Source organism: Nelumbo nucifera, chromosome 1, assembly GCF_055504915.1.
Source record: "Nelumbo nucifera cultivar China Antique chromosome 1, China Antique-T2T, whole genome shotgun sequence".
Classification (NCBI taxonomy): domain Eukaryota; kingdom Viridiplantae; phylum Streptophyta; class Magnoliopsida; order Proteales; family Nelumbonaceae; genus Nelumbo; species Nelumbo nucifera.
Genome location: NC_142649.1, coordinates 192,478,778 through 192,621,793, shown reverse-complemented (window position 1 = coordinate 192,621,793; position 143,016 = coordinate 192,478,778). Strand labels below are relative to the sequence as shown.

Below are 143,016 nucleotides of genomic sequence, written 5' to 3'. Positions count from 1 at the left end.
TAGGCCCGTTGGTCGGACCGGGCTCGGGCTCGGGCCTAACATATTTCCATTTATAAAGAGTAAAAGCCTGGCCCGAGCCCGGCCCATGAACAGGTCTACTTGCATTGACTGAAGCCAATCTTGGAAAAATAAAGGAAAAAACGTAGAGCTCCCATTTTCTCGCAAACATTTAAGGTGTACCCTCCTTTCTTGGTTGAACTAGGTTTCCTTTCTAAGAAAGAAAAAACAGAAAACTTGTAACTGATCGACAAAAACAAACACCATAGCAACTCTTTGCTTAATTAATAGCAACAAACTTATATGTTGAGAAAGGCGATTCAAATCTCATGGCCACACAAGTCTCAAGAGAATACAAAGATCACCTTCAATCAAGTTAAATACTCACTAACACCAAGTTGAAGAATAAAAGCGATTACTTGGGCTGCCTTGTTCTTTCTACTACTTGCATATGCATTTCAAAGAACTTGAGTTTATCACTTTCTTGTTAAACTATCGTTCTATCAGTCTTTACTTGTATGTGTTACTTTGGCGTTTTGGGTTCTCTTTTATCGACCAAAGAAATTAAGAATTAACGAGAATAGGAGAAATGGGCTGTTGGATTTTAATCTCATAAGAGATTAAATCCAATGGGTTTGATTGGTCAATTATATGAGAAATTGCACCTATACACTTGATTGAAAAATTAATTTTTTTCTTATAAAACCTAGTTTTGAACTTGTCCCACATTGGAAAATTATAAACTTTATTTTCAGTATTTTAATAGGAGCTGATTTACACTCCTTAGAAATAGTAGAGGAGAGTACGGGGGTTTGATACCGCGCAACACGTGCACATGTGTATGCACGCATGTGTGCAGCGCAATGAGGCGCATTTTACTGGCACTCGCATGGCTCGAAGGGCGGATTAAATAATAGTTCAAAGAGAGTGGTGTCTAAGAACCATCAATTTGGAGACAGTTTCCGCATGAATAATTAAACAGTTGAACTGGATGAAAGGTGGACACAATGATGAACCAGAATGGATTTATATATCTCCACTCGAGTATAGTAAGATGGGTTCCACAAAATAATCAAATCAACTAATTATATATATGTATTCAAGACTAACATTTAACATCCACCTTAGTCGAAACCTTTGTGGAACGAAGCTTGCACACTCTGAAACAGGAAAAAAAATAGCAGCAAGTACGCGGTTCAATCCAAGATAGACTAAAAAATAATCATTAGAAACAAGCCTAACAAAGGAGAGAACTTCCTTTGAGTAACAAAAGCCTATTTTCTCTAAGCAGAGAAAGGAATATGACGTATAGAAACAATAAGAGCTTATATTGATCATAACTCAGAATGAAACCCAAAAAGGAAAAAAGGAATAGGGTAGCTAGAAAATATATATCAAGACAGAGGCAGCAACAACTAGCTAGGGGTTTGAAAACCCAGGATGGGGCTAGAAAGACAAATGCCCTTGAGATTGGTGGAAGGATACTTCTAATCAGAACATATAACAAATGATGTTACAGGATAAGAAGAGGAAGACATGGCGATGGCGGAGGAGGAGGGGGAGGGGATTCAGCAGATCAGTTGGTTGAAATACTACATTAATTACTCTCATGACAGTGGGTTTTTTAGCAACCAACCAAACACACTGTACTAATTACAGTTGTGTGGATCGAAAACATTCGAGGACTCAACGAAGAAGAAGAAAGATGAGAAAAGAAGATGATATCCACCAACTCTAGTACAACAACACTTGAGCTAATTCCAGTTGTTGAAACGGAAATGGAAGAAAATAGACAGAAAATAAAAAGGAGAAAGAGTGAAATGAGTAGTAGTCCAGAAAAGAAAGGAAAACTTAGCAGAGAAGGAAAATATGAGGAATGGGGAGCAGCTGCTTGGAACAAAACAAGACCTGGGCTTTGAACAGCTCTGCTCTGCTCCATTTCAGACAAACAATTTTTTTTTTTTTTTTCTACTTTGCTTACCTTATTTGTCGATCGATCATCACTGCCTCCTTAACTACTGTAGCTTTACACTGAGACCAACGAGAAGGGAAGACTGTTAGAGAACTTTAACTCTCTGAGTCTCGACCAATCGAGAAAAGCAGTTTGGTTCAGTGCAGTGCACGTGTAACCCAGTATCCGATAGTCTTCTTGTCTTCCTCCCGCCTCAGAAATCATCAGTAACAAAACACCAGCTGTGAAAAGATGACTCAAAACTATCTCCCTTGCATGTTAACACTTTGCCGATGAAAGCGTCACTTAAGTGAAATAATAATAATAATAATAATAATAATAATAATAGTAATAATAATTTTAATAATAATAATAATTCCTCAGGGTGGATGTGATAATGGGTTGGAGTCTTTCTTTGACGCTAGTGAACTCGAGGACTTAATTTGAGAATTTAAATCAGGAGATCAATCAATCCAAGCACTGAATACCGATCGAGGGGGTTCTTTTTTTTTTCCTGCTTGGCGGAGGCTTGAATCATGTAATAGAAGGTGAGGCATTCAAACGAAAAAAAAACTGCTAAAAAAACGCTGATGATGTAAGACACAATAGAAAGGCGAAACCTGTAGAATTTTCTTTTGCAGAGAAAGAAATAAGGAATTATCAGACGGGTCATATGGGAGATGAAGAGAGAGAAAGAAGAATTCCAATCCTTGCTCTAGCTAGTTGTTGCTATCGTTCTTCACTTGTGCAGTTGAGCTGTATTTGATCACCTGGGGCAGTTGCCGAAGCACTTGTTTTGAGATCAATCTCACAAAAAAGAAAATCATTCAATTTATACATGATCATAATTCTTCGACAGACACGCGTACCCTGAACGCAACACAGACTAAAAGAAGAAGAAGAAGAAGAAGGAAAAACAAAGTCCGAATCATGATCAACATCATAAATTCTAATGAGCTCGAAGTCATTCTAGACTTTCTTGGCAATAAAAAGAAAGTGATGGAAAAGTGTATTAAACCAGATTCGGAGACTGTACTGTGATTTGTTAAAATGGAGGACGAGCAGTGGCCCAGAAGGCCTCAGCTGGAGCAAGAAGGTTGGGTGGTAGGCCGTGGAAAAGAGGGTTATTAGGGTCCGGCAGAAGCTGTTGCTGTTGTTGTTGTGGTTGGTTCTGTTGCTGACCAACCATTCCCGGAGAGCCGAGAGGGCCGCCGCTCTGTATCGGAAGTGATGGGTCTTCATCCTCAAGGGGAAGCCGTTCATAAGCTGCGTTACTGAAAGAGGCTGCCATTATTACAACCGGACCTGATGCAACAAGCGCACCAACGACGCTTCCTCCGACTACTTGGCCTTGCCCACCTGATAAATAAATCGTCAATCCCGTCGCAGCCGGCGGAGCCGGAGGTGGTAAGAAGGATCCCGAGAGAGACAGTATTTCGAACCGGCCATGTAAGGTCACAATTGCACCGGGTGCCGCTGGCTGCCGGAGAGTGACATTAGTTACGGTGCCACTCCCACTTAAAATGCAGACTCCTCGCTGCCGCCGCCTGGCGAAGGTGGCAACACTCTCGCCGACATCGCACCCATTAGCGATCTCCATCACATGAGCTCGGAGGGAATTGGCACTTTCGCGGGTTATAATGATCGGTGGCTTAGGCTTGTTCTTGGACCCTGCCGGTCTACCTCTCGGTCTTCTCGTGAATTCTCCTTCTCCGGTTGTCACAACCATTTCCTTGCTATCGCTGTGGTGGATGTTGCTGCTGTCATCACGTTCGCGTTTCATCCCTTGTTCATCTTCAGAATTCTGCTGGTGGTGATGGTGCAGATGGAGATCTCTAGCGTTGAAAGGAGGCGGGAGAGCATGGCCATGTGTTGATGCTGTTACAGGATCCATTTTCTCCTTTTTCTCTCTGCCTGTCTTCTCCTTTTCAGTTTCCTCTCTTCTCCAGAACAGTATAACACTGTCTTGTTCACAAAAACCCAAGTAGACTGAAGCCCAGAAATGGGGAATCAGAGAAACAAGTGTGGATCGAGAAAGCTTTCGGAAGAGTAAAACCAAAAGAGAGCAAAGGCTTCTGGGCTGCTGTGTCTCTTTTCCTTTTTCCTTTGCCTTCTTTTTTCTTTGCTGCAGCTGACTAATTAATTGCTACTACCCTTCTACCAGAAAAGAGAAAGGAGGATGAGCTTTTCTGCATCACCCACCGATTTTCTAGCTAAATCATCCATCTTTCTCCTCTCTAACCTGGTATGGGGCCTATTTGGTTCCCTTTTTCTAAGTTTATGCTGGGTTAGGGTTAGGTCAAGAAAACGGGTTGCTAATGGGTTTGGCTTCGGTAAGATTGCTAGCGTGTAAAATGGGCGGTGGATGGGCCCCTCTCCCTTCTCTCTTCCCCCAATCTCTCTCTCTCTCTCTCTCTTCTATTGCTACCATCTCAACAAAGAAGCCCCTCTTCTTCTTCTCCTCCTCTTAACAAACAAAGAGGGTCGTTGGTTTTTCATTCTCGATTATTTCCATCTTCAGCTATGAAAATTACAATTTCTTTTCCTTTATAATTAAGTAGACCTTCAAAAGTAAATCATACCCATTTATCTTCTGCATCTTCTCTTTCATGGGTTATCTTTAGTTCTAATGTTTCATGACTGCAAACCATTGTTCTTTATTTACAGGTTAGCAACTAGAAAATGAATCAAACGACCCACTTACCTATTATCAGCTTCATAGTGAAACAGTTGGAGCTTAAAACTAGTCCCAATCTATAATGTATTGCCTCAGAAACGAATACAGAACTGAATACCAATCAGAAACCACCAGAATAAATACAAAAAAAGAAAAAAAGAAAAAAGAACGCCGTTCTTTCTTTTTAATCTCCACATAATCCGGCTGCTTAGCACAGGCGTGATGAAAGAGTAAAAACTGAGAAGCTCGACGTGGTAGTGTTTGGCTGATTCCGTCGTCTACAAAACAATCGCCACAAGCCACAAAGCAAAACATGTCACAACAACCCACAACGATTCGGGCACGTGGGCCCGAGGCCCGTAAATGCAATTATGCAAAAATGGGTCATGGGAAATTGGAGCGGGCCCTCACAATTTAGGTCGTGACCTCTGGGACTTGTCTTGGGTACGAATCTCGGGGGGCCTTTATCCCAGCCTTGATTGATGATCCTTCATCAATATTAACCACTGTGGGTCCAAAGCTAGTCCTTTAATGACACGTGTCATCCCCCCCCATTTCTTACGCAAAGTCCATTATCAATTTACACTCCGTCTCAACTCGATATCATCCAACTCCAAAGTCAATTTTGATGGCTATTATGATAGAGAGATTTTAGAATGGGACTCACATCGCAAAATGTGAAAGTGGTCCCACCCACATGAATCAGCTGAGTGAGTATATCGGACGGTGTTGAAACATCCAGCCAACGTTGCCATTAATATCAACAGTGGGTCCCACTACAGTACACGTTTAGATGATCACATCACGACCACCCAAAAGTAATCGGTCTAGGGTCCGGTCAGCCTATCTCGTCGGATTCCGAAACCGGAAGTCACATGTGTGCCAGTTGTTCGAACTTTGAATCAGATCCATAATTCAAAGAAGCATCAAAACCACGCGCACGTGCAGACGGACAGGACTGAGAAGGGAGAGAGAGAGAGAGGATAAGGTATGCGCATTGCGCACCATGGTGTGTGGACAAAAAATCGGATATTCCTGGGCCACGCTGGGTCTCACTTTTTCGGCCCTTTTCGTTGCTTCGCATGGAAGTACACATCTCTTTCTCGGGGAAGTACAGGGGACTCAGAAGTTATGTCCCATGTCCCGATGGGATGTGGAACATTAACTGACGGAAATACCCTTCGGAAAGTTCGGAAGCCTGCGAAGCAAAAATGAATGGCAGTGAAGGGTAGATTTGTCTATATAAAGAAACAAGGGATGGGCCTGAGAGATTGAGGCCCGATGTGGAACCCAGTATGATTGATGATGATGGTGAAGATGATCAAAATGGCATGGCATGGGCCATCATTCTGTGGGCCGTGAAGGCTGTCGGGAAGGAAAGCTAGACAAGAACAAGATGGTGCAACAGTGATTCCTTAACAGAACAGAACAGCCAGCCATCTAGGGTCTTATAGCTTAGAGAGCGAAGAAGTGTGTGTGTGTGGGTTTGGAGTTGTTTAGAGTGCAGATAAGATAATTGTGCAATGCATGCGAGAGGTGTCCCAGTTCCTAGTTCCCACCATGACTAGGAGTGCAGCAGTTGACAGTCGCAGTCTCGAGGCATCTATAATCATCTATCTGATATCTCTCTGTATCTCTGAACAAGTGCATGCTCATATGTGATTGGTTGCGTCAAGGAGTGGTCGCCTGGAGTGCCTAATTTGACAGCCTCTTCTTCATAGAATCATAGTGTGTGTATTTATCATTATCAACGTTTTGAAAATCAGATCGGACCGGATGGTCGGACCAGTTTATTTGGGAACTGGTTATGGTTAGGGGTTTGTAAAATCTTGAGCTGATAACCGTGACGATGTGGATTTGAGTTTAAGAGCAGTCACATTATATATATGATGCGGAAAAGATATAGTATGAGAAGAGTTTTGACCAATCAAAATCCACCCATGAATTTTTGATAAATAATACTTGATTGGCTAACATGTTTATGATTCCAATTAATTGGTCAGAAGTTTTTCAGATATCATATCTTTTCAATATAGTAGTCGAACCCATATATATCTATATATACAACTAAAAGTTTGAACCATATCCAATTTACCTCTTGAAGACCTCAAACAACTGGACCGTAATGTACGTTAGATATGACAGATTACAGCTAGTATTTTTGACAAGCAACCCACTACTTCTCTTACTTTACCTCTTTAAAATATCTTTATCCCCTAGAAAATGACAATTTTAGACATCTCGTATAATTAGTTATAGCTAAAAGATGAGAAGCATGTATGTTAAATAATTGGTTCAGGTCTTAAATTAAAACTCAAAACAAACCTATAAATCCCATTAAAAATTGGAAACTTAGGGCCCGTTTGTTGTTTTTTTTTTGGATTTTAGAGGGATTTTAGTTCCTATTGATCAAGATGTTTATGTTCTTTTTTTTTCTCTATGGAAAAATTTATTTTCCGTGTGTACTAGGTGAGTAACTAATTTTCTCACCTAAGTGCAAAGTTGCCATTCCTGACCCTGATCCCGATAAAAGTTGTCCTCCATCGCTGACGGGTTCCTTGTGAGGACCCGGATCCCCGAAATTGTTTAGTTAACAATATTTTTTGAAATATAAATTTACTTAAAATAAATAGAATTTTTAAAATATAAATAATATTTTTATATTGTCTTTTTTAATAATGGAAGTTGGGTATCCGTTGGGATGGGGAAAATTTCCATCCCTAGCCATCACTTGGATGGGACAAAATTATCCCTTTTAATAATGGCTTTTTAAGGCTAAAATAGTTGTTTTATTTACCTAGAAAATAAAAGAACATAGGTAAACGCGATTACTCGAGTAAGTACATTTACCCAGGTAAGTAACTTCTCAAAAAGTGAATTAGGCCTTAAAAGATAAACTTAGACCTTGTGTAATAGGGTTGGGTCGGTTTAGTTAACTTTGAACCATCCATAACCACATAGGTTCCAATCTAGCCAACTCAACTTTATGATGGGTTGGGTTAGGGTTTAGGTTTTAATGCATTAGGTTGGGTTCGGTTTGATCTCAACTTGAGCTAACCTAGCCTGTGTTGCAATCCTACTAATCACTTATTTTCAATTCATTCCATCATTAAAAAAATCTGACTCAAGAAAAAAAAATAGCTTGCTTTTATTTTTTCTTCATATACTTACAAGAACTTTTTTGCAATGTTTTCTCATTGAATGGTAATAGTTTTAGATAAGACCCATTCCATCAAATTGTCTGAAAAAAGCTACCTTTTTTTTTTTTTTTAAAGTTGTGCTGCTCCAAACAAATAAGTACCTTCACAAAAAGGTATATGCATGCCATTTGAATTAAAGGTTGGAGCATGCCGAATACACATTTCCTTTTCATTGCCTAGTTTGACAGTCTCTTTTGATTTCTGAAGGCTCCATTTGTTTACATTCGCATTGATGTAAATGCATTGGAGTACATTGGTTGAGTGAAAATTTTGGTCTACTTTTGCTTCAAGTTCGACTTTGTTTTATTTGTTTACTATGTGTAAAATAGAAGATAAAATGATGTGGTTCCCACTTAACATGAAAGATAGTGAAGATAGGAAAATGATTGTTTGTTTGGGAGGAGGAAAATAGAAAATAAAATGATGTGGTCCCGTTTTATATGAACGAGAAAATAAAATAGGAGGTTTGCATCAATAAATGTTTTTGAACTGTTGTTGACCTAGGAACTAGATCTATTCATGGGTTGGGCTTTGGGTCGGGCCCCATTCAAAATTTGGCAAAAGCCAAGCCCAAGCCTGGCCCATGAACAGGTCTATTGGGTACCATTTAGGCAAGTAGTTCTGTTTTACCCCAAAATCGGTCCCTGGCAAAAAATCATTGAATTGGTCAACGTCTCGTTGATTTGAGTGGTCAAACTGTTGACCCATTCGACTCCGTTCAACGGCTTTGGCTGTTTTTTTATTTTTTTATTTTTTTGTCAAAACAAGCCATTTTTCGAACTGAATAGTTGAACTATTAACCCGAAAACTGGTGTGCAGAACGATTATGGTTCTTGGTTGGTATTTAATCTCAGAATTGATTGCAGTTCAACTCAAAAGTTACACATTAACTTGAACAAAAAAAAATTATACATGACAACAAATTAGTTACAGTAACCAAACAATAACCACTAACCATAAAGTTACTATTATCTAGATAATAGCTAAATGTTGAGGTGGAAAACTAAAAGAAGATTAAATGCCTTGTTGGTCATCTGTGCTATTACGTCCCCACAAATTGAGCTCTCCATTAGAGACACACAATTTGAAGGGAAAATGAAGAAAATGAGTGCAGGAAAGCGCTTTAGTGAGAAGATTTGAAAGCTGATTTTTGGTAGAAATATATCTGACATCCAAATTATGACTAACCACCTTGTCACAAACAAAATGAAAATCCACTTCTAAATGTTTGGTTTTGGAGTGTAAGATAGGATTAGCAGTTAGGTAGGTGGCTCCTCCATTATCACACCACAAAATGGGAGGCGCAAGGACAAATATACCCAATTCACCAAGCAAAGATTGGATCCATGTTAATTTAGCTGCTGCGGTGGCAAGAGAGCGGTATTCCGCTTCAGTAGAAGATTTGGCAACGGTGCATTGCTTACGAGAAGCCCAGGAAATAAGATTGGACCTGAGAAAAATAGCATAACCACTTGTGGATTTGTGGTCATCAAGGTTTCCAGCCCAATTCGCATCTGAATAAGCAAAGAGTTGGAGAGTAGAGGAAGGTTGAAACTGGAGCCCAAGTGTTGAGGTGGACTTAAGATAGCGAAGCAACCCTTTTACAGTAGTCCAATGTTCTGTAGTGGGTTTGCACATGAATTGTGAGACCCGATTAACCACAAAGGCAATATCGGGACGGGTAATCGTTAAGTATTGCAACATACCAACAATGCTCCTAAAAGTAGATGGATCTAGAAGAGCATAACCAGATGTAGCAGAAAGTGTAGTTGATGGAGACGGGTGTTGATACTCCCTTGGATTCTAGCATCTTAGATCGCGTAAGAATATCCAATATGTATTTATGCTGATGAAGAAGAATACCTTTGGAGTTGTATGAGACTTCAACACCAAGAAAATAATGCAAATTGCCCAAGTCACGTAAAGGAAAGGTGGATGCTAATAAGTTAATGAGATTCTAGACTGCATCATTGTTATTGCCAACAACCAGTAAATCATCAACATATACAAGAAAATAAATGATGAGATTGTCATTTCGGTAAATGAATAAGGAAGAATCAGTTTTGGAGCCAATAAATCCAAGTCCAAGAAAAAGGCCACTGAGGCATTGAAACCAAGCTCGGGGGGCTTGTTTCAAACCATACAATGAGAAGAAATGGCAAGTGAGAGAATTAATCGAATGGTTGTAGGTTTTATAACGGGGCTAAACGTTTCTTTGAAATCAACTCCAGCACGTTGGTGAAAGCCCTTAGCCACCAAGCGTGCTTTATAGCGTTCAACACTCCCATCAGGGTAACGTTTAATTTTGAAGACCCAACGACAACCAACCATATTCTTCCCGGGGCGTGGTGGAACTAAGACTCAAGTTCCATTTTTTATAAGAGCATTAAATTCATCAGTCATGGCTTGATGTCACTTAGGATCCTTGGCAGGTTATGTAAAACAAGTGGGTTCAACTTCTTGAGTAGTGCAAGCACTTGAGAATATAACTTTAGGACGCCAAGTCCCATCACGTTAACGGGTAAGCATGTGATGCCGAGGTGGTGGTGCTGTAGATGGCACTAAATTAGTAGAAGAGGGAGATGTGTTTGTCAAGGGATGATCATCATGCGATGAGGGACATGGAGATGTATCTCTATGCTGATGAAGAATAGATGAAGAAGAACAATGAGTAGTAGTTGGATTGGAGATAGGAAAGATAAAAGTACTCAGATCAGTTGGTGGAGAAAAACCATTAGGAGGTGATGCTCTTGCACAAGGAAAATAGTATTCATAAAAAATTGCATGTTGAGAGATATACATGCCTTTTGAGGATAGATGATGGCACAAATAACCCTTATGTGAAGGGTTGTATCCTAAAAAAAGACATGTAAGGGAGCAGGTATCCAACTTATTCTCGCAATATGGTCTCAGCCATGGATAAACAGTGCAGCCAAAGATCTTGAGAAATTTGTAATCTGGAATCTCAGAGAACAACTTCTCATATGGTGAGAAATAATGTAGTAACTTTGTAGGCAATCAGTTGATAAGATAAATTGTTACTTTAAGGCATAACTCCAAAAAATAAAAGGCATGGAAGCTTGTTGTAGGAGAGCTAAACCTGTTTCAACCACATGACAATGTTTATGCTCTACAAGCCCATTCTGTTCATGGGTATGAGGGCAAGAAACCCTATGTAATATACCATTGTCAGCCGAATAGTTGGAGAGAGTCTGATATTCCCCTCCCTAGTCTGATTGAACTGTTTTGATTTTACAACTAAAATAATTTTCAACCACTTTTTGAAAGGTAATGAAGACAAGAGTCACATCAGATTTACGATGAAGAGGATATATCCATGAGTATTTAGAATAGTCATCCACAAACAACACATAATAGTGAAAGCTATCCATAGAAGAAATTGGGGCTGGTCCCCAAACATCAGTTAAAATTAATTGTAACGGCATAGCACTCAATGAATTACTAGAAGGAAGAGACAATCTATGACTTTTAATAGTGTGGCAAGCCTCGTAAAGAGAACGACCACACTTATTTACATATGGTAAATGATGACGATGAAGAACACGTTTGATTGTATTAGTTGCTGCATGACCAAATTGATAGCGCCAATGTTGAAGACTAACACATTCTCCTGTCATAGAATATTTATTTGATGATGGTTGTGTGATCTTGTCTACCGAGAGCTGATAAAGGCCATTCTTACTAGGGCCGCAAGCTAGTTCCTTCCTTGTCTCCCGATCCTTAATCACAAATTAAGTTGGACGAAATTCAAAACACACACTATTGTCACGAGTAAATTGATGGACAGATAAAAGATTTTTCTTGATTTTAGGAACCAAGAGAATGCCCTTCATAAGAAAAGGATGATGAGAAGAAAAAAACTCTAAGGAACCAATATGAGATATCTTCAAACCTGCACCATTACCGACAGAAATTTGTTGGGGGCCCTGATATTTTGAATGGATAGAAAGATTATTCATGTCTGCATTAAGGTAATTGGAGGCTCCGAAATCAGGATACCAGACATGAGTGAAGGAATTGTAACGAGGAGGAGTGACCAATTGGATTTCATACACGTAAGAAGGCGTGGTTATAACGTTGAGGGCAATACACAGCAACGTGCCCGGGCTGCCTATATAAAGTTGACAAAATATAGGACGTGGGAAGTAACCATCATTACTTTTCCCTTTCCATTCTTGTTAGTGGTGCCACGCCCTGCATATTTGGAGATCCAAAATGATTATAATTTGCCTTGTGGTGGTTTATGTCTGTTCTTAGAGCTATTGATTATAATTTGCCTTGTTGAGTTTTAGTTTTAGTTGCAGCATTCACATTCACAGATACAATAGGAAGATTAGATGGAGGAGTTGGCAAGTCATTTTGTCGAATCTCCTGACTTATGAGCATACCACAAAAATCATCATACTCTGAGCCAAGCCCTCCTAGAGTGGAGAGGATAAGATGTTCATCACTAAGTGCAGCCAGATTACCTGCAATTGTACGAATAGTTTGAATACACGCAGTACAACTAGAGGTTCCTCTTTTGAGATTGGATAGTTGGAAACGAAGTTGTTGAACCCGTACTCTGGTGGATTCTATAAGAATTGCATTGATCCAACTAAGAATCATTTGATCATTTATTTTGTTTCCACTTAACTTGAACAAACAACAATTATACATGATCACAATATAACCACTAACCCTAAAGTAACTAAGGTGGAAAATTGAAACAAGATTCATCTGTGCTATCCCTTATTTAAAACCTTGGCATCAATTTTTGAGATGTAAAAGTTGCTTTCCCAATGACTGCAACTGCAGCAAAAAGTGTGAAAAATTGGTGCACAAAAGGATGCGATTTTTTTTTTACTTAAAAATATCAAATATAGAGTTCTGTGAGAGACCCTTCATTAGAGTTGTAAAAGAGAAGCAGCTATTAATCCCCATACTTGGCTTCACGTCCAGACGGCCATGCAACAAATTTAACACATTCATTTTCCTCTCTCTCTCTCTCTCTCTCTCTCTCGCTCTCTGTCACTGCACGTTCCACTTAACTAGTATAGAAAACACGAATGCAATTGCAATTATATTAACTAGTACTTATTCGTCCCATAATTCTAGGTGTTGTTTCCATATCTCAAGTTGTGGGTGCAAGCTAGAATTCCAATGCGTTCAACTCTGCAACTCCAAACTCAAGAAGATCATCTCCACACAATGTGTAGACAGAGTCTCAACTGGATATATTCAGAGAGCCAGGTTGAAAATCAGCGAGGCAGTGGAAGAAGGGAGAAATTTTTTCCGGGATTGGTGGCCATATCACAGTCTAATTAATGAACGGGTCGGACCTGTGCTGTGGTGCGTAACCTGCCAACAAATTAAGCCAGATTTTACCCAACCCGAGCCTCACCGATCTACGCCATTAATGCTTTTGTCGCTCATCGTCTCTCCTTTACGGGATTGCTTGGAGCTCCATTAATTCACCACCAAAGTGCTCACAATTCCAACTTCAACGCTTAGGGTTGCCCACTTGATGTCTATATGCGGGGGAATGGACGGCCTGGATGGATCAGCTGGTGGACCATGCGTTACATAGCTTGGGATGGTGAAAACTGAAACCAGTTAGCAGTGTGTGAGAGGGGAATAAGACGCGTATCTAGCGCTGACAGAGTTAGGAGGGAGGGACAAAGGGTCGGAGGTGTGCGGCCGGCAGAGGGGCAGCACGAGCGCACCGGGCCGCGACCTGGGGGTGGCCTCCTGCTGCTGCTGCTTGGATGCTCCGAGGGCTGAATGAGAACCTTGGGAGCCTCAGTCACCAAACCATAGACGCTCGCATGCATGGCCCACGAGCGCAAAACTATGAACGAAAGATGCTCTCTGTCGTTCCTCTCTCTGCTGGCTCTCTTTCTCATCACTCGTTCCATATCTCTGTCCTTACGTCAACATACACAGTTTGTATTTATTTATATTTTAATCTATGCTACTCTCCTCCTCGATACTGGCCAGAGCCCAGAGGGTTTTTGGCATCGTGGTGTTTACATGCATGTAGTTGCATTTAAATAATTAGCCATGTCAGCATTTTAATATTAATGAGCAAATTAAATCCTTGTTTGTATACGCTCGGAGTCGGCCGGCAGAGGGGGTCACAATATGAGTGATCACCTGCTTGGATGAGATGATCCAAATGGCCAGGCTGAATGAATCTTGGGAGCTCCAACCGTAAATGACTCTTGAGCTCATTTTGGAAGGAGTATAAATACGAGTGCAAAACTTTATTTTTGTATGTATCTGTATTGTACATATTTATATTTGCACTCCTTCGGATTCCAAACTGAGCCTTAGGTGCAAAACCATAAACAAAAGATGCATTCTGCCTGGCCATTTGGATGTGCATTATTACATTGCTAACTATGCTTAAAACGCAAAGGGTCATGATGCCAAACACCACCAGGCTGGAAGGTCGAAGTCATCCTTTCTCCTGAGAAGAACAGACAACAAACAGTGCTCTCGACTGTCCTCAAGCTAACATGGTTGGACTGGGACCATTCCAATTTAGGATGGGAATTTAGGCTATGTAAAACTGTATCAAAACTCTCCGAAATTGTATTGAATGAGCGTATGAGATGTTTATAGATACATCTGTAATTAATTCTTCTGTAACATGTGGCAATTAACACACGTGGTTAAATAAACAGCTGTCCAACTCTAGAATGTTCTATCAGTATTCCAAAATATGACTTGAAATACAAGTTCAAAACCCCGAGGGTTTTGAGTAAAAAATTCTGTTCAAACTGTTTTTATCTTGTTTCACACCTCCGGCTGATAAGAAGGTGACTCAGTCGGGCTTTACGACCAATAACTATATATCTACAATTCACACAAATCATCATCATATCTGAGGCTTCTCCCAATTATATCGATTTCGTATTCATGAATCCTATCATCATATCTGAGCCTTCTCCCAACTATATGGGTTTCATATTCATGCATGAATGCTATCATCATCATCATATTTAGGGGCGAGCAAAAGAAAAAAAAAACAAAAAATCCAACTGATTGAAACCGAATCAAAAATTTGGTTAATTAAATCGGTCAATTCGGTATTGGTTCAATATTTTAAAAAAATCAAAGGTACTGATTCGGTTTCGATTAACCAAAATAAAAAATCGGTGGTTAATCAAACCGATCGGTATACATATATATATATATATATTATATTTTCTATACATTATAAATTAATAAATATGCATTATATATAAAAATATATATTTGTAATATATAATATATTACTTATTATTTAAAATATAATATTATATATATTTCTAGTATTTTATTATATATTTTTCTATAATAAATATTATAAATAATAAAAACAAAAAAAACTGATGAACCGAACCGATGGTTAACCGAACTTTGAGCCTTCTCCCAAACCAACTATAGGGTCTCATATTCATGAGTCCTATCATCATCATATCCAAGTATATGGTGTTGGCTTCATGAATCCTATTTTGACATTCCATTCTGCCTAGCATTTAAATCATAAAATCATTTCTTACCACCTGGACCCATGTCCTTTTTGTCTATCCATGACCCTTATAGTGTTTTCAACTTGTAAAAAACCACTTCTTGTTAGTAGTGTTCAACAAAAACTGAATATGTTATATGATCTATATCTTTTATATATATTTATAATATATATTATAAATATAAAAAACCGAGAAACTGAAGAACTGGAGCAATTGAAAACCAAATCAATCAAACGGTTAATCAATTGGTTTCGGTTCAGTTTTGGTTCACAGTTTTTCAAAAACTGGTGATACCGGTTTGCTTTCAAAAAAGAATCCACGATTTGGTTAATCAAACTGTAAGTACCCCTACTTCTTATAAATATTGTAGGTAGTCTTCTATGCATGTGATGAAACCATCTTAATCTACTTGTATTCTCTTATTTTATCACCTATTGGAGCTAGTCCTACATTCCTTAGATACATTTTTTTGATATTTTTTTTTACTGCCTAACAATTTGCCCAAATATAACCCACATTTGAAATGAAAGGGTTCCGAGCCGGAGCTCAATTTAGCCGAGCCCAGGCCTCAAGTAGTTTATTCATATAGAGGTTCAAGCGATTTTTGTTGTTTGTTTCTATCAAATCTTGTGAGACCCAATAATTATAAAGGAGCTGAGATTTGGTCACCTTACTTCCTAGACAAAGGTAACGTGCTGCTTTCTATCATCTGAACTACTTTTTATTCATAACTCGAAATGGTTAGATGAAGGAAATATGACTACTTGAGACCACAACTATCTGGTCCATTGATTTCCTTGGTTTGAATCTGATGAAGGGAAATTTGGCCCGATCTCGCAATCACCTGACACGTGGCAAAAGCAAGCAACTCGGGGCAGCAGAGCGCCCAAAACGAGCACTGAAAGTAACGAAGTCCAAGCTCACTCCTGAGCCCGAACTCCACCAGATCGGATTCTCTACTAGGAGCCCGAGCTCCCTACCAAGAACCCGAGCTCCCCACTGGGAGTCCGAGCTCCCTATTAAGAACCCGAGCTCCCTATTAAGAACCCGAGCTCCCTACTGAGAACCCGAGCTCCCTGCAAGGAGCCCGAACTATCTCGGGTCCTAAGCCTCACAAAGCCGTGACCCGAGCTGGCCCATGGCAGCTCGGAACACTCCCCAAACCGAACTCAAGACATCTCGCTCGCCACTCCAGCACTTCGCTTCCGAAACACCAGACTGACCAAACGTACCTGACACCAAGGACGTCCGTATCCAAGGGCGGCGCACCTGACTGATTTGGGATCTGACGCCTGACAGCCGCACTTCAAATGGCCTCCTGCTACCGCCACCTGCCACCGTCGTTACCAGCCGCAGAGACGGCTCCAACAAAAGGAGCAGTGGCGGTTCTGTCCGGCCAGAGGAAATGACATCCGAACTGGCAGGAGCTCAGAGATAATCATGCCTGATCTGACAGAAGCCTGGAAGTGAGTGCGCGAGGTGGTTATAAAAGGCTCCTACCCCCCAAGAACAAGGTATGCTAACTTTTGCGCTATCTGACTTATCTTGCCTTTGAAAGACTCTAACTTGAGCTTCGAAGCCCTTACGCCGGGTTCCCCCCGGAGCTTCTTCACTCCCTCCGTTTCAGGTCCCCTGCCACTCAGTTCAGAGGCAAGATCGTTGACAGCTAAGATCGGCCGGATTGTACATCATCAGAATCCATATTCTCTCCTCCTGATTTTTAATATTTTTGATTGCGAATTGTGTATTCCTAGAGTAGATTCTGTAACTCAAGTTAAAATAGGAATTGGCTCAGTTCATTGTATCAGAATCCAGTGCACTTCTTCTTTTGATAAAGCTATTGAGAATCAAATGGTAAGAGATCAATGATTACATAGAAATTGGACTTGTCATTCATTTATTTGGCCATAAAGAGCTCTAATGGTTCCCATTCATCCCTGTTTGAAACCCACATTTTTGACTCCATAAATAAATAAATAAGAACCCACCTTTTTGTAAAGTTACCAAATGTATGCCCCATGCATCTAATGGGCTGTCTATATGATGTATGGGGATGGGTTGAATCATCAAGATCAAACATTCACATGGATGAGATTGTGATGAACTTGTGAGAGGCAATTTGGGATAATATATAGGATCATTTAGGAACCATTATTCCTATCTCAGTAAGAACCAAAGCACAAAAAAGAAAAAAAAAATATAAAATTAAAAAACCAATGTTCTAACAAAACTAATTAAATGAACTTGACAACATTGAAACCTAGTTTAGAACATTATTCTGTGACATAGGAATCTTTGATTAAACAAAAGAGAATATGTTTCAAAAGTTAGAAACACAAAGATAGGTAACCCCGGAAACCTATATATTGAAATCAGAGTGAATGAACACATTCACATTTAAATTTAATTCAGAACAATGATAACCATCAATATATATTATGTTGTAACATAAGAATCTTGTGTTATCCAACATATTATTTTTCAAATGTCTTTTGTTAGTCCAAATCCAAATCAGGAATATCATGTCCTCCTAACAAGGTTATTAATTAATTGGATCAATCATCAATGCAAGTAAGGTCAATGTAGAATTTTGTTTATCTTGGTGTCTTGTTATCAAAGTCTATAGTCTACTAAGTCTTCCCTTGAATTAGAAATGCCAAGTTATAAGATTTGAGCATATCTTGCCACATGTGTAGGTCATTGATAAGGATTTGTCTAATTCCTCTTTATAGGGGAAATAACAAATGAGATGGACACTCCTCTTTGTAATTTTCTTGCAAAGGAAAGATGAGGAAAAGAAGAAGACACACAAAAAGAAAATCCTTCTACCATCCTCTTCATCCTAATGAGGCCCAAAATGAGTAGATCTTGAAGACGATAAGTGGGCCAATAGTCCTTGCATGAGAGTGAGAAAACATTACCTAGCTACAACCGTGGTCGCAGAACAATTCAGCAATCCCTCGGTGGAATGCTGACACGTCGTCGACATTTGAAAAAAAAAAAAAAATCAACTGATGTGATATGTTGAATTTATTGCAAATGCTGGTGTGTTCATTTTTCATTAGGGTCGGGTCGAAGAATTGTTCTGCAACAATGGTTGTAGATAATGTGATCTCCCGGAGATCGATCGCCTCCCTTTCCCCTTCATCTTTTCAATCACCCAATCACCGGTTGTTAACCCTACCCTCTTCATCAAAAGGAGAACAAATTAAGAAGAAACTTGATATATATTATGCTACACACATGCTTGTTAAAATTTCAGTATTCTAGCATCAGAATGTAAAGGATGAGACCCCACAAATTGTTGGTTTCCCATTGATGATTTGGCAAATCACATGGGCAAGCCCAATTAAATACTAATCAATTCACAGACTTCCATAATTTTCTCGTGACTTAGATGTTTTTTGTTGAGGACCACATAGAGTTCAGTCTGGATGTTAATTTCCTTTGTGTGTGTGTTTAAATTTTAATTTGAACTCATCTCTTATTGAGTTATTCTCCTAGTAGGATCTCCATATTGATATTTAAATGCTTGTAGTTATTGTGAAATAGGGCAGTCCCCAAATCCAAGACTTTGAGTTCTCAAGTCTGTATGTGCTTTGTCTGTTTAGCAACGTTTAGGTCACGGGCTCCATCTATCATCTATGCATACATGCCCACCTAACAATAACATAAATGGAATAATACATGGATCACTGTAAACATGGGAAGATGGGTGGTATTCAATCAAGGAAGGCAGAGTCTTCCCTTTAGAAAGAAGAAGAAGAAATTAATAAAGATATAAAGCTCAGAAGCCTTTGTAATTAAAGAGCTAGATCAGTAGCTCTAGTGATGACTAGACTTAATAATATATTAATCAAGGCTCTTTAACATAATTAAAGAAATTAATCAACCCATTACCACATCCCCATAAACAATTATTTCTGTGATATCGATGCCAATCCATGGACCACTTGAATGAATCAAAAACAATTGCAATCACCATGTGACTGGCACCCATCACCTCGAATTTAGTGTTTTAGTGTTTCATTTAGCTAATTTCCTCCTTCCTCCTTCTCAGAAACTCTCTCTCTCTCTCTCTGGTTTCCTTTCGAGATGACTATGGATTGTTGGACCTCATCAGCTTATCCTCCAGGGAAGACCAACTGAAAGCTTACAGATTCGGGTTAATTTAATAATGTTCATCGCATCGATGACTGTGATTATTTTGGAGGCAAAAAACCAACCAAAACGAGGCTGCCACGTGATGGATAGCGATGGGTTTGGAGTCATCTTGCTAGAGCTGATGGAAGTAAATCGCAATCACAAATGGCTACTATTTTGTCAACGGTTTCCTTTCACACTGAGATCGAGATCTTGGGTCATTCATTCATGTTCAACTTGAAAATTGAAACTGCACTGTTCTCGGGTTAATTATAATTAACCATTGTTATCTCTCTTGGGTAGGTTGAATTATCCTTTAGTCTTGTGAAGTGTTTGGATTGGCTAAGGCAACTACATATATCTCACTTTTGATTGGAGTTTCAATCCTCAATTCCTCATTAATGATGTATTTTCTCACAAATGGAATAACAATAGAGCTAAGCTAATATAACGTTTGCAAATTAATATGTTGTTCTTTGGTGCCCCTAAGGCTGTGTTTGGTTTGATAGAATAAAAGAGAGAAATATAAAGTTGAGGGAAATTTTATCTCAACTTTCTGTTTCCTTTCTTATTTTCTATCAAACCAAACATGGCCTAAGGAGTAGTGTGCCCTATAGGTCTATTTGTTTTTTAATTTTTGTTCCATTTAAAATAGTTAGATATAAATAAATGTAAGTGCTATCCATCTTAATAGATTGATGATTTGAATTCTTATATTGTGAATGGAAGAATTAATTAGCGAAAACTGTAACTGTAACTTGAAGTACAATTTGACATTTTTATATAGCAGAAGAAAGCTATATTAAAATCCATAAAGTAGAAATTAAAAAGAATGGTTCCTGCCTATTTGGAAGTGCCAATTATCTGTGCAAATGTACTATAAGAATTAATTAAACAACTTCCAAAATCCAAACTAAGAATGAGAACTAAATGGTTACATTTTAAATTCTTAACTTGAATATATATGTTTTCCTGATTTGTTAACTGCATGTATCTATAGATCAAGATCTTGTCTTGAAAAGGTGCTTGTGCTTGGAACTTTGAATACAGAAAGAAATATTTATCGTTTTGTGAAAATACAAATTTGTTTTCTTAAACCTTCTGAAAGTTTATATTTTATACATTTTGATAAATAAAATGAAACTTGGATTAAAATATGTGATAAAAAAATTAAATCAGGAGGCTTGAAAAATGATGGTTTCTCATGAAACCCATTTTTAACAAGAAAACAATCAATGTTAGAGAGATGGGGTATGCAGTTGGGGCCTTGGGGGGAGGGGGGGGGGGGAGAGAGAGAGAGGTTATGATTGCTTCATGTTTAAATGCTAAAATAAATAAGGACCAATAACTCAAATTCCTAAAAAGATTGTCACTTGAGATAACTCATTAAACAAAGGACAGGTACATGGGGCAGAAGAAAAAGAATAATCTCATCTCCTAGTTCTTAGTTACTTGTAGAGATCTCATTTAGGTTGTGTTTGGCACCATTGTTGTTTCTACCTGAAACATTTTGGATTGATTAATACAAATTTGTGAGAGAGATTTATGCATAAGTAGATCCTCTACCCTTCATTTATGCATAAGTAGATCTGATATTCCGAAAATGCAAGCTTAGCAAAATGAAACTTCTGGGGTGATGTTCTTTACATTTGAATGACACATTAGAGCAATCACTAATTTGGTAAAACGCAAGACAAAATCTCAGAAGATAAGTAATTTAAACTCAAAAGTACTTGATGGGTATAGAACCCTAATCATAACCATTGAATTCCCTTGAGCATTTGCAAATAGTGAATCACTTAGAGAATAGATTACCAAACCAGAACATTCTTCATTTTAGGCTGTATTTGGTTTGAAAGAAAATGTAGGGAAATTCGTACAAGGTTTGTACAAGTTTCTATACCAAGAACAACCTTAGGTTATGTTTGGTTTGAAAGAAAAGATAGGGAAAGGAAGGGAAAGACACCTTTTCCTTCAACCCAAACAGTTTCACAAAATGGTTAGTAAATTTCACTTAATGAAATTGTAGATAGTTAGGGGGTTATATCTGGCAATCCAGTATTTGACCATCAGATTGTGCAACCTGTCACAGTAACGTATTTGTTAGACCTGGGTAGTGGACTCTTTATGATCAGGATTTGCTTCTCACAGTGCACACTTCACACCGATATCACAGCACACCCCACCATGTATTGGGAACATCTCCCCACAAATAATAATGCACAAGTATGGGAGCTGTTTCCAATGTGTGGTTGGGATGTGTTGTGGGGTTTCATTATCTCTGCTACGCCCACTAGACTGAAAGGATATTTCTTAGAATGTAAATCTAATTATGGTTTGACGACCAGTAGTTGAGATGGTCACTTGGTATCACTCAAAAAAAAAAAAAAAAGAGGTGTGGGATCAAACCAATAGAATTGTGTGTGGGTTCTCCATGGTATGACTGGTGGGCCTCATGTGAACCCTGCTTTTTCTTCACCCTTGAGTCCATTAATATATCTATCTATACTATCTATAAAAGAGCAAATGCCCTTTCTTTCTGGAATTTTTGTTGGGCGTTTTTTACCCTTCTATCTAAGTATACAATGGATATAAAAAGGGGAGCAGATTAGCTGGAGACAAAAACATACACACTCTGCTGAATTACCTATCATGGTTGAATATGCCAATGTGTTGGGTCCCAGATGAGGCCCAAAGTAAGCACTGGTTGTTCAACCATGATAGGTATTTCAGCTGGGTGTGTATGATTTTGTCTCCAGTTTATCCTGATTGTATAAAAGTGTCATTTTCTCTTACTTCAGAAACTGCCCACTTATAACCGTTTAAAAACTGCCTGGGTGTTAGAACCATGAATTATAACTGTTCAGAAACTGTCAACTTAATACCTTAATTAATTTTTGGATAAATGAATTATAAAAAGTGACCATAAATTATAAATAATTTTGTTTTAGAAATACTGCCTCGTGTAAATACACATACACATTTACTAGTATTTGTAAAATATGGTATACGAGAAAGGAATGGGATTAAAAAAACTGGATAGCTGTTTAATGGGCTGTGGGCCAATTCTTTTGGGCCACACCAGCCATAAATGCAAGTGAGAGAGTGAATGATTGTGAGCCACATATACTTTATGACCGCTATGGAATATAACAGTTGGTCCCATGACCCTATCAAGATCAATTAATCTGATCTCATTTTACACGTGTTGATAGAAAACATATCACACTGATGACTTTAGCATTTGAGATGGTCATTCAACACCCCTGCAGGATTAGACTTACGAAAATGCATGTTCTTCTGATTTGTCCAATGGGCCTCACGTGCACCTTGCTCTGTCTACTATCACTGATTGGTTGTCACTTTTATGATACCGATTGATTGGTTTTAAGTTTTTCCGGTATAAAAAGCGTGTTCATAAGATTGCTTTAAATAGGTTATGAGCTGCTTAATAACTGAAGTGGCTGAATTGAATGACTTCTTAATTTGCGCTTTAGTGAATAAATTGGTTATTAAGCAGGTTATGGGTTCCTTAATAGCTGAAGCTGAAATTGAGTCAATTAAAATACCCTTAAATATTTTATTATTTAATCATATTATCTACAAAAGACAAAACAGTAAGTCACTCATTCAGTTATTCAAGCCATTATTAAACCAAAAAGCCCCTTCATTAATGTACCAAAATCTACTTAGATTACAGAATTTTTTGATTTGGTTTTTTCATGCAAAGACCATGGAAATAATAGTCAGTTCAGCCCGATCCACATAAGCGAAGCATTTCAGGGCCCAGCCCAACCCAAGGTTAACCGGGATAAGCCTTGTTTTATGGGCCTTGGGTACGTACGTAAACGGTCAACCTGTTTGAAACTCTCGTACTTGGCCCAGTAGCCCACTCCAATACTACCCGCTACTCCGCCAGTAGGCAGCAACTAGCGATTATCCCGTTTCAGTCACCTGTTAATCTCTGTAATGGAGATCCCAACAAAAAAGGGCGAAAAACACCGAAAATTTATTATTAATTTCTCCTTTCCTCGACAACTTGTTGGTAACCCTCGATTCCTCTTTGAATCTGTTCTTTTCCGGAACTGTAATTAGGATTTTACATTCAGTTTTACCTATTATTGTTTTATTTCTTTTCTTATTATTATTCTTTTTATTTCTCCTCTCCAATATGTTCAGCAATTGCTACAACGTTTGAAAACTCGCTCACCTAGAGAGCAATTAAAAGCCGGTTGAAATTTTGATGTCAACGCGGATGAAAGTTTGATTGCTTTGCTTGTTTATTCTGATGGTGTTAGATGGTTTTGGATCGAAAACTAAATAGAAATCTCCTGACTCCTTACTACTAATTGGGTCTGCATTGATAAATGCTGTATGTTATTAGACTCTTTTCCTGTGGTGTGTGCTGAGAGCCTAAATTTAGTTTATTTTTTCTATATTTTCTTTTCTCTTTTTGACTTTGTATAGATGAATATTTACATGAATAGGAATTTCAAAGATTATCAAAGAAAAGTAGAAAATAATCTCAGGGTTAGCGTTTTATAGGTAATTGGAAACTCTAGCAGAACTAAAATAACTTCTTTTTAAATCTTAAACCTTGGGCTAACAAACATGACAAGGCGGGTTTGAGTCTGAGAGTGGCCATAAAATGCTGGAGGTTAGGTCCATTTCCATTTCAGCCCTCCCAAGACACCAGATAGCTGGTACCAGTACCAGCACTGGGTGATGGTCTTTTTTCCCCTCTTGATTATATATGTTTGTTATGCTTAGAGTGCTTTCCTTGAGACTTGGGAGCGGGAACTCTTTTGATGCCTCTGTAGTTATTGTTTTCAAAATTAGGAAACTTTGATGCAACATTTGTAAGAAATGTCGAGCCTGAGATTCGCAACTACATGGTCAGAACCCAAGCTGTCCACCTTGGTCTCTTCACGAGCCCTAGGAGAACCTGAGCCAACTAAAAGTTCTTGAGCCAAAGTGGAGGTAGGCAAAGCTTGATTGAGCTTTGCCTGTTGATAGCCCTACATGCTGCTTTGATTCTAAACTCATTTAAAAACGAATATATGATGATGAAGAGTGAGCTTTAGGGAGGGAAGCTTAATTATTATTATTATTATTATTATTTTTGATAAATGAGGGAAGCTTAATTATGATCATGCCAAATGGGAATTTGGTGGATTGTAGGAAACTAGTTATTAATGGAGTCCCAAGAGGATAACTTTACATGATTCAAGACATGTACAAGAAAGCTGTAACTTACATAGAACTTTGTGACACAATGGTTTACATTTAGCATGTCTTTTCACCTTGGTTATAGATAAACATATAGATGGTTATGTATGAGAGAAGGTCCTGTAGTTTGTTTTTTGAACTTCAAATTGACATTTTACTCATTGATGCGACTAAAGATGGGGCCAATATTAAATAATAAATTTAGAGAGAGGTTTTAAAACTAAATGTTCCAAAACAACCCAGTCTAATATTGGTTACATGAAGAGAATCTAGACAGAGATGAGTGAGAATCAGGCATTAAAATTGATGGTGAAAAGGTATCCTAAAATGGCTGCATCTATAATCTTAGTTTGACTGTAAGGAAGATTAGGTTGAGGAATATGTTAACCCTGAATTTTGATGGAAGCTCTCTAGGCAACCCAGGGCCCTCGGGTCGGGTGTGGGGGGAGTTTTCAGAGATGAAAGGGGTAGTGTGCTGGCCATGAATTCAGGTCCTATAGGAGTAGGAGACTCTTTAAGGGCAGAAGTTCTCGCTTTACTCCAAGGCCTCAGATTGGCAAAGCAGTGGGGACTGCAGCAGTTAGAAGCAGAGGGAGACTCCAAACTGGTAATAGGCAGGCTGCAATCTAGAAGCTTGGGCACCTGGATTTTCAGACAACAGCTAAGAGAAATCTTGAGTTTAGCAAGGGAGATTGGGGTGAGGTTAATTGGGCAAGAAGATCAGCAAATGGTATGGCTGATGCTTTAGCTAAATAAAGAGTCAATAGGTAGGAGTTGTTTTGGGCCTGTTTTCGAGGCATTTTTATCAAAGGGTCCCCCATCCAGTCCTTGGATGGTGGCAGTTGTAATCTTTATCCAGTATTGTTAATGAAAGTTACTGCTTCCCATAATATATATATATATATATATATATATATATATATATATATATATCTGTTAACCCTAGAAGTAGATCTTTGAGGCTGAACTGGAGATGCAAATCCAAATCAAATTGGGTGGTTATAAGACTGACCAGCCATTGTCTTATGGAGCAAAATTTTTTTCATTCAACTCAAGCATGCTTAATATTAGCAGCCAAGATGAGGTATGCTGAGATGGGTGAGTGGGGAAGTTAGAAAGGTGGATACAACCTGAGAAACACATTAATGAAATAAAGGAATGTTAGCTAAGATGGTCATGCTCAAGAAAAACCAATATTGTCACCAATCAACAGTGATTTAAGGAAACTATTTTTTTTCATGAAAGGATAAACTTATAAAAGGCATCTCCTGACCTGATTTTCAGGAGAAAATGGTTACAATATGAATCTGTAGTATGTACCACCACTTACATCTTTTAAGCATGTCCTTATTGAATTTGACAGGAAACTCAGGTTAAATATAAAATCAGTGCATCTTCTCAAAAATCAACAGCAATTTACAAGAAAATTAACTGGTTTCTTGGTCATTAGCATTGCCATTAAATCATTTAACTTACTCTGCCTTCTAGAACAAAATGATCAAAAGACTCTTCATGTATTTTGTCTGGTGTGGAGTGTTGTATGGGAAGTTGTTTGTTTTTTCTTTTCTCTCGGGTGGCTTCTGGTCACCTTCCTTGTAATTTTCTTCTTTTTTTAATAAAATTTTCTTTTATTATCAAAAAATAGGACTCTACATGTATTTCACAAACTCCTTCCTTGTAAATGAAGTATTTGACTGCTAATTCTAAATCCATAGATATGTAAAAGAATTATGCCCAATATTTCTGTACTCCGGTTTTTTGAAAGATTAAAGACTTATAATTCATAAAGCTTAAAACAGAAAGACATTATGTGCTTAGCAAATTAAAAGGGGGTATCGCCTAAGTGGTTCCGAAGACCACCTACATTTTCCTTCAAGGATTAAGTGGTTTCTAGTGATATTTCTCTTCAGCTGTAAGGGATTGCATGGTTTAGACCTTAATGCCAACCTCCGATTCCTTACTACTAGGAACTTCCTTGACCCCTCATGGTGGGACAGTCAATGATCTTGGATCTGTACTTATAAAAGGCTTGATAGAAGTGATCCGCATTTAGATTCCCCTTGCAATGGGAAAATCAATGATCTTGAATTTGAGTTTAGAAACATAAACTCCAGTATCCCTTATCCTTTACACTCAAATTTGTAATATTATGAGCAGGATGTAACTCTCTCTCTCTCTCATCCTTTACATTTCAACTGATTAGCAGTAAGCAATATCAACATGTTTCTATTTCCTTTGGTATTATAGGTGAATAATCTATCTTGTCGATGTGGCATACACTAAATGCCTCCCATATCGTGGTGTTCGGTTAACCTCCAGGAAATTCCATAGAATGATTCAAGTATGGGCTTCTACTGTTACAAAATCCCATCAAATATTTGGCCGTGAAATGACATGTTGTTCTGAACTCAGAGTCTCCCTACCCGTTAAAAATATTAGTTAAACTTCTTGTAGGAGCGTGCATCATATATAATCATATCCAAAAAGGAGTTGAATTCCTGATGAACCAGAGGTTGTACAAGAAATAGAAGTAGTAACATTGTTTATGATCCGATCACCAGAAACTGCTTTTCACAGGAGACAAGGCTATGGAATTCAAATGCAACGGTTTATTAGAGGGATTACAAATGTGATTAATCAAATATTCATGCTATTTTGCTGGTTTGAGTTTGCATTCTGTTATAATGGTCGAACTGAAGTTTAGGTTGTCCACATGATCATTGTCAGGTTTCGTATGAAACATGGCACTTTATAGTATACAAGATGGCCAACTATGGTGGCCTTCTGGATTATAACATTCAAGGCTTCCCATTTGCTATTTTCTTTTGAAGCCAACTGTTTTTTCTTTTTATTTTTTTTTTCCTTTTAATGATTTTGTGCTTATTGCCCCATCTATTATTTTCTTTCTTGTGTGAGGGCTTAATTTTCATGTGGGATATATTTTTGACCAAAAAGCAGATCAAAATTGATTTTATTACTGAAGTGAGAATAGTGATAGAATAAAATGTAAAGCTAACCAGGCTGAGCTAACCGAATTGAGATCCATATGTGGCGTTTCAAGCAGGATTCTGTACTTCAATGACAAATTGACTTTGTTAAAATTTCTAACGTAAAAGAAAAAAATTAAGTTCAAAATTTTGAATTTTCAGATGCAGACACTCGGAGGACTGCTTTCCAGCATTTGTTCAGCTTCGCTGAAAGCAGAAATCTGCAGACTGCAGTTATATTGCATCTGGTTGGCTGTTGTTTCATTTTAATAGTTGAATTGAGAGAAAGTTCTAATGGTAGATTTGATGCAGTGATATGTGATTTACTTGTTAGTATCAAGTGAGGGTTCCAAAGATCCATTTCTAAAAAGTAAACGCGATTGGAGAACATTTTCAATATCCTTAATTGAAGGTTGAATTGTGACAAATAAGGAAAAAGGGAAAACACCTGAGTGCAGGAATAGGAAAAAGAAATAGGCAAATAATAAGGAAAAATCTCTATCATTATATATGGCCTGTTGGCCTAGTGTGCAAGTCAAAAAACTCGCAGACTAGGGATCTGTTTGGAAGGGCTTCAGTGTTGATTGAGCTGCGATGACTGAACGCTTCAAAGAAAGTAAGGAATTACCAAGATTAGCTTCATCGGAAAGTTAGCTTTTTAACTAATGCAAACCTTTTGGGGCTTTTTGGGTTTTGGGAGAATGACGGTTCAGCCCAGGATCAGAATTTGTAGGCTCAAAGTACATTTAGGGTGGGTGCCAACTTGGAATTGATGCCAATTCATAGGCGGGTATGGGTGCATAGAGTGTGGGTATTTGACCTTTTGAATGTTTATAGCTTTGCAGTGAAGATCAGAAATTTGCATTGGGCCTATCCGTACTTCTCCATTGGGTTTTTCACCAAAGATGGCTAAGGGTGGAAGTTGGGCCAGGTTAGGTCGGATTGAGGTCAACCCTCATCCAATCCAAGTTGTTGAACCATCGGCCCTAATCCTAGCCCAAGCTGAACTTGTAGGGTTGGGTTAGGATCAGACTGGGTTCATGTTAGGTTTGAGTTGGGTTTGGGTTAGTCTTCAATTGGCCTGAGTTTTTAAATTCTTTTTACCAAGTGTACTTATTTCCTTGGGCTTTAAGGGTTTATGTTAATAAATTATTTACCACTAGTAATTAAGCATGTATATTTCACGTGACAAATTTTTTTCATATTAATTATTTGAATTTTAGATATATCATAATTAAGATAAAAATTGAAAATTAACAAAAGTAACAATATGATTAAAAATAAACTCAAATGCTTGTAATAAATGTGCACGTGCATTGCATGTGGATTTTAAATTTCAATAACAATTATTGTTATTACTATTACTATGATGAATATATAACATTATAAATGTTCCCAAATGAGATAGAATTTTATACTTTTTCATTGTTTGTGTTTTATCTTTTTTAAATATTTATTATTCAATTATGACATCATGAGTTTCTTTGAAAACTTGGATTATTAACCCACCATGTAGATAAGAAAATATTTTTGCTTTTGGATTTGTTTTAAATTATATATCATCTACATTATATAAATATTTTTTACTTATTATACTTAATTTTTGTTTGACATAATCAATATATAATTTTTTATATATTCTTTTGATTACTTATACTTTTTTATTTTTTAAAGATTTATTATTTAACTATCATATCATTGGTTAATCCGTTTGACCCAAACCACTAACCCACAACCCAAAAAGGAAAATAATTTGATTTATAGGTTGGCACTAAATTTTATATTACATTTCCATCATTGATAATAAATGTATAATATTAGAGATGTACCCAATATTTATTTTTATGAATATGTAACATTAGATATATGCCCATTTTTTATTTTTATTTTTTGTTATTATTTATATTTTATATTTTTAAAAATTTTATTATTTGATTATAACATCATTTCATTTATAGGTTGATTTTAACTTTGGCATTCCATTTTCATCATTAATAAAATTATTTTACATTTCATATGTATTTTTATTTAGTATAATGAATATGCAATATTAGAGATATGTCCAATTCTTTTTATTTATTTAATTTTTTATTATTAAATATGACATTTGATGATGTGTGATCGGGTAATCCCTACTAGAGGACAACTCGGACGTCAAGCTAGCAAGGTTGCCTAGTCGAGCTGCAAGAAAAGGAGGTCAAAGTGTTTGGGGTGCTTTACCTGGTGTGGGCACTTTGATGCTTAAGTTAGTGAACTAGAGGTTGTTTAGAGAGCTAAAGAGCGAGAGAACTAGAGTGATGAGAGCGCTGAATCGCGCGTACCTTGTGAGGTTGGAGGCAAGGCCTTTATATAGGCGAGCTGTCATGGGCTTCACGATGCGTGTTCGAGATCCTCGGCCTGTCTAGTTCGGAGTTGGTTTCGTGCACGAAGACGGACTCTGCATAAGCTGATAAGGCTTATCCAGGTCCATCCGAATCGGGTGGGGAGAAGATGACCTTTATTGACGTGGTGTCGTGATCCCGAGGAGATCGGAGATAGTTGGCTTGCTTCTAGATAAAGGTTACGTGGCATCTCGACAGATCGGTGCATATAGTTGATCTATTTGAGCCTTGATCTAGCTGGGTGACCTGAGGTGTGCGAGGTGACTGGGATCGTTGAGGTCACTAAGGTCGTTGAGGTGTCATCTCATCGTTCTGTCACTCCACGTGTTGTCACATCATTTGATGGGCCAAATTATCCTTCATCAATTGCCCCTACTCCCGAGCCCAACGTGGTCAACTCAGTGCGGGAGTATCATCGAGTCGAGGAGATTTGGCTTGGACTTCGGCTTAGTTGTGGTTCAACCAATGGTTCAGATTTAGTCAACTCAACTGGTTCGACCTTGGGGGCGAGGTCGCATCTTGGGTACGCACAGACGTCACACGAGCATTAAGCTCTGTGTGAAAGAAGTGGTAGAATCCATCGTATGGATGCCAAAATTGTTGCGGAATGGGTGGGCGGATTTCAAAAATTTCCTACATTTCTTCCAACTGGGAATCGCATTCCCTGATTTTAGAATCAAAATTCAAGGATCCTACTTGAACCAAACTAGACCAGATTTGAACCAAAAGAGAAGGCAGGGATTATACCTGATCTAGAGAAGTAGTATCTCCCAACGTTGGTGTTCACGCCCAAAGAAGATCCCAAGATCAGCTCCCATTGAAGATGACACGATGTTGATGGAGCCGAACCAGTAGTATTCGTCCCACGAACCAAGTTCTTTTGAAGAACTCGATGGAAGACTGTGAGCACCACACGAACAATCAAGAACCTTTATTGATTTTCTCTAACTAAGAACTCGAACTGACAGAAAAGGTGGCGGCGGCTGTTGGAGGAGAATGCTAGAGAAGAAGGTGGCGAACTGCTATTTTCTTCTCTAGGGTTACCTGAGATCTTATCTCAAGAATGCAGGGTGTTCTGCTAAAAAGCCCTTAGGGTTCGAATTCAAGTAATTCGAATTAGGGTTTTCCTTCTCTTTCTTAGTGATTAAGAAAATGCTTCCTAATCATATTAGGAGTTGCCCTTATCCAAATCAGTATTTGGATTAGGACTCTTCTTAATCTTATCTGCAGATTAGATAAGTTTTTTGGGCTTAACCTAATCTCAGATCCGCCCCTTTAAGTGACTGATCAAATCAGCCCAGATCAAAATGGGCTTTAGGCCCAATATGTATTAAGTGCTCAATAGTCTTCCAAACTGTTGCCCAGTTGGGCTTCTCTGTATGGTGTGGGACCCAAGCATTGATCTACACATCAGCCACATGGGTTCAGCCTAGCCTCTGTTACAAGGCCTATCCGAATTCACTAGAAAGCCCAATGAACCCCTTGAGCCCATCACATGGACCCTATGGGCCCAACACTTATACTAAGTGGTCCCTGGGCCAAGCCATCTTATAAAAACCCAGGGACTGTGGGCATATGCAAGATTAGCCCCATCAGGTATTATCCTAAATGGCCTTACACTTAACCTCTCAGCCCATAATGATCAAGCACTACTCGACAAGAGAGGACCTCTCCCTCGGCTGCAAGGAACAGTGCTACACTCTCTACTCACATGGATGCCGGGAATTAAAACCATTTGCAAACATTTTGAAACCATATATAGGTATATATCATATATATAAATTTTGCAAAATAAAATTCCAACGATTGAAATCAATTGTCGGCAGTTTGGTTTCCATCAGAGAGAGTGCATCCCTGATCATTACCTTTGTCCGACAAAGGGGCTGATCCCGTCACTATGATCACCCACTCAGATGAATTCTCAGATTGTCCCAACATACCCAAGTTTTGACCCCCGCTAAGGATCTCACTGATTGACATATCAAAGACAACCCAATCTGACACCTAGTGCAGTACCATAATCGGGTCTAGGGGTCAGGTGTAACTTTCCAATTTTGCCCATCAATCTCCAAGGTCCAGGGCAATACTGGAAATCTGGTCCGGTTCAAGGGTTCAAGTAATCCTACACTACGTGTGCCTTGGGTCTCACCTTGGCGGCTGAGACAGTTGGCAACACACCAGTGTCAGCCTTGGCAGGATAAATCTCCCCTGACTTATCCAACGACCGTGAACATTTAAAACTAACACAAGTCTCATTAAGTGTCCAGTTTTAGGGTCTTACACAGAAGCATACCACACAACATGAATCAAACATGTACTTTATTTATTTACATTAAATATCAAAAGTACATCAAAATTGATTGAAGCTAAGGGCATACAAAACTGTCTAACACCGTGGACATTAAAAACACACTCAATTGTTTTTGCCTTAGAATATGAATAGTCACACCCTTGGGAACCGTTGGATCTATTTGATTTGGACCATCTATTGCTTGGCTTAAAATGTTATAAATAGGGCCATTGGGGACCCATTTCTTTTGTCATAACTAAGTTATGGTGCATATTGAGGTCGCAGAGCACAGTGTTGTCGGAGTTTTCGATCAGGTCGACGAGGTCGATCACTTTGTTCCTTTGGTGAGTTGTCTTCCCTTGCTTTTTCTATTATGTCTAGTGGTGAGTCTAGAGAGGAGAGAGGGCTGTTCGATCAGGCCAAGGAGGGGGTCCTTGGTCCAGGACCAACGAGGTTCCCATAAAGGGGCTTTGTCTTCCCATTAGCAATCTAAGGCCAAGGTATCGGACCACTTCGGTCCCATTGGACTTTTTGCTAATGAGATTTACAGACTTGTGGCTCGGTACAGGATCCCTAACCAGTTCGGCAACTTCCTCCCTCTTGGGGCGTTCCCTTGGAAGCATGAGGAGAATGAGGTTGCCGTCTTCGAGGAGGCTCTAAAGGCAAGTCTCTAGTTTCCTTTCCATCCCTTTGTTCCTGAGGTCCTAAACTATTACAATATTAGCCTTTATCAACTGCACCTGAATTCAGTCCACACTTTGATCGATACAATTTCTCTTTGTCATCATAGTGGCCTTCCCCTAGATATTAGGACCTTGTCGGCCTTTGCCAAATAAAACACAACCCTGCCAGCACCTCGGGTAGGGATAGTTACTACTTGTCTTACCGACCCAGGTACAAGATTTTACACGGCTTCCCTTCCAAAGTGCCAACTTGGTAGAGGAAGTATTTCTTCCTTGAGTTGCCTGGTGGATGGTTGTTCTCGACGTCCTGGAGAGAGAGGAGGTGAGAGACTCTAGGGATGAGACCTTGAGCGAGTAGGTGCAGGCCAGAGTGCGGAACATTGTAGACCAACAGTTGATGCTGAGTGAGTTCTTGGCCGAGGAGAAGCTGATCTAGGTAGGGCTGAGTCCTCTGGGTAGGTCATCGTCTCAGGCTCGAGCGTTCCCTTTCTTTACTTTATTTTAGTTCGACTAACTCTTAGGCTTCTCGTGTAGGAGACATGTCGAGCGTACCAACTATCGAGTTGCTTCAAAACATGAGGAAGAAGAAGAAAAAGGTAGCCGACGAGGAAGCACCTTGAGTATCATCGGCTCCTGAGCCTACAACGCCGAGTGCTGCCAAGGCAGCGCTGGTGGTCGACCTGGTCAGAGAAGATCAGCCGGAGAGGACCTCACTAGAGACTGAGGAACTTGTCCAGACATTCGAGGCGTCATCTACCACCCGAGGCCACGACGACCGATAGTTCGGACGCAGAGGACATTTATGAGGGGGGGCATACCATCATGGATTTTCAGACTACCCTAATTAAGAGCAAGGAGGTTGTCTTCCCTGAGGAGGTTGTTGAACTTCGTGAAGTGCATCCTGGCGAGCTCAGCGACAAAATCATGCATTATCTCATGATGGTAAGTTCCCAATCTCCTCATCATGCTATTCCCGATCTGTGTTCCATACTTTGCTTCTGTTTTCTTTTGTAGGCGAACACCTTGCCTCACTCCCTAGTCGGGCAATCTGAATGGCATCTAGCGAGGGCCCAATCTGTTGAGGCGGCGGCGAGCGAGTAGTAGTCTCGGGTTGTATGGACCATTTTATTCATCAGTGGCTTGAAGAATGAGCTAGCCATAGATCGGAACTGGATCGGTGAGCTGGAGTTTCACATCGAGAAGCTCAGCTAGGAGCTGCAAGAGAAGGAAGCTCTCTTCACCTAGCGCGAAGAACAGCTCCTTGACGAGGTTCAATCTGTCAAGGTTCGAGTTGTTGAGAAGTTCAAGACTTTGTTGAACTTCTTGAAGGAAAGGGAGGAGTTCGGCACCAACACTTTTTGCCAAGGTTTCAAGTTGTGCTGAATGCTGGTGGGGTCAGTGTACCTTGAGGTCGACCTTTCCAAGATAAAGTCCTTAGCTTGCACGAACGAGATGACAGATCAGGTTGATCTAGAGCTTGACTCCGAGGATGAGGAAGATGGGGTCGACGAGGGAGCTGTAGCTAGTGAGCAAGTTGTTGGGGCTGATGTCGATGCCACTAAGGTGGTTGGTGGTGGGGTCGAGGAGCCCATGATATTTGAAATATCTTGCCTCTTTTCTTGGACCCCCTTGTATATGTGTAATGTGTCGAGCCTCCGAGCTCGGCCTGATTTTTTTTTGATGATGTAACTCTTTGTTGTCTTTAATGAAATTTGCTTATGGAGTTTGGTTTCACACATGAAGACAGACTCTGCATAAGCTGATAAAGCTTATCCAGGTTCATCCGAATTGGGTGGGGAGAAGATGAACTCCGTTGACGTGGTCTCGTGATCCCGAGGAGATTGGAGATAGTTGGCTTGCTTCTGGATAGAGGTTACGTGGCATCTCGGCAGATCGGTGCATATAATTGAGCTATTTGAGCCTTGGTCTAGCTGGGTGACCCGAAGTTTAAGAGGTGACTGGGACTGCTGAGGTCACCGAGGTCGCTGAGGTGTCACCTCATCGTTTTGTCACTCCACGTGTCGTCACATCATTTGATGGGTCAAATTATCCCTCATCAACATTATTTATTAACCCATTTGACCCAAAATAGTTTTGTTTTCAAAATATTTATTTTTATAATATTAAAATTAATCTTGTGGATTTAATGAGAGAATATACCTTAATATGAGTTTTAATGAGAGAGAATAGGAAAATAGTTTTATTTCTAATTGGTTTTAAATTTTACATTCCATTTCTTATTTACCATACTTATTATTGTTTAATATGTCAAATATATGATGCTAAAAATGTTCCCAATTTTTTTAATTTTTATATTTTTGTATTTTTTGTATTTTATCTATTTTTGAATTTTATTATTTAATTGTGACAACATGAATTGGCCCATTTGACCCAAAATGATATAATTTCTTACCACTGCCTAGATGAAAATACTATTTTTTTTTCAGGTAGATTTTAAAAGTTATTTTTATGTTATTGGAATTATTAATTTATTATGTATATATTTAATTAATAAAATTTAATAATAAAAAATAAAAATGACTTAAATATATAATTCAATAAAGATAAATACAAATTTATATCTTAAGTGTTGAATTTAATGAAAAAAAATTAAATGCATTAAGTATCTTCTATAACGCCAAATCTCAACAAAAATACTCAACCAAACGATGCTATTCGCTGTTATAGCGGCTAGCGCCTAATGGTGAACCTGAACCACACCGCTCCCGAACAGGGTTTGATTGGTACAACCGGCTTTAATGCTTTACTAAATAAAATCCACAGACCTGACAAAATATGTAACTGCTCCACCTGTCCTGTTCCCAAGTGCCCTGCCGGATAAGTTTTGGACTCCCAACATCATTCATTTATTCTTTTGGCTTGTTATAGGGAAGATGATCACTACTTTTTGGCTACCATTCATTTCATGGACCGGCCGGCCGCCTGAGATACCGCCCTGCACCGACCTAACAAATACTGGACAAACAAAATAGTGGATAACTGGATACAAATACAACCCCCGAAACCCAATTTCAAATATAATTAAGCTAGAATTTGCCAAATAAACTTGATAATATGAGCAATTTAGGCAAGGCTGGTTACTGCTGCATGAAGACACTGAGTTGTGAGGGAGGAGCTAGATGGGTCAGGCTGGGAGATCTGCATAGTCTGAACCCACAGCTCCCAACCCACCTCTTGCTTTCAATTTGATGGTGGGTTCTTGAGTCCACCTTCCAATCCTGCCATTTTCCCCGGTTTCAATTGGTTAAACCCTGACCTAATTTCATCAAGATGATGAGCTTAGCATCTCAATTCTCAACTTCAAATGGTCAAATCACAAATGGAATACCGCCCAAGTACAATATATCTAGAATTCTGGATTCATGTTTAATATTTTAATGAAATGGCCGGATTAATCAAGTACTCAGTCTGGTTTACAAAGCTCGGGTTGGTAATTCCCCAACTATACAGTCTACATACTTCACTACATCTACATCCATCCGGCCTACAAGTCTATCTCTAAAAAGGCACAATAACCAATAGAAAATTAAGTTGTGGCCTCGTGGGTCTAATCTTCTCTAACGATTACAGATTTTTATATGCTCAGAATTTCTCACAGTTTTCTATCAACACTCTTTTTTATTATTTGTAGATACATACATTTACAGCAATTATAGACGGTTCATCTTCTTACCGTATATGTAGAACGGAGGATCTTCTATCTTCATTCTTCATCACCATTAATTAGAAGCTTCAGCTCTCTCAATTACAAAGGTTGAGCATCAGTTCATCCAAATTCATCTTCAACCTAAGCATAGCATCCTGTCATCATTGATCTGAACTCTTCAAAATCCACCAGCCCATTACCGTCCATATCGACTGCTCTGATCATTAGAAAGCATTCATCGAGACTGCACTTACTGTATCCAAGGCTGACTAGCACTCTCTGCAGCTCCTTAGCTGATATGAAACCGTTGTTATCGGTATCAAAAATGAGAAAAGCATCCATGAGCTCGTTTTCCCTGCCACTGCCTCCCACCTCGTCGTAACCGCCGACGACCTCCATGAATTCTTCCAAGTCAATAAACCCATCGCCGTTACAATCCACCTCTCTTACCATTCCTTCAGCTTCCTTGGCAGCTCTTGACTTCTCGTACCCAAGGCACAGGAGCACCTCCCCGAGCTCTAACGAAGATATCTTCCCATCGCCGTTGGCATCGATGAGCCTAAACACCTGCTCCAGCTGGTTAGACACTTCCATGGCTGTGATTGATGAAGTAATCCAGTTGAAACCGGAAGAAAATCTCCTGGGTTTTCTTCTTTTGCGTATCTCGACCTTGTTCAGGGACTTGATTTGCTGACTAAAGGTTAGGACCCACTTTCGTAGAGGGCTTAAACAATGTTTACAAGAAGAGAACATGGTTGCTTAATGGAAGAAGAGACAGAGGGGAAAGAGAGAGAGAGAGAGAGAGGTAGGACAGAGGAGAGATCCACTGGTAGCATCTGTGGTGATGGGAAGGAGGGGTGGTAGTTATAGTGAGAACATATGAAATTGTTGACAAGAGATCGATCACATGAGATGATTAGGTATAGGTGATGAGGAATAATAACGGTGGAGGTGCATGTGAAGATGCATGTGCCAGAGTCCTCATTTAGTTGTTTTGTCATCTTGCAATAATTCAATCATGGGTACAAGGCCCTACACACAGACCAAAAGTCCCTTTGATTTTAAGGCTTTTTACTGCCGGTTTAATTGGTTCTCTCTCATGTCTCAAAACTCTCTCTCTCTCAACCATTCAAGCTGCCCATATTTGATTCAAAAGGGCTAAGCTCAGATTGAGCTAGCCTTGTTGTGTTTAGTTGATGAAGGGTTACCCATGGGCCATGGACAAGAGCAGCAGTAATCAACCATCTATTTGCTTTTTTTTATATACCCCCTATCTCACATACTATCCAGTTGAATGAGGGTTCTTATAGTGTCTACCCATGTGTCTGCAATTTCCCCCTTTTTTTTTTCTTTCTTCATTTTCTACACACTGCAAAAATGCCTTCTTTGTTGGAATTTAGGGTTATCTAATGTGGCTTTGTATGATATGTCACCTAATAAGAAATCCATGTGGTCTCTATTCCTGATAAAAGGAACCATACCCATGTGTTTAATCAACATTAGTTCTTTTGTATAAAACATATGTTGACCATGGAATCATGGATATAGTTTATCAGGGTGCATCCCCCAAAGTATAGTTCAATAGGTCGTCCATATAAAATGTTTCCTACTTGAAATTGGAAGGAATAATAAGAAAAGAATTGGTTATAAAGACTTGCATTTGCGTTACATAGGATCCGTTTGGTTTATAGTTGGAATTGAAATCGGAATGGTGCATTCTTGATTCAGACAGAAATAGGAATAGGAATTAAAATCAACAAGAATGAGATTTTATTTTCAAGGAAGGGGCAGGAAATGACCATTCTCTCAAATGGAAGAATGCCATTCCAGCAGGAATGGGAATGAGATTCTGATTCCGCCAAACCAAACAGTTAGAATCAGAATAGCCCATTTCAATTCCGATTCCAGATCCCTATGGCCCTGTGAACCCAACGGGCCCTTAGTTTCTAATCATGTGATCCAACTTGTTTCTAATTATCTAAAGGGCTAAATGATCAGCTTCACGATTGGTTTCTTCTCTGTTTGGGTCTTGAGGATCTCTTCAGTTTTATATGGTAGAATATGTCAAGCCTCGGGTTAGGGATAATCATGGACCAGGCTGGGCGGGGCTGGGCCTTCATTAGGTTTTTACAGAGTAATAACAGATTTTAGGTCTGCCCAGGCCAATGTTTTTAAGACTGGACTGAATCAGACGGTTGGACTGAAAAACTGGGAACTGATCACCTGATTGGTTCTGTTTCAGCTCAGAACCGCTTTTTAGTCAAAAACTGTTGATTTTATCAGTGAACTACTAACCCAAGTGACTGTTTATTTATTTTTTATCAAAACAGGCCATCCATTTGATTCGAACAATTAGACCGTTTAACCCAAAAGCCAAACCCCAAAACGGTTCCCTATCCAATTCGATTTAAAAATGGTCCCACCCGGCCCGTATAATTGGCCGAATCAGGCAGGGTCATAAATATCATCCTCAGTCTCTATCAAACAACTAGAAATATGCTTGGGGTGAATATATACTCTATTGTTGTACAAAAAGGTGACGGCAAAAATACATATGAGGACATTTATGTGGAAGTTAATTTTATTTGATTAGTTAAGCTTGAATCGACAATTTGATATAGAAGAGCTCTTCAATTCGATGGACCCATTCAATTGTTGGCCCCAGCAATTCCATATCTGCATGTGCATCACCTGTCTCAACGACTCAACGACTCAAACTGTAGGGGTGCCCACGTTTTGGTGGGTCTATTTTCTAAACTGAATCGATATTATTGGTTTTTTAAATTGGTAATTGAAATTAAATCGAAGCCAATTGGTTAATTAATTGGTCGGTTTAGTTAATCATCATTTCAGTTTGTTGGTTTTTTGGGTTTTTTTGATATTTATAATATATTGTAAATAAATACATAATTATATAATAAAAATATTAGAAATACATATAAAATATTATATTATACATAATAAATAATATATTATTTATAAATATAAATAAATAAATATATATATATATAATATACATAAATATGCATATAATATATATGAATATATGCATACCAATTGATTTGATTAATGGAATTTTTGGTTCAGTCTTATCAGTTCAGTTTGGTTTTTTGGTTTTTGATGTTTTGATGATTACCCTTACTCAACTGTAGTTCTAAACCAAGTTAGTGGATTCACCAAGCCAAGTCAACCTAATTAACCGGATTGCTTCTCATCAGGTATTTAGTACTATCAACTTCTTTGACCTATAACTCTTAGGGTTTGTTTGGTTTACAGTCAGAATCGGAATCTCTTAAAATTATTTTGGTAATATAACTTCTTTGACCTATAACCCCTATTCCCATAAATCAAACGAATCCTTAGATATTTTGGTAATATAAGAAAAAGGCAAAGTAATACGAAACTGGATTTCCTACCTACTACTCTTTACCCATCTTGAATTGCAGTCACACACATCTCCATATGGTGTATTGTGAGATGTGCAGTTACAATATAATGTGGGTAGGGCTCAGCTAGAGAAAGTGAGTAGGAAATCTGGATTCACACAATACAGGGCGTTTCCCAGCGAATTCTTGAAATTTTTGGACCAAACTTTTCTATCATGTATATTAACTTTATAAAATAGCAAGTTAAGAATTGATTCGTTTATGGTTTTATTTCTCAAAACAAAAGAAAATGCCACATCAGCTAAAGCAATATGGTCTCTCTCTCACACATATATGGTCTTATCCATTTTCTGCTTCTTCGTAGTAGGATTTTTTTCTTTTTAACCCTAAATTTTGCAACAAGTGGAGGAATGGCTACCTTAAAATTCTATTAATCAACTATAATATGAAGGAAGGAAAAACAGAAGAAAAAAAAAGCCTGCTTTGCCTCAAGAAGCCCGACAAAGAGCAGGCTCCTTTTACCGAAGTTTTTAAAATTGAATCGGACAAGGAACTGTTCAGGGTCTGATTCTTGGGTCAAACAGTCTGATTGTCCGGTCTGAACAGATGGTCCACTTTGATAAAAAAAAAAGCTAAAAACTGTTGTTCAGGTTGATAGTTCGATCACCCGGATCAGTAGTTTGTTGACTAAATCAACAGTTTTTGATAAAAAACGGTTTTAGGGTAAAATAAAACTGATGAGGTGACTGATTCCTGATTTTTCCGATCCAACTGTCTCAGTCCGATCTGATTTTGAAAACACTGCCTTTTACTCTCAACAGATGTTAGGGATTGTTGATCAAGAAACGGTGAAGAATTACCAAAAGTCTTAGGCAATACCAATAAAATAAATAAATAAATAAAGGTTATCGATTTATTGTTTAGGGTGGGTATTAATTAATTAAGCACGCAAACCTTTATGGATTGATTGTTTAGGAGGGTATAGACATAGTGGGGGTAGATATTTTGGATATGGTGAACTCAAGACCACAACTGTCTCGATCACGACCACTGGGATAAAGATGAAAGTAATTATTTAGTGGGAGAAAGCTATATATAGATAACCTACCATGCACACATAGTTTTATTAGTCCAAAATGAAGTTTAATAAATAGGTTAAGGCTGCATTTGACAATTAAAGGCATTTTAATAGTAAAAAGGTGATAAATGGTTAAAATAAGAAATGCCAAATGCAACTTAATTGCATGACATAACATCAAAGAATCTGATGAGACCCCATCATTCTCTCAACTTCCCAACCCAATTAACCCGGACTTTCTGTCCCAATTGATGGATTGGAACTTTTCCGTTTTATAAAAATGCATGTATCTCTACAATCTATTGTCTTGTGATGTGATTGTGGATTGAGTAGGAAACCTTTTTCTTTTTCCCTATGTGTAATTTCTTTGATAGAATATTGGACCTGGGGTCTTCTTTACAAAACCATTGAATTGAATAATGGGTGTCCCGGTTTTGATAAACTGGGTACGTACTAATTGTAATAATTTAATAAGGTCTGTTTGCCGTGTCTTTTCATGCGGTTTTTTAGCTGTTTATAAATTGGGTAGATCGATTTTCGGTCTATTTCCATTTGATTTGTGGAAAATTTAGCCATCAAAAGCTAGAGCGTCGAAAAGATACAAGAAACTCATTTTGAGTTGATTTTGGGAAGTTCCAAATGAAGTTTTTGTGTCTTTCGCATTTTATTGTCGCACGAAAAGATACGGAAAGATGCACAAAAAGATATACATCTACCAAAATAGCTTCTAACTGCTCAAATGTTCATGCAAAAGCTAGCTCAATGCATCTTTTAACTGTCAGAGCTATCAGAAAATCTTCTTAAGAAAAAAACAAATTATCTCTTGAACTGCAGACTCACTTGAAGAGACTCATAAATTTGGATGCATCGATCCAAGATATATTGGACCAAGCTGCTGCAGATTGACTGTCTACCTAGTCCGAGCATCCAACTTAATTCTAGCCCTAGCCCTGGTTCACATGCTTTTGAATCTTCTACACTGCTAAAGCTTGATAACTACGCACAGCTAACACCATAGGGTCTCAATTGGGAGGAAGAAAAAAAGAAAGACCAAGAAAAGGTAATAAACAAAATATATTGAGGGTCCAGAAGGATAAAATCTAAATAAATAAATAATGCAAAGGACAAAGCTGGTCAACCGGCTTGGCTTCAGGTGAGCTTACGTTAAACACATATTTTATAATACGCCTATCTCCCAAAATCAATCTAGAAACCAATGCGTTGAGTATTTCTTTTGATCAAAGTGAGAAAAATCCGGCTGTCTCTTGACCTTAACAAAAGATTAAATTTTCTGCAGGAAAAAAAAAAAAAAACTAAAACTAAAAGAAAACTTGTTTAAAACTGTTTTTCATTCACAAATGAAACTTCTGATTTTTAGACACAAAAAAAGAATCTAACTTGGCTAAACAAAGTATATGGAAATGAGTGCATATTAATGTTATTAATTTGGCCTTGGCGATGCATTAAATGTATGTTTTTGCTCAACGTTTAGATTTTTTTTTACCTACATTGAAAAGTTCAATGACCCTATAGATAGAGGGTCTGAAATCCTAACTGTAGATCCATTTTTTTTGGGGAATTTGAATCTGTTCCTCACAAAACACGCCTCACATTGAACTCACTGTATATTTTGGCTGTGCTTTCAAAACATCTCTCCATAAATAAAAATTTATAATTACAGAAATGTTCTAAATATACGGCTAAAATGTACTGTGAAGTTGGTACAAGGCACGCTCTGTGAAGAGCAAATCAGAACTTTTTTTGGGTGGGGGTTAGGGCTTTAGGTGTGTGGGGAAGATGTGATTATTAATTTAGGGGCCGTTTGATAACAGCTGAAAAGCCATTATTAAACTGTCCCTTAGCATGTATTACGGGTATTTTGTCCTATTAGAATTAAATGAGATTATGTGAAGAACTGAGTCAAAATAATTAGTTGTTATTTGGAAATTATTTCTGGGCTAAGTGCACTACCACTACTTTGAATCAAATTTAAACCATTACCGATATTGGTCCCAACTAGCTGGGTCTTGGGAGGGGTAGTCCTAAAAGGTGAAGTGGGCGATGATTTTACCAAGTTGACCTCGTTGGACCAGATTTAAAGTTTTAAACTACTTTTCATAAAAGGTGAAGTGGGTGATGAATTGAAACTTCATAATTGCTCTGCCTGCAGTGACCTATTCTATTGGACAGTGTTGGGAGCACTTGTTGGTAGCAGATCCCTCCCCGTGGATTGATTGGAATTTTTAACTGTTTTTATGGAAGCGAGATTTGTTCCTCACAAATGGGTGTTTTATGGACACATTTACTATGCATTGGGAACATTTTCCGTGAATAATAACTAATAAATACCGGAGATATACGTGTGAGACGTTAGGTGTGAAGAGCAGATCCGGTCTCGTTTTCATGGGGCCACCATCAAAAGAAAGGTCTATGATGATTGATTCATAAATCACCCTGAATCTCACACGTGGTGGAAGTATCTAAAATAAAGAAAGGTTTTAGATGATATCATAAAGAGAGAAAAAAACCAAATAATGAAGCAAGCGTCACATCAAATAATTGTTTTTTTTTTTGGTATTGACATCAAATAAGCTGAGGGAAAGCAAAACACGTTGTTATACATTGAGAAAGACCAAAAGAACTTTCAAATCCATAAAATGAAATAAAAAGAAAGCAATTATCTAGAATTCCCTTTACTTTTCCCCATTTCTCTTTAGCTTATATCAACTCAAATCCTCTAGAGACCTCAAGTTAGACAATTTTTGTACTATGACAATACAAAAAGAGTTAAAAGTTTTTTATATATTATGAGAGACTAGTTGGAAGTAAGGTTCAGAGGGGTTGGTTTAAGGCCCGGCTACCTTTTAAACTATAGTCTGACCCAATACAATCTTTGGAGGGGTGTATCGGGAAGCCATCAACACAATACTGGCCGATACATATAGATACTTTAAACCTTGATTTGAAGTAGGACTCAAAAGGAGTTAGAGGAGATTTTTGCAAGTGGGGTTGAAGAAGGTTTTTTCTTCAAAATCAAGTAGATTCAGGGTTTTGTCCCGAAATAGGATCCAAGGACAAAATGAAGATTCTAGGCAGGAATTGTGAAGGGTTAGGGTCACCCTTGACAATTCGTACCCTAAAAGAGACCAAAATGATAGAAAAAGTTCAAATAATTTTTTTATGAAAACAAAAACCTTCTTAATTGCAAGAAAAATTAAGTATTTTTAAGAGACGACATTGTTAGGGGTGGACTCTATAAGACTTAGTGGCAGGATAGCTTTGTTCTGGAACCCTGATCTTGAACTGAAAGTGATGTATGCAAATTCAAATTTCATTCATGTGCTAATTAGTGGTGAATTGTCTGAAGGGAATTGTATTGCTCCATATATGGTGAAACCTAAGAAAGCTGCTAGACAAGGATTTTTGAAAGATGGAGAAAACTTGGGTAAGTTTATCAAGGTTATGTTTGGTTTGGAGGAAAGACAGGGAAAGGTAGGGAAATTTATATAGGTTTCCCTACCTTTCCCTGCTTTTTCCTTCAAACCAGACATAGCCTAAGGAACCATGGCTATGTATTGGATATTTGAACTTATTTTTCTTTGTCAAAATCTAAGAACCATGGCTATGTATTGGATATCTGAACTTAATTTTTTTGTCAAAATGAAATGGAGGGTGGTAATAGCCTAACCTATTTGTAGAAGAATAGAAATCTATTAAGCTATACTCATGGGCGTTGGTTCACTTGGTCAAATAAAAGAGCGGGTCATACATTAATAAGATCAAAATTGGATAAAGCCTTGTGTAACAAAGAAAGGGCTAATAAGCATGTTCCTATTTTTCCTAATACTATTAGGGAATAAAGATGGAGAAAGAGATCATTTTCTTAATATTATTACTAGTAGGGACTTGTGCGATGCATGAAATTTATTAAGTTAAAAATAAACAATAGAAACATGTAAGAGTATACAATTTTTTTATATAATAATTAATAATCATTTATATTTTATATGCTATATTTAATAATTTTTTACAATACAAAAATAACAATAATTAATTTTAGATTTGGGTTGTTTAACAAATTTAGGGATGGCAATTTTCCCTATTTTCCTAATCCCCGTGGGAATCTACCCCTAATAGGGCGGGGATGGAGATGATTTTCCCTCTACGGGGACGGAGGTGGGGAAATTTTCATCCCCGTTGGTGGGGACGGGGAGAGCACTCCCTGCCTTGTGTGGACCTCGATCCACGCCCCATGGGATCCTCGCTAATATATATACGCACACATTTATATATGTATATATGTGCACGTACATTTATATGTTAATATTTTTAAAAATATGGTTGAATATGTTTGAATCTTTTCTAATAGGATTGTAAATTTTAATTATTTTATTTTTATTTTTAAATAAAATAAAAAACAAAAACATAATTGTTGACATTATAAAGAATCACGGGGAGTGGGGATCCCCACGGGGATAGGGATAACTTTGTCCCCGTTAGTGGGGATGAGGATAGGGACGTGGATGGGGATTTTCGTGAGACAGGGATGGGGAGAGACTCCTTGTTCCTGCCTCACCCCGTTGCCATTCCAATTCAAACTAATGAAACCGACCAACCCAATTTATAGTATTTCTAATTGGCTTTGGTTCAACAATTTCTCAAACCGACTAGGTTGGATCAGTTTCGCTTTGGCCATTTGTAAACTGATTAAAATCGAACAACCTAACCACAAATATATATTAATATTTTATATTTTAAATATATTTTTTAATACAGGAAAGTGGGAAAACTCCAATATTTCTTAGGCTAAAATAGTTTATATCATAAATTTAATTTTCTAGTTTTAAATCTTTGAACCGACCGACCAAATCGAAAATTGACCTAAACCGATATAACTTGAGTGACCAACCCCCCAACCTGATCAAGTCGATTTGGTTAGCCAAACATCCTACAACTAAACTGAACTAACCCGTGAACAATAATTTAATTGCCAATAATTATTAAAAATTTATCACAAAAATAAACAATGAATTAAATTTAAAAAGCTAAATAACAATAGTTTAAACTACAATAATTATTGAAAATTTTCTATTAAATAACAAAAAAATAGATTTATGTATAATTATTGAAAATATATTTATCACAAAAAACAACAAATAATTATTAAAATACAATAAATATTGATTTTAGTATAGAAAAATATATAATAAATAAATATTAAGTTTTTAAAATTATTATTAATAAAAAATAAAATTTTTGAAAGTAATTTTCAATAATTATTAATTGGTATTAATGAAATTATTTATTTACAATATTATTTATTTATTGAAATAATATTATTATTTCAATTTGAAAATATTAATTACTTGTTGATTTTAGTAACTATTTAAAATACTAGCAAGGACCCATAAATGCATGGGATTTGTTAAACAAAAGCAAAACAATAATTGAAACACATAAGAGTATACAATTGTCTTATATTTTTAATTTTTTAAATAATTAAAAATTATTTATAATTTATATACTACTTTTAATAATTTTTTTTTAAATACAAAAATAATAGTTAATTTCAGCTAGGGTTGTTCATCAAATTAATGAACTCGACGAGCTTGACCCAAGTTGGTCGGTTTTCTAGTATTTTTGATCGGCTTTGGTTCAACAATTTTCCAACCCGACCAGGTTGGATTATTTTCGCTTTAGCCATTTGTAAATTGACCAAAATGGAATGACTCAACCATAGATATATATTAATATTTTATATTTTTAATATAATTTTTAATACACGGAAGTGGGAAAATTACCAAATTTCTTATTATAAAATATTTTATAACATATATTTAATTTTTAAACTTATTTTTAATAATGTCACTATTTTTTAATTTAAATTTAATTTTTTTAGTTTAAATCTTTTGAATCGACTAACCAAACCGAAAATCGACCAAAACCAATACAACCCGAGTTGGCCAGTTTTCACTAATGGTTAGTCGGTTTTGGGTGACCAACTCCCCAACCTGACCGGGTTGATTTGGTTGGACAAAATGCCTACAACCGAACCGAACCAACTTGTGAACATTCATAATTTTAGCTAAATTAATAGTCTAATCTGTAATAAATAACAATAGTTTAATCTGTAGTAATTATTGAAAACTTATAGCGAAAAACTCAATTATTGAAAATGTATTGATAATGAAAATACAATAACTACAAAAATACAATAAATAGCCAATAAATAGTGTAGTTTCAAATAATAGTTAATCTCTAATAAATATTAACCAATAAATTATAAAAAATACATAATTACTAAAAATAAATTATAACAAAAATACAATAAATTAAACTTCAAAAGTTAAATAATAGTTATTTAATCTCCAATAATTATTGACAATTTATTGTTAAATAACAAAACAAAAATAGATATATAAATACTTATTGAAAACATATTTATAAAAAATACAATAAATAATTACTGAAAATACAATGACTATTAATTTTAGTATATATGTCTATATATAATGAATGTAAACTATTGTTGTAAAATTATTACTAATAAATATTATTATTTTGAAAGTTATTTTCTGTAATTATTAATTGATATATGTGAAATTATTTATTTATAATATTATTTAGTTATTTAAATAATACTATTATTTAAAATTTTCAAATATTAATTAGCTATTGAATTTAATAATCCGTAAAATTATAATTAGTACTATTATTACATAATTCATCATTAATTTTGTAAAATAATAAATTATTATTAATATAATATTATGAAATCTATCATAATTATTTTTCCACTTTTATGAATTTTTTAAATTTATTACATAATTTTGTTATTTTAACTATTTAAAATTTAGTCATGTTATATTTCGTTATTTAAATATTTAAATAATATGTAAAATATTTAAAATTTTTCATTATTTGAATTTTATTTATTTTAATGTTATTACATAATATTAAATATTTTGTTATATAATTATTTATCTATTTTTAATATTTTGTTATTTAAAATATTTAGTTATTGAAATATTTAAATAATGTTTTATTTTTTAATGTTAAATTTTTTTTATTTGAATAACATTTAATAAAAAGGATCATTTACTAAAATGGTTAATCCCTCTTTCTTTACAGTTGTTAGAAATGGTTAAGCCTGTATTATTTTTTTCATTGTTTTAATGGGTAAGAAGCGGGGACCTAGGAGATGCACATGATTTATTAAGCGAAAACTAAATAATAGAAAGAACCATTTACTAAAATACCCCTTATAGTTTCATGGATTAATAAAATCTACCCTATAGTTAAAATTTTACTAAAACACCACTTATAATTTGCAATGGATTTAATCAATCTTCCACTAGATGATAGTGGAAAATGACAATGTTGACCCTAATGTTCATTTAAATAAATTTAATCAAAAGAAAATAAAAATAAAAATACCATTTTTACCCTTTTATAAGACACCGATAACCACTCTATTGGCTATATTTGGTTAATTTTGTTTTTTGTACAAAAAAAAGTGTTAAGGGTATTTTTGGAGTAAAAATCATGGGCCTAATGGCAAAACAAACACTCCTTAATGAAAGGTTGATTAAGTAAATAAATTGTAAAATATATGGGATGTTTTAATAAAATGAAAACTATAAGGTATGTTTAAGTAAATATGTAAAACTATAAGATGTGTTCTAGTAAATGACCCTAATAGAACACATAAGAGTATACAATTGTTTTATATTTTCAACTTTTTAAATAATAAATAATTATTCATATTTTATATACTACTTTTAATAAATTTTTTATAATACAAAAATAACAATAATTAATTTCAGTTAGGTTTATTTATCAAACTGATGAAACTGACCAACTCGATCAACTCGACCTTAGTTGGTCGGTTTTCTAGTATTTTAGGTTGGCTTTGGTTAAAAAATTTCCCAATTCAACCAAGTTGGATCAATTTCACTTTGTTCATTTGTAAACCAACCAAATTCGAACGACCTAACCATGGATATTTATTAATATTTTATATTTTAAAGTGAGAAATTTCCCATATTTTTTAGTCTAAAATGTTTTATATCATAAATCTAATTTTTAATAATTGCACTACAATTTTTTAAATTAAATTTAATTTTTAAGTTTAAATCTTTTGAACCGATTGACCAAACAAAAAAAGGACCAAAACCGATACAACTTGAGTGGGTCGGTTTTCACAAAAGGTCAATCGGTTTCAGCTAATCAACTCCCCAATTTGACCGAGTCAATTTGGTTGGCCAAATAGCTATGACCGAACCGAACCAACTCATGAACACTCATAATTTCAGCTAAATTAAAAGTCTCATCTATGATAAATAACAATATTTTAATCTCCAATAATAATTGAAAACTTATAGCAAAAATACACAATTATTGAAAATATATTGATAATGAAAAAAATACAATAAGTACAAAAAATATATTAACTTAGTCAATAAATAGTATAATCTCAAATAATAGTTTAGTCTCTAATAAATATTAATCAATAAGGTATAACAAAAATATAATAATACAATAAGTACAATAAATTAAATTTAAAAATTTCACTAATAGTAGTTTAATCTCCAATAATTATTGAAAGTTTTCTATTAAATAACAATACAAAATAAATTTATACATAATCATTGGAAACACATTTATCACAAAAACTATAAATAATTACTGAAATACAATAAATATTAATTTTAGTATATATAATTATATAATAAATATAGATTAAGAGTTTAAAATTATTTTTAATAAATATTAATTTTTTGAAAGTTATTTTCTCGAATTATTACTTGATATAAGTGAAATTAGTTATTTACAATATTATGTAAACTATTAAATTATTATTAATTTCAATATGATGTTATAATTATTTTTCTACTTTTCAGAAATTTTTTAAATTTATTACATAATTTATTTATTTTAACTATTTAAAATCTGGTTATGTTAAATATTTTGTTATTTCAAATACCCAGTTTTTTAAATACTTAAATAATATTCAAAATATTTAAATTTAAAATATTAGTTTTTTATGGAATTTAATTATCCATAAAATCATAATTTATACTATTATTACATAATTTCATTATTAATTTTGTAATATATTAAATTATTATTAATTTCAATATGATGTTAAAATTATTTTTCTGCTTTAAAGAATTTTTTTTTTAAATTTATTACATAATTTCGTTATTTTAACTATTTAAAATATAGTTATGATAAATATCTAGTTATTTAAATTTTTAAATAATCTAGAAAATATTTAAAATTTTATGTTATTTGAATTTTATTTATTTAAAGCTATTACATATTATTAAATGTTTGATAAATATTTGAATTGATGATCCAAAAAAAGATAATTTAAATTGTTAGTACATAATTTTGTGATATGTTTTGTAAAAATATAAAAGTATTTATCATATAATTTCGTTATTTTAACTATTTAAAATATAGTTATGACAAATATTTAGTTATTTAAACAATCTATAAAATATTTAATTTTTTTTGTTATTTGAATTTTATTTATTTAAAGCTATTAATTATTTGAAAAGCATTTAAATTGATAATTTGAAAAAACATAATTTAAATTTTTAGTACATAATTTTGTGATATATTTTATGAAAATATAAATAGGAATTAGAGATAATTTAGGAGAGAAACTCTCTACTAAATTAGAGATAATTTAGAAGATAATTAGGAATTAGAGATAATTATGGAGAAAGTGGGGGAGGTAGTTTAGGATAAATTTTAGGAGAAGAGATTATTTATTTAGGTTTTTGGGAACATGCATCTCATTGCTTGTTTTAAAAATGACATGAAATAAAAAAACAAAAAATTCAAAAAATGGAGAAATTTTTTTGATCATTTTGTTTTAATATATATATATTATGTGGAATTAAAAATAAAAAAATTAAAAGAAAAAAACAAGAAATTAGGAACGAGGGTTTGGAGCAAGGAGAGGCATGGTGACATGGACTATTTTGCTATATATATTATTAATTTATTTAAAATATTAATTTTAATATTTTGTTATTTAAGATATTTAGTTTTTGAAAATTTGAAATATTTAAATAATATTTAATTTTTAATGCTAGATTCTTATTATTTGAATAACATTTAGATTGAATAATCGAGAAAATCATAATTTATATTGTTTGTACATAATTTCTTGATGAATTTTGTAAAAATATATAATATTAATGATATGAATATTATTAAGTCAATTATAATTATTTTTTGTCTTTTTAATAAATATTTAAATAATTCTTAAATTTTTTAATTCAAACTTTCTTTAAATAGATGTAGATAAAAAGTTGGGGAGAAGATATATAAGAATTAGAGATAATTTAGGAGAGAAAATCTATACTAAATTAGAGATAACTTAGGAGAAAGTTGGGGATAGTGGGGGAGGTTGTTTATGATAAATTTTCGGAGAGAGAGAGAGAGAGAGATTTTAGGAATATTTTTTTGGGGAAAGTAGAGTTTCTAATTGGTAGTTTCAAAAATGACATGGATTAAAAAATTAAAAAAAAATCAAAAAAGGAGAAAATTTCTAGACTTCTTTGTTTTAATACTAGAGAATGACCCATGTACTAAATACGGGGTAACTAAATATGTGTGTGTGTGTGTGTAATTTAGTTTGAAGTTTACTATTTAGTTATCAAAAATTAAATTAAAAAAAAAACTAATATGAGTCTTGCATCTTTGTAGTTGACAATCCATAGTCTATTAATTTATGTTTTTTAATTTGATTTAAGATATTAAAAGAGATCTTATTTGTAAACAATAACACACTTTATTTGATCTTTACTATTTATCTAATAAATCTATTTTGAGTTATTTATTTTTAAAAGTTAAATTAGGTTGCTTCCTAAAAGTTAAATCAAGTTTGTAATTAATAAAATATTTTCTTTTTGAAAAAAAAAATCATTTAAAAACAAACGTGGGTTTATGGTAATCTTTTAATGGGTCCCATCATTTGTATTTAATAGACTATGGATAAACATGTGTTAAGCTAATAAATAACTATTTATTGAGAATGTTTAGGAGTGAAACTACCCACTTTGTGAATCCTATTTCTTGAATTAATAGGATGCCACATGTTTGAATGGTGGTAGTGGGTTGTGGGATTTAGCAACAACTTCTCAAAAAATGCCACGTGTCTAGATTTTCAGAAAAATAAGGCCACGTGTCTAAATGGTGGGGGGCTGTAGCCTAGTAGTGGGTTGTGGACTTTAGCAAGAATTTCTTAGAAATTGCCACGTGTCTAGCTTTCCAGAAAATGAGAAGGCCACTTGTTTGAATGATGGTAGTGGGTTGTGGGCTTTAACAACAACTTCTCAAAAAATGCCATGTGTCTAGATTTCCAGAAAAATGAGAATGCCACGTCTGTGAATGGTGGGGGTTGTAGCCTCAAGACCTTCCTATATATATATACTAGCGGGGCCCGTGCGATGCATGGGATGGGGCACTCCTCCCTGTCCCTCGCCCCCATAGTCAAGACACTCTACCCCATCCCTGGTGGTGGGGCGAGTTCGAGACGAGACACCCATTCCCTGTTGGGGATGGGGAATCCCTAAATTTTCCCCACCCCGAGGCAATCGCCTAAAGATAATCTAATTTGTGGATTTTTATGAACACGATTATGGGAATTTGGGGGTATTTAGAAGTGGAATTGTGGGATACTAGGATTAAAAATCAATATTAAATCTACTGATATTTTACTAATTTACCATTGAGTTTGGGGAATTATATGCAAACCCCGTCCCTGATTTGGAGCAAAAATATTTTCCTCGTCCCCACCCTATATCTTCACCATCCCTATTTAAAATTCAAGAAAACTTGCCTCATTCAGTGTGGGGCATGGTGGGGTAAGGGCCCTAGTTTTATAGGAAAATTGTCATCCCTACAATTAATAATTTTCTATAACTAATTAACTAACAGTAAATTAAATAACAATAAATTGCAATATTTTATGATAATTTTAAAAAATTATTGAAATTATTGTTGATTAGCAAAAATGTATAGTAAATTAGTTATTTACAATAACAATAAATTAATTTCAACTAATGTAAATTATTTACCTTTTAAGCCTAAATTATTTACTATTAATCAATGTGATGTAATTATAGTAAATTAGTGTAATTATGGTAAATCATTAATTTTAATTAAAAGTAAATCATTTGTTGTTAATTAATGTAAAGCCAAGAGTGGTTGAAGTCAACCAAGTGGTCTAGACCAATATGGATAGATTAAATAGTTTTCCTAAATTATTTCATAATTATTTTTTAAAATAATAATAACAAATTGTTATTTAAATAAATATGAAACAATTTTGAATAGATTAATTTCCTAATTTAATTTTCCTAAATTTTTTAATAATTACTTAGTTGAATAATAATATTGGACTATTATTTAAATAGTTTTGGAGAATATTTTTTTCATAAATTAATTTCTTAATTATTATTTTTTAAAAAGTATGGATTATTAGTTAAAGAGCTTCCTTGAATTATTTGATAATTCTTAACTATAATTATTGATTTTATAGAAATTAGTAATGTACTCCAATTAGTAATATCTTTTATGAATAGATAATTGTTGTAAACATTTAATAAAAACTTATTAAATTACAATGATTAATGTAAATTACACTAAACATTAAAAATTTGAATATTTATTAAGTAACCAGTGGTTAGTTTTCACTAAAGGTTGGTTGGTTTTGAGTGACCAACTCCCTAAATTGACTAGATCAGTTTGGCTAGCCAAACAATCTCCAACCGAATTGAATTGCCTAGTGAACACTCATAATTTCAGCTAAATTAATACTCTAATCTCTAACTAATAACAATAGTTAAATCTCCAATAATTACTGAAAATTTATAGCAAAAGTATACAATTGCTAAAAATATATATTTATAACGAAAATACAATAAATAACTAATAAAAAGCTTAAATACCTCTAAGTTATTTAATCTACTGCCACTAATATTTATTTTTTCATTTATTTATATTTTATATTCTAATTAAAGCTACTATAAAATTTTGTTATTTAATCTTTTTTTTTTGTTTTTTAAATAATGTTTAAAATATGATTTAGAATTCATTTTTTATATTAAAAACATTTATAATTTATTTAAAATAGTGTATAAAACATAAATAATTATTAAAAAATAGTATATGAAACATAAATAATACCCAATCCCACTCCAAATAGGGCAAGTTTTCTCGAATCATAAATAGGGATGGGGAAAAAACAAGGTTGGGATGGGGATAATATTTTTTCTCCAAATCAGGGACAGGGAAGGGATGAGGTTTGCATATAATTCCCCAAACCAAATGGTAAGTCAAGTTCTTAACCCTAACAGCCTAACCCAATCTAAAGTTAAGTCAGATTCATACTTTTCAATCCAAACTTCTCTATCCAACCCTTCCTTTTTGGACTGGGTTCGGGCTAACCTGAAGGGATGAGAGATCCATCGTATGGATGCCCAGATCTTGCGGAATAAGGGGGCGAATTTCAAAAATTTTTCTCTCCCTTCAACTAGGAATTGCATTCCCTATTTTAGAAAACATATTTTTCAAGGATCAATCTTGAACCATGAAACAAACCAGATCTGAAACAAAAGGAGTAGGAGGGAGGATGTACCTGATACGGAGAAACAATATCTCCCAATGGAGGTGTTCACGCCCAAGGAAGGATCCAAAATCTGCTCCCACTAAAGATGGCACAGTGCAGGATGGAGCAGAATCAGCAATGTTCTTCCAAAAGAACTTGACCCTTCGCAAGAATCAACTGGATGGCTTGTGAGTACAGCTCCAATCAATCTTTTCCCAAAAGATTGGTATCAAGATCAAATCTTGATTTCTCCCAAGAACTGGAGATCAAACTGAAGGTAATGGCGGCGGCAGTAAGGAGGCGGCAAGAGAGTATTCACAGGGTGGAGAATTCTCTCTTCTTGTAATTTCAGCACTCAAGAGGATTTTTTTTTTTAATTTCCCTTCTAAAGGCTACCGCCCCCTCCTTCTTTGTTAACCTAAAAAGATCAACTCCTAATCCAATTAGGAGTTGCTTATCCAAATCATATTTGGATCAGCCCTATCTTTAGGTGATAAGGATAAACCCTTATCTTATCTGCAGATTATATTAGCTTTCTCCTAATCTTATTAAGAGGTTTCTAGATCTGAATGTGTGATTCAGATCTGGACTCTCTGACTGGATAGAGTAAAGACCCTATCCTATCTGCTAATCCATCTCAGAATTCACCCCATGATTAACTAATCAAATAACCTAGTTCGAAATGAGCTTTAGGCCCATTAAGCTTATGTACTCACTTAACCTTCCTAACTGCTGCCCAGTTGGGCTTCCTTTTATGGCGTGGGACCCAAATATTGATCTACACATCAGCCACATGGGTTCAGTCCAACATTTTTTACAAGGCCTGGCCGAATACACTGTTATGGACAGTGCACCCCCTGAAACCCAACTTATGGGCTCTATGGGCCCAACACTTACCTTAAGTGGTCCTTGGGCCAAGCCACCTTGTAACACCCAGGGACTATGGGCAGATGCAAGATTAGCCCATCAGGTATTATCCTCAATGGTCTTACACTTAACCTCTCAACCCATAATGATCATACATTGCCCGACAAGAGAGGACCTCTCCCTCGGCTGCAAGGAACAATGTTGCACTCTCTACTTATATGGATCCCGGGAATTAAAACCTTCTTGCAAACATTTTAGAAACCATAATATATATACTTTTATATCTCATATAAAATATACTTTGCAAAAAAAATCTCAACGGTTGAAATCGGCTGCCGGCAGTCTTGGTTTCCATCAGTGAGAGTGCATCCCCGATCATTACCTTTGTCCGACAAAGGGGCTGATCCTGTCACTATGATCACCCACTTAGATGAATTGTCAAACTGTCCCAACATACCCAGGTTTTGGCCCCCGCTAAGGATCTCACTGATTGGTACATCAAAGACAGTCCAATCCGATACCTAGTGCAGTATCATAATCGAGTCTAGGGGTCGGGTGTAACTTTCCAGTTTTGCCCATCAATCTCCAAGGTCCAGGGCAATACTGGAAATCTGGTCCAGTTCAAAGATTCAATTAATCCTACACTGTATGTGCCTAGGGTCTCACCCTGGCAACTGAGACAGGCCACCCCAACCGACTTAGTGGCACCATAGTGTCAACCTTATCAGGATAGGTCTCCCCAGACCGACCCACTGGCTGTGAACATTCTAAACTAACACGAGTCTCATTAAGTGTCCAGTTTAAGGGTATTACACAGAAACATACCAAGGGAACATGAATCAAATATGCACTTTTATTCATTTACAATAAACTCATAAAGTACATCATTCTGATTGAAGCTAAGGGCATACAAAACTGTCTAACATAACCTAGCCCAAGTTGCATCCCTAATTGTGGTTGTTGATTGATCGCTCAAAATGAGACAAGTGGTAGACCAATCCCAAGTTACCTGTTTAACAGGTTTGACTTCGAAACTCAAACATTCAGTTAAACCTGCCTAACAGGTAACCAAAGAATTTACTACAAAAAATCAGGCTTTTCCCAGTGGACATAGACTGCCGGTCGTGAGGTTTTTACCCGATAAGCTTTAGAATTTCTCAGCTTCTTTTAAGTATCTATGGGTTGTGACTGGGCTTTGCACTTATAAAATATTGGGCAGGTCACGAGTCAGATAGTGTTTTGATTGGGCATAGATTGGCCTTCTTCCCTCATTCATAGCCCTACAATTGTGATGGTAATGGTTGTTATCTTCCAGATTACATCTATATCTCTGTCTACTTGAATAGTGCTTTTTTACAGATTTGCTCTAGGATTAGCTGAAAGCTTTAGCTGTTCAGCAGGCTGTAGAATGAATGATAAGACTCCACATCAGCCTTAAAATATATGAGACCCACAATCATTCAACTTCTTAGTGTGAGTTAGGGGTGTAAATGAAAGAATGGTAGGATCCATCCAATGGACGCCATAAAGGTTGCGGAATGGGTGGGCGAATTTCAAAAATTTCCTACCTTCTCCCAACTGGGAATCATATTCCCTAAATTTAGAATATAATATTCAAGGATCCTACTTGAACCATAATCAAACCAGATCTGTACCCAAAATTAAATGGGAGGAATATACCTGATTCGGAGAAGCAGTATCTCCCAAAGTTGGTGTTCACGCCCAAAGAATAAACCAAGATCCGTTTCTGCTGAAGATGACACAGCTGTGGATGGAACAAAACCAGCAGGGTGCGTCCTACACACAGGATCCTTCACAAGAATCCTCTGGAAGTACTAAACACTGAATCCTTCTCAGTCTTTCTTGCAAGACTGATGTCAAGAACAGATTTCTTGACTTTCTTTTTCTGCTAAGATCTAATCTTGCAATGGTAGATGGCGGTGGCAGGAGGAGATCTCCAAAACCGAAAAGGCTGAACTGCTTTTCTCTTTTCTAGAGAGTATGAAATCTGATCTCTATTCGCAAGAACCTTTCTTGCGATTTTCCTTGGTTCGAAATCTGTTGTTTTTCTCCTCCTTTCTTCCTGATTAAGAAACCTCCTAAATCAGGAGTTATCCCAATCCAAATCAGTATTTGGATAGGGGATAATCTCAATCCTTTCTGCAGATAGAGTTAGCTTACTCCTGATCTTATCAGGAGGTTACCAGATTCAAATCTAACTTGAATTTGGTCTCTAAGAGTGGATAAGGCTAAAGGCCCAATCCTTTTACTAACTTCAATCTCAAATTCGCCCCATGGATGGGTGATCATATCAGCCAACCTCGAAATGGGCTTTTGGCCCATTAAGTGTTCAGTGTCTAATTACTTTCCAATCTACTGCCCAGTTGGGCTTCTTTGTATGGCGTGGGACCCAAGCATTGATCTACACACCAGCCACATGGGTTCGACCCAGCCTTTAATACAAGGCCCAACCGAATTCACTGAAAAACTCAATGAACCCCTTGAGTCCATCATATGGACCCTATGGGCCCAACACTTACATTAAGTGGTCCCTGGGCCAAGCCATCTTATAAAAACACAGGGACTGTGGGCAGGTGCAAGATTAGCCCATCAGGTATTATCCTAAATGGTCTTACACTTAACCTCTCAGCCCTTAATGATCAAGCACTGCCCGACAAGAGAGGACCTCTCCCTCGGCTGCAAGGAACAGTGCCGCACTTCCCTCTCACATGGATCCCGGGAATTAAAACCATTTGCAAACATTTTGAAACCGTACATATAAATATAAGTATATTAATTTTGCAAAACAAAATTCCAACGATTGAAATCAACTGCCGGCAGTTTGGTTTCCATCAGAGAGAGTGCATTCCCGATCATTACCCTTTGTCCGACAAAGTAGCTGATTCTGTCACTATGACCACCCACTCAGATGAATTCTCAAACTGCCCCAACATACCCAGGTTTTGATCCCCGCTAAGGATCTCACTGATTGGTATATCAAAGACAGCCTGATCCGACACCTAGTGAAGTGTCATAATCGAGTCTAGGGGTCAGGTGTAACTTTCCAGTTTTGCCCATCTATCTCCAAGGTCCAGGGCAAGACTGGAAATCTGGTCCGGTTCAAGGATTCAAGTAATCCCATACTGCATGTGCCTCGGGTCTTACCCTGGTGGCTGAGACAGGCCATCCCAACACTTGGTGGCACACCAGCATCAGCCTTGGCAGGATAAATCTCCCCAGACTTATCCAACGGCTGTGAACATTTAAAACTAACATGAATCTCTATAAATGTCCAGTTTTAGGGTTTTGCACAGAATTAAACCAAACAACATGAATCAAACATGCACTTTATTTATTTCCACTAAATAACAAAAGTACATCAAATCAGATTGAAGCTAAGGGCATACATAAACTGTCTAACAGTAAATGGATCAAATTTGAATTGGATCAAGCAATATTCGGATTCGAATTTGATTAGAAAATCTGACATCCGAATTTGATTCGATATCCGACTGATATTGAAAATTAATATTCGAATTCGAATTTGATTAAATATTCGAATATTCGATTCGATCTGAATTCGATTAATTAATTATTTTAGATAATTAATAAATATTTTATTGATATAAAGTATATAAATATATAAATATTTATATAACTTAATTATTATATATAAATTATTTTATATATTATATATAAGAATTAAATAATCGGTCAAATTCAGATATTTATCAAATCGAATAAGGTCATATCCGAATTTGAATCCGATTAACTATTCGATAAGAATAGGATATCCAAATTCGGCCGATTAGATATTTGAATTATCCGAATTCGATTTGATTATGTCAAATATCGAATTCGAAATCGGATTTTCAAATACCATTGACACCCCTAGTGTGGGTCTCATGTATTATATCACTAGTGTGGAGTCTTATCATTGGTTCTATAGCCAGCTGAATAGCCAAAGCACTTTGCTAGTTGTTCAGCAAATCCAAAGTCGGGCTCAATTAATGTCTCATCCTTTTGCTTAATGTCTTATCGTATAATCTTTAAATTTATTTAACTACAACTCATCTTTCAATCGTTATTTACCCTAACCCCAGGTGAGATGGTCAATTGGAATCCCTCCAAAACACAAGAGATGTGGGATCAAACCGGTGGAACTACGTTAATGCTTTTCGATTTCCGATATGGGTAATCAACCTCATATGCAACCTTTTTTGTTTCCATCCAAGGATTAAAGTATTGGCATTAGGTATCGTATACGGATACAGATAGCTTTGAAAATACATACAAATTCCACAAATACATTAATAAAACTAAATGTAAGACCAAAATAGTCATAAATAGTATATAAATACATAGAAAATGTATATTTTAATAGTGTATATAAAAAATATGTTACAATTAATATACCAGGATTCCTATATATCATATAATTTAATTTATAATGCATCAATCAAGAGTCCAAGACACTAAACACATGTGCATATTATATTTTATTTATTATATCAACTATTTTTTATTTTATTATTTTAATTTTTAAACATTAATAAAAAATCAACTAAATATTAAATTCTCAAATGCAAATTAAAATACCAATTAATAATTCACAAAAATATAATATTTAACTTAAAGTATATCAAATTTGCTAAAATTTCTAAGATACATATCGTATACAAATTTATAATTTTTAATTACTAAAATAATTATTTCATTGTTAATATTTTTATTTTATAAATAATTTGAAATAGAAAATAATTTTTTGAAATAAATGTAGATTAGTGGATTTGATAGATTCAGTTTAATATTATATTCTTCAATATTTTGTAAATAATAGTGTTTTTTTTTATAAATAATAAATATATTGTTATTACTTATTAATGTAAATTAAAATATTAATTAATTTGTAAAAATATATAAAAAAAATTAAGATGCGTATCATGTGCAATTTAAATATTAAAATAATTATTTTATTATTAATATTTTATTTGTATAATTCTATTGATGTTAAAAATCATCTTTTTATATAAATATGGACTTAATAGATTATTTGTTCTATTAATTTATAAAATACTATTTTTGAATATTATTGTTTGTAATAGTTACAATTGTTAAATATAAACATGTGTTTTTTGTTAAAATTGTATATCGACACAAAAAAGTAATAAAATTTATTTAATTCTATTTAATATTGCAAGATAAAGCCTGGTTTGGTGGTTTAGAGTGTGGTGAAAGATATTTGCGTTCGAATGGCCTGGGTTTGGCTCATGTTTTTTTATGAAGAATAGGGAGACGCGGCATTTCGCGTGTATTGCCTCATATCGGTGCATATCAAATGATATAATACAATACAGGTCGATACACATTCATACCGGTATAATACGGATGACTTACGAGATGCGTTTCTATTTGTAACATATCCTATACCACTATCAATCGATACCGATATGATACACACCATATCGGGCATATCATGTCAATATTTAAATCCTTGCTTCCATCCTTTCCCTGTATAATACTAAAACAAAGAAAATTTCTTTATTTTCCTTCTCATTGTAATCTGAACCTATCCATACAGGAGAAATAATATTATTCTTTCTTATGATTTGGTGGTTTTATTGCTTTTGTTTTCAAAGAATCTTGTAACCGAAACTGATTATTGAGCAGGGACCCCTGGCTTAGCCACATGTTCAATTACTCTCTCAATCCAACTCAGCTCCATACTCTACCTTGTTGTCTAGTAGTTTTTTTTGGTAGAAGTAGTTGTATTTGTATAGGAGGGATTTTAAGCAGAAGCCAATGAATAAGGTCGTATTTAGAATTTTTGGTTTGAAATTTATTCTGAAGAGAGAGAGAGAAAGAGAGAGAGAGAGAGAGGAGAATACGGTGACGGTTGTGGAATTCCTAAAAGAGTTGGCTTGTGGATTCTTCAATCATTCAGACTCCACCAAATTAATCATTCCTCCTCAGCCCCCACCACCCCAACGCCCAACCACACCCACACTAAAGTTGTATCCCTTTACATTGCTGCTTTTGGCTTTTGGCTTTGTAAGGTGGACAATGGACCATTATTCAGCTACTTATATGGATCTCCCTTGAAGCTTCTTTTAGTGGTTTCTTGAAAGCAGCTAAAGCTAGAGCGACTCAATCAAAGCTTAATTAAGCCCTGTCAACCAAATTCTTTAACCGAACAAAGCTTTCATTATATCTATATGTAAAACCCTTTCATGCCATTTTGCTCTGTTCAGTGTCCGTGTCTTACTGGGTTGATTCTTACAAATAAAACGTAAAACGTTCTTCTATAGATAGCTTCATCCATAATTTGGGAATACAAATAACCAAATAAATAACCTGTTTGGTTTGTGTGAATAAGGGTCTGTAATTTGAATTGCCCATTCGAATTTCAACTATTTGATTGGACTGAATAGGAATTCCATTCTCATTTTTGGTGGAATGGAATTCTCTCATTTGAGGGAATGACCATTTCGGCTCCCCCCATTCCAGCTGATTTCAATAGACTATTCCTATTCCGTCATTCCGATTCTGACTATGATCCAAACGTACCTTAAATATTCCATTGCTTTGGGTTGACTCCGTACTAGAGTTTTTTTCCTTGGGCTGGGGGCCCAACTCCTTGGGTTAGGCCTGGGTTGGCCCTACTCAATACCCAATCCACAGATGTTGCATCTTCAAGACTTCAAGCTACCAATAGGACAAATTATTAAACACTACGCAAAGTTAGATTCTTCTGCTTCTTACCTGCGGCTTTCAAGTAAGAAAAAAAAAAAAAAAATCTTCAGTGGCTACCTCTCAGCAGTTATGCGTTGTTCTTAGTGCAAATCAGTTCTCTTCTATTGTTGAATTTAATTACATCCTTTTTCTGGATAATTTAAATGATAAAATGGGTAGAAAATTTTTTTCTTTGTTGGATTGTTATTGTTTTTTACTATATTTTGCAATCTGCAATGTGAGGAATGATTTATTATTAAATAATAGGAAAAAATCTGTTAGTGGATTCTCTCTCATATTTCAGATATTCTTTATTCGTCTGATGCTGAGGTGAGGAATGGTGAGAATCTGATCTCTCCCGGAAGTTTTCCCAGGTAATGATCCTAAAAAAGAATTCGAATAAGATGTTAACAGAAATCTATTTGTTATGGCTACAGGTAGTCCTTTGGGTGCTGTAAATGATTCTTCTGAAGCTGAACTTGGAGTATAATTCTATAGTCTCTATTATATTCTTAAACCAAGAATTAAAGTATTACTATCGAGTTTTATATGGACAATTTGGATATGAATATATTTTGAAAACACATAAATATAAATGAAAAATATGAAAACATTTGGATAAGGGAAATACATACAAATTTCATAAATACATTAATAACACTAAATTTAAAGTCAAAATAACCACATATAATGTATAAATATATAGAAAATGTATATTTAAATATTATATATGAAGAAATATATTACAATTAATATAGTTGAATGCATATAAATCATACAAATTTATTGATAATGCATCAACTAAAGGATCACAACACATTATATAGATTTTTACAAATTAATACATATACAAAGTCATTATTTTAATATGCTTACCTTTTAAAGTTAACAAAAAAAAAAAAAAACTCAACTAAATATTAAATTCCTAAATATTTGGTAAATAATACTTTTATTAAATTCCATTATTAATATTTTTACTTCTAAAATGTAAAATAGTGGATTTGATATATTTGATTTAATATTGTATTCTCAAATATTTTATAAAAAATATTTTTACTTTTTGTAAATAATACATATGTTTTAAATTTATGTGAGTTAAAATAATAATTAATAATTTATAAAATTTTTAAGATACTTATCATGTATAAATTTATAAATTTTAAGTACTGAAATAATTATTCTGTTATTAATATCTTTTGTATAAATTTCTTAAGATTAAATATCATTTTTTATATAAACATGGATTTGATAAATTATTTATTTTATCAATTTTAAAGTACCAATTTTGAATATTATTCTGTTTACTTTTTAAATTTTAATAATTTGTGCATTGACATTTAAAGAATGAATGAATGAATGGGTAAGCTTAACATGGAATATACTTAAAAGTTTGGGGCAGAAGAGATGTGGCTTATCATCATGGAAATAACCACCAAAGATGCTAACAAGTAAGAAAAAAAAATCTTCAATATCTAATTGTGATACATGTTCACATGAGTTCCTTTTAACAACCCAAATAAACAATTTAATTAATTTTTAGGTAAAATTTCCCAATTAGTACCTTGTACTTTGGGCCCAATGTCATTTTGGTCTCTGGACTTTAAAATGCGACAATTCTATACCCGAACTTCCAAAATGTGACAATCCAATACTTACTGTTAACTTGCTGTTAACCAGTCATTCAGTAGCATTTGAAAAAGACACAAATGCCCTTCGAGTTTCATCTAAGTTTTTTATAAATCATCCAAACGTTGACAAAAAATTAACAGTCCCAAATCCTTATTGCCTCTTCTATTCAAGAAAATTAGGGTCATGTCTCAGTGGGCATTTTGATGACCCCAGCTTTCTTGAATAGAAGAGGCAATAAGGATTTGGGACTGTTAATTTTTTTTGTCAATGTTTGGATGGTTTATAAAGAAAATTAGATGAAACTCGAACAACGTTTGTGTCTATTTCAAATGCTACTAAATGACTGATTAACAACTAGTTAATGGTAGGTACTGGATTAACACGTTTTAAAAGTTTGGATACTGAATTATCGCATTTTAAAATTCGGAAATTAAAATGATACTAGACCCAAAATTCGGGAACTAAGAATTAATACACAATTGCCCATGTTGATTTTCTTTTCTTTTTTCTTTTTTAATGTCGATACTCTTTAGTGGCAGTCCCAGTACTTTATAATTGAGACAAGTTGGCGAGTTCCCACTATATGATAAAAGTATTAAATAAGCCCACCATGATAAGTAAGTACTACGGTTCCTGCAGATTCTTGGTTTACCTCTCTCTCTCTATACAAATTACTAATTAGAAATAGGCAGGGCCACATCACTTATGGTTGCATTAAAAAGATGAAAAGAAAGTGGATATCAAAGTTGCTTCAATATACAAATCAACAGTGATGGCGGAACCAATAAATGTCTTCATTTATTGGTTGGGTCCAGCACATGCATTGTATTAACTACTAAATTACCAAATTGAAAGAAAGTATCTTAATTAGGGGATTTCAATCAAGATAATGTATGCAGATGTAGTAAATAATTAATTCTTTTTTCTTTATTTTTTCCTTTATGTTTTCAAAACTAGATCGGACCGGATGGTCAGATCGGAAAAACCAGGAATTAGTCATCTGACCGGTTCTGTTTTACTCAAAAGCATTCTTTGGCCAAAAGCTATTGATTTGGTCAGAAAATCACTGACCCAAAGATGGTTTCATTTTAATTTTTTGTCAGAACAGACCGTCCATCCAAACTATTCGACCCAGGAACCAGACCCAAAACGATTTCCTAACTAGTCCGGTTTTAAAAACCTTGATTAGAAGTATCTTCTTGTATATCAGACTTTATAATTAATTGAAGCAAAATTAAGGACATTAATTTACAAAATGCAACATCTTCATCTTGTATATAGCCGTTTAAAATCATGAGGATGTTGTGTAATTTCCAGTGTTTCCAACGAGAAATGAATGATTAAAGGCATCTAAATTAAACAAAATGTCTACTTTCTTTAGAGACGTGGTTGATCATGATTCCAGGAAATGGAATCTACATGAGCGGCATTCACACGTGTAGATCATTGTTCTCCTACTATCCAACGTTTAATAATCATTGGTGTGTTATGTGTAGAGCCTTGATCCTAGATATTACTTATTTTATTATACGTTTTATGTTTAAGAAAACACATCCCGCCAAAAACAATCCATATTATATATTTTTATTAATAATAATAATGCTTCTAAAAATTTGATGATTTTACTATAATAATAATAATAATAATAATAATAATAATAATAATAATATATTAATAATATTGAGATGTAATAATTCCAAACCTGAAACATTGATTCAAGGATCCAGTTATGATGGTTCTGAGAAATTTTGATGATTTTACATTTTTAATAAAGTAATAATATTGAAATCTAATGATTTCAAACCTGAAACATTCATTTAATGATTGAATGATGATTCTGAAACATTTTGATGATTTTACTATGTAGAATAATAATTATTTATTACTAAAATAATAATATTAAAATGTATTGATTTCTAACCTGATACATTCATTTAATGATGTTTTTCAAAGAGACAATAAGGTGTCTTTTGGCAAACTATCTTAGGAGTGAGTAATGACTACTGAGGTTTTGGGGTCTTGATTTTAAAGAATTAAAATCATTTAATAAGTGACTAGGTCTATTAGGCTTTACAAATACATTTAAAGGATATACACAGCACAGAAAGACCCATTAGCTTTATTAATTTGAAGTGAAAACTTCTTAAAATTTATCCATATTTCAAACTGTGTTGTGACTTGTGACTCAGAGAAGTATAAACGGGTCAACCCAGGATGTTGGCTTGTGGGTTAGTGGTTCAATCATCTAAATGGGTTAATTAAGCCAATATATTGTAAATAAAATGAAAATTATATAAGAAGGGTAAAATATACAAAATGCATAAAATATATAAAAAAACGGACATGCTATTAAGACTCCGTTTGGGAAGAATGTAAATATAAATATATTCAGTTCAAATATAAATGCTGTCATTTTCATGAATTGTATTTACACCGAACGTGCATCTATAATCAATTTGCACTCTTCCAAATGGAGCCTAAAAATAAGTAAACAATTTTGTGGGTCAGCAGTTACACCACTTAATTGAATGCTTGATAATTAAAAGGAGCCAAGCATTTGACATCATAAATAAAAAAAATACAAATTATATATAAAAATAGAAGAAATAAGTGGTTGAAGTTTTTTTATCAGGGTATCCATACAGTGGCCTCTGGGAAGTTGGAATATTCCTTGAGCATAGATGTTTGGAGATTGATGAACTGAGATCATATATATCAGAAGATACAGCAGCTACTATATTAAGCCTAATAGCGGTTTAAGTAACTTTGATTGATGAGTGAGTGCGTGTGCGGCCAACCATCCACGATAAGACCATTATTTGTCCACACCCTTTAAAGGGTTAAAGCTCAAGATCCCCCTCGCCTTTGAAAACCATTCTCATCGCGCACTACAACGCCCACCAACTTTTCTCACCTTTATCGAGCGTTACTAAAGTTGTGTCGAGAGCCAAAGGCCCAAAGCCTTCACGAAATCAGTGAACTCCATCATCCATCTTTTTTTTTTCTTCAATTTTAAGAAACGTAACCAGCAGATATACTGTGTGTGAAGAACAAAGGTACCACACCAATTGATCATTTTACTCAGTAAACATGTCCACGACTACATCAGCATTGGAAGAGGACCCAAGAGAGAAAATCCCCAGCCAGCCATCTTCACCTCTCACTCAGGATCAGGAATGGCCGACGACGGGCCTCAAACAAGTGGTGCTCTCGGAGCTAAAGATGCAACGGGGAATTGCCATTCCGTTGATGGCCATGAATTTGACGTGGTTTGCGAAGCTCGCCATCACAACTGCATTTCTTGGTCGGCTGGGGCAGCTGCAACTAGCGGGAGGGGTGCTTGGTTTCACCTTCGCCAACGTCACCGGATTTTCGGTCTTAAACGGGCTCTGTGGTGCCATGGAGCCCATCTGTGGACAGGCTTACGGAGCAAAAAACTACAAGCTCCTTCATAAGACGCTCGTCATGGCCACCTTTCTCCTACTACTGACAACTATTCCGGTGGCTCTCTTATGGATCAACGTCGATAAGATCCTCATACGCTTTGGCCAACAGCCGGACATCTCAGTCGTTGCAAAGAATTATCTTATGTATCTTCTCCCCGACTTGGTAGTCAAATCGTTTCTTTGTCCTCTCAAGGCCTATTTGAGCTCTCAAAGCATAACCATTCCAATTATGTTGAGTTCAGCTGTGGCGCTAGCCCTTCACCTGCCCACCAACATATTGCTCTCGAAGGCGAAAGGTCTGGAGGGAGTTTCCATGTCGGTCTGGGTGACCGATCTCATCGTTGTTCTTCTGCTTGCTTTATATGTCCTGGCGATGGAGAGTAGACAAAGTGAAAGGTGGAAAGGAGGGTGGTGGGATCAAGGATATAGTGAGTGGGTGCAGTTATTGAAGCTCTCGGGAACGTGCTGCCTCACGACCTGCCTTGAATGGTGGTGTTACGAGATATTGGTCCTACTGACAGGACGTCTGGCGAATGCCAAAGAGGCAGTAGTGGTGTTAGCGGTGGTGCTGAACTTCGATTATTTGCTCTACTCGGTCATGCTTTCATTAGCTACCAGTGCATCCACACGCGTATCAAATGAGCTTGGTGCAAACCGGTCCAGGCCTGCTTGCCAATCTGCTTATGTATCGTTGGCAGTGAGCGTTATTTGTGGATGCATCGGTGGTTCAGTAATGGTAGCAGCCAGAGGTGGGTGGGGATCACTGTATAGCCATGATGAGGGGGTTGTGCGGGGCGTAAAGAAAATGATGTTGCTGATGGCACTGGTGGAGGTGGTAAATTTCCCGTTGGCTGTGTGTGGAGGAATAGTTCGTGGAACAGCTAGGCCATGGTTGGGGATGTATGCCAACCTCGGTGGCTTCTACTTGCTCACTTTGCCACTGGGTATCGTATTGGCTTTCAAGGTTAGGCTTGCGCTCGGTGGATTGTTGCTGGCCTTCCTGGTAGGGATGGTCTCGTGTTTGATTTTGTTGCTACTGTTTGTTGGGCGGATTGATTGGGTTGAAGAAGCCCAAAAGGCACTACATCTTGCTTGCGGCGCAGATGAGCATGAGCTAGGCGGGGGACACCAAGATCACACCAATTTGGAGACTGTTGATAATATCATGGTGTAAATTTAATAATATATGACCATTCTCCTGTTCCAACTTCCTACTAGCTTTAGTTTATATCTCGTCCATTGCTCGCGTGTTGAAGGTCACGTCACGAACGTCAACCTGGGTCGGGTCTCGCATTTTCAGTTACTTCTCACTAAGGAATTCATCAACAGACAAACCGACTAAAACCACGGGCATGTACAAGTGCAAACCATCTCCTACGATTAAGAATGGCCGTAACGTAAGCATAAGCATAAAGGACGAAGCAAATCCATTGTATTAAATTTTAACTATCTGGTGAAGAGATTTGTATTCTTTGTCTTGGCCATCCAATATTATACACTTTGAAAATTAATAAACATGTATTTGGTATCGTTTATGTTTATTGAATAAATGTTTGTACTTTATTTACTGGTAAAACAGAGAAATGCAATAATTGCAACCGTTTATGACAATTGGGTGCCACTAGGCATTATAAACACCTGACCGTTTGTGAAAGGTTCAAAAATAATTTCTACAAATGGCTAGCATGCACATAAACCAAAGTTGCAAAAGAGAGAAAATGCTGAGATGACGCATGTGGCACCATCAATAAATGTTTACACAATACCAAACATCGCCTAAATTTGTATATTTTGACATGGTGCAATGCAATTCATAGGTCATAGCTTCCATACTAATCATGGATTTTTTTTTTTAGGCTATTTATACGGCCTGATCAACTGCCCTTTAAATGCCGACCTTCTACGTGTAATTTTATTGGCTCGAAAAAAGACTTACAGCATACAACATCATAACTCCTTTCTACATCTGTGAATGTCGGATGACTTTGTGCTCTACGCCAGAAGCACTCAGCAACCCAATAACCATGGCTTTACTTGGTCACACACTAACAACCTACACTTGGTCAATAATAAAATGAACAAATAAGATAACGAGAACTACAAAGGATTTGAAAAAAAATATATATATATCATACATCTAAAAGTTTAAAATCGGATCTGCCCTACTCAACAAGACCGAAGCAAAATTGGGCCAACTGATGTCCTGAGCATATCACTCAACGCCACTTGAACTTCACTTGATCCATGTTCACAACTTATCAAGCCTGACAGTAAGGGGAAGAAGCAGGCCAAGTTCCTCGTAAATGAAGCATCTCCCAACGCACATATGGCCTGGAGGGCTGCCACAATGAGAGGTGCACGTGCTGCCAACTCTCTCCTTCTTGCAGAACCAAGAGGAATCAACCAGCTGGGCCTTGGCTGGCCATTAATAGATGACTCACACAACTGTCCAGAGCGTGCTGTATTAAGGTAAAACTGCAAGATCTCCTTGCATAGGTTAATAAGATGATTTTCAACTTCAACTTCGTCATAACTGAAGGTTTTGTCAACAATAAGATTTTGTAATAATGTAAGGCAAATCTGGTAGGACTCATTCTCAAGGCGCAATAATGGAGGGTCCTGCATCTGGGTCATGGAACCAAGCTCCTGTAGCTTTGATCTAAGGTCACTGTCACTGTTTATGTTGTGAGCATGGGAGGCTACAATGTGCAATGCTTCAAAAAGCACTAAAATGTTCTTTTCTGAAAGTTGAGCCCTATAGATGCCATAGATCTCCATCACAGCCTACACAAATTTGAGGGAGAGAGCTCAGGTTTACGACAGACTGTTAATCTAACAAATGAAAGCACAAGAAATTGGGAAGCCAATTTGTAGAGAGTAGAGACACTGTTAATCTAACAAAGCTCTTCACAAATTCAATGGTATCTAATATGTACAAACAAAATATTTATTTAACTCCATAAACTCCCCAGTCCCCACCCCGATATAGGTTGCATGACTTCAGTATAACAAACCCAACTAGATACTTATCTTTATAAAGAAAATGTTAATGTAGCAAAAGAGCTTAAAATATTAGATATATGAAAAGATAACTCGTAGTGTTTTTCCCTCTCTTTTTGAGCAACGATAACAAAACATAAAGGTGCATCATGCATAACACCTCTCTCTCATACACACACAGACATAGTCAAATATAAAGTTATTTTAAAACTTAATTTGTTTGTGCTTATCTGTAATTATTTAAATAATATCATATATGCTTTTATTAGGTATATTCATGCTAGTCGCTTTATGCATTTGTGATTGTACATGAGTGGTTAATAATATATAAATAGAAAGAAGACAGAGAATAAAAGAAGATAGTGGTGTTCTTCAAGTTTTCTCCCGTTCAGTGTTATGCTGGTAAAAGGTTGGCATAGACGAAGGGGTAACAAGATAATCAAGGTTGTACTCTTCCTTTTAAAGACAAAGGCAACAACAAAGGGTGATCACTTCTGCTTTCAGATATCGAAAAAAAAAAGTTTTGCGGTGATTGTTTCTAACCCAGCCTGGTCGGCTGGTCCACAATTTAATCAACACCTGAATCCCCCATAGGGGTGGTTACTTTTTTGAATAGCACAGCATCACACCAATTGGTATTTACTTGTAACTTTTTTCTTTCAAAGTCGATGGTAGCAGGACTCGAATCCACATTTCACTTGGACAAATCAGCCAGTATACCAACTGAGCTACCCTCAGTTACCCTGTCATTCTTTTAGTGCATATTTGTTGTCTATATTAAGTCATTAACTTGCATGAAATCAAATCAGTATCTTATATTTAGGGTATAGATTTTTTGTGATTGATTAGTCAATTCCTGGGCACCGACCAGAAATACAAACGTTGAGATAGATGAGTGGAAAAACTGGAAAGGACAGGATCAGAAATGAAGTCCTTGGAAGAAACTTAAAGTAGCTCCAATAGGCAACTAAATGAGAGAAGGTATACTAAGATATTTGGCCAGTTAGGTCACAACTAACATGCATAGAAGACCATCTACAGCACCTGTAAGAAAGGTGATCTGTTACAAGTTGAAGAGGCTAGAAGAGCTAGGGCAGACTGAAAAGGGCATGGGTTCAAGTAGTAAGAAATGATTTAAGCACTCATAATGTTTTTTTTTTTATGAATAAGCACTCATAATGTTATCAATAGATATGGCACTTAACAGAAAGGAACTTGAATGCAAAACAGGAAAAAGGATAAAAGAAGTTCACACTTTGTATCTCCCTTTTCCTCATCCTCTATCTCCATATTCTTGTTCACCAAAAACTGTGTACTGTCTTTTCCCAAGAAAGCATAATATCTTGGGATGCAAAGCGGAGAACCTCCCCTTCTCCTATCTGGGGATGCCGCTTGGAGGGAATCTGAGAAATCAAAGTTTTTGGGAACTAATACAGAAAAATGTGAGAAGAAGCTAGCCTCATGGAAAAGGAATTACCTGCCCAAAGGGGGGAGACTCACTCTCATTAGAGCCTCTCTGGCAAACCTACCCACCTACTACCTTTCTATTTTCCGCTTGCCAAACAAAATAGCTATTCAGTTAGAAGAGCTTCAGAGAAATTTTATTTGGGAAGGTGGGGAAAGGGGCTCACACCCTGTGAGGTGGTCTCAGGTCTGCAAACCAAAGGAGGGTGGTAGGTTGGGAGGGCCACTTGAAAGAAAGAAACACAGCTCTTCTCAGTAAATGGTTGTGGCGATTCCCCCTAGAACCAAGTGTGCTATGGACTGCTGTAAAATCACTAGCAAATATGGGAAGCACACCAACGGTTGGGATAGCAAGCTTCACTTGAATCGGGTCAAAGACACCCCACCCTTGGACAGGTATAACCTTGACTTGCACTTTTTTAATCTCTTTTATGAGATAGAAGGTGGGCAAGAGTGACAGAATTAAGTTCTGGACTGATCTATGGTGGGGTAACTCAACCTTGGCCAACTCCTTCCCTCGCCTTTTCAGCCTTACCTCAAACCAAGAAGCTTCCATATCCCAGTTTTGCCCCCTCCCCCCCCCCCCCCCCCCCTATTTCAATTGGAACCTAACTCTTAGGAGACCACTAAGGGACCTGGAACTTAGTGAAACCACTAACTTCTTGCACACCCTGAGAGAGGTATACCCCTCCCAAAATTCTCCTGACCTTCGTGTGTGGACCCTTCACCCATCTGGTAAGTTTTCAACCAAATCTTACTTCAAAGGCTTTAGTTAGGGAAGAACAAACCACTGATCAGTACCCCTACAAGAGAATTTGGTGTGCCCATATCCCTTCCAGGGTCTGGTTTTTTGTGTGGGAGGCCAGCCTAAAGAAAATCAACACTTATGATCTCCTTCAGAAAAAGAACCATGGAAGGTCTTATCTATCCCCTCATGTCTGTTGTTTCTGCCTTAAAGCCAAGGAATCTTCCTAACATTGAATACAGTTGGCTTTTCCCAGAACATGTGGTTGAATGCTTAGGACAATGGTCAGGAAGAGGTTTAAGCAAAAGAGGGAAAACTTTATGGCAACTGCACATGCTATATTTTGGAGCATTTGGGAAGAGAGAAATAATCGGGTGTTTACCAACAGAAAACAAAAACTGTAAGGAGCTTATTTCTCTAATCTGTTATAGATGCTTCCTGTGGACTTCCAGCTCAAATTATTTCAGAGGTGTCACATTTGTTGACCTCCAAAGAAATGCCGTAATTTTCTTCACTCTAATCACATACACCTAAACACTTCCTGCAGTTTCAGATTTGCCGAGGAAGGGGAAACAACTTTGTACTTTGATGGGAGTGCCTTCGGAAACCCAGGTGCAGCGGGTATTGGAGGTGTAATTTGTAGAAGAGATGGTACTACCAGTTGGGTTTTTAGTGGGCCGATTGGGATAGCTTCCTCAACAAAGGCTGAAGTCATGGCAGCACTAACCGGCATCAGGATTGCAAGAGACCTGGGTTTATTAAATCTTACCATTAAAGGAGGTTCAGCCAACACCATTAATTGGCTCACTAATCCTGACAGTGGGCCAATTAATGGTGAGAATTTGTGAGGAAATGAATATATATCATCCTATTACCAGTGACGTAACTGTTATGGAAAAGCAGAGGAATCGAACCTGAATACAAATACAAATCAGTGAGAGCTCAGGTTTTGGGCAGTCCAGAGCTACCTAACATGAAGGATGTATTTTCCTGACTGTAGAGGGCCAAATTATCAGAGTCCACCCAAACATCCGATCAAGCAGCACTGGTTATATATGGAAATAGTGGACGAGGTCGGAGTACTTATGGAGGAAGACGTGGGAGTGGTGGTTGTGGTCCTTTAGATTTCTCAGGTGGTAGATGTGATAATGGTATTCAGGGTGGTCGTAGACGAAGCAGAAATGGTAATACTAAGTTTTGTACTCATTGTGGGTTTGGAGGACATACAATTGGTTATTATAGATATCTGTATAGAGTTTAGTTCTACTCATATTGTCATCATAAGGGACATACTGTGGAGTATTGTCGTCTGTTAAAGAAACTGGGAAGTTGTGCTAACCAAGTCACCTATCCAGATTATGTATCACAGTGCTACAAACAATCAGCCAAAAGGGGAGATGATGACTATTTCTAAGGTAGAGCATAATCGGTTGGTTGCAGCTAGACCTGTTTATGGGCCAAGCTTGGGCTTGGATTTTGCCAAAATTTCAATGGGCCTGGCCTGAAGCCCGAGTCCAACACAGTGTAAAGTTAGGCCCGAAGCCCGGCCCGTGAACATGTCTAGTTGCAGCCTCGTCTTCCTCCACTGCTACTCTTGCTCAGTCGTCAGGTACTGGCTCCACTTTGTCTTCTCTCTACCTCATCATCTCCATGGGTCATTGACTCAAGAGCTACCGATCACATGTCAGGTACTTCATCATTTTTTTCTCAATTAACTCGTTTGTCTTTTTCTGTCCAACATATTACTCTTGCTAATGGATATAAATCTCCAATATCTGGCATAGGACATGTGGACCCAACACCCCAACTGTCTTTATCATTTGTTCTTCATGTTCCTCACTTTCCCTTCAACCTTATGTCTGTTAGTAAGCTTACAAAATCACCATATTGTTTTGTTACCTTTTCTCCTTCTTATTGTGTGTTTCAGGACTTCAAGATGAAGAAGCGGATTGGTGGAGTTGAATCTAGTGGTTTAAACTACTTGCAAGGTGACTTAGGATCTACTACCTTACAGTCTTCTTCTGGTGTCTCCTTTTCAATTTCATTGCCAGTTGGGTCATCCTTCATTGCAGACTTTACGTGTATGGTTCCTTCTCTTTTGTCTGACACTAGTTTTGAGTGTGATGCGTAGCTTAGCAAGGGTCATCGGGTTTTTTTCTCCTCAAGCTATGAATCATGTGTTTAAACCTTTTCAATTAATTCATTTAGATGTTTGGGGTCCATGTCCTGTAGTGTCTTATTTGGGGTTCAAGTATTTTGTTAATGACTTTTGTTTCCTTGCCGTGTTATTTTGTTAATGATTTTTCAAGAGTTGCCTGGTTATATTTGTTAAAGGAGAAGTCTGAATTATTTTTTGTATTCAAGTCATAGTTGTCAAGGCGACACCTAGGTGACAAGGCGCCCTTTGAGGCTCGCCTTGCCTAATCGCCAAGCAGTTTTGTACTATGTATTATAAAATATATTTTTATTCTTTATTTTTTAACATTATAATTATAAAATAGGCACTATTACACTAAAATATTCATTTTGTGTGTTTATATACTAATTTCTTTTTGTTATTTTCTTATTTGTTAGGGTTTAATCAATACAAACATTGCTAATGCTGTATTGAACTCTCAAAGACTTTAAAACCTGAACTAATAAGGAAGAACTTAAAATTTTGTCTAATCAACACATTTTCTACTACTACTTTTTCTCTTCTTTTCCTATAACAAAAATAAGGGTTCAACCCTTATATTTTTTGAATGTTCTTTTCCTTCTTTTTCTTCTTCTCATTAATATGTTGATTTTCTATACTTTAACATGAACTCTATACTTTTCTTATGAAAATTATGAATAATATTAAGGAAATATGGTTATGGTACCTAGGGAACTACCCAAGGATCTTCTACATAAAAAAATCCATCGCCTAGGCGACTAGGCGACTAGGCGACTGGGTGCCCCCCTGTCGCCTAGCCTCACTTGGCACCTTGAAAACTATGCTTCAAGTCTTTCTTTATGGAAACAAAAAACTAGTTTGGCTCCACTATGTGTTATCCAATCTGGTAATGCTAAAGAATACATGTCTTCACCATTTATTAAATTTTATAATGAGCATGGAATCATACATCAGACATCTTGTATTGATACACCACAGCAAAATGGTGTGGCTGAATGCAAAAACTGCCATCTGCTAGAAGTTACAGGGGCCCTCCTTATTCAGATGCATGTGCTAAAAATTTATTGGAGTGTTGTTGTTCTTACTGCCTGCTATCTCATTAACAGAATGCCTTCACCAATTCTTCAAAATAAGATGCCTCATTCTGTTTTATTTCCTGATGCTCGCATGTTTGCTTACCACCTTGTATTTTTGGATGTTTTGGGCAGAAGGGTAGTTTAGCAATTCCATCTTGAATTAAGGACACTCCAGTCCACTATTTTTCATAAACAAGGGTATATCTGTAATTCTGTATTTTATTTAAAGATAATATAAAGCTGGGCCGACTGCTTAGAGAGGATTAAGACATTCATATCTCTCTCTCTCTCTAATCAGATCGGCAGTTTCTCTCCACTATTTTCCTCTCTTTTCTTTCTCTCCTTTCTATTTCAATCTAGACTGTTCTATGCATCTGTAATATCATATTTTCACACCCTGGATTACTGAAGCTTCGACCATCAAAATTAGCTTAACGATACCTTATGAAGGCAGATTCCAAATCTAAATTCTTTTAGCTATAGTAGAGGAAGAGGAAAATTTTCTTTGTAATTTGTTTATTGGTAACTAGGATTTTATTGGTTAAGAGAAAGAATGAAGAATGGGGTACATACAAATATGTCAAGCATCCCTCAGCTCAGGCTAGCAACTGTCACCTAATCCCCTTGTTTACATTTTATAGCTCACTCCTAAATAGATCTTTTCTATTTGCCCTTTGTTCAGCCATGGCATCATCCAAACCATTAGCTGATCCATGTACCCAATTGAAATTAATAACCGATTCCCTTTCTTGTCTCCCTCATGACAAAAGGCCAAAATTTTCCAACCTCCCCATGTCAAACATGGTGGTGACATCTCTGAAGATGATATGGATAATGAATATGTAGAAGAATCAGGGGCAGATTCCAAAGAATAATTAGAGTAGCATAAGGAAGATGATGAGATTTAATTTGATCAAGTTAAGCAGGTAGAGAAGACAGATTTGGTGAAGGTGGTTGATAGAGAAATTCAAATTTGTAAGAAATTGGGTCTGTTCTTCTTGGGTGGTTAAGAGGTCTGCCAAAAAAAAAGTTTTTATGGATCCAGAAAAGGGGTGGATTTGTTGCAGATGAAACTTTCTAAGATTTTTTCTCTTAAGATCATGGTGTAGTAGGCAATGGACTGGTTTGGTTTTGAGGTATTAGGCATCTGTGATACGGTTGTATGCATGTTAGGAGAGTGGTTAGTTGTTCGTTGTATGAGTGAGGGGGGGGGGGGAGGATTTGGTTCAGTTAAGGTAAGGTAAGAATTATATTAAGATTACAAAACATGTATAACAAGATGATGTACACAGGGACTGATAAAAAAACTGCCCTGGCAGCACTATATCCCCTACCCTGCTTTACAAAAAGATTTTCATATACAATTAGGGAACTAAAACTTGTATTCTTAAAGTGCGAATGGCCCATAAGCCGGAAATGCATTTTTCCCAAAGTTTTCTGAAAAAACAGAACTGGAAGAGTTGCTCTCATTTTTGAAGATTCTTGTCTTTCTCTCCTTCCATAAGCACCAAAACACCACTGTTTGGACTAAGTTTCAGATCAGTTTCCTCTTTAAATCAGACCTTTAACCCTCCAACCTTTAATAAACTCCACTACTGATCCTGGACAACAGCTTTGTACCTCAAAAAGTTGGGCTACTCTGGACCATATCTCATAAGAAAAATGAGTGTAAGAACAGGTGGTCCACAGATTCTGAGTAACTTTTGCAGAGAACACAATCTATGAGAGTCCAAAAGCATCCCTTTCACAAGAGATTATCCCTGGTTAGGATTTTGTTTAAATAAGCAGTCCAGACAAAAAAAAAAAAAGCAATTTTTGAGAGAACATTCTTGCACGGTTGCACCAACTGATGTTGGCAGGAATTAACTGCTCTTCTCTACTGGTTAAAACATTGTGAAAAGATTTGACTGTGAACTTTCCTGCCTTGTCCCATTGCCAAAATCTATAGTCGGCCCTCCCAATTTCTACTTCTGTGTAATATAGCAAATGCACCATTTCCATCAATGTATCCACCTCCCAATCATTTAAGCTTCTTTTAAAATGAGGAAGCCATACCACATTTCCATCTTGCAGCTGCATACAGTCAGCTACTTTGGATTCCTTGTCCACTGCCAGAGGCCTTTCTCCACACCATACATTCTTCCAAAACTTCAGCCTCGACCCATCCCCAGTTCCTCGATCCCATCCAAGATTTCTGTCACCATACTTGGCAAGGATCACTCTCCTCCACAAGCCCCTTTGATTTTCTCCAGAACGCCAAAACCATTTTCCTAGAAGGGCAATATTAAAATCCTTTACTCTTCTCACACCTAAACCACCCTGGGTTTTTGGTTTGCAGACTTTGTTCCAGTTAATTAAATGAAACTTCTTCTCTTCTTTCCAACCTCTCCAAAGGAAGCCCCTCATTTTCTATTCTAAGATATTGGCCATTCCTATTGATATTGGATACATTGAGATTTGAGAGCAAGTGCAAAGGAAGGGAGGACAGCATACTTTTCACCAAAGTAATTTTGCATCCATAGTCCTTCTCACTTGCATACATCTTGTATAATTTGATTGTTAGTATTAGTGTCAGTGATAAAAGGAGGTGAATAGTGAAAGCAGAAGAAAATGACATACCTGAAGTAACAGAAGTTGAACAGCAGTACGACACTTGGCATCAGAAATTGCAAAATAAATATTACGTGCTCTGAGGTTCCCCAGATCATCATCAGGCTGAACAGACCCAGCAGATTCTCCATTACTTTCTTTAGTTGGAGAATCTTCATGGTTTCTTACCACATCATTTCCATCATTAATATGAGAAAAATTAGGAAGTGTAGCAGTAGCTGCTTCCTTCAATGACAAAACCACTTCAAGCCATTTGTCCTCAGAAAATAGAGAACCGGCACTGCTCATTAACCGAACAAAAGCAGCAACGCCAATTCCAGCCAGGCTTTGGTGGGGGCGCTTGATAAAATTCACCAGCAACATCAGCACTTTTCTTAATAGCGGATTGACAGTATTATAAAATTTTACAAAGAGATCTACAACCAATTCAAGGGCCAGAGTACATGTTTCATAAAGCCATGCATCTTGATCTAGCTCATTTAGATCACTTTCAGGTCCCTGGCCTTGTAAGCTTCCCCCAGATGGATCAATAGCATGACGAACATAATCAAATATAGGGAAAAGGACGGAATCGAACACGCGTTCCCACAAAGGCAATGAGAAAAGATGGCCATGGTGGCGTAAAGTCTCAAACAAGACTTGCAGGGAAATTTTTCTGATATCAGACCTTGGGTCAAAGCTAAGTTCTGATAACCCTGCACAAAGAGACAAAAAATGTCATACCATTTCTGTGCATTGATTGTTTATATTTCAAAAGAATAGTTCTATAAAATGTGTTTAGCACTGAAGGCTAAAACAAATAGAATATCAATAGTGTGATCTACCAATGTAAAACAATAACTATACCAGCCAACAATGGGAACCAGAAATAGAGATGGTCATCCTTATCGGCAAACTCTGCACTGTCCTGTTTTCCATCTTTGCCCGTTTGAGGTAATGACAGAGTACTCTTTCCAAATGCATCCTTGTCCTTATTCCTTGATGAAAAACCAAGATCACCTTCAGCAAGTTTTGCAGCACAGAACCGAAGGAAACCAATAGCATTGAGACTGATATCTTTGTTGAACTTGCTATTGGTAAATGCAATCAGACAGTTCACACAGTCTGTAAAGGTGGTAGTTTCAGTTTCAGTTATGTAAGGGAAGTAGTCCCGTACAATCTTCTCAATTAACTCAAAGGCCAAAAGTACAATATTCTTGTGGTCATCATAAGCTGCAGTTGTGAAAACCTGAAAATGTGAAATACACACACACACACACACACACACAACAATTAATCCTTGAGTAACATTACTAACAAAATTGACCATACATTTGAATGTACATAAGATCCACATAGGAATATCAAGTAGGAAAGAATACCATGAACATGCATTTCCATCCTGACTTGACATTATTGACACGGGACAAAACCATTTGTGAGACACATCTGATAATCAATTCTCTGATTTCTACAGCACTGCTTTTACGCATGACAACGACAAAAGGCTTCATAAACTCATTCTGGAAATTATAATTAGCCAACTCTTCTCGATCTAAGAATTTCATTGCCAACTGGCGTAAGGAATCCATTGCAAAAATTGCAATAGAGAGATTTTCAGAACAGCCAATGGTCACAAAGAATTCAGAGAGAACATTCCAGATTCTTGACCACACAAGCCTGATACGGTTCATATTGTAGTGCCTGTATGAAAAGATTTGCAAGAAATATTTAATATTCCACAATCATTTGATAGCAGCAACAGAGAAAAAAGTATTAAAAACTGAACTGAAGATGTTTATAAGGCATTATTAAGAATATTTACAGGGGAAAGGCTTTTAGGAATATGGAAGAGAAGGTACTTTTGACCTACTCAATCCTATAGGATCAGGTTACTCAAGTTTGTGCTGAGATAAAGGCTCCACTCCAAGTTCATAGAGTGATGGATTTGTTGGACGAGCACATCGGCAGGTTAAGGATGACTGACAGGCTGCCATTAGTTGATTCATAGATGGTAGTTGGGAGCATGGTCTGCAATTTCACCAAACACAGTGAAATTTTCCCAATATTTCCCCATTTACTAATGGATGGAATAAAAACATATTTTGGAATAAAAAAAATCCAAATATCACTTTTTTATAATTAAATATCACCTGATATTTCCCCTATAATTCAAAAAAAATTGATATATTAAGAAAATTTTCAATTTGTTATGTGCAAATATTCAAAGTTTCAATGGTAGTTTTGCCAAAATCAATTGCAAAAAGACAGTAAAATAGAAAACACCTTAATAGATTATTAGAGTTTCATTTTTTTTTATAGTAGAGTTTCAAATTTTCCTGGCTATTTTCATCTGAGCTGGGTGTTCCCCCTCTCTACTATGGAGTTCTTACAACGTTGGCACATCAAGGACATGCCCCACCCCAGGAAGACCATCTGGTAAATGACCTTGCTGCTGTTTTCTGGCCCCTATGGTCGGAGGGAAACAATAGAATTTCTGAAAACAAAACACTCCCAGATAGATAACGTCACCCACAATGCACATGCAAAAATCTTTTCCTGGGCCAATGCTTACAATTTAACAGCTGATTCTGTGAAAAACATCCATAACATATTTCCACATAAAATAAGTTACTTGGATTTATTGATTCCAAACCCTTCAATTAACAATTCTAACTTGTCTTTTCAGAACATAAAGCTCTTAAAAAATTTAGTTACATGATTTTTGATAAGCACATTTTAGTTATATAATTCATTTAAGAACAACTCTTTGTAATAACCATATAATAATCATAATAATAATTCATAAATTTAGGTAATATTATAGCTGCATAATTCAAGATATGAATGATTTTAAAGAACCTCAATGGAAAGGAATCAAGATATAAGAATTATATTTGGTTTTTAGGAATACTCCCCTTTCATGATAATAAGTCAGATGCACCCTTAGATACAATATAAGATCTTTAATCTTTTATAGTTTCTTGTATGTAGTTGGGTTGTAACTATACATCTTTCAATATTTCTTGAAATTTCATAAATAAATTCCATGTTTTCTATATTTTTTAATATTTTCGAATTCCCTTAGATTTTCCAGATTACTGAGAAAATTTTGTAAAATTTCCCCATTTGCACCTGAGAAAAATGCCTAACAAAACCAAAATTTTGAACCATGGTGGGGATCCATCTTTTTTCTTTTCCTTTATATTATCTAAGAGATGTAAAAGCTCTAGCTTTGAAGATAAACATCTCATTTAAATTGCTCTCTCCTTGGTGGATAATTTGGCTAGAGATGGGTATACAGGTTCTATTTGGTCTTTTATTTTTCTGAAATTGATTTTTTTTTTCTATTGCTAGGCAAATGGGCTAGAAAACAGAGGTAGCCCTCCTCAAAACCCTCCCAACCTTGGTTAAGGCAGGATTTGATCCCAGGTCTACACTAAAACCAGTGAGAGACTTCACTAACAAGCCAACCGGAACCTCTGTTGGCACTTGTCCCCATGTATTGAGTAGACTTGATTTATGTACCGCCTATTTTTCTTGGATAAATTAAGTTTTGTTTTTAGGGACCATTGCTTTGTACACCAGTAAAATATTCAGATGACAAGTGTGAGAATCTAGGTTTGAGACTCAGAACAGCTACTTGGTGCCAAAAAAAATGCCAAAGGTTAGGTCCATATCTAGTCCACCCCTCCCAAGACCCCAGATAGTTGGAACCAACATTGGGTAATGGCCTTTAAATAAGTTTTGTTTTCTTTCCAAAAAAGAGACAAGGTATTTCCAAGACAGGTAACAAGATGATATGTAAGTAATTCTTACGCAATCTCAACAATCTTTGTAAGACTGAAAACCCGTGGATCAGATGTAGATCGTAACTCTTCTATAGAAACCTTGCATAGGGCCTTAACAAAATCAACTATTGCTTCACTGTTCAATCTTTGACTTCTTGTGAATATGCGATTCATATCAGAGCTTCCAACTTGTTCCAACATGTTCAAGTTGGACACTAAATTATTCATCTGTTGAGGTGTAACCACCCCAGAAGCATGGCCACCAACACCTGCACTATCATAAGAACCCCTTCGTGCAGCTGCTTGAATACGGCCAAGTCCCTTCTTTTTTAGTACAGGAAGGATGGTTGACTTGGATTGCTTTGATTTTTCTAAATCGTTCTGAGATATTGAAAAGAAGGTTGCATCAGGAGGAGCTCCCTCTCCTAAGAGATGCAAATGTTCAAACCGTGAAACGCATGTTAAAATATGCTCCCAAGCTTCTTGTAAATAATTGCCATCTTCATCCGCTATGGTAACTATTGCCTGTGGAAAAAAAATGAATTGCAGCATTGCAAAATGATAAGATGGATATAGGTATATATGAGCAAATGACCATTTGTAAAACAGTCAAAGCATCTTAATACTGTCACTGCATCATATATTCATATTTGGGAAACAGATGAGATTGCCATCAAAAAGTTCCTCATATTCTGGATCATCTGGATTAAGTGCTTTAGTCTTACCATATAGCTAACAATATGTTGCATTAACAGATGAGTATAGTTTTTGTCATTTTATGATTTTATCCATGTTTCCTTTCCATAAGAACAAATCTTTTTTCTTGTTGATCGATAATGAATAGTTGTATTAATTCAGAAAATCAATGCACCCAGAAAGATACAAAGAAACTCTACAAACAGCATGAAGCTGATAAACCAAAAAATTTATGCACTAAAGTCAGATATGCATCAGTACCAGACCCCGGTATTACCCATAAAAAACTGTTTTCCATTCACTCCAGATTTAGCCAAAATATCAGCTATTGAGTTAGCTGATCAAGGAGTCTATCTTAATGAACAATTCAGATTCGATGCCAAAGGAATGGCTTCTCTGATCATCTGTCAAAACCTCCAAGGACCCTCGTCTTTGATTTTTCATTTATGATTAACCACTTCTCTTTATAATAATATAGGAAGAACAAAACTCTGCCCAACTAGTGTTTTGGTCTTTTGGATTGGCTGTCTTTCTTTGTTTTTCTCCCGCTTGTATGTCCTCTCATGTACACTTTTGGCTCTTCACTATTTTCAAAAATAATATAGGAAGTACAGGTATGTCATTTAATCACCTATTACAGTATTTGATGGTGAAGAACCAACCTCTGAACTCCGAAAATTTTGTTTTTCAGATGTTAGTGATCATTTAGTATAAAGTAAAGGAGACTGATCACATCCACTTGAAGGATTTAAGGCAACACCTAAAGAACAAAATTATTCACAAATACAAACATGACCCCAATTTTGCAACTAGCACCCAAAATCTCTCTCCAAACCCTAATCTAGCAATTTGTGTGAAATCTGGAAGCACTCAGTCAATAATCAACTTGCCAATATCCACCACTACTCTCTCCATCTTCCAAACCTTGCAACCTATTGTTCCTCTCCTTCCAAATACCCCAACATTACCACAAAAGGGATGCAGCTCCAAACAACTCTGGCTTTCTTACTACCACTAATCTTCAGCCAACAGAAGATTTCTGCTGGACAACTTGGCTGAAAGCATCTTACTTCAAAAAGAGAAGAGAAAAAAATGCCAAATAAAATCATAAATTTTGCAAGAGATAAACAGGTAGCAAACTGATCCCTCTTGCTCGAGACACATGTAGCACGCACTTGCCAAATTGCAACCAGCCATGCAGAGGCCTCCACCCTTGGGGGAACAGAGTTACCCTAAACACCTTTGATAGGAGATGACTCCATCTGATCTCTAATCAAGGCTGCATAAAAAGATTTACCATAAACCTTTGATTCTTGCATTGCTTCCACCACAACTCATCCCTTGAGGAGCTTGAAATCTTCATTTTCTCTTATCTAGTCAGCAACATAATACACTCTTGACTCTTCTACTTCCCAATCCAAAAAGGGCCTCCCAAACTTAGGACACTGAATCAACTGATCCCCCTCATCTCATAGCATTGGTTTATCTGTATATCATGTTCAGTAAGCCCATATAACCTCAGGCAGAGATCAGAAAGCCTCCCAACTTCACACCACTCACCCTCCCAAAACCTTATTCTAGCTCCATCCCCTACTACAAAACTTGTTAGGTTTTTGATTCTTGATTAAAAGTCATTATACCTTTCCAGTTTCCAAATACTCACCCCATAAGAAACCTCCTTTGATTCCCATCAAACCTATCAATCCCACATTTACCCACTTTCACTATTCTCTCCACAATGACTCCTCCCTCTAAACCAAACCTCCAAAACCATGTACCTGATAACACTGTTAAAAGTTCTTACCCTCCTAATCCCCAACCTTCCACTGCTCTTCAGTCCACAAACCTTGTCCCATCTAACAAGATGAAATTTTTCATCTTTACTCAAACCTTCCCGTTAAAAGTCTCTTTGAATCTTCTCCACACACACACACACACATATATGCATTACATAATATAATTTTTAATTCTACAATATTTTATATATGCAAAAAGATAACATATCATAAAACATGCTTATAATTGTATAAAAAATAATTATAATATAATTTATGTTATAAATTGAAGGGATAAAACTGTAAAATAGACATTTTTCAGAGATTCCAGCATTTAGAATATTAAACAACTTCACATTCAGAACTCAAAGAAAGCAGAGTTGTTTTTGACAGTTGAAGCCTTTAGAGTTGTTTTCAGAACTTTTTTTCCTTTAGATATCAGAATTACAAATTTACCAAACAGCACCTCAAGTCATATTGATGTTACCCATTGAGTACTAGGTTTTTTCCTCTTGATTGATAATGGAAAATTTATTACTTAAGGAGGAAAATATAAAGAACTGAAGTTTAAAAAGCAAACCAAAGGCCAAAAAGGACACTAAAGAAGCACCAGTGCAACTATACATGACAAACAAAACAAAACAAAACATTAAAAGAGAAAGCCATTATTCCAGTAAAGAGAAACTGAAAGGCAGAATACTTCATTTAACACCACTTGCAAGGCTGTTAGCATTTAAATTGGAAAATCTCAGAACCCAATGAAGCAAAGGGTCATACTTGAAAAATCATTGAATACTGTCTCAAGTCTTCATGTCTCCATAGAAAAAACTCCATTCAATTAAAGATGACCTCAGGATCTCTTGAGTAGTAAGACTTGAATAAAAACAAACAAACAAACAAACTCCAACCAGACAACTTAAGGAAAAAACAAAGCAACCAAGCAAACAAAGCGACAAACCCTTCTTTTGAACACCTAAGACCAACCCCCAGAAACTTCTCCTAGGGACCAAACACAGTCCTCCCCATCAAAGAATTCTTTCTACCCCCCTTCATCATTCCAAATTTCTCCCTATTCCCCTATTATGGATTTCTTACAAATCTCTTCCTTCTCTTCTCGTACTCCTCAAAAGCTCTTCTAGTGAAAGCCTCTCCTCAGAATAATAGACCCTAAGACTTGCCAAACTCTACCTCCCTATCAACAATCTTTGTTAAATCCACACTTCCTTGCTTCACCTCCTCCCCTTCTGGCACCAACTCAACATCAACCACCTAGGCTTTCCTCTCCTTTTCCTCTAAACCTCCAGTTTTATCTGACTCTCCCTGAGAAGAGACACCAAAAGGTTCTTAGTTGAAAATTACACCTACAGTAATTCAGATAATGCAAGAAAAGAAGAAAAGAGAGAAAGAGAAAGAAGAAAGAAGTTTCAGCAATTGGTTGTGGAAGAAGAAAAGAAGGGAAGAGAGAAAAGAAGAATTAGAACCGCTCTCTCTAGCCCCCTTTCATCACTTTTACTAATAATTCTAAGTCTGAGTACAATTACTTGGATGCCCTTAATGGGGCAGCCAGCACTAAAGAAATAATTAAAGAAAATAAAAGAAGGCACATAAGGTCGATAACTAAGAAACATAACTTTTAAATAAATAAAGAACACTAAGGCCTATTCGGCCCATTTTCACTACACTCCCCCTTAAGCTGAGCATGGATGTCAATCATGCCCAGCTTGCTTACATAATGTTGAAGTTTTGCCTTTGGAACTCCCTTAGTTAGAAAATCTGCTAGTTGCTCTTCTAATGCAATGAAAGGTAGGCACACCTCTCCTGAAGCCACTCTCTCCCATATAAAGTGTTTGTTTACCTCAATGTGCTTAGTTCTATCATGTTGAACTATGTTGTGAGCAATGTTAATAGCAACTTGGTTATCACAACACAATATCAATGGCTCGTCACATGAAACACCCATCTCATTAAAGCAACCACTGATTATTTTTTGCTTCTCCAAGAAACAATATTTCCAACTACCATAGCACAATATCTTTGTTTTTTTTTTTTTTTTGATAGATAGCTACCATAGCACAATATCCTGATGTGGATCTTCTGTCATCCACATTTCCTGCCCAATCAACATCTATATATACTTCTACCTTCATGTGTCCATGTTTAGCAAATAATATACCCTTATTGAGGGTTCCCTTGAGGTAGAATAATACCCTTTCTGTAGCAGCCATATGTGTGTCTCTGGGAGCATGCATGAACTAGCTGATGACACTCACAGCATATGAAATGTCTAGACGAGTCATACATAGATAAAGAAGTTTCCCCAGTAATCTCCGAAACACTCCCCTGCCAGCTAAAAGTTCATCATTAGTTGAGAGTTTATGATTCACATCAATAGGGGTAGAGGCAGGTTTAGCACCAAGTATTCCAATCTTAGTTAGAAGGTCTAGCACATACTTCCATTGAGAAATTAAGATACCTCCCTTGGACCTAGCAACCTTAATGCCCAAAAAATACCGCAATTCCCCTAAATCTTTAATTTCAAATTCAGAATTGATAAACTTCTTGAGAGTACTAACTTCTTTTGTATCACTGCTAGTAACCACAATATCATCTACATAAACTATAAGAAATGTCACCAGAGTGCCTTTTCTCTTAGTTGTCAGAAACCAAGAAGGTTCAGACCTGTCTAGTAAGGAGAAATAAACAAAAAACGAAGAAAAAAAAGGAGAGAAGAAAAGAGAAGAGAGAAGAGAAGAGGAAGAGAGAAAAAAAGAGAATGTGAAGGTTCGGCACTCTTGGTCTGCCGCCCCAAATGTCATTTAAATTGTCTTCAACGTTAAGTGGTACAATGACAGGAATGCCCCAATCACTAGAAACAACAGAAAAAAATCTAACAGTACTGTAGACAAGAAAGAATATATGAGCAGGTGGTGGGACCACAAGCTGGTCAACCATTTTCTCTACACTCCCCCTCAAATTGGGAAAATATATTGATCATTCCCAACTTGCTTAAATCTGCCTCAAGTTTGATTTTGTTGACTGCCTTGGTGAAGACATCGGCAAGCTGCATATTAGTGGCAACATACGGAAGGCACACTTCTTGAGAGGCAACTACTTTCTCTCGGATGAAATGCCTGTCAACTTCAATGTGTTTGGTTCTATCATGCTGTATTGGGTTGTGAGCAATGTTGATGGCCGCTTGATTATCACAATACAGCACCAAGGGTCTTTCAAACTCAATTCCCAATTCTGTAAGGAGAGACTTCAGCCATAATATTTCAGCAATACCATTAGCCATAGACCTTTGTATTCAGCTTCAACACTGGACCGAGCAACAACAATTTGCTTTTTTCTCCTCCATGAAACTAAATTTCCTCCAACAAAGGCACAACACTTCAATGTGTACTTCAATCTTCATATGGCAACTATTTTTAAAAAGTATACCTCGGCCTAGACACCTCTTCAAGTAGGCTAAAATTCTCTCAACAGCAAGGAGGTGTGAGGTCTTGGAAGAGTGCATGTATTGACTAACAACACTTACAACATACGAAATGTCGGGGCGAGTTAGACATAGGTAGAGAAGTCTTCCTACAAGCCGTTGATACATACCTTTATTTTCTAGAGGCTCACCATCCTCTGCATTAATCTTATGATTTTGCTCAATGGGAGTATCAGCAGGCTTAGCTCCTAATTTTCCTGTTTCTTCCAAGAGATCAAGAACATACTTCCTCTGGGAAACAAAAATGCCATGCTTGGACCTTGCCACTTCTATCCCAAGGAAATACCTCAACTCACCCAGGTCCTTTACTTCAAATTCTTGATTCAACAGCTGCTTAAGAGAGTTATTTCATCATTATCACTTTCTATCACCACAATGTCATCCACATACACAGCTAGGAGAGTCAAAGTAGATTCTTTCTTCTTAAAGAATAAAGTGTGGTCAGATTTGGATTGAACATAGCCAAATCTTTCCAAAGCAAGTCTGAATCTATCAAACCATGCCCTTGGAGATAGTTTTAGACCATACAAAGCTTTCTTCAACTTGCAAACTTTCTTACTAGTCTCTGCACCATATAAACCAGGAGGTAACTCCATATACACCTCCTCCTGCAAGTCACCATCCATCTGAAACAGAGGCCAAGAGAAGTTAACACCAAGAGACAATAAAACCCTGATGGTATTCATTTTTGCAACTGGTGCAAAGGTCTCCAAGTAATCAATACCATAAGTTTGAGTGTATCCCTTAGCCACCAGTCTAGCTTTATACCTTTTAACTATACCATCAGCATTATACTTCACTGTGAATATCCCACCTACACCCAATAGGCTTCTTCTCTCTTGGTTGATCAACCAGTTCCCAAGTATCATTCTTTACAAGGGCATCCATCTCAACCTTCATTGCTTCCTTCCACTCAGGGACAACAAGGGCCTCTTGAACTGTTCTAGGAATGGGAATGGCAGCAATGGAGGCTAAAAATGACTTAAATGATGGTGAAATGTGATCATAAGAAAGGAAATGAGAGATACAATGGGCAGAGGATGAGGTACACTGACGTTTCCCCTTATGTACTGCAATTGAAAGGTCAAGATCATCCAAGGATGGCAAGAAGTGCAGTAGTGGAAGAGGGTATGTCATCAGTAGTAGGAGTGGGTATGCTATCAGTAGTAGGAGGAGGTAAGGAGGAAGCAATACCTGAATCTGGTGTTGCAGAAGAAATAGGAACTGGCCTGGACTGATCATTACTAGAACCAACTTGCCACCACCATCTTCTGTGAAACACCCTCAATTCTTTATACTTTTGACAACTCCCTTCAATACACTCCCCTCCGCTTGCAAGAATGGGCAAAGGAACATCTCGAGCAAACACGCCCTCCTCACCACTCTCCCCCTAAGGTGAAACCCTAAGGTAATAAGGGACATCTTCAAAGAAGGTGACATCCATGGATACAAATCTAGTTCTCTAGACAATGTCATAGCAACAAGACCCCTTTTAATTTTGTGTGTACCCTAGGAAAATACATTTGGCAGCCTTGGGATCAAATTTTGAACGGGTAGGCCCAAGGATTTGGACAAAACAAGTGCAACCAAAGGTTTTTGGAAGAACAGAAAACTACTCCTTTTCAGGATATAACAAGTTAAAAGGAGCTTTCATGTCCAAGACCCATGAAGGAATCCTGTTAATGAAATAAACAGCAGTAATAAGAATGGCGTCCCCCTAGAAACGAATAGGAACATTAGTATTCAGCATGATGCTTCTTGCAACTTCAAGGATGTGTCTGTTTTTCCTCTCAGCTACACCATTCTGCTGAGGTGTATGAGGAAAAATGCTCTGATGAATCACTCCATGTTCAAGGAGATAAGAGGATAGGGGTTTTGCAAAATATTCTTTGGCATTATCAAATTTGAGATTTTTATTTTAACCCCAAAATGAGTCAGGATCATTTGATGAAAAATGCGGGTCAAAGTGGGAACCTCATCTCAAGAGCACATGAGGTAAACCCATGAAAAATGAGAGTGGTCATCAACAAACAATAGAAAGTATTTGTACCCAACCATAGCAGGAATATGAGTTGATCTACAATGCTTTGCCAATTCACAACACTCACACTTCATACTGGACACTTGGATCGACTCAAACAAATTAGGAAAAAGACTCCTTAAAGACTCAAAAGAGAGATGACCCAATCGATTATGCCAAAGCATAATCTTACTCACAGACTGTGACACAGAAAACTTCCCATCTTCTTTCCTCTTCCCAGGTGGATGTTCAAGCAAGTAGATCCCATTCGTCTCGCAGCCAGTCCCAATCACCTTCTTGGTAGCCAGATCTTGGAAAACACAATAATCGGGGAAAAATGTTACTGAACATTTCTGGTGTTTAGTGATACTACTGACAGAAAGCATATTAGTTCTTAGTTTAGGAACATGCAGAACTGAGGATAAGGAAATAGCATCAAAGACATTGATGTCTCCCTTGCCTGAAATAGGGACAAGAGAGCCATCAGCAATAGACACTTTGTCTCTTCCAAAGAACAAGCAATATGTGTGAAATAATGAAGATAAACTGGTCATATGATCAGATGCACCTGAATCAATAATCCAAAAATGGCTAGTGTTACCTGGGGTAGAGGCATGATAGGCAGAGGCCCTTGTACCTGATTGAGCAAAAGCAAAGGTGGAAGTAGAATGAGACTGTCCAGAGCCACCAACTTCACTCTCCAGCTGAGATAAAGCAACCTTAACAGCAGCCAATGCATCAAGAGAACTAGATCTAGTGTAGGGAGTGGAAGGAGCTCCTGTGGTCACAACTGTAGATGAAGCTCCTGTGGTTATAGTTGCATTAGCATTTCCCTTCTTGTTCCTAAGTCTTTTTGGAATTAGCTAAGGATGAAGCTTCCAACAAGTGTCCTTAGTATGTTTTGGCTTCTTACAGTAGTCACAAAACACATCCCCCTTTCCATCCTTCTTTATCTCTCTCTCCTTATCACCTCCAGTCTTTGGTTTTATAGTTGCTAAAGCTGATTCCACAGATGGGATCTGCAACATAACTTTACTTCTACTCTCCTCGCTATGTACCAGAGAGTAGGCTTGAGATAAAGAGTCACTCTCTAGTGAGAAGATGTTGTCTTACAATGTCATAGTCAAAGTTCAGCCCAGCCAGGAATTCAAACACTCTATTTTTCCCAACCAATTTCCTGTATGTAGCAGCATCCTTTTGGCTCTCCCACTCAATAGTCTCAAGGTCATCAATTTCATACCACAATGATTTCAAGGTGGAGAAATATACTGTCGCAGGTTTCTCCCCCTATTTAAGATTATTCACCTTCATTTTCAGTTCATAGGCACTAGCACCATTAAGGGGCTGAGAATAGGTTCCTTCATATTGTCCCAAATCTCCTTAGCTGTCTTTGCCCAAAGATAGTTTCTACTGATATGGGGCTGCATGGAGTTGCATATCCAAGTCATAATCAAGTAGTTTTCTTGAACCCATTTGGCAAGGGAAGGGTCCTCCTGTGCTGGTTTCTTTGTGTCTCCCATCACATACACCAGTTTTCCCCTCCCTCCAATGGTCATCACAGCTGATTGGGCCCATTCCAAATAGTTTGTTCCATCAAATTTGACTGTAGTAATCTGAAATGAACTGTTATCAGTAGAGTTTACAGCTCCAACAAGTCCATCTCCATTTGGTTTGTTCTCATTTCCAACCATTTCCATGATGAAGTGGACCAAAAATAATCACTGAGTACAGCACTGTCCAAAACCCTTTTCTAAGCAGAAGTTCCAGGTACTGACCAAACAGTATTCAAAGGAAGCAGAGAACAGTACGTACAGGTGCAGAGGCCTTTTTACAAACACAAGGTGGGCAGTAGATGAGACCACACTGTCAAAAAGTAATACAACCCAGAGAACAGTCCGTACAGGTACCCAAAAACAGTCCAGGAGGAACAACAACCAGCAGAACTGATTCCAGAGATATTTCATCCACTTGACAGTCCAAAAAGTATGAAAACAACCCAGAAATTTCTGGGTTGCAGCAGTCTAAAAGAACAGCCGAATAGCTGTACTATTTTCAAAGAATTTTCGGACAGTTTAACAGTCCAGAAAAATAAAAACAACCCAGAAATTACTGGGCACCACTCTCAATCTCTGATTTAAGCTCTAATTCAGAAACCAACCTATTTTCTCCAATTCCTCCTGGTCACCGGACAGCTCTCCAAGAGATTTGAATCTTGGGCACCTTCTTCGATCTCCAACGACCTCCAAGAACCAAGCGACGCAAGATGAAGCTTCCAGCCCTAGAACGCTCATGTAGTCGGCTGGTCAACACCTACATAAGAGCCTAAGCCAGGTTTAGGCCTGCTCTGATACCAAGTTGTCTGAAACCAGGAAGGTTCAGACCTGTAGTAAGGAGAAATAAGCCAGAAATGAAGAAAAAAAAAAGGAGAGAAGAAAAGAGAAGAGGAAGAGAGAAAAGAAGAGAATGTGAGGGTTTGGCACTCTTGGTCTGCCGCCCCAAATGTCAATTAGATTAAGTCTTCAACATTAAGTGGTACAATGACAGGAATGCCCCTATCACTAGAAACAACAGAAAAAATCTAACAGTACTGTAGACAAGAAAGAACATATAAGCAGGTGGTGGGACCACAAGCTGGTCAACCATTTTCTCTACACTAACAAAGAGGGTATGATCTGATTGAGTCAGAGTGTAGTCGAACAGAACAAGAGCAGCCCTGAACCTATCAAACCAAGCACGTGGAGATTGTTTCAGAACATAAAGTGATTTCTTCAATCTACACACCTTACCCTGCATTTCCTTGCCATATATACCAAGAGGAAATGACATATATACCTCTTCAATGAGATCACCATTCAGGAATGCATTCTTAACATCAAATTGATACAGAGCCAATCATAGCCCACTGCTAAGGATAAAAGAACTCTCACCGAAGCCATCTTAGCAATTGGAGAAAAGGTCTCAGTGTAATCTATCCCATATACCTGGGTATATCCCTTAGCAACAAGTCGAGCCTTATACCACTCAATTGACCCATCTGCACGATACTTGATAGTGAAAACCCACTTGCACCCAACAGGTTCCTTCCCAGTTGGCAAGTCAACAATATCACAAGTATTGTTTTTATAAAGGGCTTGTATTTCAGTACTCATAGCATCCCTCCAATCTAGTGTGGCCAAGGCTTCTGAAACAGACTTTGGGATGGATTGAAAGAAAATAGAGGCTAGAAAGGAATAGTAGGATGGGGAAAACAAGTTGTAGGAAAGGTGTAATGAGCTATACATTTCCTCTTACCTTTCCTCAATTTGAGGTGTGGGATCAACCTATGTTTGTCTTAGCTTTTGTCGCTAGTACCACCTCTAGAAATAGGATGAGTAGAAACAACTGGAGGACTAGCAGGAGGAGGGGGAGGTCAGGAGGAGCAAGAGTGGAAGACCTCAAAGGAGAGGATTCCTCCACATGAATGGGGGTAACTATGGAGGGCTCAACACAAGACTCAATTGGAGTTGGCAAAGGAAGGGATGAAGAAAACAACTCGAGAGATCCCTCCCCCTCAGAAGGATGGCTATAAAAAGGAACTGACTCTACAAAGGTGACATCCATGGTAACAAACCGAGTGCCATTAATGGGATCAAAACAACAATACCCTTTCTGTGTAGAAGCATAACCAAGGAAGAAACACTTCTAAGCCTTGGAGTCAAACTTGTGTGTTTTGGAATTGGGAATGTGGACATAACAAGTGCAACCAAAGACCCTCAAAGGAATAGAGAAAATATTAACATCGGGAAAGAGGACTCCAAAAGGAGATTTTAACCCCAAGACTTGAGAAGGCATGTGGTTAATAAGGTAGGTAGTTGTTAAAATTGCATCACCCCAAAACTTCACAGGAACATGGGTAGCAAAAGAAAATGCTCCTTGCAACTTCCACAATGTGTCTCTTTTTCCTCTCCGCTACTCCATTTTGCTATGGAGTGCGGGCACAAGAACTCTGATGAATAACCCCAAACTTCTCAAGATAGGATGTAAGGTCCTCAAAATATTCTTTCGCATTGTCTGACCAAAATCTTTTGACGCAGGTATTAAACTGAGTGAGTATGTGTTCATGGAACTATTGCACAAGTTTAGGCATTTCAGCCCGAGAGTGCATAAGGTAAATCCAAGTATATTGTGAAAAATCATCAATAAACAAGATGAAATATTTATACCCACCCATACATGGTAAATGGTAAGACCACCACACATCAGAGTGAACAATGTTAAAAGGAATAGTTGATCTTTTATTACTTGAAGGATAAGTGCTCTTACAATGCTTTGAGAACTCACAAGACTCACAATGAAGACTCGATAGACTAGGTCCTTTAAATAACTCTAGAAACAACTGGCTAAATGAAGAGAATGACAAATGAACCAAACGACTATTACATAACATAATACAACTAGTGGACTCTAAAACAAATGTAGTTCTCTTAGGTTGTACTTGGCTCTGCTCAGGCATGTCTAACAGATAGATCCCATTCACCTCATGGCCACTCCCAATCACCTTCTAAGATCCCATGTCTTGAAAAACACAATATGAAGGGAAAAAAGTCACTACAATTCAGGGATTTAGTCAAATTATTAACTGAAAGAAAATTGGTATTAAGTTTAGGTACATTAAGAACAGATGATAAGGTCAAGGCATTAGAGGTCTTAATGTCTCCCTTTCCCGTTATAGGGGCTAGAGAGCCATTAGCAAGGGAGATCTTGTCCCGGCTAGAAAGAAGTCGGTAAGAGGTGAATAATTGTGAAACATTGGTCATATGGTCAAAAACACCAGAATCAATTATCCAAGGGGTTTTATGAGTACCTGAGACAGAAGCATGATGTGCAGTGGCACAACTACCTGACTGAGAATATGTAGAGGAAGGAACAATTTCTAAAGGAGTTGTAGCAGTGGACTCTAAGTGACTGGTGATTCGGCCATACTTCTCATATTCAGCCCTGGTGGCTGCAAGTTGTTCTCCTATTGACTTCTCTGCACCCTGTCCTTGTTCACCTTGCAAAGAGGTGGTTACATTTGCATTTCCACCTTTTCCAATTTCAACCCTTTTTCCACCATTTTCTTTCTTGAATCTGGCAGGAACGAGCTCTAGATGCAGCTTCCAACATGTGTATTTAGTGTGTTTAGGCTTCTTGTAGTATTAACAAATAGCATCTTTCTTCCTAGTGTTAACCTTCAGCTTCATCCCAGCATTAGCATAGTGATCAACCTGCGGCTCAACAGACTAAACCTGTCTTCTACTCTCCTCACTGCTCACCAAAGCATATGCCTAAGACAAAGTCACCTCATCCTTTGCTAAAACATTCTACCTCACAATATCATACTCTGAGTTGAGTCCGATGAGGAACTCAAAGACCTGATTTCTCTCCACCAACCTTCTATATGTTTCTTCATCCTTTGTGCAACCCCAAACAACAGTCCCCATCAGATCAATCTCTTGCCAAAGAGATTTCAGCATAGAGAAGTAGATTGCTAAGGGCTTCTCCCCCTATCTAAGATTATTCACATCATGGGAATAGGTCTCTGTGATACTATCCAGCACTTCTTTTGCAGTCTCCATCCATGGGTAATGCTGACTAATGTGTGGTTGCATAGAATTCACTAACCAATCCACTACTGCGTAGTTTTCATCCTCCAATTTCTTCTTGCTCCCGGTAATATAACCCCATTTTCCTCTACTACAAACATGTATCTTAATAGATTGAGGCCAAGCTAAATAATTGGTCCCATCTAGCTTCACAGTAGTCACAGCCCCAAAAAGATTCTCTATTGACCCCCCATGTCCAAACCCAAAATTTATGGAATATTTGGTCTCTCCTCCAGTTTGCTTCATTGAGTAAACGGATGTAAACGAAAATCAAATTAGGACTTTACTAGGCTAGATTTACTATTCTAAGCAAAGAACCTTTCAACTCCCTAAAATTAGGGTTTCACAAGGTTCTGCGGGATAGGGAAAAAGAGAAAAACTTCAACTGCCCCTTCCAGAGGTTACAGAATTCAATCCAACCAAAACCACCCCTAAAAGAAATCAAAAGGCTTACCTCTGATCCACAAGTGCTTGGTTCAAACTGTCTCTACGACCTATAACAAGGTTTCTCCGGTTACCTAGGGTTTTCGAGAAAAATCTCCAAGAACTTGCCCAGGGCTTCAATCAAGGATGAAAAACCTCCACGAAACTATCCAAAAACCTTCCTAACTGGGCTGCATAAGTAGCTGATTAATCAACCAATTAATTTTCCATACACACTATCTATGGGCAAAGAAAGGAGAAAAAAGTCAAAAGTGAGAACCCACTCTAATACCAAGTTGAAAATTACATCTATAGTAATTCAGATAATGCAAGAAAAGAAGAAAAGAGATAAAGAGAAAGAAGAAAAAAGAAGTTTCAACAGTAGGTTGTGGAAGAAGAAAAGAAGGGAAGAGAGAAAAGAAGAATTTGAACCTCTCTCTCTAGCCCCCTTTCATCACTTTTATTAATAATTCTAAGTCTGAGTACAATTACTTGGATGAGGGGCAGCCAGCACTAAAGAAATAATTAAAGAAAATAAAAGAAGGCCCATAAAGCCCATAACTAAGGTCCATAACTAAGAAACATAACCTTTAAATACTACTTAAAAGAAATGAAGAACACTAAGGCCCATTCGGCCCATTCTCACTACATTCTTCCTCCTGTCAAATCCTGAAATCCATGACAACCCCCGGCAAGATCATGTCTTGGACCTCTGAATTCAACCACCTTTCTTTTGTACAACTTTTTTAATTTATTGGTTGGACCTGCCCCAACAAGATCATCATGGGCTGGCTCTTGGCCATTCTCTTTCCTTCCTCGTACTCGATTTCTTTGTACAAAAATGAGTATGTTTCAAAATTCATCATTCTTCACTTAGTCCCTATGGGTCATAATTGGGACTTTGGTTTCCGTAGAGGTTTAAGGGGCGATGAACTAATGGCTTGTCTATATCTCCTACAAATTCTTCAAAATGTGTGTCTAGACCCCGGTAAGCCAAATAAGCATATTTGCCGCCCCACACACACCCCCTAAGGGTTTGTTTTCCAGTGCTTCTTTGTTCAAGTCTCTTTGTAACTCTTCAGCCTCTCCTTCATTCACCTTTAAAGAGTTTTGGTGTAGACTCATCCTACCCAAAATAAGAGTTTTCTGTTGGGAAGTAGTTCACAAGAAGATCAATACTTTGGATTTGCTACAGAAGAGAAGACCCAATTCATGGCTCTCTCCTAACTAGTGTGTTTTGTGTAAATCCAATAATGAGAGTTGCTATCACTTATTGATCTCTTGTCCCTTTGTTGCAGCTATTTGGAATTTGTTTTATACTCTGTTTGGGTGCAGGTGGACTATACCAATAGAGGTTAATATGCTATTTGATCCTTCTATGTTTACTTGGCCCAAAAGAGGGGAAGAATAATGTGGAGATGTGTGAGAGCAGCCTTGGTTTGGACTATTTAGGAAGAGAGGAATGCAAGAATTTTCTAAGAGAAGGAAAGAAGCAAGGAAGAGGTCAGGGATTGTGTGATGGTCAGGGTGCTCCATTGGATCAAGACTATGGAGTTGTTTTCTCAGTTCTCCTTTGATGATGTCTAAAGAATTTGAGAATTAGTTGCCAAAAGCTCTTCTAGAAAGGAAAGAGTAGGGGTCAGCATTTAGTTTATTCAGCTAAAAACTGAACCAAAGAAACCAAAATTCTAAAAACTGAAACCAAAACCGAAATTTTTGGTTCAGTTCAGTTATTTTGGTTAAAACCAAATTTCATTAACATACATAAAATATTATTATTATAATGTATAATATATATTACGAAACTGAATTTCATTATAATATTATATATATTATATTAATATATAAATATATAGTATATATTCGGTAAATTCAGTTTTTTTAGTTAATCAAATTTCTAATTCTGGAAACCGAAACCAAAATTTTCTAATTCACCCCTAGGAAAGAGTAGATGCTCATTGGCTACCTCCACTTGAAGGCTTTGTAAAGTTGAATTTTGATGGGAGCAGTCAAGGTAATTCAAGCCCTACTGGAATAGGAGGGGTCTTGAGAGAAATAGAAGTAATAGAACCATTTTCTGAACCTATAGGTATGGGCAATCCTCTCAAAGTAGAATTGCTTGCTGTGGTACAAAGTACAAATCTCTAATGAACTGAATATAGCAAATGTGGTGATTGAGGGGGATTCAAAATTGGTGGTGAGAAGGGTAAAGAAACCAAAATCCATAATATGGTGCTACAGGGGTGAAATGAAAAACATTAAAATATCTTACCAGGAAATATGAACTTGAGGATACAATGGATGAGGAGATCGGAAAATGTGATGGCCAGTGTATTAGCCAAGCAAGGGGTTAATAGGACTCATTATCTTACGTTTTAATAAATTTTAAGTTTTTTGTCAAAAAAATATGGGTTTTTCTTGAAACTCTCGATTTATGTAGCATATCTTCATTCTAGTTCCTCTCCTACAGCCCAAGTCAAGCAAACACAAGTCTATTTATGTAGCACATCTTCATTCTAGTTCCTCTCTATGAAATATCTCTATCAATGTTCTTATTCTTACTCTTTGTATTCTTCAATATTCAGAATCGTTATTTATCCAAAAAAAAATTCCTATTCTTAAGTCAATAATTGCTTTAAAGATTTTCTGCCATTTGAATAGTTTGAGGAAACCCTTCCTGATTATCCTCTACCATTATTTCTCAGATTTAAACCCCAGTCATCTACCACAAGCTGATGAAACAGTGCAGTGAAAATGCAAACAGAGTCCCTAAGATAGGGAAATCAACAATCCATACACTGGAAACATACCATGTTTGGTTGGTCCTTTTTTTTTTTTGATAAGAGGCTTAGTTAGTCCATGTGCTGTCTGACAAATGAATATAAAAACTACAAACTAACCTTGATGGCATCAATGTTTTTCTGCTTGATATCTGCAGCTGAGTGAAGGGAGGTGAACTTTGCTAGTGAAGTAACAAAAGCATCTCTATGAGTCTTCATGGACATTACTGCAGTAACATGGACTGCATGACGCAAACCTTCAAGACATTGTGCTATTACTACTTCATCATCGCTTTGATCAAGAGGAACACTAAAGGCAGCCAACATAGGAGCCCAGCAGACCTCAATCATGAATCTCAGGATTACTACATCTGTTGCCGCATAATAAACTGACCTGTAGATCACAAATGCATATCCAGATAAAGTATACAGTCAAAGAAGTACCATATTTACTTCATAAAATAACTACTAAAATTTGGTGTTACAATAGGCAGAATCAATACTGAGGTCTCTCAAATAATGGATAAAGCTCTCAGAGATGTAGCAAGGTACAGATGAAAATATAGTATCTATGGGTACACCAATACACCATACACATAGAGTGTATGCAGTCAACACCTAATAAAGCAGTGCAAAATATTAGTACTGGAGAAGTCTGGTTAAACTTACTCAGATTTGCGAGCTTTTTCCTTGAATTGCTCTTGCATGTGCCTGATAAGACCATCACTGGTCTCCATTTGTTCTTCTCCTCGCTTACGGATCACAATATCCAAAATACTATCCAGGCCTAAAAGTCTGTTTGAGTTCATAGATCGCTTTTGTTTAGGAGCCAAGTCATCCTCTTTCATTTTAATTTCATTCTTCGAAATCCGTTCAAACAAGGATCTTAAGTACTCTTCAGGTAAATCTTTTCCATCATCTATGCCACGGTTGTTCCTTACAAAATCATCTGCCAACATCTGTATAACCAAACAAAACAACATAATCAAACTTGTGTTAAAAACATAAAATTGCTTCACCTGAAACTTCAAGGACCATTTACCTTGTTTTTAACCATGGGATTATGAGCATCAGTGTTGAGCAATATAACAGAGTAGGCAAGGACATATGCAGTGTCTGCACTCATGAAAGCTTTTGGATTACACTTGCAATAACGCTCAGCAAATTTTTCCATGATACGGTCAATCTTCTGTGCTTCACCTGGCAACCTAAATCCTTGTAGTAAAGCCCTGATTGCCTCATCAAACTCCATCCCTTGAAAGTCAAAGGAATCCACGTATGCATGCATAACTTTTAATGGTAACTCTTCCCTCTCTCCTAGATAATCACCAATCAAGGTCTTATTCAAACCAGATGTGCTTCTAAGAAAAGCTGCAATCTCCTCTGGCGAGTCGCCTACCTTCTTTGCATTTATAAGGAAATCAATGCCTTTCTTGGGCTTCCTATTAAAAAGAGATATACCTTCCTGCCACAAGTTTCATATTAGATTAGATGTGGAATGGGAAGAAGAGAGGAAGAAGTAAAGAAGAAGCAGAAGTGCATGTAAACATAGTAAAAATTATTTACTTGAAGCTCAAGCTTGTATGCCCGGCGCTTTGTCAATACATCAGAAACTTCACTGGATGTTTCAGAAGGAGAATCTGATCCTTCAGCAGGATCATCCCCATTCCCATTTGCCACAGGACTTCCTGATTCACTATTGTTCTCAGCTGCATCTAGTTTCTTAGGAGAATGAGGATCTGGAATTTGTAACTGTTTGCTCATCCAATCTCCCATTGACCTCAAAATTGCCACTAGGCACCTCATTGCTTCAAGTTTCATGGTGACATCCTGAGGTGGCTGTAGGGTAGCAGCAGCACCAGGTGGAGCACCTTGAGCAGTTTTGAGAAGTCCATTTACCATCCTGTGTGAAACAAACCAAGGGATAAAAAGAGAACAAAAGCAGCTCAGATCTAAAGTCTCACATGCTCAAAATCTTAAAGAATGAAAGAAAAAAGCTGTCACTGTAAGACCCAAGAACAAAACAGAAATACTTAAAGCTGTCAATGCTTGAGTTGAAAAACACATACCTCTCAAATATATTTGATGAATTGACATCACAATCATAATTTATAAAAATATCTACCAAGATCTGGGAATCAACACATAGCTTGTCTAGAAACCGAAGCACTATCATCTTTTGCTGAAAATTAGGCTGAGCAACGTTTTCCAAAACTCTGAGAACAATCATAGGAAAGAATACTCCAATCTCTGCCTTCAATCCAGCTCTAAATCTTGATACCAAACTAATAAAAATGGAGCAAGAAAGCTGAAAAACAATCATAAGGGTTGATGCACTGTTCTTTAACAATGATAGGCATAAGTACTGCTTAATAGCACCTAAAAACCTGTTCCATATCAAGAAACAAATTAGATTGTAGTGAGATCCAATTAACTCATCTAATAAAGATATTAAAACAAATTCTTGAAGTTGACCCCCACGTTATGCAAGACAGAAACAGTAAATTAACCATATCAAAGGGTATATTTCCGTGCAGTAAAGGTTATGAAAATAATGACTAATGAAAGGAAAACATGAACTTCATCTAGATAAGCCAATCCCTAGAAAAGCAATCAATTAGCAAATATCAAGCAGAGGTGATGATAAATGGGCAGACCAAATGCTAAAAAAGATTACATGGATTTATAAAAGGGTATTTAAAAGGCAATTCATACTTAGACCATGATGCTTGCCTCAAGGAAAATGCCTCAAAGCTCAACCTTGAGACTAATGCCTGAAAATATAATATCTCACACCTTGAGATGCCTTATGCTAAGAATATGCCTTTAATAAATAAACAGAATTGTCCTTTAACTTAGCATTATTAGGCAGCTCACACTGGAGGTTTAATGCAGAACCAAATAACCTTTGGAGGAAGGTAATAGCTGAGAAATTTGAGCTGGACAGTAATGTTTGGGATTGCAGCCCCCTCCTTCAACTTATGGCTGCAGCCTTTGGAAAGGAATTTGTAGAGCTAACACCCAGGTCAGGCATAGTATCAGGTTCAAAATAGGAGATGCCAGAAGGATCAGATTTTGGCTGGACCCTTGGACTGGGGAGAGATCCCTTAAAGAGTTATTCCCTACCTTGTTCAACCTGGGAGTTGACAAAGAGGTACTGGTATCCGATTCTTATGTTCAGAGGGGAGAAAACATTTGCTGGAACCCATCCTTCAAAAGGGACTGGGACGCTAATGATTGGGAGATTCAACAGATAGTGAATCTCCTAGCTTTGCTTCAAGATCAGACTCTGAACTTGCAAAGTCAGGATTCAAGTGAAGGGATGATAGATCCATCATATGCAGGTAGGTAGGGCGAAATTTCAAAAATTTCTCTCTCTCCCATGTGGGAATCACATTCCCTGTTTTAGAAAATCTGCATTTTCAATGATCAATCTTGAACCTAAACTGAACCAAATCTGAAACCAAAAGGTAGGAGAGGGATATACCTGATACGGAGTAACAGTAACTCCCAACGAAGGTGTTCACACCCAAGGAAAGCTCCAAAGACTACTCTCACTGAAGAGGACACTACGTAGGGTGAAGCAGAATCAGCAGGTGGTTCTTCACAAGAACCAAATCCTTCAGCAAGAATTCGATGGAGGATATGTAGGCATGATTTTAGATCAGTTTTTCCCCAAAAACTGATATCAAGAACCCTTCTTGATCGCTCCTACAATGGAGAACGAACTGGCAATGGCGGCAGCAGGAGGAGGGCGCAAGAGAAGAAGATGGCGCAGTCTTACTGTTGCTGTCTTCTCTCTTTCAGTGATCTGAGATCTGATTGAGTTGTTGTGTGTGGAGGTTCGCCCTCCTCCTCCTTTTATAGCCTTAAAGAGATCAGCTCCTAATCCCATTAGGAGTTTCCTAATTCAAATCCTTATTTGAATCTGGACTCTCTTTAAGAGATAAGGATAAGCCCTTATCTTATCTGCAGATTAGATCAGCCCTCATAATCTTATTAGGAGTTTCCAAATCCAAATCTGTATTTGGATCTGGACTCTCTGAGTGGATAAGGATAATCCCTTATCCTATCTGCTGATCCAAATCCCAAATCCACCCCTGTTTAATTAATCTAATTAAACTAGTTCGAATTGGGCTTTAGGCCCATTAAGTCCATGTGCTCACTAACCTTCCAAACTGCTGCCCAGTTGGGTTTCCTTGTATGGCGTGGGACCCAAACATTGATCTACACATCAGCCACATGGGTTCAGCCCAGCCTCTATTACAAGGCCTGGCCGAATTCACTGTAATGGACAGTGAACCCCTGAGCCCATCACCATGGGCTCCTAATGGGCCCAACACTTACACTAAGTGGTCCCTGAGCCAAGCCACCTTATAAAAACCCAGGGACTGTGGGCAGATGCAAGATTAGCCCATCAAGCATTACCCTCAATGGTCTTACACTTAACCTCTCAGCCCATAATGATCAAACACTGCCCGACAAGAGAGAACCTCTCCCTCGGCTACAAGGAACAGTGTTGCACTCTCTACTCACATGGATCTCGAGAATTAAAACCTTTTGCAAACAATTTGAAACCATAATATATATATACATATATGTATATATCCGTATATAAATATATTTTGCAAAAACAAATTTCAACGATTGAAATCAACTGCCGGCAGTTTTGGTTTCCATCAGAGAGAGTGCATCCCTGATCATTACCTTTGTCTGACAAAGGGGCTGATCCTGTCACTATGATCACCCACTCCGATGAATTCTCGGACTGTCCCAACATACCCAGGTTTTGACCCCCTCTAAGGATCTCACTGATTGGCATATCAAAGACAGCCCAATCCGACACCTAGTGCAGTATCATAATCGAGTCTAGGGGTCAGGTGTAACATTCCAGTTTTGCCCATCAATCTCCAAGGTCCAGAGCAATACTGGAATTCTGGTCTGGTTCAGGGTTTCAAGTAAACCTACACTGCATGTACCTCGGGTCTCACCTTGGCAGCTGAGACAAGCCACCCCAACCAACTTGGCGGCACATCAGTGTCAGCCTTGGTAGGATAAATCTTCCTAGACTTACCCAACGGCTGTGAACATTCTAAACTAACGCGAGTCTCATATGTGTCCAGTTTAAGGGTATTTACACAGAAACACACCATAATAACATGAATCAAATATGTACTTTATTCATTTACATTAAATGTCATAATGTACATCATTCTGATTGGAGCTAAGGGCATACACTATCTAACAGCTCCCACTTGCACTTGGGTCCAATCTGGTATAAGCCGGAGTCCCAGACTTTCCACGTGTTTCTCAAACACTTTCTGTGTCAGTGGCTTAGTCAATGGGTCTGCCACATTCTCCGCTGAAGCTACCTTTTAACATTAATCTCCCGTAGATCCAGTGTTGTCACACAACAGTGGAATGGGTGATGTGCTGAATTCCAAATTCCATAATGAACACCTTCATTCATAAGGCAGCCTCACTTATAGCAATGTATTCGGCTTCGGTTGTGGAATCCGCCGTGGACCCCTGTTTCTAGCAAACACCACACGATCCTATCGTGAAGGCATACCCAGATGTAGACTTTTTATCATCTGGATCTGACTGGAAGTCGGCATTAGTATACCCTTGGATCTATAGTGAGCTACCATCGAATACCAGAACTCTTTTGTCCTTTGAAGGTACTTAAGTATGTTTTTCACAGCAATCCAATGCTCCTGCCCTGGGTTGGCCTGGAATCTGCTTACCACACTTACTGCCTGAGCAATGTCAAGACGAGTGCACAGCATGGCATACATGATGCTCCCTACGGCTGAGGCATAGGGAACGTCCTTCATGCCCTCAATCTCCTCGGGAGTCTTGGGAGACATCCCCTTGGAGAGAGTGACTCCGTGCCTGAAAGGAACATTTCCTTTCTTGGAGTTCTACATGTTGTATCTCTTGACAATTTTGTCAATGTAAGCAGATTGGGATAATCCAATTATCCTCTTCGATCTATCTCTATAAAGTCGATGACCCAGTAAAGTCAAACTTTTTGACAGTAGAGTCAAACCGGATGTTCCAACTCCTAGAATCCTACTTAAGTCCATATATTGATCTATTTAATTTACATACCATGTGTTCTTGACCCGCAGCTATGAAACCTTGAGGTTGCTGCATATAGATATCTTCAGTAAGATCTCCATTCAGGAACGCAGTTTTGACATCCATTTGCCAAATCCCGTAGTCATGGTATGCTGCTACAGCTAGCAAGATCCTAACGGATTTAAGCATGGCCACCGGCGAAAAGGTTTCCTCATAATCGATGCCCTCTTTCTGAGTGTACCCTTTCGCCACCAGACGAGCCTTGTAGGTCTCAACCTTACCATCGAGGCCCTTCTTCCTCTTATAGATCCATTTGCAACCAATTGCTTTTACCCCAGGGGGCGGATCCACCAGAGTCTAGACTCCATTGGTCTCCATTGAGTCCATCTCAGCTCTCATGGCATCTACCCACTTCAAGGAATCTATGTCCAACATAGCTTTCGTATAAGTCACGGGATCCTCATCACAAGTCATAGCTTCTACCAGGTAACTATCCTGGTCATAGCCAAAACGGACTAGAGGCCTAGAAACCCGGGTAGATCTTCTAGGTTGGTCACTACCTGGAACTTGTGGGACACCTCCCACTACTCCTAAGCTCTCCTCATCAAGAATAACTTCCTGATGATGATTGTTCAGGATGTAATCATCCTCCAAGAAATGGGCATTTTGGCTACAGAACACCTTCTGTTCACCTGGGTCATAGAATAGGCAACCCACAGAGCCCTTGGGGTAGCCTACGAATAGGCAACAGCTGGTCTTGGATTTCAATTTGTCCACACTCGTTCTTTTAACGTGCGCTGGACAACCCCAAATCTTCAAGTGTCTCACACTTGGCTTCTTTCTGATCCAAAGCTCATAGGGAGTCTTCGGAACTGATTTGGTTGGAACTCGGTTCAGCACGTATATCGCAGTCTCCAATGCGTAACCCCAAAAGGATGTGGGTAACTCTGAGTGCACGAGAAGTGACCGGACCATATCCAATAAGGTCCTATTCCTACTCTTTGAAACACCGTTTAGCTGTGGTGTAGCAGGAAGAGCTAACTGTGATACTATCCCGTTGACCTTCAAGTAGTCCCTGAATTCGTCAGAGAGATACTCGCCACCTCGATCCGATCAAAGGGTCTTAATTTCTCTCCCTAATTGTTTCTCGACCTCTTGTCTGAACTCTTTCAACTTTTCAAAGGATTCAGACTTGTGTCTCATTAGGTACACGTAACCATACCGAGAGTAGTCATCGGTGAATGTTATGAAATAAACGTGTTGGTTACGTGTCCTAACACTCAGGGGACCATATACATCAGTATGTATAAGGTCAAGCGTGCTTGTACATCTTTCAGGCTTACCGTTAAATGGCTATTTCGTCATCTTACCCTGAAAGCAAGGTTCACAAGTCGGAAGATCTTCTACAGTTAGAAAATCCAAAACCATCCTTTACCAACCGTGTGATACGATCTATGTTAATATGGCCAAGTCGGTAATGCCACAGGCACGTGGGATTAACTGTATCACGGGTTCTTTTCTTGGGGATATCATCCGACGTAGTTTCGGCTATGTTAATTTCCAGAGAAGGATGGAGAACATAGAGACCATTCTCAAGTTCTCCGTATGCGATGAATTTGTTATTTCTTTTAACAGTAATCGTATTACCAAAAAGAATAGAATATCCATCCGCACACAATTTTGAAACAGAAATCAAATTTCTTCTCAAATTCTATACATAAAGACAATCTTTTAGTACTATAATTCCTTCTCTGAAAATTAACTCTACGGTTCCTATAGCCGCAGCTACAACACTTGCAGAAGTCCCCAAGTAAAGAGTTACTTCTCCGTCACTCAGTCTTCTGCTTATCCTGAACCCCTGCAGTGAGTTACACGCATGAGTCGAAGCCCCGAAGTCAATACACCAGGAAGCAGAAGTTACCAACAAATTGGTTTCTATGACACAGGATTCGAAATTACCTTTCTTGGATTCCAGGTATTGAGGACAATTCCTCTTCCAGTGGTCGATCTGTTTGTAGAAGTGACAAGCATTTGATGCTCTATCCTTCTTCTGCTTCTTGGACTTGGTAGCCTTCTTCTGGGGCTTTGTCTTAGCCTTCCTCTTCTTCTTGCCCGATTTTCCAAATTCAACAAGCATGGCTATGGGCTCATCCTTCTTAATCAGTTCCTCGGCCCTCTGCAATATATTGCTGAGTTCCTGGATGCTGACATTCAGCTTGTTCATGTTGTAGTTCATGATGAACTGATTGAAGGAAGGAGGCAGAGAGTTCAGGATGGCGTCCACCTTGGTCACATGGTCCAGCCCGGATCCAAGAGCCTCAAGTTCACTGATATATCCCATCATCCGAAGACAATGGTCATGAACCTGCTGGTTCTTGGACATTTGTGCGGTCATGAATTGTTTCAAGACCTTTTGGCGAGTAAAACGGTTCTGCTCTTCATACATTGTCTTTAGACTGTCCAATATGTCCTTGGCCAGCTCGATCTGATCGAACTGCCTCTGTATCGGATTGTCCAGGGAGGCAATGATGTAACACCGGGCTAGGGAATTTTTCTCTTCCCACTCTTGGTAGTCCCTCCTGTGGGCCTCAAAAGCCCTATCTCCCGGACACTCCGGGGCAAGGTTTTTAGCCACCTTGTCTAACTTCTCAGAAGTTAGGACCAGCATAAGGTTACGGTACCAGTCAGCATAGTTTGGTCCTTTCAATTTGTTGTCATCCAACAGCTTTGCAAATTGTCCGTTTGCCATTTCTGGTAAAAAGCAAACATCAGTCCACAACCTAATTTGGTTCATGTTATCTACATAGATATGGCTTTTAATTTAGGTTCCATTTCCATTTATTCATCTCCGAGATTTCCCTCCCATCTCAGTGATGGAGACAGCGAATTATGTCTCTGGAAATGTGGGAAATCACATAGGGTGCATGGAGCCAACTGTTTCAGCCGCATAACCCCACCACCTTTCTGTGAAGGATCATATCCACTCATCATATGAGCTTTCCCTTTGGCCTCTGTCAGACAAGGTTCATTGCCATTTTAGGTTAAACCTTTCCGTCTAGTGAGTGCTCACCCATCATATTCGTGAACGCCAAGGTACCGTGAGAGAGTCTTCCATTTTAGGATAGGCCCCTCCCACATCAGTCTATGATGCCCCTATCATCTTATGAAACATTCCAACAGATCCAGCAGCAAATGGATAGCCCAATTTTATGGTGTGTTTCCTCATTACTGAAGCACCCATCTTCATGCTAATGATGGAAGGCCTTTAGAGAGTTCATCATATGAATCTCCCTATCACATGCACTCATATTTCAGGAGGGAACAAAAGTTACGCCCTAGTTTAATTTAGGTCAAACCAAAGTGGCTCCCACTGACTTTCATAAAGCCAGATTTAGGTGGGCCCTAAACGGCTAGGGTTCCGCACGGTTCCTCTTTAGGGGAGGTGTGGGGCCCACCACGAAAGGAGATCATCCAATGATCTTTAGGGACACCATGGCAATGATGTGCATTAAGCCATGGTGTGCGCAAAAGCCACTATCGTATCTGCATGGGCCAAGTGCTTATGGCCCATGAACGTTGCACACCACACATCCATACATCACATGTAGAGATAGAATTGATCCAATCAATTAATATCTGTAAAGCCCATCATTAAAGCCCAATTTAATCCATAATATTACTGATTAATATTATCTAGGTATATGGGCTGAATAGCATTAAGCAATTCGGCCCATATAGCTTTTCTGCAGTTAGTGGGCTTAAGCAGTTTTAACATTTAAAACTGAGCCTTACAGGTGTGGGCCGAATTAAGTCTTACAATTAAACATCAATCTCTTGACCCAATAGTGGGAAATTAGGGTTGAGATCAGCCCCCATCGAACCACAGATTCGGTCCAACCAATTTGGTCCAATCTGGTACGAATGGGTCTAGGGTTTGATTTTTAATTCAAGAAATAATTCAAGGGATGAGAGATCCATCATATGGATAGCCGAACCCTGCAGGTAGGTAGGGCGAAATTTCAAAAATTTCTCTCTCTCCCATGTGGGAATCACATTCCCTGTTTTAGAAAATCTGCATTTTCAATGATCAATCTTGAACCTAAACCGAACCAAATCTGAAACCAAAAGGTAGGAGAGGGATATACCTGATACGGAGTAGCAGTAACTCCCAACGAAGGTGTTCACACCCAAGGAAAGCTCCAAAGACTACTCCCACTGAAGAGGACACTGCGTAGGGTGAAGCAGAATCAGCAGATGGTTCTTCACAAGAACCAAATCCTTCAGCAAGAATTCGATGGAGGGTATGTGAGCACGATTTTAGATCAGTTTTTCCCCAAAAACTGATATCAAGAACCCTTCTTGATCGCTCCTACAATGGAGAACGAACTGGCAATGGCGGCAGCAGGAGGAGGGCGCAAGAGAAGAAGATGGCGCAGTCTTACTGTTGCTGTCTTCTCTCTTTCAGTGATCTGAGATCTGATTGAGTTGTTGTGTGTGGAGGTTCGCCCTCCTCCTCCTTTTATAGCCTTAAAGAGATCAGCTCCTAATCCCATTAGGAGTTTCCTAATTCAAATCCTTATTTGAATCTGGACTCTCTTTAAGAGATAAGGATAAGCCCTTATCTTATCTGCAGATTAGATCAGCCCTCATAATCTTATTAGGAGTTTCCAAATCCAAATCTGTATTTGGATCTGGACTCTCTGAGTGGATAAGGATAATCCCTTATCCTATCTGCTAATCCAAATCCCAAATCCACCCCTGTTTAATTAATCTAATTAAACCAGTTCGAATTGGGCTTTAGGCCCATTAAGTCCATGTGCTCACTAACCTTCCAAACTGCTGCCCAGTTGGGTTTCCTTGTATGGCGTGGGACCCAAACATTGATCTACACATCAGCCACATGGATTCAGCCCAGCCTCTATTACAAGGCCTGGCCGAATTCACTGTAATGGACAGTGAACCCCTGAGCCCATCACCATGGACTCCTAATGGGCCCAACACTTACACTAAGTGGTCCCTGAGCCAAGCCACCTTATAAAAACCCAGGGACTGTGGACAGATGCAAGATTAGCCCATCAAGCATTACCCTCAATGGTCTTACACTTAACCTCTTAGCCCATAATGATCAAACACTGCCCGACAAGAGAGAACCTCTCCCTCGGCTGCAAGGAACAGTATTGCACTCTCTACTCACATGGATCCCGGGAATTAAAACCTTTTGCAAATAATTTGAAACCATAATATATATATATATGTATATATCCGTATATAAATATATTTTGTAAAAACAAATTTCAACTATTGAAATCAACTGCCGGCAGTTTTGGTTTCCATCAGAGAGAGTGCATCCCCGATCATTACCTTTGTCTGACAAAGGGGCTGATCCTGTCACTATGATCACCCACTCAGATGAATTCCCAGACTGTCCCAACATACCCAGGTTTTGACCCCCTCTAAGGATCTCACTGATTGGCATATCAAAGACAGCCCAATCCGACACCTAGTGCAGTATCATAATCGAGTCTAGGGGTCAGGTGTAACATTCCAGTTTTGCCCATCAATCTCCAAGGTCCAAAGCAATACTGGAATTCTGGTCTGGTTCAGGGTTTCAAGTAAACCTACACTGCATGTACCTCGGGTCTCACCCTGGCAACTGAGACAAGCCACCCCCCCAACCAACTTGGCGGCACATCAATGTCAACCTTGGCAGGATAAATCTCCCCAGACTTACCCAACGGCTGTGAACATTCTAAACTAACACGAGTCTCATATGTGTCCAGTTTAAGGGTATTACACAAAAACACACCATAATAACATGAATCAAATATGTACTTTATTCATTTACATTAAATGTCATAATGTACATCATTCTGATTGGAGCTAAGGGCATACACTGTCCAACATCAAGAGTGTGGAAGTGGAAGAAATTATGAGTGTTCTCAGTTAAATTCTTCTACAGATTTCTAGTAGAAGGAAATGATGCACATTTTCCTAGCTGGGCCATTTGGGGAACAGTGGCACCCATGAAAGTTAAATTTTTTGCTTGGGTGGCAGTTTTAGAGAAATGCCTAACAAAAGAGATGTTGCTGTTGAAGAAAGGTTTTCTGTGCAATGACTTAACTGCAGTCTGTGCAGTGGGGAGATGGAATCAGTTAACCATCTGTTTTTACATTGCAAGTTTGTAACAAAGATATGGAACTATTTTGCTTAAAGGTCAACTGGAGTATGCCTGCCTCAGTTAAAGAATGCTTGGAGGCTTAGCACATACCGGGGATAACAAAGAAGGGGAAGTTTGTTTTGGTCCTCTTTATCTCCGGCTATTTTGTGTGCAGTATGGACTGAAAGGAACAGCAGGACTTTTGATCACAAAGCCTCTTCTGAAGCTGAGGTTATTAACAAGGCTATTGAGCTTCTTTGGAGCTGGCTGTCTATACACATAGGATTTAAAGAAGATACAACTGATTATAATTTTTTGAAGGTGGCTTTTTTTTACGGTCCTTTTGTTTATGTTTTGTACAGCTTCTCATTGTACAAAGGACCGGTTGATTAATGCAATTATACTTTACCTTTTCTCAAAAAAAAATACATAAACAATTGTTAATACATACAAACTTTTTTTAGATTGATAATACATACAAACGCATACCTGAATGGTGATGAACTAACACGAAATCCTCAAGGAAAGCAGGGTGTACAGAATGTGGAACATGTTCTCCCCTGAGGCAGAAGGGAGAGGCTCGACTAGGGGATTTGCAAGGTTTCTGGGTTCAAGACTCAAGAGGACAGAAGCATTTCCCAACTGATCCTCCCCACCCCATTTCTAAGGGGACTGACGCCTTAATTTTGAGTTATAATCTAAACCTTCCAGATGAGGCTGTAAGAATGTAACAGATACTTTACAGCACCAGCCCCTCAACCTGCCAAAAAGAGATTGGGAGGGGGCAAGTGTTAGGTGAGAGGGGAGATAACAATGAACAAGGTGAGAGAATTTGGCAGCTTATGTGCAAGTTTTTTGAGGATTTAAAGAAAGGAAAGATATGCAAATGAAGATGCTGTTCTTGGTCAGAATTAGAGAAAGATAAGATAGATGAAGTAGAAATCATGTGTCTCAAGGGGAGGGAAACCCAATGTTAAAAGTGGTGGGGCAGATTGGGGGAAAGGTCAAAGAAGCAGGAAAAATGAAAGTCTATGTTAGGAAAGATGAGGAAAAAAGGAAATTGAGAAGGAAAAAGATGACAGAATGGAGAAATTAAGATCAGATTTAGTAGGAGAAGGGAACGAAGGGGTCCAAAATAGGTGGACAGAGGTTAATGTGGGATGAACAAAAGTATTATGAAGATCATAAGCTGGAATGTTATAGGTCTTGTTAGTGCCAGAAAAAGGAGGGTCATAAAGGATTTGTTGCGGAGAGAGAGAGAGAGAAACTAGATATAGTAATGTTGCAGGAAACTAAGTTAGCAGATTTGGACAGGAGATGGGTCAAAAGTGTAAGGTGTTCCAAGGATATTAATTGGACTGTGGTTCCCTCTCGGGGAGCTTCTGGAAGACTAATTATAATGTGGAGGAATGATGTGGTGGAGTCTCTGAAAGAATTGATGGGTAGATTCTCAATCTCAATGAAGTTCAAAAATGTAGGGGATGGTTCCACTTGGGTGTTGTCAAATGTTTATGCGCCTAATAATTACAGGGATAGAAAAAAGATGTGGAAGGAACTGTTTGATATTAGGGGTTTGTGGGAAGGACCTTGGTGCTCAAGGGGGAACTTTAATGTGGTCAAATTTACCATTGAGACGATGATACCACCCAGCAACTTTCTACCAATACGAGGAAATTCAATGAACTTTTTTTAGAGGAATTTAACCAGATTTCACTAAAGAAAAAAGGGGTACATGAGAAGATGTACGAACCAGGGGAAGTACCTCAAAAGATTATAGAGGAATCCAAGCTATACAAATGACCCAAAAACACACAACATTTGGCTAAGCCATCTGCTATATGATTTAGTTCCCTAGGAATCCAAGCTAATTTTGCATTTAAACAGTCCAAGGAGTCCCTAGCCTCTGCCAAGTAGTGGCTCAGTCTCCAAGGTCCCCCCCCCCTCCTTGTCCCTTAACCATTTTATAGTATTTGCTGAGTCACCTGCAATGATTAAGCTCTGGATTCCCAAATTTTTTATTATTCTGATTCTTGTGAGAGAAGCCATCACTTCAGCCTTTGTTGAATCAGCCAATCCAATTGGACCACTGAAAATCCAGCATATGTTACCCCTTTCATCCCTTGCTATGCCTCCAATTCCAGCTAAGCCAGGATTACCAAAAGCACTTCCGTCGAAGTTTAGGGTCACCACTCCATCATTGATAAAATCTGGTTGCCTCAAGGTTATTTGATGAGGGTGAGGGAGAAACAAAAAGGGGTGAGCATCTCTATTGAGGTCATTGACTGAGAGTCCTTTGAACAGATCTGAATTGACAGTCCAGAGGTTGCAAAGGTAGGTAATGTCTGAAATTAACTCTTCAAGGGGCCTGAACATACTATCAAAGAGGCATTTATTTCCTTCATCCCAAACTCTCCACATTACTGCATGTAGCACAGATTGCCAATAAACTTTACCCCTTTCACTTAAGCCTATGCCTTACCAGTGATGCAAGAAGTCCAGAATGTGCTCTGATATAACCGAGCTGTATCCTGCCTCTCAAAAAATGAAGCCAAATGTTTTGTGAACTTACAGTGAAGAAGGATGTGATCTGCTGATTCACCTTCACTGAAACATAAAATGCAAATATGAGGAGAGATAGATAGTCTTCCCAAATACTTCTTCTGTAAGAGATCACAAGTATTTAGTCTATGAAGACAGGCTTCCCATACAAAGAAGCAAACTCTTGAAAGGATGTGGCTAAACCAGATCTTTTTGAAAGGGAAGGAGGAATGTTGTTCACCAGCAATCATAACCTTGAGCATAGACTTATTGGGGGGGGGGGGGTGTGGGGGGTTCCAGATTCAGGTATCAGGGGAGGGGAGGAGGGGGAGATGTAGGCCTCTTTAAGGATCTGAAGTAAGGCAATTAATTCAGAAATCTCCGAGTCCCTTAGAGGTCTTCTGAGGCGAAGGTTTAGGGTGTTCTCAGCAGTTTGGTCTAGAAGGCAAGAGGAGACAGTGGCTTCTTGATCAAGGGTGAGGTTGAAAAGTCGAGGGAATGAGGCTACAAGGGTAGTTTATCCCCACCAAAGATCTTTCCAGAATTTTATTTTAGATCCATTTCCCACTTTATATCTTATAAAAGGAAAGAAAAAAGTGTGGGTAGAGATTATACCTTTCCAAGAATTTGTTGACTTTATCTTGTTCAAATGGAGATTGTTATCCCACCCATTTGTGTTTGACCCGTATTTGCTCGAAATAACAGTTGCCCAAAGAGCATTGGATTCTTTAGGCAACCTCCAAAGCCATTTCCCAAAGAGAGGATTTTTTCTCTTTTAAGTGCCCAATTCCCAAGCCTCCTTCCTCTTTAGGCTTGCAAACTTGTTCCAACTAAGTGGCTTCTTTTCTCCCCACATCCTTCCCAAAGAAAGTTCCTTTGAAGCTTCTCAATCTGATTAATGACTTTGGTCGGGATCTAAAAGACTGAAAGGAAGTAAACTGGCAAATTTGCTAAGGAGGCCTTTAAGGGTAAGCCTTCCCCCTTTTGAAAGATATCACTTCTTCCAAGATGCTAATTTCTTCACATTTCTTCTCCACCACTGGCCCTCAAAAGTTTAAAGATTTTGGATTACCTCCAAGAGGCATACCTAGATAGGAAATAGGATTCTCCACTTTGCATCCCAACAAGGATTTAAAGCTTTCTAGAAGCTCCTCTTCCGCTGAGTTTAGAGATACTATACTACTTTTGCATAAGTTAACCCTTAAGCCAATAATGAGCTCAAAGCATTCAATTATCCTTTTTGTGTTTATGATGTTGACTAGAGAGGCATTCAGGAACAAGATTATGTCATCAGCAAACTGTAAATGGGAAATGTGAATCTTGTCCCTTCCCACTTCAAATCCTTTCACCAGATTAAGAAGAATAGCCTTATTAAAAAGATGATTAAATATATCCATCACCAGAGTGAAGAAAAAAGGGGAAAGTGGGCAACCTTCTCTAAGACCCCTGCTAGCCTTGAAGTAGCCCTTCGGTTCACCATTTATCAATATTGAAAACCATGAAGAACCAATACAGCCTTTGATCCACCTGATCCACTTCCTAGCAAAGCCTTTCATCTTCAGGCAATCTAAAATACAATCCCAATCCACTTTATCATAAGCCTTTTCCAAATCTAGTTTGACAAGGACCCCTAGATTCCCAAAAGTTTTCCTGTCTTCCACACACTCATTTGTAATTAGAATGCTGTCCACAATTTGTCTCCCTTCTACAAAAGCAAATTGATTTAGGGAAATTAGGTCTTCTAGGACTCCTTTTAGTCTTCTTGCCAAAACCTTAGCCAAAATTTTATAAGTGCTCCCTATCAAACTTATTGGTCTAAAGTCTTTAACTTCCAATACTCTCCCTTTGGGATGAGGCAGAGAGGTTGAGTTTAGGCCTTTGTTAACAATGGCAGAAGAGTGGAAGTCCCTGAAAAAATCCATCAAATCTGACTTTACTATTTCCCAACACTTCTAGAAGAAAAAAATGGGGAAGTCGTCTGGTCCAAGAGCCCTGTCTCCATCCATACTAAAGACTGCCTCTTTAACTTCTTCCTCTTCAAAGCTTCTTTCCAGCCATACTCTCATGTCAGCTGATAAAGTCATGCCTTCCCATCTGTTTTAGGTAAATCAGCTATTACTTTCCTTGGAGTATAGGGTTTTGAAGTAGGAGAGAAAGGCTTCCTTAATTTCCTCGGGGTTCTCCACTTCCCTTTAGTTCACTTTCAGCTTAGAGATGAAGTTTTTTCCTCGCCTTCCCAAAGCGCAAGTGTGGAAGAATCTGGAGTTGTTGTCTCCTTTCAGCCATCTCACTCTCGATCTCTGTCTCCAATAGATTTCTTCTCTTCTGACCGGCTGCTCCCAGACCTTCCTCAAATCAGCTCTTTTTTTTTTTTTTGATAAATTCCGAGTTTCCTCAAATCAGCTCTTCAACCTCTGCTTAAGTCATCTAGGGTACCATTTTGTTCTCTACTATCCAACTCTTCTAACTCCATGAGAATTCTTTTCTTCTCTTCTTCAGATGCTTTAAATTCCTCTCTTCCCCAAGCTTTGAGATTTCTCTTTAGGACTTTTAATTTTTGTAACAACCGGAATCCAGCCCAACCCTCTACTTTGCATTCTTCCCACCAAGCAGCAACCTTCTTGTTGTAGTCTTTGTGAGATAACCAGAATTTTTCCAATCTGAATGGGGCCTTTCCTTTGATGTGCCTATCAGTGCTCAGCAAGATAGGCCAGTGATCTGAAGTGCACTGTGGGCGAAATTCTTGGAAAATGTTGGGGAATCTCTCCATCCAGTCCTGAGAGAGCAGAGATCTGTCAGTCTGCAGCTTATGGCATTTTCTTGCATATTTGACCAAGTGAAGATTCCACTATTGAGGGGGAAATCACACAGATTGTGTCTAGATATGAAGTTAGAAAAATTCCTCGTACTTCTGGTCAGGGCTCTACCATTAAATTGTTCTTGACTAAATCTGGTGACGTTGAAGTCTCCTGCTAAACACCATGGGATATCTTCCTCCTCATAAAGAGAGTCCAGTTCGTCCCAAAATCTTTCTCTATCAGATGGAGAGTTAGGGGCTTAGGGCGATAAACTCCAGCTAGAATCCAACTGAAATCATCTTTGATATTAGTGAACAAGACCAAGATTGAGAATTCTCCTTTATCAGTCTCCAAACCCGATATTTCATCTTCCTTCCAAGCTAGGACGATTCCACATGCGGGCCCCACTGCTGAAACAGCAGTTCATTTTCTTCCCCTTATTCTCCAAATAGCTTTCATAAGTTTTCTGTCAATTATTTCCTTTTTTGATTCCTAAAGTATAATCACATTTGGGTTTTCTCTTTTCAGAGTTTCTTTCACTAGACTTCTTTTAAGCTGACCTTCCAAACCTCTGACATTCCAGCTTAAGACCTTCATTGAGCCACTCTTACAGAAATCCCCTTATTTGTCCTACTTCCATCTGAGGTGTGATCCATTAATCCCCATTGAAGCCTTTTAATTCTCTTTTGGGGCCCTTTTTTATACTTTTCTCTTGATGCTTTCCAGGTTTGATCTGTTCTTTCTCAGATGTTCTCAGTTTCTCACCTCCTTCCTCTCTTCTTTCAATTCCCAATGTTCTAGTAATGTTAACATCTCCTGTGTTCACCGCCACCTTCCTACCAATGCTTGATGGCGCAGCTATCTAAAGTGAATCAATCTGCTTTGGGTGTGATGGCAGTCCAATTGAACCTGAAAAATGAGATGAAGATGAAAGACGATGAGAGATAGTAGGAAAAAAAGGAGTCTAAAGATAAGGAGAATCAGAAAAAAGAGAAGCGGATGATCTCCCTGAGGACTGCTGAGAATTTTGGCACGAACTAGGATAGGGGGTTGGCAAAATTCTTCCTTGTCTACAAACAAGGGTGTCTGAGTCTGAAGTCAATCCATAGTCTGGATTGATTAGTTGTGTCTGCTCGAGTATCTCCACACTTCCCCAAAAATCTTTCCCTGCAAACAAGTCCTTTGCCCTTTCAAAAGCTGTCTCTCTAGGATTTGGTTCTGCTTTTGTTGCATACAAGCAAAGGTCTTCCTCTGTATCATCTTCTTCACTGGCGGATGAAAAAACCAGAGCTCTCTAAGGGAGTTGGAGACCTGAATACATTTCCCTTGTGTCGGTCCAAGCTGGGGGTGTTTCAGGAGTGGACTGGCCAGTAAAATTTACCAAAAAAAAAAATGGACTAGCCAATAAAGGAGGGGGTCTCTAGTGGGATTAAGGAGTTTGGGTCGAGTTCCCTTTGTGGGCCTTGGGCTTCAATAGAGCAACCCAAAATCTCGAACCGGTTGGGTTCTGGTTCAGACTTAGAAAACTGGGTTTTGGGAGTATTTTGAAATTTGAAAGGGGAATCGAGACTATCTATCTTCCTTCCTTCAACATTGAGAGACTGTCCAGTTCCTTCCTTCAACATTGAGAGACTGTCCAGTTCCTTCAACATTTGAAAGAGGGTTCTGGTCTAGTTTCTTTAAAGGGGTATTTTGAAACTTGAAATAGAGCTCCTGCGCTACTGCTTGAACTCCCACTGCCAGCTTTTCTTCAACACTACGCAACCCCCTTGTTCAATCAGATTTCGGAGCTGCTAAGGGAGATTTGCCATGTGGAAATGTGTCGTTACAGCGAGTCAGCTCAGTGGGAGAGGGAGGTGACCCGTTCGTCTTCTCCACCTCCACTGAGGTAGAACCAAACCTCTCTATCCAAAATGGGAATTGATCGAGGGATAACTTGGATGCCATGGTTTTTCACCTTGATTCTAGCAAAGCTTTACTTAGAAAGTTTCGAAATTTTGTGGTCTATCTCTTCAAGGCCTCCGCAAAGATCTCCGATTAGGGAGAAGGTTTCCTTCGTCCAGAGGTGGACAAGTAAGCCTCATAGCTTTAACCAGCCTTTGAAACTCAACCATTCTGGGACTGGATTTATCTTTAGTAAGTGGGTTAAGGATTCACCATTTGCATAGCAAAGGGAACACACATGTGGGGATAGGCATTCATTCAACCTTCTTTTTTGAAGCATGTCACAAGTGTTCACCTTCCCAAGGAAAACCTCTCCCACCTCTAATGGTTGTAGTGAATTGAAAAAAGAAGCACAAGTAAAGCTACCATTAGGGGAGGTAGACCAAACTCTAATTAGGGGTGAGCATTCGGTTTATTCGGTTAAAAACCGAACCAAATAAATCGAAATATTAAAATGAAAACCGAAACCGATTTTCAATAAAATCGAAATAACCGAACCGAAATTTTAAGTTCAGTTTTCGGTTATTTCGGCTAAAAACCGAATTTAGTTATTATTATATATAATATTATATATTATAACCTATAATATATATTATTATAATATATTATAAAATTTAATTTCATTATAATAGATTATATATAATATATTAATATATAGATATATAGCATATTATATATTAAATAGTATACATTGTATATTATATATTATATAATGAATTTTAGCTAATTCAGTTTTTTTGGTTAACCGAATTTTTAAATCTGAAAACCGAACACCGAACACCGAAATTATTAAAAACCGAATTAACCGAACCAAATTTCTCAAAAACCGAAAAAACCGAAACCTAAATTTTCGGTTCGGTAATTTGGTTTTAACCGAATACTGCTCACCCCTTACTCTAATGCCCTCCACAAACCGAACCAAGAAAGCAGACTTGAGTTTATCAAATAACTAAAGGGACTCACTCGAAATCTTTCAACCCCCTTCTAAAACCAAAACCCAATTCAACCCGGAGGAGGAAAAGGTGACAAACCTCAAAAGATAGGTTGACACTTGTAGTTAGACACTAAATAAAGACATGGGAACAGGGAGTTGAGAGGAGTATCATCTACCCAAAGATCTTCCCAGGAAAAAAAAAAAGCTTGGCCCACAACCCACATCAAAGTTGATAAAGTTAATAAAAGTTGGGTATACCTTTTGAATTGCTTTCCAATGAGAACATGAAGTCGAACCTTTGCATCCCAGCCATTGCTCATCATCCCGTAAATGCTCTTGATGACCTTATGCCATAGCCTATCTCCTTTCAAAGGAAATCTCTATAGCCACTTTCCTAGTAGAGAAGTATTCCTAAGTATCAAGTTTCCTATACCTATCCCTCCCTTCTCTTTTGATCTACTAACTTAGTCCCACTCCACTAGATGATCCCTTTTCTCTTCCCGTAGCTCCCAAAGAAAATCCCTCATGATCTTTTCTAGTTGTCCTGCTATCCTAGATGGCATCCAAAAGGTGGATAGAAAATAAATTGGAAGATTGGATAGGGTTGCTCTAAACAGAGTTATTCGCCCTCCCAATGAGATGCAATTCCTCTTCCAAAGAGCCAATTTTTCAGTATCCTCTCTACCACAGGTTTCCAAAACACCTCTGATCTCGAGTTCCCACCTAGAGGAAGATTTAGATACTCCAAAGGCCACTGTCTAACCTCACACCCTAAATTCCCTACCAAGCTACTCAACTCTTTCCTCCTCCACCTTGATACCCGCTAAACAACTCTTTCCCCAATTTACCTTTAAGCTTGAAATAACTTCAAATGAGTTGATAAGCTCTTTCAAATTTCTAAGATTTCCTTGATTGCCTCCCTCACAAAAGAGAATGATATCATCTACTAACTACAAATGTGTAATTGTCACCTCAAATCTTCCTACCAACCTCTAAACAAGTTATTTTGATCAGCCCTAATAATCATTTTACTCAACAACTTCGCAATTAGGGTAAATAGGAAGGGAGATAAGGGATCTCCTTGTCTCCGACCTCTTTTTGCTGGAAAGAAATCACTAGCCACACCGTTTAGGGGAGAGATGGAGATTATGGATAAATGGTTGTTTGAGCTAAAGGAGCTTCTGTTACAACAAACTAAGTTCACATGGTCCGACTTACAAGCCTCCCCTCTATGCTCTAAGCTGGATAGGTTCTTGTTTAACCTTGAGCGGGAGGAACATTAGGAATGATTGTTGTCTAAAGCTTTGTCAAGAGTAATATCTTAAGTGGTCCTACCCCTTTTAGATTTGAAAATATGTGACTTACCCATCTAGAATTGTTTATAGAGTGGGGGATTGGCAGTGGGAAGAGTTAAGAGGTGTTTCTTAGAAAGGAGTGAAGTTTCATAGGAAACTACAAAAGTTGAAAGGTAATACCAAATTCTTTCATGCAATTGCAAATGGAAGGAGATGAAAGAATTTTGTGACAAAGTTGGAAGTAGATGGAGAAGTGTTTTTAAACCAAGAGGAGATTGTCAAGATATTTTTCCATGCCAAGTAGGTGATAGACATTTTGTGGATGGCTTTGAATGGCCTACCTTGGATGTTGATACAACTAGATCGTTGAAGAGAGATTTTGAAATGGATGAAATTAGGAGGGTGGTATTTTCAATTGATAGAGGATTAAGGCAGTGTTGCCCATTGGCCCCGCTCTAATCAGTCAAGCTCAAGGAGCCTTCTGTGCAAGGGAGAAAAATAACTGATTAGATCCTAATAGTCAATGAATGAATGCATGGAGGAAACGAGGAGGTCCAGCCAACAAGGTGTTGTCTGTAAATTGGATTTAGAGAAAGCTAATGACTTAGTGGACTAGACCTTCCTGCTAGAGGTTCTTAAGAGTTGTGGTTTTGTGAGAGATGATGTAATCGGGTGAAGGGTTGTATGAGTTACTATCACTTTTTGGTTTTGGTTAATGGTGTGGTTAAGGATTTCTTTCCAACTTAAAGTCTAATTTTGATGAAGAGAAAACTTCACGGTCAAGAAGGGGAAAATTTTGGCTTTACAGTAAATTTGATGGGCTTCAATTTTTTAGATTATTTTAATGCATTTTAATTAATGGAGGAAAAATTAAGCTACAAAAGAAAAGGTACCAACATGAAAAATACATGGCTTAAGTATACTTTCTGAAAGATAATAAGAGATAAACTCCAGGATTTGACACTCACACACAAAATCATCATGATTTTGAAGCTGGAATGAAACTGTTGAACATAGTTAGACTACTATTCTTTTTCAGCTGCTGGTAAATTTTGTCTGGTATCAAATTCAAAACTTTACAATACAATCAATTTTTTAACCATCTTCTAGAGTGTCATTAGTCAACCATAGCAACTGATGGCCATTGGAGAGGGCAATTCTCTAAGGGCAGAACTGTTGTCTCTGTTATACAGATTCTGTATTAGGTATTGTTTACTTCCCTGTCATTATTCTGTCCAATGTTCAGGGATAAAGTCACTTTTCATTAATAAAACATTTATGTTGCTTATCAAAAAAAGAAAGATAAAAAAGGCAATCGTAACTGATGCTTATGCCTACTATCATACTTCCCCCAGAGTTAACCATTCTCTCTTTCTTGCTTTCTTTTTTGTTTTTCTTTTTCAGTTTCCACGATCATGGTTGTCATTCTTTTTCTTGGTATATTTCTTTGTTTGCTTCCTACACGACAGCACTCAATTATCTGGAAGATACAGAGGACCCAAATATATAAATTTACAGGACAACTAATAAAGGAGACACCTGTACATAAACAATGATTATAAATTCAACTGGGTATTGTAAGCTCTTTAGATAACAATGATAATAGGAGCTGAACATGTGGGTTGGCCTTAGTTTAAGAATATTTCCAATGCATAATTTGTCAATGAAAATTTCTTATTTCTGTGTCAACGAAAGATGAATGTAGGGAATCTATAGAAAGCAAACCAACTCCCCTTTCGCACAGAAAATGGAGATACAAGCTAGAAGTGCAGTAAAACAGACAGAGAATTTTTACTAACATCAAATGGTAAAGAAGGCACCAAAACAAGAATAAAACCATTGTGTAATTTGAAACCAAGAACAGTATCTTTTTGCCTTAAGTATCAATTAGCACAAAATAAAGTTTATACAACTTCCCAAAATGAACTAGTTAAATAAAGATTGAGAGAGAAATACCTTTCACTAGTCCTAAAGATGGCTCCAGCATTCTCCAGCAAAATCTTCAGCAGCTCTAAAGCTACAATTTTTCCGCGCATCAACTGCGGATCATTCAAGGCCTCCTTGGGAGGTGTCTTCATTGAGAGTTTACAAAGTGCCCTAAAAACCAAGAAAGCATCCCGTCGCAGCTTATTACCAATCTGAACCTCCAAGTCATCATCTCTCTCGGTCTCACCATCCACCAATTCCCCCTTTCTCCCTTCCAAAGCAGTCTTATACATACTGATTTCCCAATACTTGGCATCCAACATGTCCTTATCCGTTGAATCCAACAAATCTGTCGGGTTAGTGGTTTCGACGGTCGTAGTCTCAAATGCACCATCATGGGCACCCAGCGATGGTTTCCCTGGGGTGGAAGGATTCAAAACCACATCAATGTCTTGCATGATCTTGGTAATGAACCCCTGGACAAACTGTGTCATGCTTCCATCCGTGTCGGACTTCTCTACAGGCTCCATCAGCTCTGCCACCACAATAGGCTGAACAGGAACAGTGGATGAATCAGCCTCCATTCTCCGAAACACAATGACCAGCGTTTGTATCAGAGAAGCCTTGGCAGTTGTCTGATTAACAACATTCTTGCTCCCCAAGTAGATATCATAACAAGTTCTAACGATCTGCAATAAGCAATCCCCGTGGATCCGCAATGAGATCGAAGTAACAGCTGAGAGCAGTGTCTTAAGTACCATCAGTTCAACCGCGTCATCGCCCAAGTCATGACACTTACAGACGGAGTCCATCATCCGAGAGAGAAGTTTGGATTCAAGCCCTCCAGAAGGATCCGCTTCACCACGAATGTAGCCATGGGCGATCAGCTTCTGGATGCAATCAATAGCCGGATCGGCAATCTTAAGAACTCCCGATCCACAAGCAGCGATCAGGGGACTGAGAATCGTTTCGGCCTCGGCGAGAGAGAATTCAAGTGGGCCACCGTCGTGCAACGGACCGGGAACTGAACTGTCCGGCTCAGCATCGTCGGGAGTAGAAGAAAACTTATTGGGAGAAGCTAATTTCTCGATTACAAATTTGCATTCATGAACTAGCTTGGAGTGTTTCCTCCAGGAACAGTTCTTGATGATCTTCTCTAGAGCTGGAGTAATTACCAGACTCAAACGGGAATCGGCTTCCGAAGAAGCCATTCCCGACCTAGACTAGCAGAGTTTCAGATCTGAAGAAGTGGAAACTAGGGCTTTTTCCCTTTTCTATATGAAGCGAGCAAACTTACATGGTACGTCAACGGCGATAGTTGAATTGAACCAGCAGCAGGGCGATGGCTGCTCTGTTTCTTTCTCCTTGTTCTCTTCTTTCCAATCAGCGGGAGCGATTGGGACCGTGTTGGCAAACTGAAACTCGGTGAAAAGCCAAAGCTAGACTAGGAAAGAAACGGTACAAGTCAGTCAGGTATATTATTTCTCCTCACATAAAATGACTAAAATGCCCCTCTATCTATGGATATTGACATATTGTGTAGTAGTATAGTGTGTGCACTGCAACTCAGGAGTCAGGAGGCATGAATCAAGAACCAAGGTGAGTTTGGGTGCGGATGGTAATATAGTGGGCAGTAGTATGGGTATTTTGGACAATTAAGTCTTGAACAAAAGATGTAACTGATTATTCAATTTATCAATAGTAGCAGTAGGTAATATAAAGAGGCCTTAAGCGTTGCAGGATGAAATCTGTTGACTGTTTTGGATTGGAGTTGGAGCCTGGAGGTACCGCCCGCCCGCCATGTCACGTGAAGTCTTGCTTCTTCATTCATGGTTGATGGTTCATTGGTTCCCGCTTCCCCGGCGGCAATGAGGCTGGACCGCTGGGGTGGTGAGTTCGCGAGTCGACCGTATCAACGGATTCAACTAAGCGGTTGGACCGCCACCGCGATTGAACCATGTAATGGACCCTTATTAATGAGCTTCTTTTCTTTCACTGACGTCCCAACTCGCACGGTCTCCAAAGCCCAAAGCCCAAGTTATATTCATGTCTAAGGCCCGTTAATTGCTTGGTGTTGTGTTGGTATCCAAATCCCCTGCGGAAACTGGGCCAAACGTGATGCCACATCATCCTTGTATATATGGACCCCATGTTTACGGAGCCGAAACGGTCTATCTTGATTGGCCCCAATTCATACTAATACCATGGATATAATTGTAGGGGATTCAAAATAAAAAAAGGACATGAAATAAAAAATTGATTAATAATATATTTATATGTATATTATTATTAAAAGTATTAAGGGGAGTATAGAAATTTTATTTGACTAAAATATCTTAATTTTTTTAAATTTGGCCCTTCTCTAATTGTATTTGTAAGGACATAAATGTAATTTGAACAATTTTTTCTCATTCAAATTCCTCTAAGTATGTACATTCTTTGCCCGTGGTAATTTTTTATTATGATGATGATAGTAAATAATATGTTTTCAAATTTTTCTATATTTTTATATTTTTGTTTATAAAAGTTATTCTTATTTGTCACACTCATTTTTGTTTAATATGATAAATATACAATATTAGAGATGCGCCCAAATGTTTTCTACAATCCTTTTGTATTTTTTATACTTTTTGTGTGTTTTCATATTTTTTTATCTTTATTGTTATTTAACTATGACATCAAGGGTTGACACATTTTGACCCAAAAAGTTGAACTGTTGACTCACCACCAAACATGAAAACACTTTCATTTTTTATTGGTTTTAAATTTGTATTTTATTTCTATCATCAATAAAAAATAATTATTCTTTGTCACATTATTTTTTCTTAATATGGTTAATTAATACATAATTCAATGAAAGAATGGAAATTAATACATTAAATATAAAACTTAATGTGAATAAATTGAACAAAGAGGGGTCAAATTCAAAAATAAGAGTATTAGTCAAAAATATGATTGAATGGATGTTAATGGGAGTTAATACCTTAAATATAAGATTTAATTATAGGGATTTGAATGAGAAGAAAAATTCTTCAAATTACATTTCTGTCCTTACAGTTAGAAAAGAAACAAATTAAAAAATTAAGGTATTTTAGTTACTTTGTTCTCATTTCAGAATACTTTATTTTCTCAATTTTATACTTGTATGTTCCAAGGCAAGAAGATTATAAAGCTTGTAATTAAATTGTGTAGTGACCAAATTCATAATTAAATTAATGTGGTGAGCTATTAATTTTAACTTTATAACAAGTCTTTGCATAAAAAAAAACAAGAAAATTACATTAGAAATTCATATGCATAAGATATTTGTCTTTTGTTTTTGTTTTTTTTTTTAATCTAAGGTTAAAACCCAAGGGATTTTTGCCTTTTCTGTTTTTTATCCAATAGTTAAAAGCTAATCCACTTTTTGACCCTAACCCTTTAACCCCTATAAGTATTTCATTCAATGTCACTAGAGAGTGTGGAGTCAATATGAAAAAAAAAATAGCTCAAAATATACAGTTATACTTGACGTTTTTTTCAATTGACCCCACTCACATATATGTAGCTTTGCCCTAACCTATAATGTTATGCATTTTTATACTTTCAGATGACCCAACCCATATATGCCACAAGGAAGCTATATGAACAAAATGGTTCTCTTAAAATGATTTTTTTCATATATATGGGTTGACCTGACCCGTATCTCCCATGTTATAGTCACAAAAATAGACAAAAAACTTTTTTCTTTTCAAATGGAACTTGTTGGATATATAGGTTAAATCACCCCGGTTGTAGCATTTGAAATAGAAAAAAATGTAGAAAAAGAAAGAAATCTATTTTGACTAGGCAGGTCAAATATGGGTGGGGTAAGGGTAGGTTGTGACCCACTAACGAGCATTTATAGTGGGTTAGTGGGTCAATATGAGTGGATTGGTACTCAACCCTCATCCAACCCCACCCTTTTTTGCCAACCCTAAGGTTATGTTTAGTTTGAAGGGATAGGTAGGGAAAGGATGGGAAAGATAGGGAAACCTTTAAAATGTGTATTGGTTTCCCTACCTTTCTCGTGAATTAATTACCTAAGTGTGAGAGCAACCACTTCTTCAAAATGGATTCGTTTTGGTTACAGGAATAAATTATGATAAGTTAGTGGTCTGTAGTATTTTATTATTTATTTATGGGAAATTGTCTAAAACTCACCATGAGTTTTCAACATTTCTCTTAAACTCACCACAACTTTTCAAAATGTCTAAAACTCACCATGTCAATAAGTTTTAGTTTTCCAAAACTCACCTTCCGTTAGTGCACCATTAATGCTTCTTAATAGAGGTGTCCATGCCAGCATAAATAAAAATTTTCATGACCAAATTACCCTTGAATGGTGAGTTGGAGGAAAATGGTCTTTTTCAGTTTTCAATTTTTTTTCATTTTTAGTGTTTTGTTATAATTTCCAATATTTTTTATAATTTCTGTTTTTTTACATTTTCTATTTTCTACAATCTATAATTTTTCCTGTATTTTTGTTCTTTATTTACAATTTCTGTGTTATTCTATAATTTTTGCTATTTTTTCTACAATTTTTATTTTCTGATTTTTTTCAATTTCTATAGTTTCTATAATTTGAAAATAATTTTTTGTTTTTCTTGAAATTTCTATAAACTTTCATATTTTTTGTAATTTCTATGTTTTTATGTATTTTATATTTGAAAATATTTTTTGAACTTTATTTTTTTTCATGTAAATATTAAAATGGTAATATATTAACACCCGCTAATTTATTTTGTATATATTTTATATTTTTCTTTGAAGATTAAAATGGTAATATATTAACACCCGTAGTCTCTTTAACGTCAAGTTAGTGACACAGTGAGTTTAAACATTTTGAAAAGTTGTGGTGAGTTTAAGAGAAATGCTGAAAACTCATGGTGAGTTTTAGAGAATTTTCCTTTATTTATTTATTTTGTTTTCACTTGTTGTGAAAGGAATTGATATTTACATTATTAGAGTGTGTAGTAAATCTCTCTCTCTCTCTTTACTATATTGCAAATGCGCACATGCTTTGCATGTGTTTATTTTAGATGATGATAGTAATGACATGTGTTCAAAGTTTTTTATAATTTTTCTTTTCTATGTGTACAAAAATAATTTTTATTTATCCCATTCATTCTTATTTAATATGATGAATATGTAATACTAGAGATGTGTATAGATGTTTAAAACAAAATTTTTGTTTTTGTTTTTTGTTTTTTGAATTTTTGTTATATGATTATAACATCAAGGGTCAATGCATTTGTCCCAAAAGATGAAATGTGGGCTCATACCAAACAGGAAAACAATTTCATTTTGGGGTCATTTTTAAATTTTGCATTTAATTTTCATTGTCAATGAAAACAATTATTGTTTATCATACTTATCTTTCTTTGACATAATTAACATAAAACAATAAATACGTGACCAAATTTATCTACAATTTTTATAATTTAAAAAATATTGTTTGACTATGACATAATGAATTGACCCATTGACTTAGATGGTTGAATTAATTATCCACCACCTAAATGAAAGAACAATTTCATTTTTTGTATGATTTTTAAAAATATGGATTTTATATTGTTGAAAGTATGGATATCGATCTAATTAGTATAATCCTTTTGTGATAAAAAAATAACATCTTAAATATAAGCTTTAATGATCGAAAATGAGAGTTAATACCTTAAATATAAAATTTAACAAAGGAAATTGAATGAAGTGAAAAGTAATAGTTCAAATGACATTTTTTCCTTTGCAATTAAAAGGGACCAAAGTCAAAATAAGGATATTTTAATAAAAAAGAAAAGTTATACAAGCTCATTTATACTTTTAATAGTAATGATATAAAATAAATATAGGACTTAATGAAAGAGAATGGGAATTAATAAGACTTAATGAAAGGGAATGGAATAAGATGAAAAGCAGTAGTTAAAATCACATTTTATGTCCTTGTAATTAAAGAGAGACCAAATTAAAATATTGGGGCATTTTAATCAAGAATAAAAGTTCACAAACATTTTTTTGCGCCTATCTTACAAGTTATAATGGCCTCGTGAGTTCTTTCTCCAGGTGCTCAATAGCTCAAGGTCTCTTTCCTTTGCTTCAGTAGTTTGGTCTATTGATGGGTTATTTTTCCTTCTTACTTTTCTTTGACTATTCTTGCTAATTGTAACTTGGTGGACTGTGTTATGAGCATTTATTAATGAAATTTGCTTTCAAAGTTTCATTCTCACTTTTAATAGTAGTATAGATATAGATAATATTGATGAAATTTGTCTTCTAAGATTGGTTTAGACTTCTAGAAAATGTCTTTTCAGAAGCCTTTATAGGAAATATGTTTAATGTTTGGACCACCATATAAAAAATCTAACCCATTTATTATACAATACATGCATCATTATCTCTTCGTTTTTTTCATCTTTTGCATGTGCATGTGTACATCCTATATGCCTTGGCCTCATGGCTCATGTTAAAACAAATTCCGATCCAAAATTTAGTCCTTTAATTTTCTTTTCTCCTCTTGCACATGCATTTTTTTTGGCAATTGGGCTATGATGGTGCGCGATCTGGTGCTCCCTGTTGGCAGATAGCTCTGATGCCAAATTGAGTAAGTCGCTTGGTCAAGTTGCAAGAAAGTGATTATCAAAGTGTCCAGGTTGCTTTACTCGGGGTGGGCACTCCAATGCTCAAGTAAAAGAAGAGGATAGAGAGAGCTAAAAGCAAGAGAGCTAGAGAGCTAGTGAACTATGAAAGCTAATCACTCATACATTTTCTAAAGAAAGGGATGCCTTTATATAGGCAAGCTACCGTGAGGCTCACGAAGCACATCTAAGATCTCAGGCCTGTTTGGTTCGGAGGTGGTTTCACACTTGGAGGTGGGGTGATAACCGAAGCAGGTGGGGATGCCTTTATCCAGTCGCACCCGAAGCGGGTGGGGATACCTTTATCCATTCGCACCCGAAGCGGGCGGGGTGATAACCGAATCTTCCAATGTGGCGTCGTGATCCTAGGGAAGTTGGAGATGATAGCCTGCTTAAGGAGGAGGTTGCCCAACGTGTCAAGAAGGTCTCCAACTGGGTCCCAGTTAGGTCAGTAGGGTCTCGGGGGAGGTTGCCCCTAATGCCAAGGTCCCTAGCTCGGTCGTGATGAGGCCATCACCTGAGCCTTCATTAGGTCAGCGGATGTAGGTCGCCAGTTGAGTCTCTATTAGGTCACCGGAGGTAGGTTGCCTCTTCCGCCGACCTAGTCCTATCAAGATCTTACGCTGTCAGGTTGGCGGGGGTAGGTCACTGGCTGGGCCTTTGTTAGGTCGGCAAAGGTAGGTTGCCTCTTCCGCTGGCCTAGTCCTATCAAGATCTTACACCGTTAGGTTGGCGAGGGTATGTCGCCAGCTGGGTCTTTGTCAGGTCAACAGAGGTAGGTCTCCAACTGGGTCTCTATTCTAAGGTGGCCATCCCGATCCTGACAAGGTGTCTATAGGTCGACCATGGCGAGGTGGTGATGAAGCACCCTCAATTTGTGTGAGGCGCATTCGACGTGGTTCCGAGTAGGTCTCCATCATTTTGGCTAAGGCAAGTCATTGCCTACATGGTGTCGGGGTGTCATGTGACGATTTTGGGATCGCCACATAGCACACTATCACTAGAGGGCCAAATGTGCCCTCATCAGGCTACACAACAAGGGTATCCATTCAAAAAACCACAAAACCACCCCCAACCCTAATAAGGTCTCTGCTACAACTAGCAACAAACTTTACCAACAAACCATGTCACATTTCCAGCTATAAATCAAATTGGATATGTGGATTTCAAGGTACATAAATTACAATGCTTTCTTTATTATTACCCCATCTTTCACATTACCAATTATGATGTTTATGTAGTCTAATCTTTCACATGTTTCCCTCCTTTCTTCATCAAATCCTCGCCATTTTCTCCCTTTTCATCTTCTAAACTCTTGTTCTTCCCGTAAAACATGATCCCAATAAAAACATCCTAATCCATATAGAGAGCAACTCTTGAAATCAAGGGCCGTTTTTTGGATTTTAAGAGAAGGGAAAGTTGGTTAATGGGATTTTGGTTCCCATTGACCAAGATACCCATTTTCCTTTTTCAAATTTATGTGGGGTTCATGGAAAATTTATTTTCCCTGTGTATCACTTACCCATCTCCCATTAGGATAAATAACTTTTCCACCCCAACACTTTGATGGGACAAAATTACCCCTTTTAATAATGTTTTTTATGGCTAAAATGGTCATTGTCTTCTTTATGTGAGAAATAAAAAAACATGGATAAAAAGACCTGGTACCCAAAAAAAATAAGCCAAAAAAGCTTCAGAAAATGCCCAAAACTATTTGGTAATTGATTGGTATTTGATTTCCTTATGAAAGGAGTCATTCTTTGTTTTTTTTTTCCTTCCATCTTCCTCCATGTGGCCACATGCTATGTGATTTAAAACTATGAAGTGTCATGTGAAGCCCAAAAGGCATGTGATCCAAAATGTTTTTTTATTTTTTTTTTATTTTTTGCATTTTTTCTGTATCGCCTTGGGCTTTACTTCTTTGAACATTGAGCCTTCTTTCAATTTTTTTGCTTTCATCTTTAAGCAATCAAGAGATTAATGGTAGTGGCCCCATACTGACAACAAAATTATTGTTAATGAACATCCAGTGCCACCTTCGTGCCCGTTAGAGAGTCTTAAATAGGATAAATTTGGCTACCCAGGAAAAAGAGTTTGTGTTGGGTTATGCGAGATAAGTAAGCTCAATATATATGTGATGGATAAAGTTTGAGTTGCATAGATGGCTTAGGTAAGAGACAAAGTCCTTGATTGATTATGGGCCTGATTTTCAGGACAAATGTTTGTTGTGGAACTAAATTTTATGGTTGATTATTTTCTGGATCATGAGCCAACTTAAATAGAAATCGGCCTGATTGACATCTCTCAGCTATAATATGTCGCTTCATCATATCATATGTGTACCTCTATCATTAGTACAACAGTACTGGCATATACATATTTTCATCATACTGGGCCTAGCAATAATTAGACTGATTAAGATTCATAAGTTTATAAATGTTCAGCAATAGTGTACTGTTTGGACTTACTACATTTTAGTGATGTGTACACTTGGGTTTGATGTCACAATTTTATGTAACTAGTAAATGTGTACTTGACAATTTCAAATGATAACAACAATAACAATAATTGTATATATATATTGATAGTTTATTTTCTTTTAACCTAAAAACTTGTATCGAATCTTCTTACTCTATAATTTATATCAATATTTTCAATTTATTGTGCTAATTGAATCAGAGCTTGCTTAGAGATCGATTAGACTAATTGAATTGTTATTTAATATGGATTTTAGGTTTATTTTCTACCAAATTGCTTGCCCATAAAAAACCATTGACTTGGCCAACAACAGCGTGACCTAGCTAATCAAACCACTGAATCATTTGATTTGTTTAATAGGGTGATGAAATAGACATTAATTTTCTCTTTTCATAATTTTTGTATTTCATTTCCATCATTTAACAAACATGAAAGTGATTTCATTAATTCCTAAGTTAATTAGTGAAATTTAACGATCAGAAAAAACACATTAAACATATAATTCAATGAGAGAGAATGAAAGTTAATTTTAAATATGAGACTTAATGAGCAAGAATGGAATGAAATAAAAAATAGTATTCAATTTACAATTTATATCTTCATAATAGATAAATAGATAGTTATATATATATATATAGAGAGAGAGAGAGAGAGAGAGAGAGAGAGAGAGAGCAAATTCAAAGAGAGGGGTATTTTAAGTTAAGAAAAGTCTAAAATCCTTATAGATCTATTGCCACTTCTTATAGATTCCAAATAAATTGTGATTCATCTACAAGTCAACATGTAGTTCCAAGTGTTAGAGTAGTTAACTTTGTCCAACTAAATACTCCATGCAACTTCAACTGCAATTCATTAAATTTTATGATTTATAGATGCCTATTTAGACATGTTGTGAATTATCAAAACAAAAAAATCAGACATGTTGTATAGTTATTTAAGATGCATAAAGAATTCCATTTATGCCCTCTTATACAATTCAGCAAGAACTTAACAATGGAGGCTCAAATTGTCGTATTTTGATATCATTTTAAACAATCAACATAATACTTGATTTTCCCTCAAATTCAAATGTGAAAGCATTAACACAAAGAGGAAAAGTACTTCTTATAGATTTTCATTATCAAGAAACTCCAAAGGTTCTTAATAATTTTCCGAAAAATACTTTTCATTAATCTTTTTGAGGGTATGTTCATTTGAACAACATTTAAAATAGAGGAATTACATTTTTTTTGCTCCATGGGGCTACATAACAGGGATGGCCCATCCCCTAAACCCATAACCCCCAACCCAAGTGCTGGTGGGATTTAATTCCAAGTCTCTCAGCTACAACAATCAAGAGACCTTACCGATTGGCCAATTGGCACCTTGCAAATAGAAGAACTACATTCAAAACTTATTTGATAAGAATAGCTCTTTCATCTTTAAAATGAGTTTTCAATTTCCAACCCTAACCTAATTTTAGTTTTAATGTTATTTAGAACCTTCTTATCAATTATGCCTTGAATAATTGGAGCATCCAAATATGGGATGCTCATAATCTTAGAAATCAATTTTTAAAGCCTATCTCACAATTTTTTTAGAAAAAGCTAACTTTTTGAAATGAATATTTCGAATGAGACCCTCTCAAACATCTTGAGATTAGATAGAAACTACTTATAAACCAATGGAAAAGCTAACTCAAAAATCACAGTTTTAAAAAACGGACTAGATTGGAAGATCGAACCGTTGGACTTGGGAATCGATCATAGTTTCGGGTCTGATTTTGGGTTGGACCACTTTTTATGAAAAAACATTGACTTTGTCAAAAAATAACTGACCCGAGCGGTCAAACCGCTAAACCATTCGACCTAGGCAGCGATTTGTGAGTTTTTGGTCAATTAATGTCACTCACACTCTCTCTCTCTCTTCCTCCCTACCCCCTATTCTATTTTGCTATTCCAACACACTTTATCTCTTTCACCTCTTGTTGTTGTGGTGGCTATGACTACAATCGTCTTGGTCCTTTCTCTTCTTGTTTGGTGCCCTTCGGATGGGGTTGGCCTCACCCTCCTGGCGCTCACCGGCCAAGGCCTCCTCGACGGTGATGTACTTCTATGCTTTCTTCAAAAATTCTGCCTTCTTCTTGGGCAGTGTCTTGGCAACAGAACATTTGAGGGATTCGGGCTAGAAGTCGTTGATTGCGACGTGCATTGATACCGAGGGGGTGAGGTCTCGGACCTCGAGCCCTTCTTTTTTGAAGCAGTCGATGTAGGACTATAAGCTCTCTCCACGCTTTTGTCGAATGAACATGAGGGAGACAATGGTCTTCTGGCACCATCGGCTGCTAATGAAATGGGAGAGGAAAAGGTTGGCGAACTGTTCCCACAAGTTGATGGAGTGATGGGGGAGCCTCGAGAACCATCGATGCATTGCCCCCTTGAGCGTCACTTGGAATGCTCAGCATGTTAAGGTGTCGGAGTACCCATAGAGGAGCATGAGTGCTCGGAAGCTTTCCAAGTTGTCGTCCGGTTCGGTGGTTCCATCGTACATCTCCAATGTGGGGAGCCTTAAAGTGAGGTGGGAGAGGCTCTGAGGTGATGGAGTTAGTGAAGGCGCCCATTCTGTTGGATGAGGGGTTTTGATTGGTGGAGGCATCACCTAGACCCTCCTTCACTTGGCGAAGTTCATCTTTAATGGCATCGATTTGTGCCTGTAGGTCGCTGATTCTTCTGTCGATGGAAGCCTAGGCCTTGTCCTGGTCCTCTCAGATGCAGAACAGGTAGGACCGGTTCCCAGAGTTCTTTGATGTGGGCACATGGCTCCTTCGGGCCTAACAGTCGTTGAGGAGGTCGTGGAGGTCTGACATAGGTGAGGGAGAGGTGTGGCGTTAGCCTCTAGCCCTCGGAGGAGGATTGTAGTGGCCAGAGCGCCCGCCTTCTTCTTGAAGGCTCTCTACTCGAAACTAGCATTCTTGGTCTTGGCGGTTGTCGCATGACCCATCTGGATCACCCCCCATTGGCTAGGGAGGAAGGAGGTCTTCAACGGCTTGTTGGCGCGTCGAATGTTGCTATTGGACACTGAGGGGTTAGCTTTCTAGGTATGACGGGGCACTAGATCAGTGGAGCATGGGTAGAGTGTCCACTATAATGCCCCTGGCTCCCAGCGGGGCGACCTCTTGCCAGGCGCCCCACCTCGTCCAGTCTTTGAGTGATGTTGTCAAGTCTGTCGAGGACCATCCTAAATTGGTCCATGGTGACCAAGTTCTGAGCATTTGGAATGTTATTTTGAATATCAACCATTGTTGTAAGCTTAATAGTTCTTTGAATTAAGTGTTCACTTAGGGGGAAGTCTTAGCAATGTTCCCACAGACGGTACCAATTGTTGTTGCCAAGGATGGGCCGAGGGCAACAATGTAACTTCACTTCCTTAGTCGAGAGTTAATACGTCCGAGGGATGATGTGTTTGAGGGCTGCAATGTCCAACTTAAGGATCAAAGAGCATGTCAGAGGCCCCGGGTGTTATCCTAGGGGCAGAGACTCCAACGGTCAAGTTAGTCAAGTGCGTAGTAAGGGGTTGGACAAGGCCTGAGAGGAAGAGCTTAGACGAGGTCACCTGAGCGCTTGAGAGCTTGAAAGTAGAAAGAGCCAAGATAACTTACATAGGGAGTGACACACCTATTTATACTTGAGCTCGCCTAGGAGCTGGTTGGAGTTTGTAAGCAGCGAACGACTTGGATTTGATCTGGCCGATGCCACGTGGCACCATCCTAGCCCTACCATATGCGCCTACATCAAAAGTAAATAATATAAACACATGCCATGGGTCGAGACAAAGGAATGATCGAGGCAAGCCCAACCATATCTCATTCAAGTTTTCACTGACTTTGGACTTTTTATTGGACTTGATTTCTCAATCCACTCGTAGTAAGTAGTAACCAAATACCAAACATACCAACTAGCTCTAGGCTGGCCTATGGTTTAAAGTATTGAGAGTTTTGATAAGCACTTTCGAATTTGGATTAGCTGAACGTGATGGATGTTCAACGGGCTGTAGAACCAATGATGAGGTTCCATGAAAATAATAAATTCATGGGCCCCACTATGAAAGGTGAGGGTCCCATGTATTTTATTACTAGCGTGGAACCTTATCAATGGTTCCACAACCCGTTGAACAACCATTGCGTTCAGCAAAACCTTGTTCATTTTTTTTGCATATCAAAAGTTTTGGTTCATTAAGGGTCCATTTGGTTCATGGGAATAGGGGTCTAGAATCGGAATCGGAATGGGCCACTCTGATTCCAAATGTTTGGTTGGACGGAATCAGAACCCCATTCCTGTTCCTGGTGGAAGGCACCACTCCCTCCCCTTCCCCTGGGAATGAAATCTCATTCCCACTTATTCCAATTCCTATTCCAATTCATGTCTAAACCTAACAGACTATGGGAATAGATCATTCCAATTCTGATTCCGATTGTGAATCAAAAGGACCCTAAAATTATATATATGTTGGTCTGACAATTAGACTGCATACCTATCATATCAAATATTGATGTTTTAAAAAAATAAGGTGGTTTGCACGAATAGGGGTCTGGAATCGGAATACGAATTGGCCATTCTCATTTCATCTATTTGGTTAGGCGGAATAGAATCCCATTTTCATGTTTAGTGGAATGACATTCCCCCATTTGTGGGAATGGTCATTCCTTTTCCATCCCTTGGAAATGAAATACCATTCCTGCTGATTTCAATTTCCATTCTAATTTCTATCTAAACCAAATAAACTATGGAAATCGATTATTTCAATTTTGATTCTAACAAATTTTAATTCCAATTTCAACTATAAATCAAACAGACCCTAAATTAAATCTTAAGAAACTATATAAGGAATATCTTATCAACACTCTAAACATTGTCTTAGGCCCTTATAAGTCGGTAATAAGCGCATGCAGGGCTATATTGGCCTTGACGTGCACACCCATCAACAAATCTGCCCTTCAGCCCTAAAGTGATATGGGTGGCGTGGAACAAAATGATTGGGCATTTGGGCCCTTGCATCTTTTTGAGTCAATCGCCATGCCACCTTCCTCAGGCCTTCAATGAGGAAGAGGGATGGATTCAATGGACGGAAAGTAGCTTTCCAACAATGCTGTAAATGATTGTCTTGAAGTCTACTCCGAGCCATAACTCCTTCACATACATCTATACTCTTCCAACTATTTAGACGTGTATGATTCCTTTTTTCCCTTTTTTTTCCTCTAAGAAATTTGGATGCTAATCAAATGCGTGGTTGATTAGTGACAGCAACGAAGGACATCATTAGTTTAGCAATCTTCGCGATTGATGGGTTTCACTAATTACATGATTGAAGCAATGAAGTGACATTAGAAAACTGAGGTTAATTAGTGACATCAGTGAAGGAATGAAGGAATGTAGATAAGTGTGAACACCTCAGATGGGTTTTCTTAATTTGAATTTGTTGATAGAAAAGGGATGAAGGTTGTTTAGAATAAATCCAAATAGAAAAAGTAGAAAAAGAGAGAAATCAATGTCAAGTATGAAATTGAACATCATATCTATATAGGAGTCTACAAACAAATACAATCAAATGCAAGAAAGAAAGCACCATGTCTTTTATGAGTTTGCAAGAGCAAATGTGGCATCTTCTTATTAATTGTATTCTTGTGAGTTTGTCTGTGCATGCTTTTCTCTTCTTCTTCTTCTTTATGTAAAGTGCAATTTGATAATAACAACTTAACCACAACACATACATATACTACCATACTGATACTTGCCTTTAACCATTAGCTTTGGCTTCACGTCCATTGTCCACACTATGATTATGTGAAAAAGGGTAAATTACAATGACCCCTTGTACTATGGAGTTAGTGAAAAATGCCCTTCTAAACTTTCATTTGTGACAATGACACCCTATACTTTCATTTTGTGACAAATACCCCCCTTGACCATTAAATCAGATGATAGAATGCATTAAATTACTAAAATGGCCACCTAAAAATTTCTTTCTTTTCCTTTTCACCTTTTTCTCTTAAACTCTAGTTCACAACAAATACCTCCATTTTTTCCAAACAAAACTAACTAAAATAGCAAGAATCATTTCACTAGCATAGATTTTTTTTTTTTTTTTCAAAATCTTGATTCATTTCACTTGCATGAATTTCTCTCTTCATATTAAAATATAAAAATTATCCACCTAACTAAAATAGCAAGAATCATTTCACTAGCATAGATTTTTTTTTTTTCAAAATCTTGATTCATTTCACTTGCATGAATTTCTCTCTTCATATTAAAATATAAAAATTATCCACTCCTTTCTTCACTAAATCAAGAAAAACCAAATGAAACCATAAATTTATGTTTATCAGAAAGAAACCTCTATTGTTTCATTTGAATACCAATTCCAGCTAGAAATCTGCAAGGATCTATTAGAGCAACTAGAGGGCTTCAATGTTATATTTAGAAAACTAATCAAATCACAACTCATTCAAATAAGGGTAAAATACAAAAACCTCCCCTGAAGTTTTTAGCAATCATAAAAATCTCCCCTATAGTTTTATTTTAACAAATACCTCCCTTGAACTTTTGAGAAACTCAACAAAAACCTCCCTTTCGTCACTGTCCCAGACGGAAAATGTTAGATTGATGCACCAGTTTTTTTTCCAAATATCCATTCTACCCTTTGATAAATTATTTTACATACAAAATTACTGAAATAATCCCATTTTAGCCCAACAGAAAAACATATTTTAGTAATTTTGTATATAAAATAATTTATAAAAGGGCAAAATGGGTATTTGGAAAAAAACTGGTGCATCAATCTAACATTTTCCGTTTGGGACAGTGACAGAAGGAAGGTTTTTGTTGAGTTTCTCAAAAGTTCAAGGGAGGTATTTGTTAAAATGAAACTATAGGGGATGTTTGTATGATTGTCAGAAACTTCAGGGGAGATTTTTCTATTTTACCCTTCAAATAAACAAGAAAAGGGTAGTTTGAAGATTTAAAAAATTTAAATAACTGACTGATAATTTTTTTTTTGAAGTTAACTCTAATCGAGGGGCTATTTGTCACAAAGTGAAAGTTTAGGGTGTTCTTTGTGATTTACCCATTTGAATTTTTTTTTTCTATGCCTATAAAATGATTCTTATTGTTTTAGCTGGTTTTGTTTGGAGAAATGGAGGCATTTTTGGTCAATTGAGATTTAAGAGAAAAGGGCAAGGAAAAGAAAAAATGAAAGTTAGGAGGGCATTTTGGTAATTTAACACATTCTATAATCCGTCTTAGCTGCCACGCGGAGGGACCAAAGCAAAACCGATGCACACTTCGGTGGGTAAGTGGGTTGAAATCTCAAGCAGTTGGCAACATTTTGTTTGGGGAGATGGAATCTGGAAAGGCTCAACTTTGTCTAGAAAGATTAGAATTAAGGCTGGACGTTTAGGGACACTCAATGGGCTTGGTTGGGTTCAGACATTTAGATCCTAACAAATACAGGCCAAGTCAGTATCACTGGTCCAATGTGGCCAAAGATGGTGGGCCTAAAGGATCAGGCCCTATACATGGAGAAAACTTTGACCGTCCACACTTGACAGCCTGTGCGGCTATGCTCACAGGCTCTGTCCACATGGCACCTTACTCCATATAGACATAGACATAGCCATATGCCTCCATCACTGTTACTGTTGCATGGCCTAACGTGTCGCACAGGGAGAGTCCTATGGACATCACAGGCTGTCAAACTTAGACAGCCAAAACGTTTTTCCTATATATCCCACTCCCAACTCCAATTTTCAGAATTCAGCCCTACTAGCTCCATGTTCTACAACAATTTGTGTCCATGGAAGATATGCCAATCCTCGATTATCTAAGAGGATTTGCCACGTGGCCATGAAGTTGGCCACGTCAAACAGCAGTGGGTGACCCTAAATTATCTTGGTGTCTGCCTTTCTTTTTGCGTTTCTTCAGCGTTGGTGAAGCCTGGACAAAGCCCATGGCGATAGTATGTCAGAGTCAGACCGAGGCCTGAGGCCCTGAGAACCAAGCACTAAGTACATTTTTTTTTCACCTTTTCTTCTTGGGCAGTTATCGGGGACTCCCGATCTCCTACACATTAAACAGACTACTGAAATTCTCTCTGTCTTTGATTGCGTGTCTTCATTTTTTTAATCGGCATTGGCGTCGGAATCAGTGGATCTGAAGATTGTGTGCTGGGAAGAGTTTCTTGGTTTATGTCATGGAGTTCAGGGGTGTCTTACTGACTTACTCTTATTTGCATAATTGCAGTTTAATTAGTAATCGAACAAAGCCATTTTGTAAATAATTTTCTTACTTAAGATCACTAGAATGGAATCTGGATAATTAATGCACCAAAAGAGAACAGATAGTAGTTTACTGAGAAGAACATGAATTTCAGTTGATTAAACATTAAGTTTAAAGCAACACTCTTTTTATTCTATTTACACATCGTTTGTAATTCTATATTAACATTATACATAAGGGTTGGCAGAAAACCAGCAAACACCCCATAAATAAGAAGCAAAGAAGCTGATCAATCTAATTAAACCATGATCAGAAGAAAAAAGAAAGAAAGAAATGGAAGATCCAAAGGAAAAGAAAAATCGTCCCCTTAACTTGAACTCTGCAAATTTGCGACACCATTGAGCTTGGAGCATTCGAACAAGGCCATAGCATTCATCTCCCTCTCAAATCTCCATATATAATTTAGACCCACAAGCAGCTCGGTGATGGCGGCCTCGGTCTTCGACTGGTTTGCGAAATAGAGCGTCTGTAGAAGAAGAACGTTGGTCTTGGGCATCAAATTCTGTTGTTCGAAGCTACGTTCGCTCTGCCATTTTATCATGTTGTGTGCTAACGGTGACAACCAACCCAGGATCTTTCCTAATGCATCTCTCCACTCTCCGGCAAGCACCGGATCACTTGCCCAACACCCAACTCCTCTCAGTCTAGCCCTCAGCGACAATCTTATGCTAGTGGGAAGCATGCCGTAGAGGTCGTCCCTGGCATCGACGCCAACCAGTTGAGGTGATCTGATCATCTTCTCGATCACAATGATCAAATTTGCGTAGTGTAGAGAAAGAGCTGCCGCGCCTAGTGTACTCGGCGCTGGTTTTAGAACCTTGGTGTTCGCCTCAAAGAATCCATGACTGAGATCTTGGTTTTCCTTCTCGTCATGCTTGGATGTCGTCATCAATGGCCCTGAGACAAATTTACAAGTTGGGTTCTCGGAGGGGTGGATGGCCGCAGACACAGAAAGGCTTCGTGACAAGGAAGAACTGTTGTTTGGTAGACATCCTTGTCCAATTCCGAAAACAAGCTTGATTCTTGCTAGAACAGTGAAGATCGACCTTACAAGCAATATCGTGACTGTATCAAAGCTTCGGCTCCAGAGAGATTTATCTTTGAGATACTTCACTTCTTGTCTCTGCCAGAAGAGCTTCTGTTGCAGATCAACAATCTTCTTCTCTTTGATAGACGGGTCCATGTCGCTACATTGGGGGACTTTTCTCAAACTGTGCTCGGCATCCGAAAGCCCATCCATCTCTCTGTGAAGGGATGCAGTCAGCGTGACATATCGATCCATCTTCTTCTGTTTGGCCTCCATCTCCTTCCAAGGCAGAACCCAGCAATGAGGGTCGTGGCCCGAGTTAGCGAATTCCTGGAACAAGCGATCGAAACACCGGAGACCCGAGTCATCACACCGCCTTCCGAGCCTGGACACAGACTTAGCTACAAGCCTCAAGTTCTCCACCATCTCGGCGCAGGCGAGACTGAGCAGGAAAGCATCGTCGTTGGAGACTATCTTGCGGACTCCCTCAAGAGCAATTGATTCGTGTCTTAGGCGAATCAGGTTCTTGTCGGAGAGCGATTTCCAGAGCTGGACGAGTTTGGACATAAGCCCGGCGATCTCAAAAGCCAAGACACCAACATTAGATTTCTTACCCATCTTGGTTGCTGTAGTTGTCCGAACTGCATCAAGGCCGTTAGAGATCGCGGTCTTCACCTTAATTAGCCATGTCTCCAGAGCCATGGATTTGAAAGTCGAAGAAGATGGAGATGAAGAATTGAGTATTATGATTGCTTCTGTGTTACAGAGAGAAAGAAGGAATGAAATGTTATGTGGTGGGTACTGGCCTACTGGGTATGATGTGAGAGAAGAACTGAAGGCGTGGAGAAGACAAAGAGAAGAAAATAATTGAAGAGTGGAGTTGCAGGGATAAGGATAAAAGAGAAGTTTGAAGATGTAGGCGTAGAGGCTCGTGGGATGTTTTGAAGGCTTTACAAAATAGTCTAAGAAGAAAAGATTGCAACTGATGGAGAGAGAGAGAGAGAGTATAGTTGTTGGTAGGCTAGAGAGAGTTGGAAGGAGATCGAACTCCTGTTAGCTAAAGGGAGTGACATCCGGATTTAGGTGAAATAGGAGTTAACGGCCGTCCTTTTAGCTTCGCACGATAATGAAACTTATGCGTGTGGGAGGACACGTGGCCACTTCTAACGCTGTGGGACGTTTTTTTGGGCGCAAGCTGGTAGGGGCAGATTAGGACTCGTTGGAAAGTGAGAAAGGTAGAACCTTTATTTCTGCACTTATAAAAAAAAAGTGGGTAAATAAAATTATACTTTGTTATTCTTTTACTTTGTTTTGAATCTTTTTAAAGGAGAAGATGAAGATTGAAGATCCTTTTGATTCTTTCAGATTTCTCCTTTCAAATAATTTGTATTAATGTGTTTGTTTAATTGTGTGAATTAAAGGGATTAAAGTTAATGGTGGTAAGCACATGCGGACGACGACAAAAGAAGAAAGAAAAATGCCGTAGAAGGTAGAACCAACGCACGTGTGCATCTGTAAGGCAATACGTCTCTAGAGGGTTGGGATAATTAATCTATCAATCAGGTAGAGCAGAGCTTTTGGAAATTTTTGGAGCGTTTCCATTTTCCAACTTTTTTTTTTTATTTGGAAAATTAAAAAGGAAGAATATTGAAATGATAGCATCAGTCGCGCATGACTTAAATAAAAGGCTAACAAATGGAATTGAGCCAATTCAGGTGACTGATTGATGGGAACCAAAAGCAT

At 37.5% G+C, this 143,016-nt stretch overlaps 5 protein-coding genes across 7 annotated transcripts; 1 reads left to right on the top strand and 4 right to left on the bottom strand.

The window, feature by feature from the left end:
• Positions 1-2,756: 2,756 nt before the first annotated feature.
• Positions 2,757-4,385, bottom strand: LOC104611860 (Putative AT-hook DNA-binding family protein). Its single transcript, XM_010279104.3, has one exon. The coding sequence runs from the start codon at positions 3,840-3,842 to the stop codon at positions 2,994-2,996; it is 849 nt and encodes a 282-aa protein (XP_010277406.1). The 5' UTR covers positions 3,843-4,385; the 3' UTR covers positions 2,757-2,993.
• A 32,282-nt stretch (positions 4,386-36,667) lies between these two features.
• On the bottom strand, positions 36,668-37,616 carry LOC104611859 (uncharacterized). Its single transcript, XM_010279103.3, has one exon. The coding sequence runs from the start codon at positions 37,476-37,478 to the stop codon at positions 36,867-36,869; it is 612 nt and encodes a 203-aa protein (XP_010277405.1). The 5' UTR covers positions 37,479-37,616; the 3' UTR covers positions 36,668-36,866.
• A 29,310-nt stretch (positions 37,617-66,926) lies between these two features.
• Positions 66,927-69,026, top strand: LOC104611858 (MATE efflux family protein). The gene has a single exon (XM_010279102.3). It carries the CDS (start codon positions 67,138-67,140, stop codon positions 68,665-68,667), a length of 1,530 nt encoding a protein of 509 aa, XP_010277404.1. The 5' UTR covers positions 66,927-67,137; the 3' UTR covers positions 68,668-69,026.
• A 169-nt stretch (positions 69,027-69,195) lies between these two features.
• LOC104611857 (brefeldin A-inhibited guanine nucleotide-exchange protein 2) lies at positions 69,196-124,253 on the bottom strand. 3 transcript variants are annotated; one of them, XM_010279100.3, is made up of 12 exons: positions 122,837-124,253; positions 101,200-101,517; positions 100,697-101,033; positions 100,173-100,595; positions 99,800-100,089; positions 99,251-99,524; positions 82,345-82,841; positions 79,908-80,229; positions 79,393-79,774; positions 78,556-79,241; positions 69,629-70,277; positions 69,196-69,546 (listed from the first exon to the last, which is right to left on the bottom strand). In XM_010279100.3, the coding sequence occupies exons 1-11, from the start codon at positions 124,015-124,017 to the stop codon at positions 69,660-69,662; spliced, it is 5,328 nt and encodes a 1,775-aa protein (XP_010277402.1). In that variant the 5' UTR covers positions 124,018-124,253; the 3' UTR covers positions 69,196-69,546; positions 69,629-69,659. The 3 variants fall into 3 exon arrangements, with proteins under 3 accessions (XP_010277402.1, XP_010277403.1, XP_010277401.1); XM_010279101.3 differs by having other exon boundaries at positions 69,459-69,546; positions 69,660-70,277; XM_010279099.3 differs by having other exon boundaries at positions 69,459-70,277.
• Positions 124,254-140,553: 16,300 nt separating this feature from the next.
• LOC104611856 (protein PSK SIMULATOR 1) lies at positions 140,554-141,975 on the bottom strand. Its single transcript, XM_010279098.3, has one exon. It carries the CDS (start codon positions 141,973-141,975, stop codon positions 140,554-140,556), a length of 1,422 nt encoding a protein of 473 aa, XP_010277400.1.
• Positions 141,976-143,016: the final 1,041 nt, after the last annotated feature.

What these genes read in the sequence shown, in the direction of transcription:
- LOC104611860 (XM_010279104.3), bottom strand. Translation starts at nt 3,842, where the DNA reads ATGGATCCTGTAACAGCATCAACACATGGCCATGCTCTCCCGCCTCCT.
- LOC104611859 (XM_010279103.3), bottom strand. Translation starts at nt 37,478, where the DNA reads ATGTTCTCTTCTTGTAAACATTGTTTAAGCCCTCTACGAAAGTGGGTC.
- LOC104611858 (XM_010279102.3), top strand. Translation starts at nt 67,138, where the DNA reads ATGTCCACGACTACATCAGCATTGGAAGAGGACCCAAGAGAGAAAATC.
- LOC104611857 (XM_010279100.3), bottom strand. Translation starts at nt 124,017, where the DNA reads ATGGCTTCTTCGGAAGCCGATTCCCGTTTGAGTCTGGTAATTACTCCA. An exon ending in ATCTTTAGGACTAGTGAAAG is followed by an intron (nt 101,518 to 122,836) that starts GTATTTCTCTCT and finishes GATATGGAACAG; the next exon opens with GTTTTTAGGTGCTATTAAGC. An exon ending in TCATCAAATATATTTGAGAG is followed by an intron (nt 101,034 to 101,199) that starts GTATGTGTTTTT and finishes TGTTTCACACAG; the next exon opens with GATGGTAAATGGACTTCTCA.
- LOC104611856 (XM_010279098.3), bottom strand. Translation starts at nt 141,975, where the DNA reads ATGGCTCTGGAGACATGGCTAATTAAGGTGAAGACCGCGATCTCTAAC.